The following is a 129622-nucleotide window of genomic DNA, read 5'->3' on the forward strand; positions in this document are numbered from 1 at the left end:
TGCCGAAACGTATCCGATGCTACTTGCCTGTACCGTCACGATGCCCACTGAGCTGGCTACACGAGTTGTCCATGTGCCCACTGAGCTGGCCGATCGACTGCAACAGATGCCCATACACGCAATGATGCAGCTGCGCCAGCTGCTATGTACTTATGAGATAGGTGCACTTACTCTAGAGCGGACGCACGGGCCAGACAAGTCCTCACTTGAAACGAGCTCCTTCGGGCCATACGGAGCTTCAACCGAGCCCCTCCCTTCTCTATCCCAATCTAGACAAGCGCAGCCGCAACGACAGCCTGCGCGACTGTCGACAATCTAAACCCAAACCGTCCCAAGAACGCAGCCACACAACAAAGCAGCCGGACAGGCTTTCAACCTCACAATCTAGAGGTCCGCAGCCCAGTACACGCAATGACGCCTGCGGCTACGTCACGTAAGCAGCCGCCGAGCATCGACGATATCCTTCGAGCCAAGCGTGAGAAGGAAGCCGCCGCCGCGAAACCCAGATTCATTCCAAAGGCCGAACGGGAAAGGATCGCGCTCGAAAAGCGCAAGAAGGAGGTGGAAGAGGCACAGAGGCGACAGGCCAACGCCAACGACCTAGTATGGAAGCCCTCACAGGATGCGTCTTCACACAACAGCGCACCGTCTGTACCTCCTGTAGGCCCACGAGCGATGCGAGACGCACCCACCGAGCCGTCGTCTATGCGAGATCGCAGACATGGAGGTGACATGGCGCCACCACCACCACCGCCGTCCGAGAACCGAAAGAGCAAGCGACCGGCCGAGGACACGGAAGCCGCCATGATTCGGCAGCGATACATGGGCGCGGAGCAGAACCAGTCGACGTTCTCGGCCAAGAAGAAGCGCAAGAGGACAACCGAGAAGAAGTTTAATTTCGAGTGGAACGAAGAGGAAGACACAAGCCATGATTACAACCCCATCTACCAACAAAAGACCGAGGCCAGCTTCTTTGGTCGAGGCAGACTAGGTGGTTTCTCCGAAGAGGTTACCGATAAGGCGACACAGAGGATGATCGAAGCCATTATCGAGCGAGATCCCGAGCACGGCCGGGAGAGGGCACAGCAAATAATAGATATGGAAAGGCGGCGGAAAGAAAAGGGCGGCCGTGCGCAACTTGACAAGCACTGGAGCGAGAAGAGGCTGGAGAACATGCGTGAACGCGATTGGCGCATCTTCAAAGAGGACTTCAACATTGCTACCAAGGGAGGCTCAATACCAAATCCCATGCGCAACTGGGACGAGGCGGGGCTGCCAGACAAGCTCATGCGCATTGTCGACCGGGTTGGGTACACGGAGCCTTCGCCTATCCAACGTGCGGCGATACCTATTGCTCTGCAATGTCGCGACCTCATTGGCGTGGCCAGGACAGGTTCAGGTAAAACTGCTGCCTTTGTCCTGCCGCTTCTGGCCTACATCATGGAGCTACCTCCTCTGACGGCAGCCAATCGCCACGACGGCCCTTATGCCCTCATCCTGGCTCCGACGCGTGAATTGGCGCAGCAAATTGAGGTGGAGACGCGCAAGTTTGCCGCGCCGCTAGGCTTCAACACTGCAGTCCTTGTTGGTGGTCATTCTATTGAGGAGCAATCGTTTCAGATGCGTGACGGCGCTGAAATCATCATTGCGACGCCCGGTCGTCTGGTAGACTGCATTGAGCGTCGCGTCTTGGTCCTCAGCCAATGCACCTATGTCATCATGGATGAGGCTGACAAGATGATTGACATGGGTTTTGAAGAGCCAGTCAACAAGATTCTCGAGGCGCTGCCCGTCAACAACGAAAAGCCCGACGACGACAGTGCCGAAGATGCTAGTGTCATGAGGAGGGATATGTACCGTCAGACGATGATGTACACGGCCACTATGCCGCCGGCGCTAGAACGGATTGCGAAGAAGTACCTGCGTCGTCCTGCCATTGTCACGGTAGGCAACCTGGGTGAGGCGACCGAAACGGTGGAGCAGCGGGCAGAGTTTATCCAGGGAGAAGAGAAGCGGAAGAAGCGGCTACAGGAGATTCTCACGTCTGGCGAGTTTGCACCCCCGATTATTGTCTTTGTCAACATCAAGCGCAACTGCGATGCCATTGCTCGCGACATCAAGCACATGGGATTCTCGGCGGCGACACTGCACGGGTCAAAGACGCAGGAACAGCGTGAAGCTGCACTTGCGTCGCTCAAGTCAGGACAGACGAGTGTGCTGGTTGCGACCGATTTGGCGGGTCGTGGTATTGACATTCAGGATGTATCTCTGGTGGTCAACTTCAACATGCCGAGCAGCATCGAAAGCTACACGCACCGCATTGGTCGTACGGGTCGTCTGGGAGCGGACAAGCCTGGTGTTGCGATTACCTTCTGGGGCAACGAGGACGCCGACGTGCTCTACGACCTGAAGCAGATTCTTATGAAGAGCCAGATCAGCAAAGTGCCGGAAGACTTGAGGAAGCACGAGGCAGCGCAGCAAAAGGGCAAGAAGAGGGGCGAGATCATGGGCAAAAACATTACTTAGGGCCTGTTCTATCAAAGCTTCGCTTTGTGGCTGACAAACGGACGTTTTTTTTTTCAGACACGGAGACGTTTCTGATTCCGTTTTCTAGCTGGAAATCGTATAATTACTACATTGTGTTTAGCACCTGGAAACCGGAGACTGAAGAGAACACGCCCTTCAATTTTTTTTTCTTCTCTCGTTTGACTGCTGCATCACTTTTGAGCCAAACATACTATGTCCAGCTACTCCAGAGAACCACTACATAGTAGTTGATATAACCAATTATCATCCAGAGTTGACAAAAATTAGCTTAAAAAGAGTACACTACACTCACGCTAGGCCAGACGCCAAGTCACGTGTCCACACTATCGATAAGATCCGCCCTCATCTTGAGCGACGAGGCCCACTGTGACATGGACGTGATGAATAGCAGAGCATGACAAAACAACTGTTCAAGCCCAATGCCACTCACTCATGGCTTTTCACTCTATACTCCAGCTTCGCAGTTCAGGGTCACGCTGCATTGTGACTTCATCTTCTGAAGACACCTTGTTGATTACAGAGCTGTCTCTGTTCCTCCACTACTAATACGAGGTGAAAGCAACCTGGATAGTTCAATGCCTATCCGTACAAGTAGTCTCACTTCGTCCAGTCACAGTGCTTAGCCCAACCACTGGTACTCCTCTGGCGTGCGTTCATAGCTCATAAGATCATTGTATGCCACCGTGTGCCACGCACCCTCTCAATCTTGCCTGCCCTTGAGTAACCGCTTCGTCACCTTGTCCTTTTCGATGATGTAAACATGTGCGCCCCAACCTGAAAGTGCGTCACGGTCGACGGCGTTGAGTAGCGCCTGTGAAATGGTCTCAAACAGGTCCTCTGGGCCCTGCACTGAGCATTAGCACATGATTCAGAGCAAGATTGGCGTTGAAGAACCCACCAGATCCGGCTCCCACAGTCCCTCACATGTTCCAAACAGCTGGTCGCTCGCTGTTCCGCTTACGATGAAGTCCTTTGCAAAGTCGATGCACCCAATGCTGTCGAAACCGCAGATGAATGGCTTCCCGCTCGTCTGGTTGATACCTGCAATCACCGGGCTGATGAAGTATGGGCCAAAGCGTCTCTCGTACAGACTTGAGCTGACGAGGTTGGCCATGGTCTGTGGGCTAATGTTGCGTTCTTCGCGAAGACGGTACATGTTGACCTTGTAACGAAACAAGTCGGACACGGTCGAAACATCGGTGGCAAGGCCCGTCAGGCCGAGGAAAACGTCGCCGTATTGGAAGATCTTGGGGAAGTTGTTGGACACGGTGAGGGCCTGCATGCCGAGGCGGAGGTCGCAGGCGATGGCCACGCAGTCCTTACCCACCATTGCCACGCAGGCGCCGCCGTCTATTGGGATTGTTAGATGGGCATGTGGTATTGCGGTTATAGAAGAAGCGTACTTATGGAGAATGGCGACGACTGTTACGATTAGCTGTGCTCATGTGCCAACAGATGCGGGGAGCTCACCATGGCTGCAGGAGTGATGTGATATCTGAAGAGACAGTAGAGACAGCTCCAGAAATAAGAGTAGGGGAGGTGTAATCGACTGGAGATCTAGAATCAAGCAAAAGTGGTGTTGGTAGTGGTTGTGATGCACCCAGGTAGCAGCTCAGTACGCGGCGGCGCGAGCAAGCTCCACCCTTGGACAAGGCAAGGCTACTTCGCAGCTTAAACCCGTCTTGGCACTGGGAACTTTTGATCTCCACGCCTGCATGCCCGCATCGTGATCACAAACACGCAATCCACACAAGATGAGCGCCCCAAAGACGGTCGAAATTGCAAAATCACTGCCGCCGCGCCTACTGCGCTTCTTCCAAAAGTACCCTCCGCCTGCGCTGTTCCCTGATCTCACATCCCCACTTTCAAATCCATCGCAACCGGCGGCCAACACAATATCAACCACCCCGCCCACCGACGCCGATGCCTCAATTAACGAGATTTCGGCACAAAATAACACACCAATTCCCTCAAGCGCACCCCAAAACTCAAACATACCGCCAGAAGCGCACCAACTTCCCTACCCAAACCCTTTCCTCCCCCACAAGAACTTCACAACCGGACGATGGCAGAGCCCCGCCTATGGACTGCGCAAGCAAGCCGCCCTGGTGAAGCTTGCTTCTGAGCATGGTGTTGTCGATCTGCTACCGTGGACTATCAAAAAGCCGGGTGAGAAGGAGCGACAGAGGGTGGAGAGGGGTCTGCAAGTCAAGGGCACGGGCGAGGGACAAAAGGTCAAGGGAAAGCTGTGGGAAAGAACACTCAAGGGCCGCCTAGAGATGAGGCGACAGGCTATGCTGAACATGCCTGCCTTGATTCAGGAATGGAAGCAAAAGGGACACGGCAGGGGATGGAAAAAGTGGCCGAGTGGCAAGGCAAAATAAGTCTATCCATGTTTGAGTGGTGGTGGGCAGCTTCAATTCTTTATTTTCAATACCCACATGTACAATGTATGAATCAAATCCATTCCATTGACGCAACAAAACATGGGACGACGTTGGCTGGAAGTCTGATCAAGATAAAAAAAAACAATTGCTAATTGGGTATCCTTCTGACGAAATCTATCTCTTTCATAACCCGCCTAGTACACACCATGTATGCGTGTATGTGTGCATGCCCGACAAACTGACAAAAGTGTCGCGTGTACGAGTGTGCATCCCCTGTGTAACAGAATGCCCTACCAATCTACCCAGACTGCCCATGCGTCTTGTGACTGTAATCAGGATTGTTATATCTCACATGACCATTTCTTCATCTCCATAGCCACCGCGTAAACCATATTCACGTGCAAATGCATACGCTCCGTAATTGTTCTCCATATCAATGACGCTTCCCACATGCTTCTGCCAGAGGCCATTGCCAGTATTGTATACCGGATCAGTGGCTTGGTTGTATCTGTTGGCCTCCTTAAGAGCCTGTTGAGCTCGTGCCGACTCTTCATACTCGCGCATTGCCATCATCTCATAACCTGAAGACATGTATGGTTCGGCGCTTGCTGCGGCCATGGCCTGCTCTGATTCTTGCTGCTGCTGCTGCTGCTGCATTGCATTCCGTTGAGCAGCATCCTCGGCTTGCTGCCTTTCATATCTCAGCTTGGCCATTGCTTCTTCTTGCGCCAGGCTGGTAGGGGGCCAGTCATAGAGCTGCCTCGACATGTTGTAGTCGGTGCCTGCTGGGTGTCCCTGGCGTCCTGAGGGGGGTGAGATACGCCATAGCTCAAGGAGACGCAGGCGTTGGTCATCGTCTGCGTTCTTGAAGAGATCAATTTGAGAAGGAAAGAGCAGAGAGGGGTCGATGCTGTTTCTCAGAAGCACAGCTTCCAGATCCGACTCGTTGATTTGCGTCTTCAGACTCGGCTCTGAAGCACTGCGAAGAGGGACATGATGCGAGTGTGTGTAATGCTGCGAAGCGTAGACGATGTTCTTTGGGGCGGGCTCTGGCTCTGGCTGCTGCACTGGCTGGAGGAGAGGGGGTTGCACGTGGGTTTGTGAAAGCGTCATGTTGGCCGAGAAGAGCCTAGTCAGCTCGTCTTGCTGCATGTTTGCGTCTTGTTCAGCCTTGGGCTGCACGTTGATGCCGGTGGAAATTACGCCACACTGTGACGTAGGGTTAGAGGATGTTGGTTGCCAGTGCCAGAGTGTTGGCGGCTTACGTGAGAGCAAGAAATGTTTTGGGAAAAAGCAAAAGGACTAAACGAGACAGGAGTGTCGTAGGAGCAGGAGCAGTGGTGGAGGAGCATTGGTTGCATCTCTGTACCGGGGTCTCGAGAGCAAGTCGGGATGTGAGGAGGGGTAATAGTGTAGAAAACGGCAGTTGAGCAGTGGAGATGAAGCGAAGGAGTGAGGAGTAGGCGGAGCAAACTAGTGGACAAGCGGGAAGGAAGCAAACAACGGACCCTGATGTCTGTTGCTGGGCTATGTGTTGTGTCGAGCCGCAGTTCTTGAGCGTGAGCGTTGGGCGCTGATGAGTACTGGCACGGTAGGCGCGTGAGTGGGAAACAAACAGAGGAACAAGATGTAGATCAACAGGCTCGAGTCGAATTCAGCAGTCAAGAGAGAAGGATGTAGCAAGGGGGGAACAGTTGGCAGCAACGTCGTGGTGGTGGCGGTGGTCCCTTAAGTACATACCGTCGAGTGTAGCGCGCTGTCGGGTCATGCGTGAAGGCGGGATGATTCTGGGAAATTTGTCGCCCACAGTCCAGTTAGTGTCGACGCGTTGAAACCCAACCTGTTCGGCTAGCCAGTGGACAGCCAATCGAGTGCATCTGAAGCCTGTGAATAGTCGTCGGTTTGGGGCGACAACTCATCACGTCTTTACAGGCGTATGCATCGCTCGACGTCGCCCACTCGCCCGCCATTGGAGGGGTTCCGGCGGAAGAAGCCGGGGATCAAAGCACGGCCTGCACGTGACTTTGCGCCGCCGCAAGTAGACGACGTACCTAGTCGCTACAGTCGTGGTGCAATGACACAAGCATGTGCACCAGCCAACTCATCCAGGGCGACCATGCATACCTCTATGCGCAAGAAAATATTGCGACATACACACCAATATGTTCGCCCTAGCTGTGCGGCTCTACTCTTATAGCAAGTCCTAGGTAGGTAGCGTGTCGGAGCCGGGGGTCTCCTTGGCACGCTAGTGGTGAGCTGCTGGAGCTTGCGCAGATACACCATTGCCTATTGCCTAGTCCAAGCATCACCAACAACACCGGGCAAGCACAGCTCCCGACATTGTCCAATCCAGCACTCGAATTGTATCCGCTGCACAAGTAGAGCGGCCTTTTGAGCACGATTTGAGCACGACACCAATTACACACGGCCGTCACAACCACCCACTCCATCCACCATGGTAAACAGCCCCCCCGCCTGCTCGATACGCACCCTGGGGGCAAACTGACATTGCTGCAGACGTCAATAGGCACAGGCTACGACCTTTCCAACTCGGTCTTCTCGCCCGACGGTCGCAACTTCCAGGTCGAGTATGCAGTCAAGGCGGTAGAGAACGGCGGCACAGCTCTGGGCATCAGGTGCAAGGATGGTGTTGTGCTCGCTCTCGAGAAGCTCGTCAGCAGCAAGCTGATCAAGCCTGGTGCCAACAAGCGCATAACGACCGTTGACCGCAACATGGGCGTCGTGTCTTCTGGTCTCCTCCCCGACGGTCGCCACTTCGTCTCCCGAGCCCGTGACGAGGCGGCGCAATGGCGGCAACTCTACAAGGCCCCCATTCCTTCCTCGTCTCTCGCCGACCGCATGGGAAGCTACGTTCAGGCATACACGCTCTACTCGAGTGTACGGCCATTCGGCATAACGGCCATTATTGCCGGCTGGGATTCCGAGGCCGAGTTGCCCGTCGACGGACAAGTTGGCTCCGGTCCTTCTGTTGGCTCGGGAGGCAAGAGAGAGGGCGCCAAGCATGGCGGTCCATCTCTCTATATGATTGAGCCGAGTGGCCTCTACTGGGTATGCAAAACGACTAGACACTACGTATACAACGACTAATCGGTCCAGGGATATTACGGTGCAGCTACAGGCAAAGGCCGTCAGGTCGCAAAGTCGGAGCTCGAGAAATTGAATCTACACGAGGGCCAGCTTTCATTAGAAGAAGGCGTCAAGGAGGCAGCGCGCATCATCTACGTCGCACACGATGACAACAAGGACAAGGAATTTGAGCTTGAGATGACGTGGATCAGCAATCTCGACGGAGCGACCAAGGGTAGACATGAGGAAGTGCCCAAGGACATTCGGGAAGAGGCTGAGAGGCTTGCAAAGAAGGCGCTTGAGGGGGATGATGATGATGATGACGAGGAGGAGAAGATGGAAGAGTAAATGCATGGCTGCTCGAGTCGAGCCACGGTGGATAAAAGTACAGACACTGACGATGCGTAACGAGCGGCTTTGCACAGGCCTCAACGATCAATGAACAAGATTCAAACTAGCAAGGCATTGCGGTCATGTTTGCATGCGGCCCGCCTGCTTCTCATGCTGTGCTTCGCTTCGTCTTGCCCTTCCGCTTGTGGAGTGACAGTTAGCAGCACCCGCGTCATCGAGATGCAGGTACATCGGCCCCACTAGCGCGTCATTGCAAACTCGTCTCAACAACAATCTGCCCTGGCCTTCCTTTTATAACGTTGCTGCGTCGCCCATATCCGCTTGCATCCAGGCCCCATACTTGCAATTTGTCTGCAATCTGCCCGCCATGGCCCCAAAACTTGTTCTCATCCGCCACGCCCAGGCCCAGCACAACGCTACCAACGACTGGTCGATACGTGATCCTCCACTAACCGAGCTCGGTGAGCAGCAATGCCGCGAGCTGCACGAACATCTGAAGCAGACCGACATTGGTAACCAAATTGAGCTCATTGTCGTAAGCGCACAAAGAAGAACGCTCCAAACCGCCACCATTGGACTCGACTGGCTCATCAAAAAGGGCACAAAGGGTAAGACGAGCATTGGGGAATGGTGAGCCAGAACGAGTAATGGCTAATGGAGCCTCATCACAGTCATTCCCGACGCAAACTGGCAAGAAAACGCAGACAAGCCCTGCGACACGGGGACCCCCCTCGACATCATATCCAAGGAGTTCCCGCAGTACGACTTTTCTGTCGTCGACCCCTCATTTCCAGATAAGACGACAAACGGCCCCAAGAACCCGTATGCTTTTACCGAAAAGGCCATTGTGGCGCGCGGCCAAAGATGTCTTGAGGATCTGTACTCGCGGCCGGAAAAGGTGATTGCCGTAGTCTCGCACTCTGGCTTCCTGCGCACCGCCATATGTAACCGCATGTTTTTCAATGCCGACTACCGTGTGTTTGACTTTGACGAAGAGGCCATGAAGAAGCAGCCGGGCACTTTTGTGCTCAAGGAGAGCGACGAGACAGACAAGAGTGGCGGTGGCATGGGCAGGAGCGAGGTTGGTGTCTTTGGTATCGTGCCTGGAGACTTTCCGCCAGAGGTGGATGAGCAAGACGTGGCAAAGGAGGCAGACAAGGTGGATGACGAAGCTGCAAGAGAGAAGCCAAGTGCATAATCTGACCGGCTACATCCAAGTATACACAATCATACGCATGGTCTGTCGGTGTTTGATCTTTACCAAATGTCCTTTCCCCACACAATATCCAGCAAACTAATCTACAGTATGACTATGCATCAGTAATCTGGGTTTCGCATTTGTATTGATACTGTTATGTGATATCCTGACCAGTCCAGCCCTCCACTCTGTAAACCTTTTCCTTGAGACAATCATGGGAATCCCCCGTGTGGTTGGCTAAGCTCCTGTCGAGGAGTTTCCCACTTTACCAGCCAGTCTGAGCAAATTGAAGATGATGCTTCCAATGCTTGTACTTTCCTTCCCACGCGGCATTGAACGCGGCCATGGCTTCTTCCTCTCTGGCCCCCTTGATTGCGAGACTGACGGCTTGGCCATACAGCACATGCAGCTCCGTGCTTGCCCGCGCCAGACGCTGATTATTCAAAAACACCGCCAGCGGGTCCTTGGACCAGCGAGTCTGGATGTCAACTTTGACCGTTTTGAGAAACACGATATTGTCAACGTGGCCATTCGTACGTGTCTTACCACATGTCAATCTGCGAAACTGGAATAGTGGCTCTACCCATTTCTCCCGCAAACTAAACTTTGGGGCACAGTCGTGAATCTGAGCGCGAATTTGTAGCTGTTGAAGATTGATAAGTTTTTTCGAAGCCGCCTCGCATGCTTTGTACCTAGAGAAATGACAGAAAAACATGGTTGGTAAGTTGTTTCGTACAGTCATTGTACCAAAACGCTCAGAAGAGAGGAAAAGAACAGAGAAAGGATGAATAAAAAACATGTCTCGAGGCAATCGCAGCATTGCATTTCACTCACCAACTCTGCGTGTGCTTGTCCTGCCAGATTTGATGATCGGTCCGCTGAGGATGTCCATATGTGTTGTAGTGAAGATGCAACTTTGTTATATTTTGCAGGCTAGTGCTTGGCACGACGCCGAAGAAGCTGTGCATTCGCTTTGGCGCATCGAATATGAAAACAGTCTTGCAGTAGAGAAACCTGATCGTCTCCACGTAGACCTGCTTACACACCAGACTCAGGGAGTACAGCGAGCCGAGCCAGTTGGTCTGTAGGCCATGTACCATAATGTACTTACCAAGTGATCTGGAGAAGCGCACGACGGATGGAGCAAGTGAATTGTAAGATTCAGAACCAGGTTGAAGAGTCCGATCTTGCTGTGAAGAAATTCCCGAGCATAACTTGATTGTCTGGGGTTCCCGCTGTTTGAACCGACTGCCTTTTGCGGCTACTTCGCAGTGATGCTCCTGGTCGAAGTAGTACTTGTAGATTTGATTTCTGATTTCGCCTGGTAGGGCCAAGAAACCCCGCAGCTGCTTTTGTGTATAGACTGCAGGTCTGTGGGCACGAGAGAAGAGACTAGGCGATGTTGTTGTGATTGGCGACATCGAGGACGTGTCTACGTGAGTGAGAGAAGAAGGGAGTCAGAGGTGTTGAGCTGTTTTGATTCGGGTTAGTTGTGTAAGGTAGGTTAGTCGAAATCAGTAAAGGCAATCAAGTCGGAGTGAGTGGTCAATCAAACACGCCGCCGGTAGGCGTGTTGACGGTGAGGTAAAGTGGAGTTGAGGGTTGCCAGCCTGGACGCCCCCCACCTTGAGAGCTGGATCACACACCGACGCTAGCCCCGCTCGGGATTAATGAAAACAGCAGCTGCACCTCAATCGCCCGTGCTATCATACCGCCCCCGTCAAACACCATGTCTTGGTCACTCTTCCGCCCACGTATCCTCTTCCGCCAACCTCAATTCCTTGCCAGCCGTGCTTTGAGCACCTCCCGACCGCACGCATCCCGCCTCCGCCAGCCAGGCGAACCCACAGGCCCCAACGAGCCTCCAGCCCACATTTCTGCCCCGTCATCCAAGTCGCCCCTCAAGGTCTGGCCTATTGTCGCCATCTTTGTAACAGGCACGTTTTTGTTCAAGAAGATAGTCGACGACCGCAAGGGCGAAGGTTATCAGCCAAAAGGACCCATTCAAGGCCATTCGCCAAGTGGTAAAGGACAAGTGCGACCTTCGCATCCTCATTAGTCAGTCAGACAAACACAACAAAGATGCCTGCCATTGAACAGACCGACATTGGCGCGCGTACCTCTCCTCTGTGGTCCAAGGACGATGTAACGGTGCTCTTTGTCCTCGGCGGTCCTGGTGCTGGGAAGGGCACGCAGTGCCAGAAGCTCGTTAACGACTACGGCTTCAAGCACCTCTCTGCTGGTGACCTGCTGCGCGAGGAGCAGGATCGAGAAGGCAGCCAGTTTGGCGAGATGATCAAGACGTACATAAAGGAAGGTACTATCGTACCTATGGAGGTGACGGTAAAGCTGCTCGAGAACGCCATGCGGAGTAGCATGGAGAGTGGCGAGAATGACAAGAAGCTATTTTTGATTGATGGTAGGTACAATCCCAGTCCCAAAGTTGCGCTTTTCTCTTTCTGCAATGTTGGACCCACGTTTCTCACCAAAACTTTTCTTTGATTATAGGATTCCCACGCAAGCTTGACCAGGCCCATGCATTTGAGCGTGCAGTATGCCCGTCCAAGTTTACCCTCTTTTTCGAGTGCTCCGAGGGTGTCATGGAGAAGCGACTTCTGCACCGGGGCGAGACTTCGGGCCGGGCAGACGACAACCCAGAGAGCATCAGGAAGCGGTTCCGGACTTTTGTCGAGACGAGCATGCCGGTGGTGAACGAGTTCGAATCTCAGGGCAGGGTCGTTAAGGTCAATGCTGAGCAAGAGCCCGACGCCGTGTACAGGGATGTGCAGGCAAAACTCAAGGAGCGTGGTGTGGAGCCCATCAGCCGCTAAATTACAAAAACACAAGCTTGGTAGTTGGACGAAGTAGACAAGATGGAGAGTCAATATATATGAATTGCAATATCTATCCTGCGCAGCTCCAAGGCTGCGATTCATAAAGGTGGAAAAGCCTGGCTTTGTAATGCATCTAATGCCGTCCCTAGCCCATGCCCCTGTTTTTGCCAAAGAAACCAACGCACGCCCGCCTAAGACACCATGTTTTGCTTAGTCCAAATCCTCATCAATAGCCCTCTGCTGCTTCCGCTGGCCGCCCCGGCCGCCAAACCTCGAGGCCATATCAGCCTTTTGGTCAGCCTTGTTGGCCTCATCCTCCTTCTCCTGGAGGAACCTCTGCTTCTCCTGCTGGATGACGTGCAAGACACCCTGCAGACTGTTGCGCCACAGATCTAATCTTGAAGCCACCTCTCGCCACTGGTTGTCGCCAAAGACTCGGTATGTGGAGCGGTGGATGAGGAACGTCTGGTTAAGCTGGCTGAGCTTGCCCTCGACGAGGCCGGCGCGGATCACGTCAATGACCCACATTTCCACATCTTCCAGGGGCACCTGTAGGCCTTTTGCAATCTTGTCGTAGGGAAGCGACCGTGTCTGGCCGGCCGAGGCGGCCATGGAGGCAAGAGTGAGCAGACGCATTTTGCGGTTGAGGGCGGTACCGTCAAGGCCAGACTCTTCGACCCAGCCGTCATGCTCGTCCTTGAAGTCGTTGAAGTCGTCGAGTAGGTCTGAGTTGAAGATCTCAAGCAGCTGGAAGTAGACGGGGTCCGAGTTGCGCAGGGCCTGGATTGAGTCGAGGTCGGTGAGGTCCTGGAAGTCAAAGTGGTGGGGGTGGGTAAGTGCCGACTTGAGCGCGCGGAGTGAGAGGTCACGGGCGTCGGGCGACGAGGCCTGGTCTGAGGAAAAGGTGCGCAGTGCACGTAGCAGATATGTGTATGCCTGCTCCGTCTCACCCGCGTCGGCGGCGACATCGCTGACGGCCAGATAGAGCTTACGGGCGTCGTCGTCGGGTGTCTTCCACTCGAGGAGCCAGGTGTCGAGGTGCTTGAGCTGGGGGCGCAGCGTCTCAAAGTTGGAGGTGGCGCGGATGACACGGAGGATGGCGAGCAGGACCTGGTAACGGGCCTCGCTGGTAGGCTGTGTTGTGTTGAAGATGGTGCTTAGGATGGACAGGGCGAGGCCACCACCATTGTAGGGCGAAGACGAGATGGGGGCGCTGAGGTTCTGGCACATCTTGGGCAAGAACATGGAGACATTGGGCGACTGGTTTACGAGGTGGATGAGCAGATTGTAGGCGGCAATGAACTCTGCGCACTCATGGTTAGACGGGCGCTTTGTACGAGGCAAGTCAGGAGCGGTGCGGGGCAGGGCGCGGCATACCCTTCTCTGGCGCCTGGTTGAGGGACTGGCTGGCGACGACGAGCTTCTTGAGCACTTCATCCTTCTTGTTGTCCTTGAGCAGCTCAGCTGTCTCGGCCTGGAGGGCGGCGCTGTCATCGCCCTGGGATTTTTTGAGGCTGTCGATGTATTGTGCGAACTCGTCGGTAAGCTCGTCGAAGGAGCCCTCGATGAGCAGGGTTGTCTTTGCGCCAGGCATGGTGGTTGTCGCTGCGAATTTGGCGTGCGGATTGTGTGAGGGGGGCGGGGCGGGTGCAAGGTCGACAATGGGATGCGCCCGTCGAGTGGTGGGTGGGATGCCAAGATTTGCGTTGCATTTTTGGAGTTTGCTGCTAGTAAGTACTATCGATAGCACGTATTGCGTACCATACCACCTAGTACGTACATGGTAGTAGTATACATATCTTCCCTCCACACCAGCCGTTGCTACTATCACCATCACCACTACCACTATTATATTTATTGCTTACAAATATGTAGGTGTATGTGTGTGTACACTCACCTCACCTCTCACCCTACGACACCACACTACACCATGCTATTATACGCTTCCCCTCACCTCTTGTCACATCATGCATGCATGTGAGAGAGTTAATCTTTTTCCGTCCTTTCTATTACCTGCTATAAAGCATGGCATTTACACACGGACAATAGAATAGCAAGCCAACAAGCCTGCTGCCATCCTGTCTCTGTTTGCTGTTGCAGATGGAGCACGGTCACGTGACCAAGTCAGCACCCCCCACTTGGCAGCATTCAACCATATCTCAACATGACTCGAGGAGAGTAGAATAGTGGATTACATCATCCAACCTCGCAGTCCAACCAAAATATTAGAGCGGTAAGGTCTACTGGTCTACAGTGCCGGTCCACTACTCCACCCAGCATGTGCAATTCCTGAGCTTGCATAGCATCCAGTCTCCTACAGCTGCTGTGTAGCGAGCATGCAACGTTTGCCACTCTTGTACATCATTATGAGATACCGACTCCACGCCCACATCCTTACATACCTAGCATTCGCTACAGAAAGAATTGTTAGCACTACTAGTATGCTCTCTAGCCTTTTTTCAAGACAAAGTTTCTCTCGGTTGTATACAGCGCATAAGAGAAGCACTTCAATGTTATTTTCTTTCTCTACGTAAGAGACAACATGTAATGATTTAGGGAAATAGATATGCCTCTACAAAGATATACTATCAATGTAGATTAGGCAGAAATTAAAGGCAGTAGGAGAGGGGGCGCCGAAGTCGCCTTCACCGATATCCTGAATGAAGCAGCCCAGGCCCATACCCCTGCCATGCATATAAGTATGCTCTATTGCCTGTTAAGCATTCCAGACCATTGTGCTTTGAAAGCTAGCTGGCGGATGCTCAACAGATAGTGCAATGCATGCTGCCCGCCAATGGACCGCCAATCAATCAACGCTGCCGTTTCGGGCGCGTCGCGAAATTCACGCGTCATTGTCTGACGTCAATGCCCGATAGTCGCGCCTCCCCTACTGCCACCATTACCACTACCACTCCCATCGCTCACTCCCACCTGCGCTGGCGCTCAAAGCGGGAGTCTTTCCTTTGTCTAGACTCATCTCTTCGACTGTGTCGGCATGTGCATTTCAACTTGCCCATACTTCTTCTTTTTCCTCTTCTTCTTCTTTCATCATCATGCTGTCGCGTCCGACTAAAGCTGTGCTTAGCCAGACAGAGTCGAAGAAGACCACCAAGAAGAAGAAAACTAGCGCAAAGCGCAAAGCGGTTGAGGATTCTACAGAGAACGGGAAGCAGATCAAGAAGCCAAGGCTACGAGTAAATAGCCATGAGGACTCAACTGATTCTGCAACAAAGCGACGAGATCAATCGAAATCATTCGTTAAACATGCATCATCTGCCGTATCTTCGCGACACTCCCTGATTGCAAGACTGAAAGCTTCACATAAGCCAACGGGTGCCTCTCCGACAACGTTCAAAAAACCAATGCTGCCTTCACACACCACTCAAACACCGTTGACCCCGACGAAGCCGAAGAAGAGACTTGTAGAGACACAGAAACGGTCGCACACCCCGAGGGATGCGACGAGACCTCTCCACAATGATGTCTTCTCCCAAATGCCATTGTCGCCACCGATACTCTACGAAGCCGACGAAATGGATGATTGGTCACAGGACACTCCAGCTGTGGCAGCGATACTGTCGAGCAACAGCAAACCTTTCCCCGCATCGCCAAACGCAGAATCAACAGCTATATCCGGTCATGCAGATTGCGATGATGTGGCGCATGAGAAACGGGTGGGAGATTCGCAGACTGCAAAAAGTGATCCCTTCAGCCGAAGGACCAAGAGTGGAAAAGCCACATCGTTCTTACGTCGTTTGACAGGAGATGAATCAACAGCCGGAGATTCAGATCCAGCGACTGAAACTTTGCAAAGTGTGTTGATTGAGGCCGCCCAGGATTCACCAGCAAGCCAAGTTGATGATCTGGATATTGGTATCAAGGGTAGTACTCCTGCCGGTGACTGCCGTAACGACCAGCGACGCACCTCAGAAGCTGAGATTTTGCCTGTTTATCTTGATTCTTCGCCACCAAGGTTGCACTCGCCTATTAGCAGCCACAGCTCGACCTCTGCCGCGTATTTACTCTCTTCCGAACCCCCGTTACCTTTGTCAGAAGCGGACGAAATTGCGTGGGAGAAGAGCCTTGGGCCTCATCAGCGCAGCCTACATGATGTCTTGATCAGTACGTTGAAACGAGTCGTGGGTCATATTGTCGACAAAAAGACGGGCCTCGACGACATTGTAGAGACATTTGCAACAGATGGTGAGTGTCTACTAGAGTCGATACTATCCCAACATGACGACGATTACAAGCACGTGTTCGCCGACATGGAGAGTAAGAGGAGTGCTCTCCGAAAAGAGCTTGAGTATGCCATTGAGCGAATGGCTGGCGAGCGGAAGAGGATTAGCTTTTGATGGCGCATTGCACTGCGTTCTCACATGATCAAATAGCACGTCACGACGAAGATGCTTCTTTAGGATGCAGAGTCGACTGTTCGAGCACGCCCTATCGACATGATGATTGCGAAGCCGCAAATGAACGCGCCTAGGATGCGTATGCATAGTACAAAATACATGAAGTAATACGACAGTGACAGGCCTGCCAATAGAACGCTAGCGGCAAGTGACTTGGCCTTATGCACGTTGGTGCCACAGTAGTGCGGGGCTGCAGAGGTGATATCCACTCCCTGTACCCCAGTTCCCACAGTTGTGATTTAGAGGCAGATCTTCGCTGCATCTGTCATCTAGTCGAGTAGGTCCTGGCCATCCATACATAAATCTCGTTCAGACCCTGACATTATCCTTCTACCTTATTAGCCCTTGCTGCAAGCCGTCGCTCGACATCCAGCCCCTTGACAACAAGACAAATTTCGATACACAAAAACGTCAACTCCAAGATGCCATCCGTGACTCCCTCATACACACGTATCCCAAGCTTTTATCGCATCTTCTTCACCTACCTCGACCCCCTCATCTGCGTCTGGGGCGCGTCCATGGATTTTTTCCTCCCCTCTCTCGTCCTTTCGTCACACATTCCCTCGCCCCCCGTGCCAGACCAAGGACATATCATGGTGCTGACGCAGCGCGGAGGCGGCATGCTAAACTTTGGCATCGTGTCTGCTGTGCTGCTGCGGTACACAGACGACGTCAACATCTGGTCTATTGTACAGGTTGCTTGTCTAACAGTGGATCTGGCATATTACTGGAGTGCATGGCGTGTCCTGGGAGGCCAAGGTCGGTTGAGTCCCGGAGCGTGGCGGGCAGAGGATTGGGGAAGCCTAGGCATCACAGTGTTCGCAGGCGCCGTTCGGGCCGCGTTTTTGATGGCCGTGGGGTTCGATGGGCGTCAAGGGGTCAAGGGTGCCAAGGGACAGTAAACTCATACTGGGCCATGGGGTGCTATGCTCATCCTTGAATTTACGGATTACATATCTGCAAGTGACCGTTATTGCCTTATCAGTGTACGTGTGTCTTTGGCCTGTGTGTAGTATCACTGTGAGATCTAAGGTGTTTGACCATGCTTTGTGCGCAATGCAGCTGCGGTTCTAAAAACCGTTACAGTGATACTAAGTTGCAATTAGACCAGTTCTTTCTGCGAAGCACGATGACTATAGTCGACCTGCACGTTGGTTACTTTGACTGTATTCCACAAGTTTGCTTTTGCACGTGGTTTACAAACCTCAAGCTCCAGGTCCTCGCTTGCCGCTCTCGCCATATTGCGCTCCGACTCGGGACAAGAGTCAGTATTGGATGTTTTTTTATCGCGTTTGGAGCTACCGTCGGCTGTATCGCTATGTCTCGGTCTCGTGGTCATATCTACAGATGCAAGCGAGCGGCGGTTACTAAACAGGCTTGTTCTCCAGGAGAACTTTTGCGCAGCGAGGCGGTACAAGGGGCGTAGTGTGGACAATGAGCCAGCGGTGATGGCCAGACTCATTTCTATCTCTGACCAGATTGCGACGGGCACTGTGCTGTAGAGGAATTCTGGGTCGAGAAGGGTCTGGACGTAAGCCAGGCGCACAAGGACTGCCGAGCTTGCACTGTGATACTAAATTAGCCCATTCGTATTTTCAGCTCCGTGTGCAAGATTAGGAAGACGGACATGCATCCCATACTCAAGATAGGAATCAGTGCGAGCTTTTGATTGCGACTCACTGTTAAGCCCCTGATTAGAAAGACGGGAAGAATAGCAAAGCTGAAATCAGAAGCGGCAAAAATGGCAGACATGACATATGTCAAGTATATGATGATGTGGATGTCGATACATGTTCCTGGTTCGCCAATGGCTCTGGTCCAAAAGACGCGGACGGGTTTGCACTGGAACATTGCGATGAGGCCATATGCAGCGCCTATGACGACACTGATCCAAATGGCAAAGTACGTAATGCGACGAGATCGTACGTGTGTATACGGGGTATAGCGGAGGAGTGAAAGACCAAGGGATACTTTGGCGCTGATCATGGTCAAACAGTACGTCCAATAGCAAACCCACCAAAACTACAGTGAAACAGGTGTTAGTACATAGATACCAAGCAGTCACTCACTGAATTTCGCATACCCGTAAGGCCGTCATCATGCTTTCTGGTGTGAGGTCTTTGGACAGTCTTCCAGTGCCGGTGAGTGCACCTCCGGTGGCGCATATCACATTTGCGGTATGTATGAGTTGCGCGAACAACATCCAGCGGTCATCCCAGCCGAATGCCTTGACTACACATGTCCTTACGTAGACCCGGAGCACTATGGCTATCCAGGAAACGACCAGAAATGCCACCTCGATCTGTTCATAATCGTCAGTTACGTCTAAAGCAGACTGCTTCGTACTTAGCATACCCGAACCATCTCGCTGGCGCGAGATCCGATGCCCATGATGATTTCATAAAATTGTGGACCGATTAGGCAAAAATATGGGTTTTTTTTTTATAATAGGTGGAGCATCGTGAGCGGAGGGCCGGCCGTGTCGCACTTATACCCCAGAGTCAAAGGACCCAAGTCTACATACGCCAATGTGCCACAAGTTTGGAACGGGGCCACACGCCTTTGCCACGCTGAACTACGCACGCAAATGTGCAGAGCAGCGGAATTCCTCGACACAAGTCAGCGTCGTCTTGTCTCTAGCTGGCGGCTTGGCAACAGGACATTCCTATAATGGTGCAACGTAGCGAGCCTATAGATCCTGGGCGTGTGTGAAATCATACGTAGATCAACATCGCGGAGTTTTCCGGGTGGATTACAGCTTGGCATTGCTTGCTTTTTATACCGCACAAGAATAGAGTTTATCGGAACGTGCCCAACGATCAGTGTCTGGAACGAGCCGGAGCGCCACAAGGAGACCCGTTCACGGTAGATAATCCAAATGGCTGCTACAGGGCTTGTGTCCATTGGGCCAGTTGAGCTTCATGATGAATTTGCTTCTTTCCTAAGGAGACGATTACGCTTTTCCAGGCCTTTTGGATTCGCAAATGTTCGTAATATGCTATCCAACCCCGTGTTGGAAATATTACAGGCCTAGCAGTTGCTTTCTGGACGGCACTTTGGCGATTGTGTGGGTCCTTAACGTCAGTATCGTATGTTCAAGTCGATCTGCTTGTTTGATACGAAAAACCTTGGTAAAACTCTTCACTTCTCCCATACGCAATACCGCGTAAATTGTCGTCTTTGAAGACGCAATCGCGCTGTAGAATATCAAAACTACAATATGCTTGCCAGTAATACGATGGTGCCTAGACCACGTGGAAATTCAGCTTTGAGCGCGGCTTCATCCGGTACTGAACAGGGGCCCAACAGAGCTATGGCGTAAATGGTTCGTCTCTGTAGTAGCAGGGGGCGCAGCTGCCGTCGCTACGCGTATATGCAGGTACAGCGGGGAATGTGTTGCCGGAATATCAGCATGGGACGGATGACACGTGCGAATCGAGTCATGAATGCCGCTAAAAAAGACGACGACTATGCGGCTATGTAGGGGATAGGTTGCCGAGATGTCACCAAGCCATGAGTGGTAAGTACTGCGACATGAGACAGATCAGGTGAAGTACAAGAATGTCTGGTTATCCGTGGTCGCACCTGTTTATATACCGGTGAGGTAAAAACAAACACAACATCTACAGACGATTGAAATTGAAGATGTATGTAAAAGTGCAAGTTGCCCTGTGCATACACCTATGTCTCAATCTATCATGTCTCTTATCCTCTTACCTTGGGAAATCTCTCACTCTCAGCAATCGTTGAAGCTTCCAAACTTACTACAAGCGCATGAACATGCCAAAGATGTATAACAAGCGACGATTCATACTACTCATTTCTTACTAAAATTCAACTTGACGATGATTTGCAGACACGGTTGGCAATTACACTGTCCACACTTGTCGTATCCTAGTCTAATGATCGACGCAAGGTAGTAAAAGATCCCCCAGCCGCTGCTTGGCACACGATTGACAAGGTGATAGATAACAGAGAGGTGCTAGTGTGATTGCTAGGGTTGGCTGATACTCCAAGAGGCATGGTGGCAAGAAAGAGACATCACATGTGTAAGTATACAAGGTAAGCAGGGGACATGCTGTACTTGCAATGCCTAGATATGGTGGTAATGATGCCATGTCAATATGATTGCCAAGTGCATCAAGGCGAGTCAACTCAGGAACCACTTACTAGCAAGGGATACGATGAGTTTCTATAATCACTAAAAGTATACATGAAAATGGCATTTCCTGGAAACAGCTAAAGCGAAAGGATGTAGATACTGGCATACAAAAGCTCATAACACACGTTTAGTACAAGTTGTCCATATCCGTCCTAATATCGTCTCACATAGCCTCCTTGGAGTGAACTTGCTCAAGATGAGCGGAAGCTCCTTTCTTCTCTGTATAATCACTGTCGGCATCGCTGACATTGAAGCTGTCAACAATGGTGGTGGCAAACTTGCGTGCAGGCACGCGCCTCTCGAAGAGAATGTCGAGTTCTCCATAAGTTCTTCCCTTGGGCTCGGGAAGGCGGAAGAAGGCCCATACGAAGCATCCGAAAGCAGTCCCAGCATAGAAGAAGCCGCTCTTGGCACCCCAGTTCCAGGCACCAGGGTTAAGCATGCGTGGGGTCAGGATATTGCCGATAATGGATCCGATGTTGTAAAAGTTCCTGGCAAGGACAACAGTCTTCTGGCGGAGACGAGTGGATGGGATTTCGGCGACAATCGAGTAACACACTGGACCGACAGTGCAATTGTATGCAGCGGCGAAGAGCAAAAGCATGGAACCAATTGCCCATTGTGCTCCAACGTTGCCCTTGTGAATAGTGCCAAGACCGCCAATGATGCACATGACCATGACCATGACAAAATCACCAACAACGTACAGAGTTCGACGTCCTACCCGTTGAATGAGAGCCCAGGCGGCAAAAACACCCACAGCACCGATTGCATATTGACCAAGACTCATGGAAAAGGCGTTAGCATCGCTGAGGCCGGCTTGCTGGAAGAAATAGGTGCTGTATCCAATGAGACCGGCTCCACAGAAAGCCTGGGTAAACCAGGCCATGGCAGCAATCTCGGTTCGTCGGAAGTCGGTTCCCTTGAAGCAGTCGAGGTACGAAGTGCCTTCAGATACAGCCATCTCCATAGCGTTGGTATGGCGCATCATGGCAATAGTCTCGTCGGGATTGAACTCGGGGAGCCTCTCGGGAGACGTCAGGCGCATCAACATCTTCTTTGCCTCATCAAAACGATCCTTGCGCACAAGCCACCAGGGCGACTCTGGTGCAAACGAGATGCCAATCATCAGAGGAACAGGCCAGATCCACTGCAGGGCGTAGGGGATGCGGTAGGCCCACTGATCAGGTATCTCGGCCACGCCTTTAAGCACGCCCGAGGCGAGGAATTGGCCAATGACCCAGCAGAGGTTGACGTACGTGGTGAGAATGGGACGGAGGGGGACAGGCACGACTTCGGCAGCATATGTGCAAGTCAGAGTCTGGAAGACACCCCATGGAATACCGCAAAGGATAAGGCCGCCCAGGAGCATTTCCACGTTGTGTGCGAAGAAGACGATGAAGATGAACAAGTTTGTGGCGAACAAGGCTCCAATCATGGTCTTTTTATATCCGAATCGATCTGCGAGCAAGCCGTTGAGCATCAAACCCATGCATTCGCCAACGTAGGCGCCGTTGGTTAGTCCGGCTTGCCATGCTGCGGTGACCTCGTACTTGCCGTCGGGGAGTGGCTGGCCAAACTTGCGCTTAAAGGCTGGCACTGCCATGAGGTTGGCAATGAGGACCTTGTCGAAGCCCTCCATGATGATGGCTGCGGAGAGTAGAACGGACCAGGCAATGGCCTTGGGGTACAGCTTGATGCCCTGTGCCAGGCTCATCTGCTGCTCGGCCTGGGTTCCTTTGCTGGCATCGTGGAGAACCTGCTTGATGTCCGGGGTAGCAATCGAGAAGCGGCGTGCCTGTTCCGGGTCAGGGCCGAGGATACTGCTGTTGCGGCGAGGCATGGCTGTATGGTCAAAAGGGGGTTGTGCTTTCTATTGATGATGACGCCGGCAGGTAGTCTGGGTCGAAGCCCGGCCTGTTGGGAAGGGTGGAGCAGCTGGTGGAGCGGTAATCTCAACGGTGAAACTGCACGGTGTACTTATACATTTGGACTGCGACCCCGGACAACCGGTACCCATGTGCATCCAAAGCCTAAAATCCGCTCGTGCCAACTTAGCAACTGGAGAGGATGAGTGAGACAGAAGGATGCGGGGAGCGACGCCACGAGCGAGCATGTAGAGGCCATGGTCTTTGCGCGACTTGGACTGAGGTCATGGCTTTGGGGCTAGGCCGGAGGGGGCCATGGGCGCCGACGCGGGTGCGCCATGCGAAAAGTCGGAGGCTCGATGTTTAGCCAATGGTTTGCGCACTGTCGGACCGAAGCAGAGGCCAAAGGCACAAACAGAGGGCATCACGTGTGGCGACAAGGCCCTCGCCAGGCCCTCGCCAGGGGAGTGTGTCGAGTATGGTGTCGTCGTCGAGAAACAAAGGGGGAGGCGAGCGGGCGATGATTGGCGCCATGTCGGGTGCCAGAAATCGATAGCGTGCGTGCACCAGGGCCGAAGCCGCAATCTCCCCGCACTCGCATAAGGCCTCGCTTATTCCCTTGGACAGGCGGCCCAGGAGAGACGACGGTTGGCGTGGTAGGGGAAGCACATGTCGGCGGGGAAATAGTCTGGGGCATTAGCATGGGGAGCACGAGGGGATGCGAGACTATCTGCGGGGTGAAGGCTGGCAGACTGTGGGGTCGAGGCTGCGTCGTTGCGGGGGACGGTGGTGCTGGATGGCGTCCCTGGGCCCCGGGCCGACACGCGCCCAATCACAATCCCCCCGAGAAACATCCCGGGGTTCCGAAAATCATTCCGAGCAGTTCCGACAATCTTCCCGAAGTATACAGTCCATCCCACCTCCATGCCATGTGCGGGGTGACGGCCACGACCACCACAACGACTGCTCTTGCGCACAGTAACGCACCCAGAAAAACCTATAAGAAAGCCGCCGGTACCACGCAAAGCCATGACGACGGCATTGTCTTCTGGCCAAGTTGCTCCCACCCCCCACACCGCCGCCGCAATGACAATCACTCCTCGACCATGGTGGAAGGATGCTGTCGTCTACCAGATATACCCCGCCTCGTTCAAGGACAGCAACGGCGACGGCATTGGCGACCTCAATGGCATCATCTCGGAACTCGACTACATCCGCTCCATTGGCGTCGATGTCATCTGGGTCTGCCCCATGTACGACTCGCCTCAGGTCGACATGGGCTACGACATCCGCAACTACGAGGATGTCTACAGACCATATGGAACCGTCCAGGACATGCAGCGGCTGATTGACGAGACCCACTCACGGGGCATGAAGATCATCCTGGATCTCGTCGTCAACCACACTTCAGATCAGGTATGCTCGCTCTAGTCACGTGATTTGCTGTGGCATTGGCCATCACATGCTCACTGCCTACAGCACCAATGGTTCCAAGAATCACGCTCGTCAAAGGACAATCCAAAGCGTGACTGGTACATTTGGCGTCCCGCCCGCTACGTCGATGGCGTACGCAAACCCCCCAACAACTGGGTCTCCAACTTCACCGGCAGTGTCTGGGAATGGGACGAGCATACCCAAGAATACTACCTCCACCTCTTCTGTCCTGAGCAGCCCGACCTCAACTGGGAAAATCCAGAGACACGTAAAGCTATATACGAGTCGGCCATGGAGTTCTGGCTCAAGCGTGGTGTCGACGGCTTCCGCGTTGATACCGTCAACATGTACAGTAAGGGCGATATGCGTGACGCACCCATCACCGATCCGGGATCAGAGTGGCAGTTTGCCGGCTACCAGTACTGCAACGGCCCGCGAATGGATGAGTTCCTGGGCGAGATGAATCAGATTCTGGAAAAGTATGATGCCATGACAGTCGGCGAGTGTCCACACACACTTGATATCAACAGAGTACACCAATACGTAAGCGCCAAGGAGAAGCGACTCTCCATGGTGTTTCAATTCGTAAGTGGACCTGGCCCTATTGCAATAACCTAGTGCTCACCCAACCCAGGACGTAGTCGATGTTGGGCAAGGCCCCTACAAATTCCAAACCACGCCCAAGAACTGGACACTGCCACAACTCAAGCGGGCAATAGCCCGCACTCAAGATCTGATTCGGCCTCCATCTGACAGCTGGACCACTGCTTTTCTGGAGAACCACGACCAAGCTCGGTCAATTACGCGCTTCACTTCTGACGCCCCACAGCACCGTGTCGCTGGCGGCAAGATGCTTGCCCTCATGCTGAGCGCTCTTAGCGGCACGCTGTTCATCTACCAAGGCCAGGAAATCGGCATGACAAACTTCCCCGAATCGTGGGACATGAGCGAATACAAGGACGTCGAGTCATCCAATTACTACAAGATGGTTGCCAAGCGCACCAACAACGATGTCGATGCGCTTGCTGCTGCACACAAGTCGTTGCAGCACCTTGCGCGCGACCACTCGCGCGTGCCCATGAGCTGGAGTACCGCACCGTACAATGGCTTCAGTCCGCCCGATGCAAAAGACAAGCCATGGATGCGGCCGCTAGAAGACGCAGACATTTGCAATGCAAAGGCGCAACAAAATGACAAGACATCTGTGCTGGGTTTCTGGAAACACATGCTGCAGCTGCGCAAGGAGCACAAGGATTTGCTCGTCTTCGGTCAGTACGACGATCTTGACGTTGACAATGAGCAATTTTACATTTTCAGCAAGACGTGGCAGGGAAAGCGGGCGCTGTGTATTTGCAACTTTACAGATGAGAGCAAGCAGCTGGTTTTGCCAGAGAGCGTGGCAGCGCAGAAAATGCAGCTGCTGGTAAGTAGTCGGCAAGACGAGGGCGTCGAGGAAAAGACGCTAGCGCCGTACGAGGGAAGGGTCTATCTTTATGTGCAATGAATGTTATGACGAGAAATTTTGTAGAGATTGACGGATGAGTTGATATCACCATGATGGTCATCATCGTTGTCCTCATCCTTTTGGCCATGGTTGTTATTAGAATACAGAATTCTAACAATATACGACGTGTACATGTGGAAAAATGTCCATGTTTGTTCATTATGCATCACCAAATGTCGCCACTTGCATGGTCAGGCGCCTGGAGATGTTGTTCCAGGTGGCCAGCAGGCCGCTCCTTGCATCGGCTCTGGGTAGTGCTCCTTGTACTGCTGGCGCCTGAAGCACTCCATGCCCGTCTGCCATGAGCTCAAGCCCCGCGGCCGTCTTGGACTGTGTGACCTGGTACCAAGGGTCACTTGGCACAATGGGACCAGCGCTGTTATTGTTGTTACCGCCACTAGGGGGACTATGCACATCGAGAGGCAGATTCGGAGAGCTAGCATTACTCAGGACCTCTGGGAACATTGTCTGCAGCCGCTCCAGCTTCTCGAGCAAAATACCACGGCGGGTTTGGTCGAGATGGGGGATGAGTAGGACAAAGTCGAGGATGAAGAGAAAGTCGTCGATGCGCAGTGCTGTCTCGTCAAGCGTGGCGGCGGGCACGTGGATCAGCACGTCGGCAATGGTGTCTGTGATTTCAAACAGCTTCTGCGTGATGCTTGTGCCGTGGACCTCAATGTCCTGCCGCGACATGCTCGAGACTAGTTGACGCAGCGTCTGCGAGAGTCGCACGGGGAACAGAAGCGATAGGCATTCTTTGGGCGAGCGCGAGGAAAGCAGCGTTTGGCTCATGGCGAGGCGCCACACCAAGGTGCGCAGCCATTCGCGTGTGATGCACAGATCGGCACGCTGCATCATGGACAACATGGATAGCTCGCGCGCGTCCGCCTCAGGGTCGCCCTCGAGCTCGCGCGACTTGGCCTCAACCCAGGTGCTGGTGACGTTGGCGCCCTGCGAATCCAGCCAGCTGTTGAGGAATTCCGTGTCCAGCAGCTTGAATAGCTTGATGATGTGACTGAAGCCCTCGTGCACCTGGATGGGCAGCGTGGGGTCGTCTTCGGGCATGGTGTAGAGCGGGGGCAGGATTGCGCGGCGATAGTCGAGGATGGCCAGGAAGCGCTCGTGGATGAAGGCCTGCCAGTACAGCCGCTGTCTCCGAGAGCGCTCTGGGGCAGACAGTTGTGCGGCATTCTCCGGGTTGTCTATCCTCAGCAGCTGGATGATGGTGATTGCGTCGCGCATGTAGAAGAAGGCGGCGTCACTGCCCTGCAGGCTCATCAAGCAATTGTGGATAAACATGGACTGCACTGCTCGCATGACGGAAAAGTGGCAATGCTTGTGCGAGCGGCGCATGGTGTCGATGGAGTGGTCCATGAGCTTCTCAATCGTCTGCACCACTTCGTCTGTCCTGCGGTCGCCATAGCGGGTGAGGTTGAGGGTGCAGCCACCAAACGCATACACAAAGGAGCACACATCTGCATCAGTGTCCATGGCCTCGATGTACTGGCGGAGTTCGTGTGCGGTGATGACAGGATGCACGGGATACACGCCCTCGACATAGTCGGGAATGAGGTCGAGAAAAAACGACTTGGTGTACTGCGACGTCAGAGAAGAAACAGGAGATGCTGCTCCGGGTCAGCAGCAGCATTCCGCATTGTTTCTGCAAGAGAGACATCAAACAAGCAAGAAAGAAAACAAAGAGACCTACTGGCTTCGGCTTCGTTGCTCGTGACGGTGGGCGAAATGGGAGTGTATACGGCCTGGTAGGCGGCTTGCCCTGGGTGAGCGGGCAGGATGGGCGTCGCCGTGGCAGGCGACGTGGACGTCTGGGTTCTGAACTCTGAAATGATATGGCCTCTCTTGCCCTGTGATCTCTGCTTGCTAGATGGCGAGTAGATGCATCGCAGTCCGAGGTGGGCGCACTGCTGGCAACGCGTCTGGCCGTTGCAGCGCACCTTTCGCCGCTTGCACGCGTCGCATGCTTTGGAAACTCTTTTCTGCGATGACTGGTCCATGGCAGTGGGTCATGTTGCGTGGTTATAGCTCTGCTCTTCTTCTGCTCCGTCCTTTTTCCTTCTTTTTCCTTCTCTTTTTTTTCTCTCCAGGACGAGCCTCGGAGTCGGAAAGGTCAGAAGATCCGGGGGCGGGATGGACATAGTGCGGAGAGGCGCTAACCTCGGAGCTCCATCCCAAACTAGCCTGCGTGCATCGTAGGCTCATGCGAGGCACCGAGTCAAGCAGGTCTGAGGGGTTTTGCTGGTGGTGCGGAGACATTGGGTACCCGTACCTGGATCGTGGGCATGGCCTTGTGCATGTCCAGCCGGCATCGTGCAGGTCAAGGCGCCCCGCGTGCGGGCCAGCCCAGGGATCATTCGACTGCGCAGTCTTCCATGCAGAGCCTAGAACGCTTTGCAGTCGACACGCGTGTGACGGATAGACGCCCCGCTTGTCAGTGCCCATGTAATACATCTACCATGTACTACATGTGTACTTGTGTACATACTTAGATACCATGCCCTACCTATATGAGTACATACCACACACGCACTATAGATCCTGTTTCCCTTTCTTGTTGCACGCCCTTCGGAGATTACCCTCATCTACTGGCCGCTAGGACAAATGGCACATTCATGCCCGTACTGCTTCCAACGTCTCCCTTCGTGTTAAGGCGCTGTTTAGCCGTTTCAGCTGGCGAGCATTTGTCAATCTGGTTCCATCATTTAATGGGCTTGCTTACGTCTACGTACGTATCCAAGTACACACATCAGACAAATCCATGCAATTCCCTGCGACTGGCGTTGACTTGCACAACAAATGAGTTCAATGCCTTGGCGTTGTAATGAGATTGCACATGTATGTATGTCACCCAAAGCCCCAGTGCCAGCATCCATCTGTGGGGAACAGGATATACTTGTTACGTGATACACCAACTAGCTATTAACTGACCATATGCACCATCTCCTCCCGCGGAAAGAGTCTCGCGCGGTGGCTTAGACTAACTTGCTATACGAGGACCTAGAAGCATGCATACATGTGGCGCTTGGGATCAACTCACCCACATGCATCAATGTCCTTCTCCTCACAATCAGAGAGCATCTCCCAGAGCACCACCATCGCCCTGCATCTGCCTCGCCTCGGCTTGTTCCTTAGCCTGGATGTATTGGTACTTGAGACGGGCAGCCTTGAGCTCAGCTTCCGCGACATCTAGCTCCGCCTGCAACTTCTGCACCGCCAGAGACTCGTTCGAGACATCAACCTCGCACGTGGAACCAGCCCGTGGGCCGGGGGAGAGGGAAAAGGCGGGCGCCGGGTGGGTAAGGAGAGAGCGGGCACGGGAAGATCGCACCGAGCTAACATCTTCGTCGTCGTCTTCGTCGGTGAGAACTGGTCGATTGCCGTGGTTGGCTATGTGACGGCCATTGTTGGGCGTGTTACTCGCACGTTGGCGCTTCTTCGCAGCTGGATCGTGGCGCTCGAAACCACCAGTATCTGCTCGGCGGAGACGGGCGGGCTTATCTGTCAAATCTTAGCATTCATGGCTTTCAGATACAGTCTTCGGCACTTACGCTTGTGTCGCTTCTTCATGACGCGAGCCTCGTAGACCTCATGAGCACCACCGCGGCGGCGCTTCGCACCCTTCACTTCATCAGGCTCTACCAACTCTTCAAAATAAGAATCAGTCGAGGAGCTAGACGATGGCTCCACCACCTCGACTTGGTTCTTGCGTTCTGGGTGCTCGTACTCGTCCTTGAGCTCTCGGATATCGTTCAACCGGCACCAAGGATGCTTGGGCTCATGCAGAGCGCACTTTGCGTACAGATCCGCTTGAAATGTGGCTAGGTCGCCCTTCTTGAGACGCGAAATCGCCATGAGGTCCTTGATAAACTGGACACCCCAATTGCGGGGGTCGTCCTCCGTTTCTTCCTTGATGTGGTCACGGCGCTCACAATCCCACGCGCGCATACGAATATCCCGCGGGATGATGTCTACTGGGTCCGAGACACCAAAAGAAGTAGCAAGCGCAGGCAGGAGGCATAGCACCAGATCCTTAGTCTCTGGGTTCAAAGTTTCGAACCTGCGCATGATGGGAGTCGGCGTATTCCAAGTCACTGTTTTGTGGTCCCGCGCATTCAGCACGTAAGGTCTTCAGCTTTGTAGTTGCAGAGTGAGCTACCTACAATCCCAAAGTGAGCAAAGCAAAACTATCTCAGACGCCAGAGGTAGGAGGATCGCTTCGAGTCTACGCGGTTTCGGCTTGGGCGGTGAGGAGCATATGATGACTAACTCTTCAAGTAAATTTACCTTGAAAAATTGCTGTCAAATATATTCCGTGGTCAAGAGGTGAGCCGATTGGAGCCAGTAGTGATGACAAGATTGTCAAATTGCATTCACCCTTGGGTGCACCAAGAATGGTAATTCTCTTCTTTGAGTGGATCAGGTGCTGCAAATTGAATGAAAAGCCTGAGTGTTACATGAGGATGTATGGCCCGAAGAGTTTAGCGTGACGTATTCGTAGGATTTGGGAAGTGAGAGAGAGTGGAGGCTAGCAGCCACTCTGGGACTAGGAGCAAGCGTGAATGCTTTCACCACTGTTGTTTGTTGTGAAAAATGGACATGAACGGTGAAGAAGACAAGGAAGTGGGTTCGGGAAGCGTTAGAAAAGCACCATACGAATGTGACTGACTGGAAAAAATCGCTTGGGAGAGATCCCTTTGATCTACTGTTAACAATAACGCGTATCAAAGAGTACTAGTCGCATAAGGGAATTCGATTGGTAGAGTTGTCTTGTTTCATGCCGTTGTATAGACCGCACGGATAGTATGTGTCTCTTCGCATGGCAAGCCCAATTAAGCTTTGAACGTGGTAGACTATGTTTGTAGATTCAAGCCTATAACGATTTCGAGGCATTTCCTGCGCCAGGAAAAAGGCTAGGAACACAAGCTCATGATACCCGAAATGGTGTGAATCGGTTGGTTGTGGTGGTGCAAAGTCAAACGCCAAATACTAGTTACAATGCACCATGTATGCTAGTGATAAACAAGTCTGACTGGTGGGAAGGAGAAGCAGATTCTAAATATCGTGAAAGATTGCAACAGATGCTCAACACTGAATGAACTGATGACCGCAACGAAGTTTTGCTGTCATGGCTTTGGCAGAAATACCTGGACATGATAAGATGACGTCTGATCAAGAGGTAGAAGCTAGACACGGTCCTTGGGCAGCGGTATTAGTAACTACTACTACTACTACTACGTACTAGCGTTTCCTTATATCCGCTAATCCTTGTCGTACCTACAACCTCAACCCGCCATGTCAACGCGCGGAACCTTGGCCGGCAAAGTCATGAGGAATCAATAGCACGATAGAAACAATGGCTGGGAAAAGACAACACTCGCCTTCCCCAGCCCCACCAGAAATCTACTTTTCAACTCCAATCCATGAGCAGACGTCATCCTTCACAGCCGCCTTCTCTCCCTCTCTCAGCGCAAAAGCCCTCCAAGCGCTGCCCGAGTTCCACAGCGCAACGCACAGGATCGCGGCATGGCGCAAGCCCTCGCGGCAAATGTCACTAATGCCCGCGTCGCATACCCTGTACGACACGGGGCACGACGATGACGGTGAGAAATGGGCTGGAACACGACTCAGCAACGTACTGCGCGACACATCGACTTGCGGGACCGTGGTAGTTGGGCGCTGGTACGGCGGTCAAAACATAGGCCCCATTCGCTTCACGCATATTGAATCGAGTGCCAAGGAGGCGATTCGCAAGGCCAAAGCTGCAGGCGCTTCGTCATCCGACAGTGCGCAGCAAGCTTCGAGTTCTGCCAGCCACAAGAAGCAAAAGGTACAAGTAAAAGTACAAGAGGAAGGAGAGCAAGAAGAGGCTAGGCGCAAAGAGCTCATTAGCAACTTGCAAGAAAGAGATTACAACATCTTTGCGTTGCGCAAGCTGCTGAGCGAGAAAAAGGCAAGGTTGCAAGGCGAGGGGCGGGTGGAGCTGCCGACGCCTCAAAAGCTAATGGATTATGATCGCATGAGTATGGAGGCATTGGAAAGGGTGGACAAGGCACGGGATGCAACGATTGCGTTTATACTGAAGCAGATTGACAGGATAGAAGAGGAGGCGAAGCTTGCAGAAACATTGGATAGGGGTGGTGGGGAGGATGTGCTCAAAGATGCGGACAAGAACAAACAGGAAGAAGCACTAGCGACGCCTGAATGAAGTGCATCATCTTGGCCTGATTACTGTAAAAAGCGCCGTGGTATCTCGGTGGACATGAGTGTCACGTGGTATCATCAGACTAGGCAACGCATTCAAGACGTATGGGTGCACTTGCAATCCGCCATGACGAAATAGCTTAGAGGCTTGCCTCGACGACATGAGGGGAAGACATGTATACACAAACGGGGCCTTCCTGTGATGGCTGAGACGAAATCTAGACATTCTGGTGTAGCTATGCTTCCGCACTGCGCGAATAGATGGTCCAAGAGCCTATACAATAGTCTTTATATCGACGAACACAAGCTTTGCACTTGCACCCTAGAGTGCGATGGCACAGTCGGTGCAGGGAACTATGCCACATCTATATTACAAGCGTGATGAGTACATGTTGTTTCCGGGCCATGGCAGCAAGACGTCGGTGTCCCACTGGCCATGTACAGAGCTTCATAGAAGCAGTTCCAGCACACTGGTGCGTTGACCACCCTTCTCAACCTCGGCGCTCTCTCAATGGCTGATATTCCACCTCCCCTTCTTCAACCGCCTCATAATCATCTTGCGCCCCTTTTTTGTCCGCAGACGGCTCAAAAACCCATGCCTGCGCTTTCGCACCAAATGACTGGGATTGTACGTGTCGCGGGGTCCGCAGCGGATCTGCGTGCTGCCCAGGGCGGGATGCGCCGATATTCTGCCCACAAGATCTAGTGTTTCCGGGTTGGCGAAAGAGGACGAGCTGCCAGGCGGAGCCAAGGTTGACGGTGGCGAGTATGTTGCGGGCACGAGAGGACGGCGGGGTGAGAGGAGAGATATTTGGCGGGCTCGCGAGGGCGTGGATAGGCTGCAGAGAAGAGAAGAAGCAAAGGTCAGCCATGCTGGGTCACGTCGCGATACAAGAGGGCGTGCGCATACCGTTGTGCTGTTGCTGCTACTGCTACTGTGCCTGATGTGCGTGGTCTGAGGAGCGCACAAGAGCTGGTTGAAGCAACTCTCAGGCACCGGAAGGCGTTCATCCCGCCCCCTCTCTTCTCTTCTTCTGTATAATTGGAAAACCTTTGTTTTTGTTCTTTCTTTATATCCCTCTGCCTCTCTCAGCACTTCTCTTTTCCCTCGATTGACTTGCGTGTGCGTGGGTGTAAATGGTTCGTCGACTGCAGCGCCCCATTCTCCAGTCCGCAGACCAAAACTAATAGTAAAACATGGGTTGGGTGTCCGTGCGCAAAAAGTTGCACCTTTACATGCCCATGCACATGCTCATACCCAAGACTCTTTTCTGAATGTACCACTCAACCCAAGATTGATGTCTGCGCCATAACTAACTTTTCTCATTCTTTTATACAATTGCACAACCATGCTGCTTGAGGCACCCCCGCCCCGCCGCCAGGTATCCAGCGTGCCCGTGTCTCTCAACGACGCATCCGCCGTGCTGGAAAAGTACCTGCAAAACTCCGAGACACATGCGCACTTGCACCCCGACGCCCTTATCACTCCCGATGGCGTGACGTTCAACGCAAAGGGCGGCGCAGTGGGGAACCTGCTCATGCACCATCTGCGCCGTGTAGCTGCGGGCTTGCGCGGCGAGTATCTTGAGCCCGACACGACTCTCGAGGCCCAGGACGAGGCCCTGGACGCTGCTGCTGATGGCGAGGGCAGCAAAAATACAGGCGCAGATCAAGAGTGGCAAGACGCGGCCACCTACCAGGCCGAGCAAGGCGGCATCGAGATTGGCGACGTGGGCAACAGGACCAACGTCGTGCAAGAGGGTGAGCAGGAACCACCAGTGCAGATCAACGGCACCAAGAAGAGGAAGCAGGACCAGGCCCATGACCATAGCCAACAATCGCCCCCAGACGGACAGGTGGACAAGGATGCCAGGAAGAAGGCCAAGAAGGAGCGAGACCTGCAGAGGAAGAGGGATAATGCGGCAAAGGCAAAAAAGTCGGATTAGCCATCTTGCCATGCCACCACAGACCGACCGAGATGAGAGGCACTGCCACTTTTGCGCCGTCATATTGGAGCTACATGCTAGTACTACACCAATGGTCCGCACCCAATCTTGCTTCCACATGCCCGTGGCCTTTTTTGCCCTACATCGCACACTCACACGCACCACCACCACCCACCAGCGCCTACAGCTCCCGATCCGCTGCCTTTACAGCCTTGTCCTCGTCGGCCGCCTTGTCAACCACAATCTTCTTCTCACCAGTCCATTTCATAGCCTTGAGACGCTCCGTCAAAATGGGGTGCGAGTGGTGGAAGCTCGAGTAGAACCAGTCGGCATCCATGCTCGATAGGTTCTGAATCTGCAGCTTGATTAACGATGCGCCTAGCTCGCGCGCATATCCAAGTTTGACAGCAAAAGCATCTGTTTCATGTTAGTCTTGATCATACACACACACAAATACACAAACACGCAAGCATTTGAGCCACGTACCTGCTTCGTACTCCATGCTGCGGGTCCAGATGTTAAGGAGAAGCTTGACGATCGAGTCCGTGGGCGACAGAATCTCGTTGAAGAGCATGAAACCAACAATGGTCGGCTGCTCCCGGTGGAAGCCAAAGTCTGCGTACAGCGACCGGTTGTTGATGAAGACGGAGAAAAGGGCAAAAATGTAGAATAGATGCGCTTGGCTAATAAAGAGAAGTCGCGACGTGTGGTTCATCTTCCAGTGACCGAGCTCGTGTGCCAGTACAGCCTCGACCTCCTTCTCCGTGCTCTTTTCCAGCAGTGTGTCGTAGATGACAATCTTCTTCTTGCCAATCCAGGGTAGGCCCGTGAAGTAGGCATTGCTGTGAGCACTGCGCTTGCTGCCGTCAATGACCTGCAGCTCCGAAAGAGGAAAGTTGAGCTTGGAAGCAAGTGCCTCGACTGACTCCTTGAGTTTGCCGGGCTTGAGCGGCTCCAGCTTGTTGAACAGGGGCACAATGAGGATCGGGTAGACAGTCATGCCGGTAATCTGCACAACTAGCATGAACATCCACAGGTAGTAGAAAAAGCCCTGCCCCGTCTTATTGATAATGGCCAGGAAGGCGCTTCCAATCGGAATACCAAATGCAATGGCGAGCGCCTGGCCCTTGACCATATCCGTGAGCCAGAGCTTGACCGTCATCTTATTGAAGCCAAACTTTTCTTCCAGGACGAAGCTGTGGTAGTACGAGAAACCGAGACTGGCGACCAAGTCGATCCAGCCGAGCATGTACATGAACAAGAGCGACTGCGATATCTCGCCCGAAAAGCGGGCGGGCGCATAGCGGGCGAGGACAGTGCCGGCGGCGGTCCAGACAAACGGGTATAGGTTGAAGTAGAGAGAGGCTAGGTGCTTGAGCTGGTTGAAGACACCGGAGATGAAGCTGAACCTTGCTTTGGCGCGACCATATTGCTGCAGCCGTTGTCAGTTTCAATATCACGATTGGCGCCATGTCTGGCCTCAGTGGGGCGGCGAGGGGAGGCGCACCTGAGACTTGTCAAACGTTTCCTTTTCAATTTCCTTGTCAAGAGCCTTGGGGATAGAGGTGCGTTGGAGGACACGATACTGGCGGAAGAGAAGCCAGTTTTCGAGGGCAAATTCTGCGAGGGAGAAGCCGACAACCAGGCGCTTCCATGGGAATTGCGGCCGGTCGAGCCAGCGGGCCAGGCGCTGTAGTATGCGTTAGTGGTGAATGAAAAGGGAGGTAGTTTTAGGAGCAAAGGCAGCAATTGCAAGGCTAGACGTACCTGGAGAAGAGCCTGGATCATGGCGAAATGAGAGGTTGTTGGGTTTGGTTGTCAGACAACAGAGCACGCGAGATGAGGACAGAAAGCAGTGGTTGCGCGCGTCCGTCAGCAACTAGCGCCAGGGTCCTTGACGTAACCTAGGAAGACTCGTGTTGGCCTTGACACCACCACCACCATAGATATGTACATACACAAATACACATGCAATCAACATGCTCACTCCGACGACTTTGCAAGATATCACTCACTTCCGCTGGCATTACTAGCTGGTCTACATATCGCTCGTATTGTTGTTACACAGGACGCTTTTGCGCCTGCAACCACGATGTTCACCACTGCACCAAGTGCCTTGTTTGCATCTCATCTTGATATTTTACGTACTACATGCACAATTGGCGAGAAAACCTCCCCCTTCTACGTGACCCTTATGACTGATACTTCCAGTCAAACTGCTTCTTGAGCCTACCAAATCCAAGCCGAGGCTTGTACTCGGCCACCTTGTCCGCACCAAAGTCCCATATAGTGTAGTACCTCTGGAGTAAGGTAGTGCCAACAAGCGCAAATGAAGGTGCGTTGGAAGGGTCAAACGGTGGCATACATTGAGCTCCAGGCTTGAGTAATTCATCGCCGCGAATGCTAACTACGACATCGTTCTCGGGCGCACCTTCACCAAGGATTAGAGAAATGGCCCAGGATGCGTTCATGGCCTCGCATGTAAAGCGCTGCTTGCCGTTGAGCAGACTTTGGTAATCCCAGCCGAGATTGTAGTATATGGAATCAATCATATCTTCTGGCAGGGAAAGGCCGCCAGCTCCCGTGTCGAAAATGGCAGTGCCGTCGCCGAACGTTGACAAAGTCACATTGGGTGACTCTATGGCATTGCCAGAAAACTGCGTCGTGGGCAGTTTGCCAATGTGCGTCTCGACTGTGTGGTTTGGGTTGGACGGGTTCTTGGCGACCAGTAGGTTGACAGCCTTCAACGGTGTGCGCCATAGATCATACTCGTTGTTGACCTTCTGCAGAGGAGCATAAACCACCTGGCCATCAACAAACTTGTCCTCGTGACTGTCGCCAATGCTCAGTACACCGTCCTGAGGGCCCTCGTCTCCTAGGTTTGTGCCATAGTATAGGCCGAATCGGGGTTTGTCTAGCTTGCCATCCCATAGCAGCGTTTCGACCAGTGTCGACGTGTTAGGCTCTGCGATGGTAGAGAAGCCAAGGCCCAGAAAACCGTCTGCAGTGATCCAAAGCCATGAGCTCTTATTGACTGCAATGAATGACTGGTTCCATTCCACGGACCCATCTAGAGCGCTGAAGACATCCTGATAAATTTCGCCCTCAACGTTACCGCCCAAGTAAGGAATTGTGGCGGGAATGCCAACATCGACGGCCGTGGATGATGCCGATGCATTGTAGTACCGTCGTTTATACAGCTCCGTGCTTCCTTCTGGACACGAGTCTTGTGTGCAGTCAGTGCTAACGGTCCAGAGGGTTGACGAGCCGGTATCGAACAGTAGCTGGTGTTCTTTCGGGGGCGTGCCGATGTCGAACTTGACGCTGCTGTATGTGCTCTTGATGACAACGGGCAGGTCGAAGACGGCTGCCGAGGCAGTGCCGGCAATGGCCAGAAACTTGTTGACGCTTCCCACCATGATGGATACTGGTGTTTAAAAAAAAACTGGCTTTATTAGTACCAGGCGACGGAGATGCTAATATGAGACAGAATTCCAGGAGGTGACAAGTCTGCGTATGTACAGACGCAAACTATATAGGGTCTCTTAAGGCAATGATGAACATCGTATAACTTATAATGCCGGTAGTTCCGGCCAGGTCTAATTGATTAAGGAGGCTAGTGTGATGTTATTAATACCCTCAACCTAACTTAGCGCTTTCGTATAGATGGGGAACAATCTCTTTGCCCCCACTCTCGCACGTAATATAGAGGCATTAAACACACTTCAAAAAAAAAAGCCCTCGAAGAGGATATAAAAGTCATACCAACGTATCTATTTTTCCACAGTGCAAGGTATGCGAGGGTATATTGAGCTCAGCTCAAGCAATCATACAAGAGTGAATACCACGATTGACTCTATGTGTTCCAAAAGTCAACGAAACAGCAGATGGAATGGCGTGACGTGCTGCGCTAGAACAATGAAAATGATATCATTGCCAGATAATCATAAAGCGGCACAAAGACCGCAGAAGACGAAGGCCCCCTGAGGAGACATGGTAAGTTTCGACCATGATTTTAGCGCAAAGTTCCGAAGAGGCCCATGCCCTCTGATCTGTGGGTTACGATGTAGCCTCATGCCGGTGGTTACGACTGCATGCACTATTTGTAATGGTTGCGACTGAAGAATAGTGGTATACTGCATATGTATGTATGCATGTAGGTAGGTACATACATGCATGCGTAAGTATATAGCATGTAGTGTACACTACACTGTAAGGTGCTGGTGCATGACTCATGCACGGCAATGACGTGCATACTGCATTTGAACGTTGCCACGGCTGCTGCGCCACACTGGGCCCAGGTGGCGACAAGCCTCTCCTTTCCCCAACACTATCACATTACATACATATTGCAGCATCCCTTGACCTTGACCGCTCCTCCACCATCCCCATCCCACCCCTACGACCTACCGCTTGTTTTACTCTCTCAAATTGCACGCATCATGGACGAAGATCTCATCGCCTTTGGCATCGTGATGCTACTCTTTCTCTCTTTTCCCTTTCTTACCGTCCTCAGCATCACCGGTTGCATCGCATACTCGCGCACAAAGGTCTGGGACAAAGCCCGCAACCAGCGCGCCGTCAGTCTCGAGTCCTCGGAAACCAATCGCCTTGTCGACGATGGCGACAACACCGATGACTCGGACTTTTACGACACCGAGGACGAGGAGGAGCACAAGCAGCGCCAAGCTGAAGACGAGGCTGACAAGCACATCACTTTCGGCCAAAAGTTCCGCAAGGAGTTTAGGAAGGTTTGGACAGGCAAGGGAAAGAACGATCTCCTGAAGCAGAAGGAGAGGGAGGAGAGGAGGAAGTTGGCCAAGGCGGTGGCGAGGGAGTTGGATCGCCGCGAGAGGAGGATGGCCAGAAGCGCTGCCGCCAAGGTGCAGTCCTCTGAGGATCTGCCAGCCTACACCAAGGCCTAATCTGGCTACGTCTAGTCTAACCTTTGCTATGGAGTTGTATTACACAACATGCGCAAGGTAGACGGATTTCTCTTTGCTCTAAATTGATACCCGTTCTTCTTTTTGGGATATTCATCAGAACCGACGTGCTCCATTCATGCTCACCAGTATACCGTGATTTGAAGACTGCATGTGCCGTCAAATACTATAGCATTGAGAACTGAACGTCCAACTCAAATCCTATCGTAGCCACAACCCCTGCGCTTGCAAGTCTAATTGAATTTGATTTTTGAGGCAAACCTTCTTTGCCTCCAACTCTAACCCTTACCCTTACCCTGCTCCTGTTGTCTTTCAAAGTCTTTCAAACAACACGGCAAAACACTTGTACGACACGTGCAATTGCTGTGAGACAATGTACATTCTCCCACGCAGCATAAATCACCATTAGGTTCACAGGTTCTTTGGACGCAAACTTCGTCTCTAGCAGAGCGTTTGCCAAAAGGATTTCTGGCCGAATCGCGCGTGTCTAGCATTATTGTCATAAGAAACAATAGGGAGTAGTGAAAAGATTAGAGTCTCGCTGTTTGAAGGGTGAGATATTCCGAGCCCGCATAGTTTGGTTGTGCGATCTTTCATTTGCCTATTACTCTAAACCACACAGTTATTTTGCGCATCGCACCAGTATAACAACTAGCTGTCTCTCTCCGGTACATCCGCATACTGATATGCACACTGTTTGGACTCTACACTAGCAGGGACTAGAAACAGCAAAGGCTCTACTGAATCTTCAAGAAGAAGTTTTTAGTAGGTAGCCTCTAGCAACAAGGTCAACTGCGTCTTCAGCTGACGCGGGGTCGAACGTAACGTCTTTGGCGAATTCGTTCAATATGAGGAAAGCTACTAGAATACGGGTAGGCGAGGATGTCTCGCTCACCTAGGTCCAAAAATTGCACATGTCAATAGGGTAGTCTGTTACTCAAAACAAGGGACAGGGTAAAGTGAGGGCAGTCTTTGTAGATAGCGGCATTTAAATGTCTATATCCTCCAACGAAAAGCATTTCTTGGACTTCTTCAACTTTCTAAATGATGAGAATCCAACCGTCCTGTAACCCTTTACCTCGGCCTCGCGACTATCTAAATTCCACCTTCCGCAATTACATGGCTACTAGCACGATCATGCTATTTATATGTACTACTATGCTCGCTCTGACCCCAACCTCACTAATCTAGTGCATCCCAACAGTGATGCTTGTAAAGCTCTCCGAATCCCCGTCGATATAGATATTCCCTAGCTTATATTAAACGTATAACACAGACTTTGGCGAGGTCTATATTACTGACACAAAGGGTCCTTTCTATCATAAGAAATGAGAGCATTGATGTGAGACGTTTAAGTTGAATAAGGCACAGGTAGAGAGTAACAAGAGTTGTCGTGGGGTAAACAGTCTTGATTCACGTAGACGAACAGCTACCGAGCTCTGGTAGTGTTCCTCAGGCTTATATACGTTATAGCGAATAAGAGCTGACCAATAGTAGCTAGAACATGCTGGAATAACCCGAGGTAGCTGGGAAGCTGACGGGGAAGGTCATGCCCTGACAATTGAGTGGAATCTCACGCGTAAGACGATGCTTCCATTTTGACGGTAGTGAAAGACTTCTAATGACATCTGTGACTTACTCTTATCCCGTTTTAATTATCAGTCTCGTACTAGGCATTGTTCGTTGAGTAGCGGTTAGCCAAAAGCACCCAATTCTGTGGCAATACTCAGCTAGCTGCCGACATGAATCCGAGGGAGGCGAATTGTGATAGCTGTTCCATGTGTCTAACCCGATCCATATCCGTTCTCTTGAGAATGAAAATGTTCAGCTTGCCGATCTATTGTCCATGACATCAAGATCAAATAACGCTTTCCCTTGCTTCTACTCACAACCGCCGGGTTGGTAACCCGATCGACGTTGTCTGATGCTCTAGGCTGATTCTAGATAAGTACCTACAAGTCAAGCCGCCTATATTGAAGTTGACGCCTGCCTGTTGAAGGTCCCAAGACCGGAATCGCTCTAGCCTGAGGGGCTGAGAAAGGTCCTCAGGAACTTTATGCCAAGTCGCAGCTCGTTAGTGAGACGGGTGAGATTCTCCTGGACATGGGTTTCCTGAAATGCATTTCCTGTCAAGGTCAAGGGAAGTTGGAGGAAGAAGGCACACGTAAGTAGTAGTAGGTACAGAATGTACTAGAAACCGGGGTAAGCGGCCTGGTTAGCTTGCCGGCTTTCCCGTGAAACCCATTTGAACGACACACAGGGCCGGGTCGTGCGATCGGGACCAAGGTGAGCATCGCAACCAGTCGAGTCTCGAGATGGCTGCGATTGCGATCAATTCTCACAAAGCGACGTAGCATCTTGATCGCATCGAGCTGCCGATCACGATAGGGGGAGTAGTAGCTTACACGCGCGACTCGATTCGTAAGACTACTATGGAAGCAAAGGAACCGAGTATGCCGTACTACCTTGCCCTTGTGCCTTCATACCTTAGCTTCGGTATGCACCAAGATGAAATTGTGGCGAACTTTCAGAATCTTGCGGATGCGTCGCCAATTCCTCTTGTCCTATACAACTCTCCTGCTCTTGTCGTAGGTCTCGACATCAATTCGGAAATGCTAGACTTTCTCGGCTAGTATAAAAAACATTGTAGCAGTTAAACTCACGTGCGACGGCGTAGCCAAGGTTGGCAGGATAAGCGCAAATTTGTAAAATAAAAATAAAAAATACAAGTTTATTGCTGCAGCAGGTCAAAGTGACTGGCTGGTTCCTGGCACTGACCGCCGGTGGCGTCGGGACAATCGTTGGCGTGGTAACCAAAGTGAGTCGTCAGCAAAAGCATTAGGTACGTAGGGATCCGGAAATCTAGCACCCCGGCCTTACATACATACAAATAATCTTTACCAGTAGGGAAAACACGCTGAAGAGTCCGCCCTATAGATCAAGCTTTGTATCACCGAATGGGAGTTCGCCAAGGGCGAAATCAACGGTATCGAGTTTGTTGTTGCACACAAGAGGGTTTACCTCAAAAGCAGTGTCGACTGCAGGAACCCATATCCGCCGTGTACCGACGCAGGGAAGAAGAAGAACAAGAAGGAGGAGTGGGGTATAGATCAGGTATCGGGTTTGAATGGGCTAGAGACATCGCTGTAGTTGTCTGAGACAGCACCATACCTAGACTTATCATTATTCTCAAAGACATTCTTTGTCGAGTAACAAGTATCTACTTCAGACCACACAACTCCGTACTAACGTTCCGAAACCCATTGCGATGCGTTTTAATTGATTTACTGTGACTCTGATGTCGCTCCAGGTCACGCTGAGACCAAAGTCGTTGTCTGAGGCAGACCAGGACTGAGATAGTCGTACGAACATGTGATGTCGTGTTTCGCCTATAGTAAAGCGAGCTGTGAGTACCCAAATGTCAGGCTACGTAGCAGGCCACAGGTGCTTAACTAATGCAAAGAATCCAGAGCTGAGCATAGTGCCTTGTCGCTAGCCTAAACCCTGCTTGGTATATTATGCGCCCTGACCTACCTGGACTTGGACACGACTAAATCACCCGAATTCAGCTAACTTGATGCGGTACAACTTGAACTCAGGGCAGCAACGATGCTCCAGCAAAAAAGCGTACGTGGGGCCCCCACTTAGTTGATTGTTTCCGGTTCCGTAACTAGCCAACAGTACATCCTGGTCTGAACAAAGTGCTAGGCTCTACACACACTTTTGCATTTTGACTTGTCTTGGTTCTTGTTTTCTTCTAGAAGCCTTAGTAGCAACCTCGCCACTTTTCTCAACCGACTCAAACTCTCTCCAGCCTGCTCCAGGTGTCTCTGGTTGGATTCCCTCCAGTAGTGTTTTCGATATCACAAGAACGCTTCATACTCGTTGTCCTTGCTTCTTGGCCCGATGTTGGCATCGGTGAGGCAAGACCGGATGGATATGCAGACGATCGAGAATGCGTATGTCAGATCGAGAATTTATATGTCCCGTTAATCTTGCAAACTCCGATGGAGAAATAAAGGCCCCGCTTGTTTTACATGTGCTAGGCCTAAAAACAGTAGTACAACGGGTAAGACTAGCGAGTGTCTTAGCTAATTTGAGATAACTCTGTATATTAGACTAGGCAAACCCTGGAGGGTAACGCATGATACGGCGTTGACGGCAAGTAAAAACGGGTTATGCTGCAGTTGATACAGGATTAATCCAACATTGCAATGTGACGGGTTGTGGGGCTACAAGACACTAACGGTTCTGGACAAGGGCCCCAAGTCGCCGACGCCTATGCCTCGCCTGGAAGGTCGACCGATTTTCTGACAACCCACTGTCAGGTCCTCCCCTCTTCCGGGGTAATAGTACCTATCGTCGTCTGGTTCCGCTCATTCGCTACCGATCCTGCGTCATTCTACACAAGTGCCGGCAACCAGGCCTCCCTGTAACTCAGCCCCAGGACCCTGTTATACCAAACTCACCCTGGCAACATGTAGATACACATTGTCGCGATGCCATAGTTTCCCCGCATTGTCGCCGTTACCCACTATAGTGTTTGTCGATCGTTGAACCGCGAGGCAGCCTTTCTCCTTTGTGAATATAAGACTATACCTTACCAATACCACATTGATTGTACAATTAAATGTCTATTCGTATTTTCCTAGTCTCACAGTCTTTGTGAAGATAGAACAATCATGTTTCCTTCACAGCAAAGTCCTACCACTCCACGTCCTCGCCAACAGGCTGGCTTGGCCTGCGATGAATGTCGTAGGCGAAAGCTTCGCTGCGACCGAGAGCAGCCACAATGCGGGTTATGCCGAGACTCTGGCGTCGTGTGCAATCGAACAACAACCAAACAGCCTCGCGGTCCAAAGAAAGGTCATCTGCGAGCGTTACAGTTGCGCATAAGTAAGTGTGTTCACCTGCTTCTATTTCCGGATGCTGACAAGCCTACTACTAGTGGCCCTAGAACGTCGTCTGGGCGATCAGACTCTGGGCGAACAAACTGAAGACGACCTTCAAGCTCTTCAAGATGCAAACATGCCCTACCCGTCATCGATAGAGCCGCCAACTAATGAATGGATCGCTCTTGATGTCTTCAATGAAGTGCAAGAGAGCTCAGCCAACAGCTCATCCGACAGTTCCGCAATCGAGTACTTTCCACTACCTGCGCCATTAATTGAGAACCCCACTATGGGACAAATCTCGGATGTCATCAAACATGACCTGTTTGTGTCCCAACCATTACGTGATAGTATTACACGACTAACTTTCGGTTGAATGACTAGTGACCATCTTTACTTTGATCGAGCGCATAACTTTTGTCCCATTCTCAACAAGCGGCACTATTTCGACAGAGCAAGGCAAACCAGCATGGACAACAATGTGACGGCATTCTCCGGTCTACGGTACACAATGTGGACAGTAGCCGCATCGACCTCGAGCCAGTTTCAGCATGTTCAAGACGAACTGTATGCAAACGCAAGAAGGATCCTAGATAGCCTCGAGATGGATCCATCAATGGATGACTGCATTCGGGTGGAGCATCTCCAAGCGTGTACACTGCTTTTTATCTACGAGTTAATGCATGTCAACTATAGACAAGGCTGGATGAGTGCGGGCAAGCTTTTCCGGTCCGCTATACTGCAAAAGCTTCACACGGTCGATGGGCGTGACGAGCTTTCTGCCAATTCATCGCTAACAGCAACTGAAATCGAAGAGCGAAGAAGAACTTTTTGGATGCTCTTTGTCATCGATTGCTTTGTCAGTCTCATGGACCAGCTCCCGTTGACTTTCAACCAGCATATAGTGGGTGCTACCCTGTTCTTCACAAAACCCGAGAATGTAGTCATGGACCTAACAAAGTAGCTAGATACTAACACGACTACCCATGCCCGAAGCAAACTTCCAGAACAACGACCCAATCGTCATGCCGTTGCCATCACAAGCTCGGGCAGATGACGAACCCCAAGCACCATCCAGTTTTACCGAGTCCATTCGACAGGCCATCCTGTGTAACCAAAGCCTATCCCATTATCAGCGCAGCATGGTTGAGCAAGAAGCCCAGGGTGCATCCAGTCTCGACTTTTGGACACGCCACCAACGCCTCGAAACCAGCATCACTATGAACTTGGAGCGCTTGTCGCTGCAAGACCATTGCGCAAATCTGCACCTCGACTCCCTGCCGCTCCTCACCCACATGACGACCCAAGCAGCCATCATAACAATGTACAAGACGATGCAAACATCCCTGACCCAATCCGAAATAAACACACACCAAGATGCTATTGGGAAGCTAAGTCACATGGTCCTCCCCGCCGCCCAACGAATGACTGCTCTCTCCAAGGAGCTGTCGGAACTGAGCTTTTTCCAGGTAATACATATTCTTCCCACATTTAGTCTTTGTTCTTTTATAGGATCGCCATCTAGAATTAGCAGCTAACAAGTGTATCTCAGGTCCATCCATTCATTCCCATCCTTCTCTATCATTGCATCGACTTTCTATGCTCCCACTCTTATCTCGACCCCGTTTTTGAACTACAAACTGCACTTTATAGTGCGCTGCGGGGCCTAGAAAACATGAGCAAGATTGCAAATGACTGTCTGGTCCGCCTCGAAATGATGTTCCCTTCCGTTTTGAGCAAACTGGGAAACTTACACTTTTTAATCGTATGAACTTGTTTGGTTAGATGCACACATATGCCACAGTCAGACTGGTGATTGCATTTTTCTTGGGGGGAGTTGTTGTTTCTATCAAGGTTTGCTTTTGTCTGATATCCCAGCGTTGCATTGGAGAGGATTTTACTGTATATCACATGTATTGGACAGTCACTATGGGTATGAAATGAATGAACGATAAGTACAGGTATGCTATGCAAGAGTAGACAGCGCACTTCGGAATCCTCCTTGCACAATCATTAGTGTGATCCAAGACGATCTTCCTGCTCGCAGAGAAACACGAGAACCTCCATTTCACAACGTGTACAAGAAATCTGGCCTCTGATCTCCCATCTCCACTACCTCCCTCTCGCTCTTCCCCTCAATCCATTGATCTCTACGCCCCTGTCTCCTCTTCTTGTTTTCCCAAGCCAGCAAGAAACGCGTAATGATGCTCCCGAAGAAAAGCCACAGGGTAAGGTAAGCTATTACCACACCGTGGCCAAGAAAGTACCTTGGTTTATCTTTGCTGCGGTAGATGTTCGATGATACGACACCGTTGATGTTGCCCCAGCCAATCACGAAACCGAGAGTGACGCCCCGTTTGTAGACGCCTTCAACATTGTTAGCGCACCAGGAAATGGTGTTTGCGATTGTGGCTGGCGATTGTCAGCATGAGTCTGCTATATCCTAACTTGTACGCACGATAGATGCCAATGGCGCCCAAAAAGGTGCCTGCATACTGTACATGTGGGTTTCCAGTTGCAATCAGCATGGCGAACCCGATGATGCCAAAGATGGATACGAATATGTTGCAGTAGCCTCGCTGTTGGGTACGGTCTGCAATATACCCGACTAATACTGTCACCATGGCGGCAACTGCGTATGGGGGTACAGAGAGCAGGTTGGCTGTTGTCGACTTGTAGCCCAAGCCTGCAATGATAGATGGTAAGAAAAGACTGAATGCGTACAGTGAGCCATCAGCTCCCATGTAAATAATAGCAAAGGCAAGTGTTTTCCAGTCTTTGACCGACTGCCAGAAATACTTTGTCTGAAATTCTTCGTGACCCGACGACGCCTGCTGGTCGGCACGGAGACGTCGTAGGACGCGGGCCCGGTCGTCGGGACTGAGGAATGTGGCTTCGGCTGGGAAATCATGGACCATCCAGTATGAAGTCACCCCTACCAAGATTGTGGCAAGACCTTCAAGTATCTTTGTTCAGTTAGTGTATTCCGAAAATGAACATTATGTAAGTACTGTTTTGCCTTACGAATATCCAGGCCCAACCGGGTTTCCCCCCCACACCATGCATCTGAGCAATACCCGCAGCGAGAAGTCCCCCAAAGCTGCCAGCGAGCGCTGCTGCTGAGAAAAACACGGCAGCACGTATGCCGAATTCTGAACGCTTATACCAACAGCTGAGGTAGTAGTTAACGCCGGGGAAAAGTCCTGCTTCCGCCACACCCAACCACCATCGCTATTTGCCGTCAGCAGAGTACAAGGTATCGATCTATTAGCACTACCATGCCACCTACAGCTGTCATAAGCCCTGCATAGTTGTGAACCAGTCCCATACAAGTCATGCATATACCCCACCAAAGCATGATGATGGGCAAAAACACACTTGGCCTCATTTTCTTCAGTAGAACATTGGTGAGCGGCTCGAATACCGAATAGCTGACAAAGAAGATGGTGAGACTGTTATTGTATTGGTTGTCAGTCATACCGAGATCTTGCTGTAGGCCGTCGACTTTTGCATTGCCAATATTTGTGCGATCGAGAAAAGAGATCAGGTACAGAAAGGAAAGCCAAGGGATGAGATGCAGGTCGATTTTTCGAAGTAGCATTTTGTCCTGAGCAAAGATTAAATGTTTGCGGTAGAGAATGAGGGCATGCTGGGAAGGGACCGTACGTGGATGGCGCGCTCCTCTTCAGTAAGGCCAGCATCTGGATTTGGAAGATTCTCAATGGTATTAATATGTCCAGTGGACTCGATATGCGCCTCACTACTTCCTTTTTCCATCGGTTTTTCGCTTGTATGTTCAGCTGCAGAAGCCATTGTATCAACTGCTTGTGTTGTACTATACTGTGCGACTAGATGAACAATGCGCTCACGCCGAAATGAACTCGTTCCGAAATTCAAACGGAGTGTTCGCTTCCCGAGCCGTGGGATGAAGTATTATGTATCTGGGCTTTTGCTCGCGCCCAACTGCGAAGTCGGCCATTCTTAAGCACATCACTATGCGTGCCGACCCCATCCGGACATCGGGAATGAGCTGGGGTATCATTGTTCCATGAACATCCGGCCACGTCTAGCGTTTGGTCCCCTCACGTGCACATCTTCCATCCTATGACGCTCACAAGAATTAACCGCTGTGGGGTTTTGAAAGGAACAAGACCCCACCAGGGCCAGTCAGTGACGTGCCGATCTCTTACCACCACGCCGCCCCGATGCCATAGGTTATTCTGAACCTTCTCTGTGTCACACATTCGAGACAATGTCCGCACATGTATCAGGCGCTGATAGCAGGTCGTTCTCAACGGTGCAAAATGCTGGGAACAGAGCCACTGTAATAGTAGTGTAGAAGCCCAGAAAGGATGCTGCGTGATTGCAGACTAGAGATGCGGGGTGGTGGGACTCCGTGGCTAAACAAGCATGCACAAGCATTGCGCTTGACGTCGACTTCATTCTCTTACGTGTACACTAAAAAAAAGGTTGCGGGTATCTGCCGCGGCAATGCTTAATACACCATCTCATGCATGGCTGTGCGGGGTTAATGAGGTTATCTTTGATGTGTCCACGCCGAACTGCACGCGACTTGGTTTAACACTATCGAGTACTTCCAATTACTACGTTCGCTCTCGAATCCATGGAACCATTTTATAATTTCAGAAACGCGTTGGTGGCTTCAACACTGTCAACCCCCCAATCTTTCTTTTATCCATTTGGCAAAGTCGATAGCCATTTCTCTTCCAGCTAACGAGATGATTAACACCGGCAACGCATAAAGGAAATGCGAAGAGATGAGTTTCTGGAGTGACTCTGCCAGGTGTAGGGTCATGTAGAGTTTTTTTTGGTGGTTTGAATGTACGGGAACAGGGACTCCGCTGTGGGTAGATGGTAAGTTTTTGCGATTCGTTCTTGGAATTGTTTTTCAAGTCGAACTTCGAAGGAGGCGTACAAGTTTTGTCAAGTTTTGTGATTTTTGGTTCCATATTGGGTAAACGACTTCAGTTGTTAATGGTGAGAGAGATAGTGTAGGGTTTCAGTTGTAATGATTAACACTGAATATGAGCCCCGTACATACATAACATGATGATAATCCAAGCAACACAAGAAGCAAATCTTCGGATTTTGTAGCCCTAAAGTACTGGATTTAGATATCGTGACAAACGCCGCCCAAATGCAAGTGGTGGTAGAAAGGATGCTCGCGTAGAAAAGGACAGCCGGTGGAGCTCAAACAACAGTCTTGCGAGCCTTGATCTCGTTAGCCCTTTGCTTTCTCAGATTCCTTCGAATCCTCTCCTTCCTCTCTTGGCGGTTGTCCGCCCTCTGGTCATGCGCCTCGCCGGTCGCGCGTTCCTTCTTCTCGTCAACCTCGACCAACCAGTCATTCTCCCCGTCCTTGTTCTTGCCCTTGTAGCCCCACTTGGGAACCCACTCGCCCTTGGTCTCGTCATAGACCAGGTTGCTGTCACGCTTCTGCTTCTTGATGCCCTTCTTGGCGGCAAACTTTTCCCATTTGGTGGGTTCCTTGGCGGAGGGAATAGGCTTCTCGCGAGGGAGAGGTGTGGTTGGCGCGGGAAGGACCAAATGTACGCCTTCCGAGGTGGACTTGACCTGGCAGGTAGACAGAAGCTGGTTGATGAGTGCTTGGGCGGCATCGCGGGCAGTGGCTTTGAGTGCTTCTTCGTCGGCGCCGGCGGGGATGGGGTTGGGGTCGTTTGCGAGCAGGTTTCCCAGGTCAAATGTAAAGGGTGTGGGTTTGTCGACAGTAATGGGACTGGGTCGGGTGAGCATATAGTGGGCTTACAAGAGGGGAAAATGCACAGCTTACAGTCGGCTTGAGATGGTCGAGTCTGCGACCGAGTGGACGTCCATGGCGCCTCCATTGATTTCGTCGGCGAGCTGCGACTGCGTAGGTGATGTGACGCCCAATGCGACGCCGCCTCCCATTTCTGTGTCTGACATGGTTGTTGGATCTGTTTGTGTGTCGAGTCTTGTCTTGCCGTGGGATGCGCAAAAAGTTAATGTTGTGCCAGGCGGAGAGATCAGAATAATTTTTGGAAGTCGAGGGCCCGTGCACATGCAGCGGACCTCCGAGCGTGCGGGCATCACATCACAGAATTCAATCTTCAGCACCACAACAAGTCGCCCATTGCGGAGGGCCTGATCGTCATTGGCCTACCATGCCTCCTTCAACATGTCTGCGCAGCTTTTCGCAGCTGTCCCTTGATACCACACCCGCTGTGCCTCGCCTGCTGCGCCCACATGTAGCCTGCTTTTCCACATCGTCGTTGCGATATGCCGCCGTGGCCAAGAAGAAGGGCATGGCGGCTGCCCCCAAGAAGGGTGTCAAGTCCCTCAACACCAAAAAGGGCAAGAAGGCGCCTAGTGCGGGTGATACGGGAAAGAGACCGGCCCAGGGTGAAAGAAAGGCTCAGCGAAAGCGCATTGTGTTGAGCAACGACAATGCTCTTGAAGTGTCTTCGCTGCAAGACCTGACCAAGAACAATGTGCTCAGCGATAAGAACGAGGGCAAGGTCATGGGCCTGCCACAGGAAAATGTCGTGGATGCGCTGAGAGCCGTTGAGGCTTTCAAGACGTCCCAAGGATGGAGCCTCTTCCGCCGGCCCGCCGTGTTGATGCGAAAGGAAGCAATTCAGCTAGCGAAGCTGTTCAAGGACGTAGAAGACTCGGCAGCCGGCCAAAAGAAGACTGTGCGGAGGATATTATGCGGCGAGAGAATGAGTGGGAAGAGCACTCTGCTACTCCAGGGTCTGGCTATGGCCTTCTTGCGCGACTGGTTCGTGATCAATCTCCCAGAAGGTATGTGTCATTTTAAGTCTCGGGAAACATAGGTTTGCTGACATGATCCAGCGCAAGACCTTGTCAACGCTCACACGGAATATGCCCCTCTCCCCGACTCAGAACCGCTGCAATATACCCAGGATACATATACAGCCAACCTTCTCCAGCAGATGCTCAAAGCAAACGGTGCCTTCCTTCAAGCCACAATTCTCAGCACAAAGCCCGACCTTCCTCTCCCGCTCGCTGCAAAGGCAACTCTGAAAGAACTAGTCGCACTTGGCGTAGCCAATCCCGAGGTCTCATGGCCAGTCTTCGTAGCCCTATGGAACGAGCTTTCATTGCCAGGGCGCCCTCCAATCCTATTTGCCCTCGACGGACTATCCCACATCATGCGCCACTCCGAGTACATGTCTGCCCAAGTGAAGCCCATCCACGCGCATGATTTGACACTTGTGCGCCACTTCGTCGACCACCTCTCTGGGCAAAAGAAATTCGCCAATGGTGGAGTAGTTCTGGGCGCAACATCACAATCGAACTCTCCTACGTCTTCCGGTCTAGACTTTTGCATCCAAGTAGCTCAGGCTCGCAAAGTGTCGGCCGACAAGGTCCCACAATGGAATCCGTACAAGAGCGTGGACGCCCGTGTCATGGAGGCTCTCAAGGGTCTGCACGACAATTCACCAGAGTTCAATATCATCGAGGTTGGCGGGCTAAGCAAGGAGGAGGCGCGATCGATCATGGAGTACTATGCCGAGAGCGGCATGCTGAGGCATCGAGTCGACGAGGGCTTTGTGACAGAGAAATGGAGCTTGGCGGGCATGGGCAACATTGGAGAGCTGGAGAGGGCCAGTGTGCGGATGCGGCTGTAGTTGCTGTACTATAGATATTGTAAAATCATCTACTAGGCCCAATGGCAAGCGCGCGTTGACGCGTCACGTGAATCAATTACAGTTGTTGGGCAAGGGCCAGAGGTATGTTTAGACCCACGGGTTTGCCTAGTGCGCCAATCCAGGCCATGAGGTATGCTTCTGCCGTCGTGTCCTTGTGCAGGCTGGCTTGCATGACCTGGGCAGTCTGGCACGGATGGATGAAGAATACCGGTGTGTTAGTGATTGGGTGTTCCTAGCAAATGTGAGTTCTGGTTTTTGCTGTTGTTCATTGTCAACGTCTAGCCATACAGCCATGGATATGCCTCCGATGACGCCCGTGTTGGTGTCTTGTGTCTGGGGCCTGAAGTGCGGCACGACAAGATGGTCGTACAGAGTGGCCATTGTGGGGGGATAGCGATGCAGCGGGTCCTGTATGCCAAAGTACAGCACTGGGACTTGGTAGACGGGAGAGAGTACAGCATCGTAGACGACGATTGCCGGGGGCACTGCAGTCTCGTTCAGAGCCTCCTATGCCATGTCAATCAGTGGCCTGCTCCACCAGCTCTACCACGCCAACCCACCTCGTCGTCTTCTGCCACATCACCAAGCCCGTCTAGGACGCCGTCTGCGTCTTGCATGGAGCTGTTGCTAGAGGGTAGTCGCCGCGTGAGGGGCTTGGTGATTCGCAGCACAACGGTGCCATGTCGGCGCATCTTCTCCGCAGACAGCCACTCGGTCTGCATGCTGCGCACGCACTCGAAGCGTTGCAGCAGATGGACACAGGCCTGCTCAAACTCTGCTTCGCCAAGGCAGGGAAAGGCGGCTGGCATGGCGTGATGCAACTGGCTGTGGACGACGGCGATGTGTAGATGCGTATGGTATGTAGTATGTGTGCAAGTAGCATGGAGGCTGATGTCGCAGCGGGGAAGCTGGCCGGGCCAGTGAGGCGAGCCCCTGTCGCGTCCACAGAAGCTAGCCAGGGCTCGGCTGCCTGGAGCGAGAGGCCTGGCGAGGATATGCGAACAGTCGAGGCTAGTCGGCCTCAGTGTAGCCTAGTAGCCCCAACTCTCCGCCCTCCTACTCGCTTCCTCCATACAACCCATCTGCTCCACGATGCCATCCTAGACGCGATCGTCTGAGCCGCCTGCATTGACCGTCGCTGCCTCGACCCACCCGCTCACCTTACTCACCATCCCTCTTGGTCACCATGCCGGCGCAAACAGAGAAGAGCCAGCTCAAGCGAGGCCGTGTATGTCCCCAATGCTCCCAATGATGCACTGGCCACGGGCGGATTGCTAACACTGCAATCGCGACAGCTGTCTCAAGGCGAGCAAGTCGAGCCCAAGAGGACCCGCCACTCGCGCCTTTCGCCTCCTGCAAACGCTAGTCGCCTGAAGCAGGGCCCGCTGCCTTCGCCCGTCACCAACAAGGAATCCACCGGCGACCCGTCGCAGGATCGCAAGGAAGGAACACAGAGTCCCCCTTCTACCCGTGGTCCCAGCCAGGCTGCACGCGGCGGCCTGTCGTCGCCACCGCCCTCGGATACCCAGCCCTTTTCGCAGTTCGTCTACCCGCCCGAAACCCGGGCATATGCAGTCGAGGATGAGGAGGGCGAAGAGGTGTGGGGTTATCTGGTGCCCATGGACGGCAGTGCTGGCGATGTAATGGTTTTGCGCCGGAGACAGGCCTGTCCAGTTCCCAGCACAATCGTCGGGCAGACCAATGGCAAGGAGCACGTAAGCAAAGGCGAGTATAAGGACCAGGAAGAGCATTACGAGAAAGACAAGCAAGAGCGCGGTGTTCCTGCGGGTGGATACCTCATAGGCCGCCACCGAGAGTGCGGTAAGTCTGCCATGGTGCAATGTGTAGCAAGCTTCCTCTGACGTGCCCAAGACAAGGTGCTAAACTCTCCAACCGTTTCCAACCGCCATTGCCTATTATTCACAGAGAAAAAGGGGGGCGACGTCGTTGCGGTACTTGAGGACTTGTCGGGCAATGGAACCTTTGTCAACGATACGTTTGTCGGGCGGAACAAGCGACGCGAACTACGTGAGGGCGACGAAATCGCCATCCTCGACGAAGCCCGCTACATCTTCAGATACCCGCTCAAGCGCAACACACACCGGTTCCGACAGCAGTACACCATACAGGAGCAACTGGGCAAGGGCCATTTTGCATCCGTCTACCTTTGCGCGGAAAAGTCAACAGGCATACGGTATGCAGTCAAGAAGTTCGAGAAGCGCAGCGGTCCGGGAGAAAAGTCAAAGGTGGAGGGCTTGCAGCAGGAGATTGCTGTGCTCATGAGCGTTAGCCACCCAGCGCTTCTTTGTCTCAAAGACACATTTGATGAAGACGATGGGGTCTACCTTGTTCTTGAGCTGGCGACAGAGGGCGAATTATTCAATTGGATCGTGATGAAGCAAAGGTTGACTGAGGACGAGGCTCGCAAGGTCTTTGTGCAATTGTTTCAGGCGGTTAAGTACCTGGTAAGTCATGGCGCTCTCGTGCCCTATCCTTTTCTGACACACACACCAGCATGAACGCAACATTGTACATCGAGACATCAAGCCTGAGAACATCCTGCTCACCGACAAGGAGCTGTCTGTCAAGCTGGCCGACTTTGGTCTAGCCAAAATCATTGGCGAAGAGTCATTCACGACTACGCTGTAAGTTGACTCAAGTCGTATCCGAGTTCGTCACTAACGCAGGCAGGTGTGGTACTCCGTCATGTGTGTTGTTCTGATTTGCCTGCCATCAGGCCGATGCTAACAATGACAGATGTTGCGCCTGAAATTCTAGAAAACTCCAATCATCGCCGGTACACACGCGCTGTTGACGTGTGGTCGTTGGGAGTCGTCTTGTACATATGCCTATGCGGTTTCCCTCCCTTCTCGGACGAGCTATACAGCGCCGAGAACCCGTACACATTGTCTCAGCAGATCAAGATGGGTCGGTTTGACTATCCATCGCCATACTGGGACTCTGTTGGCGATCCAGCACTAGATCTTATCGACCGCATGCTCACCGTCGACGTGGAGCAACGCATCACCGTCGACGAGTGTCTGGAGCACCCATGGACTACGCAGGGCAAGATCAACGTCAACGACAGCACCGACGGCTTGACGGGGGCAATTTCAAAACTGGACTTTTCAAAGCGTAAGATACAGCGGGAGCGCACCATGCTGAGCAGCATCAACGATGTCAAGGTAACGCGCGTCATTCAGGGCACCGAAGGGCAGGATCCGGTCAAGGTGTACGAGAAGAACGGGGTAGGGAGCAAGGGCAAAAAAACCAAGGCGACGCAACATGCCGTTGCAGAGGAACAGCCGGCGGCGCAGCGGCATCCTGAAGAGTTTGTGGAAATGGGCGGCAAGGGCGACCAGACTCTGTACTCTGAAGAAGACGACGGGTCGCGCTATCCAACGGACCAGGGCCTCTTGTCTGGCGAGAGCAAGGAGGCCAAGGCGTAGCAATGGTGCTTTCTGATTTGCAGAGTGTTGGGCGTACCTGGGCGTTATGGGCGGACACAAGAGTCGAGGCCGGCATGTAGTGTACAACAGTGGGACTGGCATGGCCCAACAAGCATAGCGTAATACATAGACGGAAATTCTCAAGAGCCTTGCCAGGATGATACTTGGGTGGTCCGTAGACAGGAGACAGTCGTCGTAGGTGAGGTGATGTGCATGCAGGCCGGGCCAATGACACGAAGCTGGCCTGTCAATGGTGCCATGTGGTCGCTGGCTGCCGGCCCGCTACGCTCCAGAAGCCGGTCCCTGCCAAGAAAGCGAGGTCCACTACGTCCACTAACAGACCGCTCTGTACGACAGAGGCAGTCGGCCGTGCGATTGGACCGACGTGCCCCTGCGCCATTCCCCAGTGTCTAGGAAATTTATTGAGGGCGCCCCGTCAGCGTTTGCTCTTCATCCCCCCTTTGCTTCTCTCGTTGCTTCTTGCTGTGCACAATGGGTGTCTTTGCCCCCATTGCCGGCCCCCTCGGCGACTTCACCTCAAACTCGTCGACGCCCGTCCTTGTCGCTGCCGGCGTCGCCTCCTTTATCTTCCTGGCCATTGTCCTCAATGTCCTCAAGCAGTTCCTGTTCAAGAACCCCAATGAGCCGCCTCTCGTCTTCCACTGGGTGCCCATTATCGGCAACACTGTCTGGTATGGCATGGATCCGTATGCCTTCTTCTTCGCAAACTACAAGAAGTATGGCCCAGTCTTCACCTTTGTCCTCCTCGGTCGCAAGATGACCGTCTGCCTCGACACTACCGGCAACAACTTTATCCTCAACGGAAAGATCAAGGACGTCAATGCCGAGGAGATCTACTCTCCCCTCACGACCCCCGTGTTCGGCAAGGATGTCGTCTATGACTGTCCCAACTCGAAGCTCATGGAGCAAAAGAAGGTGCGCCACCACGTCTTGCCCACATCCTCTACGACCTACTTACACCAGACAGTTTGTCAAGTTTGGCCTAACGCAAGAGGCTCTCCGTTCCTACGTCGGCCTTATCACACAAGAATGCGAGGATTTCTTCAAGCGCCACAAGGCTTTCAAGGGACAAAAGGGCACTTTCAACGTCCCTAAGGTCATGGCTGAACTCACCATCTACACTGCCTCTCGATCGCTCCAGGGCGAGGAAATCCGCCGCTCATTCGACTCCAAGTTTGCCGAACTGTACCACGACCTCGACATGGGATTCTCTCCTATCAACTTTATGCTTTCCTGGGCCCCGCTCCCTCATAACCGTGCCCGTGATAATGCGCGCGAGACTATGATTCAGCTTTACTCTGAGCTGGTTCGCAAGCGGAGATTAGGCAACGTTAAGAAGGACTCTCACGACATGATCTGGCATCTGATGGACTGCAAGTACAAGGACGGCACACAGGTTCCTGAACACGAAATTGCTGGAATCATGATTGCTCTGCTTATGGCTGGCCAACACTCATCCTCTTCGACCATTTCCTGGATCCTGCTCCGTTTGGCACAGAATCCCGAAATTATAGATGAGCTTCTTGCAGAGCAAAAGGCGGTCATGGGTGAAGATCTGCCTACTCTGACGTATGAGGATCTCGACAAGCTGTCTCTCCACGCCCAAGTGGTCAAGGAAACCCTTCGTCTTCACGCTCCGATCCACTCGATTATGCGCAAAGTCAAGCAGCCTCTTGTCGTTGATGGAACAAACTACGTTATCCCTACTTCTCATCATCTCATGTCTTCACCTGGCTTCTCTGCTCAACTCGACACTTACTTTGTCAACCCCTCTGTCTGGGACCCACACCGATGGGACGCCGAGCAGGACAAACAAAACGCGGATGAGGAAGACGATGACGACAAGATTGATTATGGCTGGGGTGTTGTGTCCAAGGGCACCAAATCGCCATATCTCCCCTTCGGCGCCGGAAGGCACCGATGTATCGGAGAGCAGTTTGCCTACCTCCAACTTCAGACTATTATTGTTGCGTTTGTCCGTGAGTTCAAGGTTAGGAATATTGGAGGTAGCAAGGATATCATCGGGACGGATTACGCGAGTTTGTTCTCGCGCCCTCTTGCTCCTGCCGTTGTTGAGTGGGAGAGGAGGCATGGTCAGTTGTAATTAACTCTTCTTCAACCTCGAGTCTAGGGAACAAATGGGTGAGCCGTGCAGGAATGGGGCGGTGTAATGACATGGATGTCTTGTTCTTCTTCATTTGGCTGTCCGACGAGGTTCAGTAATCGCCGATATGCGCACATTTAGACTTTTCAAGACGTACTGTCTAGATTCTAGTACATCATAATAGCAGTTTAATGAAGAATGAAGAAATCAAAACGAGAACAATTTGTAAACGTGGTGGAGAATGAGTAGCCAGTGTTGCTTTTCACTGAAGATGACGTGTCAGCGAGTCGGATGGTGTAAAAATGACGTCTGGGCCAGCCGCAACAGATGCAATTCCGCAGGTATCTCCGTAGATACGATGGATTGATGGTGTACATCTACATAACAAAAAAAATTGTCAGCCGTCTTGTAATGTTGACAGGCAATGCGGCACTTCCCCACAACTGCCAAGACCATGCCTTTGCAACACCATCGGAAAGTTCGCGGTGCACGCTTGACCCACCTCTCAACATCCACACTCGCAACCACCATGCTCACACGGAGTGCACTGTGCCCAGCTAGGGCCTTTGCCAATCGTTTCCCTCCCGCGATACTCGCCCCCTCGTCACTAGGCGCAACCGCTTCCCTTTCGACATGCACACGACCAAGCCCGCTTCCGCAACAGCGCAATCGCCCCACGACGACAGCGACGGCGACAGCAACAACGGCGTCGTGCACCCAATTTCCCCGCAGTAAATGGCCGGTGCGCTATGCGTCGACGACACCAGCGCAATCCATGGCCAACAATTCCCCAGGCAGTACACAACCCCAACTCACATGGGACGCCTTCTTCGCGCTGCGCCGGACGCGCCGCAGAATTGGCCAGGCCTGCTCTGGCATTGGCGCTGTGGGTGTCACGTACTTTGGACTCACGACAATGATCAACAATGGCTATGATGCAACGCTCTCGGCGCAGCTCGGCGGCTTCGACCCCTTCATGCTCATGGGCCTGAGCACCTTGGGCATGATGGGCGTGGGGTGGCTCATTGGTCCTATCTTTGGCAACCAAGTCTTCAATTTGGCGTACAGGGGAGTTATTACCGAGTTCACACGGGTATGTCTGCGACAATGCCTTAAACATAAAAACATCAGGAATATTACTAATACTCGCTTCACAGAAAGACTCGGCCTTTTTCAACCGCATCAAGCGCCACCGTGTTGATCCTACCGCATCATCGCTGGCCAATCCTCCCCCGGATTACTATGGCGAGAAGATTGGTAGTGTGGCGGGGTATAGGCGGTGGCTGAAGGACCAGCGCGCCTTCAATCTCAAAACGGGCAGGTACAAGGGCGCCAAGACACTGTAGTGGCATATACGTTTTTTATTGCACGAACGCCAGTATGTCTTATGGCAGGGTAGTCGGTATGACGTAGGAATCATGATGATAAAAGATGGGGAATGTACATTGGGATCAAAGAGAGCATCTGGACTCGGCGCAACTCCAAAAATCATGCATCAATGGATTGGCATGACTCTTCGCTCTCTTTTTTTTCTAGTATACACACTGCAGTGTTTTTACTGCTGGTCTCTCAGCTCACATGTATTAAATTCTAGTGACAGACATGTAACTCTTTGTACGTTTATGCCCTGTTGACGTTCAAAACATATACCATCATTCCACTAAATCAGGTTTCAACTCTCTGCTTTTCTAGCTCTCGAACTTGTTCCTTTTTTTTGAACAGACAAACATTGGCGTACATGCACCTTAAGACCTTGCCTCACCCCATCTTGTATTGTAGAGCCATTCTACCGTCATGCATTCCTGCAGCCACTACATATGCTATTAATGTAAAACAAAAGTAAGACTAGCGAGGCCCGCTTTCGTCACCTTTGTCTGTTGTGACTCGCAACCTATTTTGTTATCAAAATGCTCAGAAGCAGGATACCTTGTTCCTATGTGAGAGAATTCGTCACTCTTTGCCTTGACGAGGGGACATTTTCGCTGTCTAGTAAACAATGTACTGCCATATAACAAGCTATACATGTCTAAGTTGATTGTATGCTAGCTTTGGAGATAATCTTTTTTTTGCTGCATGTAAATACAATGCACTAAATAACAGGACCAATTACGCTTGTAATCTTTTCGAATTAAGGGCGTAACTCCTAATGCGTATTTTCCAACTCTAGCTTACAATTGAAGTATTTACATATCTAGCTCAATTATACTGTACATTGATTCGAAATTCAAACATAAAAATCCCATAAACCCAGAGCTGCATTTATTCAGCACGTTATGCACTGCGAGGACGCTGAAGATGTAACCCATACAAAGAGTAACCACTATACAGACGTTTCCTCAAAGTTCTATCCACCAACGAGCTACTCATGGACACCTTCCAAGATATAGAAGTCCACAACAGAATCGAGTCACGTGGTGTTGACTCGACTTGCAAAAGAAAAGGGCAATTAGAAAAAATACGACAATGATTATTCGCCAGGGATCAAATATATAACTACTGTGTTGAACCGAAGGTCTGATCATTCACTATCTGTCTATGGAGGCTAATATATACATGAATAAGGTCAATAGGGCAATGGGCCTGTCTTACCCTAGATGGGATGAGACAGGTGGCATACATACCGCAAAGTACGGTGTAGCTGACACGTCTAGTATTGGCGGGCAAACTACAGCTGCGCTGAGGTGTGACAGAGGCAGTTATCCAACATACTAATCCGCCAGTAAACGGCTTAAGCATAGAAGAACGGACATACTTCCCTTATCCAGGATTCTGTGGTCGTATGCTAATGAAAAGACGAATCAATAGAATATGTCTCAATCTACGGGGAAGCGAGAGTCAGGATGTATCGAAAATCAGGAGAAGCGGAGGCTCATGTCGTCTGTTGTACACAAATGCAATGAGCGCAGCTGTCACTACGAAGCTTGGCCTTGTGTATCAGTGAAAGAGGACTCCAGTTCACTTTGTGCTTGTCTATCACGCTTTGCGGTTCTGTGACGTTCTAAGAAGGTCTTACTAGCACATTACTTCTGTCCTTGTCACTACTACGTAGTCAAAGTTTAATTGAACGCAAAAAGAATTCATCCCTTTGACGACCTAAATCTTTCCCCTGGAATGAAGTCAAAAGAAAGTAATGAAGAACCGAGGTTGGGATACCAGCCCGAACCCAAATAATCACACCCAACTTTTCTCCCATCTGTGAGAAGAAGAAGAAAAAAAGCAACATGTCAGATGATGTCACAAACAACATTCCATTTACATTACTTTGCTTTTCTTTCGTGTTCAATTCTACATGCATACTACTAGCTTTGCTTATCCTGCACGCGCAAGCGATTAATCTTGGGTCCTATGCAACTCAGCGGCCCAACACCAGCTGCCAGACCAAACGCCGGACGCCGTCGGAATCCATGTCTTGGTAGTTGCTTTAGAGTTAGAGTAGCGCAAGTTACTAGATAAAACACAGACGCGCCGACAACCCGGAAAGAGGGGAGTGCAGGTGGGCTTGCTGCTTTGGGTAAGGTTTGTACGGGGGAGGGGCGCGGAGGGGAGACAAGGAAGAGGAAGGTGAGAGCGGGTCGGAGCGGGGAAGCGGAGAGTTTAAATGCTCCATTACGCGATGGAATCTGGAATCTGGACACGACAACACGAAAGTGCGGTATTTTGTGGATATGGGCAAATGATTTTGGGATCAAGTTGCTCGTAACAACTAAACAAGTCATTCGGGGGGACCAAAAGTCATGGTAGCCAACAGAGTGGAGAAAACAGGGGTATAGGCATTTTAGACGTTACCATTCTTTCAAGAAAGGCAATCATTACAGGTTCGGATATCTACGATATACGACATCATAGGAATATTACATGAAAGAAAGCAGGCTCGGGGTATCGAGCTGTCTGAAGGGTATCAAAGAACTCGGACCAAGCACTCTGCGTTGTACGCGCAACTGCTTAGAAGATGCGGTGGAAGAAACGCTTCCACGCGGGCCAAGTGGCAATCTCGGCACGCTCCCTGTTGATCAGGTCCCAGTCAAGCTCACGACGGCCAGTGTCGACATCCATCTGAGAAGTGCGGAGCCAACCCTCACGCTTCCAGAAGTAACCGGCAACCCAGAAGGCGGCAACGACAAAGATGGCAAGGTAGGCCTCGAAAAAGTCGCTCGCGGTACCAGTCTTCTTGCCGGCTGGGAGGCCGAGAGGAGAGACAGCAGTGTAGAACTAGTGCCAATATTAGTATTTGCTTATTTAGAGGGTTTCAAGGATCATCTTACCTGAGCCGCCAAAACCATAATGATGATGCCGATACCGATCCAAGAGCCGATGACACCACCAGCAGCCCTGAAGGGGATCTCGTCGAGGGTGTGTCCGTGATATGCCCAAGCCTTGCGGAAACGAATGTGGGCCAAGCAGATGGAGCCCCAGGTGAAGAGAGCAGCAAGACCGGAAAGGGCGACGAACCAGTTGAAAACGGTCTCACCGGTAGAAGCCAAGTTCATGTAGGCAAGAGGACCCCACATCATGATGAACCCAACGGAATAGAGAGGACGTCCAGCGCGGTCAATGTAGGTGAAGAACTTGGGAGCGTAACCCTGGTCGGCGAGAGCGGTGAGAGTACGAGATCCACCGTAGACACCAGACACACCGATAGAAATGACTGAGACGAGGATGATGACGTTCATGAAACTGTCGAAACCAACGAGTCCGGCGTTCTTGCCAGCAATGACAAAGGGCGAGGCATTGACATCGGAGGAGCCACCCATCAGGCGCTCATCTTCGTGCTGTACGAGAAGACCGACAAAGGTGAGGCCGAGAATGTAGAAGAGAGTAATACGCCAGAAGACTTGGCGAATGGCACCAGGCAGCGACTTGAGAGGGTTCTTGGTCTCGGCAGCAGCCAGACCGACCAACTCAGTACCGGAGAAGGAGAATGCAGCGGTGACGAAAACACTGCAGAATCCCTTGAAGCCGTACTTGCTGAACGCGCCGGGGTCGTACCAGGTACGAGCACCCCAGTATTCGCTGTACATGCCGCTGCTAGGGCCGCCACCCAAAACGAGGACGAGGGCAATAATCATGAAGACAACTGTGGCGCCGAGCTTGAGGCATGACGACCAGAACTCTTCTTCGGCATATCCCAGAGTACCAAAGACGTTGATGAGGATGATGAAGACCCAGAAGATGGTGATGAAGACGGCAACGTTGACGTCTTTGGCGCCCTCCCAGTATTTGACAGTAAGACCAGCGACAAGCAATTCGAGCGGCAGAACAATGGCCCATTGGAAGACATAGTTCCAGCCCATGGCGAAACCCCAGGAAGGATCAATGAAGCGAGTCGAGTAGGTGTAGAAACCACCAGAAACCGGGTACATGACAGCGAGTTCACCAAGAGCATAGACTAGAAAGGCCATGTTAGGTTTGTTCGGTTAGGCGCAAGCAGAGCGTACTTACCGACGTTGAAAATCATGACTCCCATAATGGAGAAGTCAATGAGGAGCGAGGCAGGACCCTAGAGGGAGATTAGGTGAGGGGCGATCAGAGAGAGATTTGGTGGTGAGCAACTTACACCTCTGTTGAGAGCACCACCCGAACCGACGAAGAAACCAGCACCAATGGAACCACCAATGGCAATCATGTGGAGATGGCGAGTCTTCATGGACTTGTCGAGCTCGACCATGGGGCCAGCTTGGGGACGGCGCTGGAAGGACTTGAGGTTGAGACCGTTACGGGTCATGAAGTCCTCCTGGTCACGCCATTCGACCTGGCCATCTTCACGCGCCGACTCAACGGTAGGCTGAGGGACGCTCGCCTTCTCATCCGAGGGCAGGGCCTTTTCGTGATCCATGATGGGCGAAGGTGGGACAACTCTAATGGAGAAGTCAAGTTGGTTGAAGGAAAGACGAGATGAAGGGCTCGAGCAGACCCTGGGAGCGACGCTCTTTTAATATGCGAGTGCTGGATCAGCAGGAAGGGGGGGAAGGGAGCAGTAGACATTTATCCCGTCCTTGTTAGTACTCTCGGAACAAACGACCAGGGCTGTCGTCTGGTGGACACAGGCTCACCGTGCACGAGCCGACAGCTTGGCAGCCCTCTATGACAATGGCAGGCTTGGCAGCCTACTGATAGGCTGGGACGGCACATGGTTGGCTGGGCTCACACGAGCAGAAGAAGCGTTCGGCGTAGCGGGCAGGGCTAGCAGGGACAGTGTGTTGGCACCCCGCGGCGGCTCTTGGGATTAGCTTGGGACCTCCCCACAAGAGCAAAGCGGCCGGTGGCGTCTAGGCTTCGGGGGGGGGCCATTTGGTCAGACGCGGTTGCTGGGCGGAGATTGGGCCCAAAGCGGACTGATAACGAGGCATAGTGAATGCATGCAGCAGTCTTCTAGCACGCTTTCTAGAATGCTGATTGCATTGCTGGGACGGCGGGCCCGGCCCAGGCTCGCCGCGCTTTGCATCGGACCCGGCGCCGCATTCCTTGACAGCTGCCTGTCCCGGGCGAGGGGCGAGAGAGGCGCAGGGCGGTTGTGTTATCTGCAGGCTGCGCTTAGGCGTACACAGGTGTAACGACAATGGCCAGCGCTCGTATAGGCCGTCGAGGTTGTCTGGAGAAGCGTCTCACGTGGCTCCACCTCCATGTGCACCTGCCCCTTGTGGATTAGCGCCTTGGCGCCCCGCCGTCTCCGCCCTCGGTTAGCCCGAGATGCTCACCTCTCCGGCTGTCAACGCCTGTATCGGTGGCGTGGCGAAGCGCCCTCTCTCGACACCTGCCAATCCATTCACCCATCCATCACGCTGCTGCTGCTGCTGCTTGCCTGGTTGTTGCGGCGCGGGGTGGCACGGCATCCCTCTCTTCTCGACCGTCTGCACACCTTGCGTTACACCCACGACCCGCCCCTTTCGCTCGTTTCACCTGCCCCAATATCAGTCGCCCCTCCTCTCCCGCACGCCCACGGCCACCAGCACCACCAACCGGGTTGCTGACACCGTTATCGCTACGTGGGGAACGACGCACTCCCAATCTCTGCTTAAAAAGGCGCGCCGCCGCACTCTTGTCGTGGACCTCTGGATGCTAAATGAATCGTCCCACTCTATCCTGATTCACTGTGCTGATGACACCCAACCTCTGCTGCACCGCCAATCACGTCTTTTTCCCTCACGCACTTCCCCAATCGTTCTAGCGCACCATCTCCGTCAGAATGCTGCATGTCTTGGTCTTCTTGGTGTCTTGGTGTCTTGGGATCCTTCCAGTCCCGCCAAACCACAACGAGCATTGCCCTCCTACCAGGAATCCGGCCGCCTGGCCACCGTATAGACGCGCAGCTGCACTCCAGGGTCCACTAACTTCCGTTATCACACCGTGTCAAATTGGAATTGCAAACGCTCGCTTGTCGACCTCTAGCGCTGCTCCACTGATAACCAGCTGTCTGAGCGTCGCGTCTTGGGATGCCTCGATCCGCGCCTAGGGCCCACACCGTCCACTTTTCTCCAGCGTCTGTCAACCTCATCTCTCGTCATGTCCTCCCGCTAGTGAAGCTGCTCACACAGCACTCGCCAGTCAATATTGGGAGCGCGGACTATCGGATCAGCTTAAGCTTTCAGCACGCTTAGCATGCCCAATCCATTACCACTGCAACACGACAATTCCTACGCTTGGCGCATCCACCTATATTCCGCCCGCATAAACCTGCCGTTGCATAAACCACCGTAGAGCCGCCGATTACACCGAGGACATGGCTCCTTACCCTCTTTGTGCCGAGAATACCGCCTTGACATTATCCGCCACAACACGAACTCACAAACAATGATCAACAGGTTTGCGCGACTCCAATTTAAACACCACGGTTGCGCAATCTACCAGCTGACATTAGAGAGATGATTGGTTCTGCAGGCTATCCTTCGACGTCACTAACTTCGACAGGCTCCCTCTCGCCAATCACAGTAAGATTACGCTTATTATCTTTTTTTCAACGCCGGACACAACCACTTTTGCCACAATGCGCCGCCACCTTGTCCATGGTCATGTCAGCGGCTTTCTCTGGTATTACGCCACCATGTAAGGCTGTGGTTGGCACCGCACTAATTGGCACCCCCGCACGTCAGTGCATATGACCGAATAAATACAACCACAAAAATGTACAAGCTATGTATATGGGTATTCCAAGCACCCACTTGATGTGCATACATACATGAGCAGGATTCTAGAAAAATTCCCGCTACAGTCCGCCAGGGAAGTACCTGGCGGCGGCATTTGTTGTTCCTCTTGAGTAAGCTCATGCATACCGTGGCCGAACCCGGAATCGACATCGGGCCATTCCATGACTAGCCATGCAGCTGCGGCGGCATCAACAGTTTACGAAGCTTGAGTAGCTTGAGCAGCCTTTTGCCAGGAAATCTTTTCTCTTAATTTTCGTGTTTTTGTTATCTTCTTCGTCCTATCACCAAATAAGCTTGTGCTTAGCAGCCCCTTGATCTTCAAGCTAGCAATACTCCTGTCACATCGCTTACGCGATTCTTTCTCTCGCCCCAGCCGCTCCAGCATTTCTATTTCCTGCTTTTTTTTCTAAGAACAAGACCTGGTAGAATTCCAGTCTCATCACTTCCAGCATTCGAGTTACACTGACCACATTGCCTTTTCTTTCTGCTACGTCTGCGACAACGTCGTACAACGAGGCAACAGGAAGGTTTGCCGCGTAGTAGATGATGTTGGTGACAGTGCTTGATCAAAAATTGAAAGCGGAGATGCGGGGATCAAGGTGATGCTTTACGGATGATACCATAGGCTTCGAGGTTGAGCACAAGAAATGGGTTTACTGGCGACGGTGGCCTTGCGACACCCATATCTGTGAGCGGAGGCGGCGTTTCTGGGTCACAGTAAGAGAGGGTAGGGGTTCGCGCGTTGACATGACCGGCTACTGGTTGGTGCGTCGCACTTTGTAGTGTGCGAAGACAAATGGCGCGCTACGTACCCTTCAATTTGGAAGTAGGTATGTTTATTAAAGCCGGTCGCGGCCGAACTGAAGCCAATTTGCTGTTTTCGAAGTCTCAAAGGGATTTCCATCTCTCGCAAGGTAATGGACCTGTTGATATATGGTCATTGTACCAAAGATGCTCGCCATCAACCAAAGACAACGCTACACAGAACGTTCAAGATATGATGGATCCGAGCGTGCACGTACAGCATACCCTAGGACTCAGGCCTCAAGGAGTCTCCAATTTCATTGCACGGGTACCTACTAATACCTCACACCTAAGACACGGGTTAAGATATTCGCATTCGCACAGTCAACGGATTCAACCCCCTTCCTCCTGAAAATACGCAAACCATGTGTTTTTCGTTTGTGAGTGGTAGTGAGAGATTAAGTTCTTGTTTGCACATAAGAATACTATGTATTCCTCTGTCCCACTGTTGCTCATGTGGTCGGTCCTACATTGGCACCACATTGATTCATACCCAACCTCTCGGTTCTTATGCATTTTATCCTTCATCCATGCACCCAAGGAGAGCTCTTGTAGTGTATTTGTCATCGTTATCTTGGTCATCAGATACCACGCCGCATTGCTGGGGTGCGCTAAAGAGCCCATCACATTCCGGCCAAATTCTGCCGTGTTGATCACGCCTTACGCTTACAGATTATCTAGGCAAACATTGTCTGCTCACACATCCAGTCATGCATGCGAAGACACTTAGTCTTACAACTTGAGATACGTGTTTCCATTATGATTTCTTATACAAAACAACAAATCATTATTTCAGCTTGCTTGTCCACAACTTGCAGTCCTGTACACAAGGAGTTGCGTGAATCCAAGGCTACTACCATTGATTTGCATGTATTTTTAGCCACCTGCCTAACCACAATGAAGCTCCCGTGCAAGTGAAGCCGCCCCCAAACCTGCCAATAAATATATACTCAAGGCATCCTGCAGACAGAAGTTTGTTTCGGTTACTCAATCCGCGTAATGGGCCTAGTGTGCCTCAAAGTAGAGGCCTCGATTTCTTGTACGCGAAATCTTACCACTGTGCACTAAACTCCTTCACCCTCACCGTCTTGGCTAGGCGTACCACAGAAGACCAAATCCCAAGAACTCAGCTTGATTGATAGGCCGGTTGCCTAAACCGCCAAGTACAGCACCCTGCTTCATGCTACTCTACTGGAGTATCAAGTATGGTTCCAACCAACATGGCTAACATGTTCTCGGAATTTTAGATGAATCGTCTTGGAAGTCCATGTTGATGAAAATTCCTCCGGATCATGTATATAAAGCAGCTGTGTATCCCGCAAACGAATATCCAAAATCATCATCTTTTGACATCTCGAACACTTTGGTAGCATATCTCACAACCAAGGCATCTTTTTTTTGTGGTAAAACTTCATCATGAAGATCGCAACCGTCTCCCTCTTTGCCGCAGGAATTGCATCCACGGGCGTGATCGCAGCCCCTGCACCTATGGAAGTACCTGGTACCTCTCCGAATCTTGCCAAACGAGGTCTCTGGCTTAGAGATGAGTGCTTCCCGGAGAGTGGTGGCAACACAATTGGTGGGAGTACGCTTTGGATGCTGCGCAACACTTGGAACAATCGCTTTGGTGGAGACTTCAGCGGCAGCCTTGGGGTATGTTTGTCGCTACATGTACTCATAGAAAGATTGATCTAACACGGCCTGTCAGGTCTACCAATACAAAGGCGTGTGTTGTTGGGGACAGTGTCTATTCGTGTCATCCGAGGGGCAAGGTAGGAGGTGGTCTGGTGATGCGTGGGGCAACGCTCTATCAAGGCTTCAAGGTGTGGTTGGAAACAGTAAACGAGGTCTCTGTGGGGCCCGGATTGACAATGACGCCTACTTGGTCCTGATGACTGTGCAGCACGATGCGGTAACTCTAGGAGGCCCAACTGTTGGCCAGGTGTTTGGAGATACTTGTGGAGGTAATCCTCCTTGGTAGATATCGGGTCTAGTAGTTGATACGTGAACACAATGGACCAAGGCAAGGTAATGGTACTAGTGGCGAGGTACACATTGATTGATAGACAAGAACTATATCTAGGAGCTATGTTTGATTTTTCTTTTCTACAATCCCTTTTGCTGTGCCTGGGTCTCATCTGTCATACTGTAAGCGACCATACGTGCCACAATTTCTCGGAAGCACTGGGTCAAAACAAACTACAGTCAGTTACATGAGCCCCTTTGGGAGCGTGTTGGTTCCGTCCTGACTAAGTCAAGTTGTTTTAGAAAAAAACAGCTCTTGATAAGCCCTTCTACGCGGCCCAATGATATAGCCGAATTGTAAATCAAAAATAGAGCTTAGGTATCGGACAGCACCAAGTCCCTACACACTTTTCATCAGAGTAACTTCACACTCACGTGTAATAAAACTTAACAACACAGCTTCCTTTTACCGACGGTCTGGAACTAGCGAGAAATGAGTAATGCCTTTCCATTACCCCTCTTCTAGGCATGCACTCGCTCCGTGTTAGTTAGCCAATGGGCAAGTTTCCAGGAAAAAGAAATGATTTTTAATTTTATGTATTTTTAAGAGCCTTTTTCCAACGTTCCGCTGGAGCTCAACCAGAGCACCCATAATACGTTATGGGTAAGCAACATAATGAAGATAGTCCGAAAATGTCTTGGGCCAAGACCTCTGTGCTCACCCTGGTGAGCGGTAGAAAGAACATAGGCAGTGAGCGAGAAATGAAGCAAGAAAAATTCACCTCGAAAGCAATAGCTCTGTTGTCTCATATGTAGCTTCTCAGAGGTTAAATGAAGAATATTATTGCATGTCTCGTCTCTCATACAAAGTGGCTTTATGTAGAATGCGCAATTCAGGCATAGAGGTTTTAGGAATGGCAAAGTATGCTAGTCTCATGAGCAGTAATCACTAGCAATATTATTACGAAATTCATATCGACCTACTTTGTATTTAATTTAAACACGCCAGTTAGAAGTCATGTGATGTCTTCATAGTTGCGTCTCGCTTATTGGTCGTAGTAACATCCAGGTGGCAGCCAAGACTGGAAGCGGAATCCAACAGGGAGCGCCCCTGAACTAGATTTTCCTCGTCTTTCATGGACCTCTTGCTTTTTCTCAGCCTCTCTGATCGCAATATGCTGTGATTGGGCAAAAGGAAAAGATAGTGCGCGCTACGCTACTCAAAGGACTGACTAAATACGGGAACCAATCTGAACCAGATTCTCAAAACTTCGCGTACAATAGACGAATATGTAGTAGTGGGGCCCCTTTCTAGGACCGGCCTTGGCCCTTCTCTCCTCAGCAAATTCTGTAAACAGTAGTGGTTATAGTTTATGTATACATAACTTAGCGTCGTTCAAACCATGGCAGGATAGAATACCACGTCTCTTATGATGGATCGAGCATATCGGAGAAGCTTTGTTCTGTGCGTCTCAGACGCAAAACAGGAAGAGAAAAAAGGTTTGGATATATTGCTTGAGTTTCTTGTGAAAGAATAAAATCACTAGTGACTGGAATAAAGCAAGCACGGCAATAGCATTCGAAACATAATCGAGAAAAGCTCGAGGGCAAGGGTGAGGGTAAGCTCTTAGGCGATAAGTCGCCCGATTACACCAACCCTTGCACAAAATGGTATCATGATGTGTTTCTCAGATGAATGCGGCCACCCGCCATGTTGATCAGTCTGAATAATCATCATCATCATGAGACGCAGGATTTGCCTTTTGGGCACATGCAATTGTAAGAATCATCTTGGTCTTGTAGTGATCGCACTCATCGCGCAGTTCTTTGTGTGCCCAGAACCATTCATCTCCTTGGTCGAGGTGCATGAACCTGCCGTATAGGGTCTGGTAAAAATGCCGACCCAAGAATGCCATCATCTTGGTATTGTCAAGCACATCTTGTGGTGTTGGCGCGCCGGCATTGGCGAGTGGTGGGGCTGGCATGGATCTGGGCATTCCTTTGGGCGGCTGCGCGGGGAGTGCTATGCGTGCACGGCGAATATTTTCTAGGCCTACTATCTCCATGGTGTCGAGAACTGTGTCGGAAGCCTGTTTGCTGATTTGAAGAGACTCAAGTCGGGCGGACAGATTCTCGTCGACCCACGAGGCCATTTTGGGTCCTTCACAACTCATGTGCGCATCGACTGAAAGTATTTCAATCTGGCCTCCTGGCTTAAGCACGCGCATGCAATCAAAGAACATGCGAGTCCATTCGTCATTTCGCAGAACTGTGGTAACCGAGCGCGAGATTACGGCGTCGAAGTAGTTGTCCGGGAATGGCGATTGTGATGCAAGAGACGGAACATAAAGTGAGTGGTGATTCATAGGAGCCGGATAAGCGGCGGGAGGAGAGGCCTGCGTAGAAGAGAGAGTATAAACAGTTGTAGCAGGATAGCGATTTGCAAGCATCCAGCCATCAGCTACATACAGGTCAGTGCCAACTTGGCAGATGTCGTGGTTTGATCAGGAACGTACCTATGGAGCCGTGGATTTGGAGTACTCTTCTCTGCTCCGCAGGGCGAGCGTTGATGAGCAGTTCATGTACGGGTGACTGCAAGGACTTATTTTGCGTTAGACGCCGGTACGCTGTCAAGGCCCAAAGCCGTTTTTCAAACATGATTTCTTGAAAGCTTTCGTCGTCATCAAGGCCTTCCCATTCTTCGCTCAGACGTGCAGACATTATACGTGCGCTGGCACTTTCGATTTTTGCCAAAGCGCGAGCAAAGGGTGACGAGCCAGCCTTGCTACCATGGTCACGTTCATTGCTTTTGACACTTCCAGTCCGTGAGCCACGTTCAACAGCTTCAAAAACAGGACCTTGATGGAGGTGATTTGATCCGGCGTACGAAGCAGTCTCGGATATGATTTCAGAGGCAACTGTTTCATAGCCAGAGGCGCTGGAGGAGAAGATACTGGTTTTCGATGTTGCGACGCTGGCTGGCATGTATGAAGTGCGTCGGCTGGAAGAGATTTGGGATCTTGCGTCTGCACATTGTGTCAGTATGTTCAGCCAACATGGGTCTAATAAACTCGGGCATAGAGGCAGCCATCACGCACCTGCTGGGCTGCCAATGCCATGCAACCCTGAACCCGGCGTCGGGGGAAGTTCACTAGTAGGTGGGGGATAAGGCATAGGAACCAACGAATTCTTTCGTGGCGGTAGAAATTGAGCATGCTTATCAGCAGGCAATGAGGGCGGGCTTGGAAACAGATATCTATCTGAATCTGAGGGCATATCCAAGGGCGCAGTTCGGGGAGCTGGGGCTAGTGTAGGGTCTGTCTCGAGCGCAGGGTCGACTGCGTCAGTCACTGGAGGAGGAATGTCGACAGTTTGCGCGGCAGCCGGTGGCAAGGGCGAAATTTCCTGGATGCCTTTTTTGTTGTTTCTGGAAAACCAGCCGCCGAAGCCAGTCTTTTCTTTTGACTTGTGAGTGGATGCATCTTGACTTCTGCCGCTTGTCGTGGGGATGCTGTGCACGCTTGCAGACGACTGTGAATTGGCCGAGCTGGAGCGGCGAGCAGCCTCTTCTTCTTCTTTTGCTTTCCGAGCTTTGCGAGCTCCCACGGTCTCTGCATGGCTAGGAGGTACATCAAAGCCCGGGAACATGTCTGTTGTTGATTCGAACATTGCTGGGTAGGCTGGGGGGGGATCATCGATCGATGTACTACGCATTTGAGGTACTTGGCAGCCGACTTGGAAACCACCACCATGCCCCTAAACCAGTGTCGAGCCTGACAACGACGTGCATCCTGACCAGCCAGCTGTGCTAGCGTGCAAGGAAGCTGAATAAGAGCTGTGCGTCGGAGCGACCGTAAGTGGTGGCTTCGCCTCGAACGGCAAATTATGTAGACAGTAGCGCCGACGAAATGCCGACAGGCGTCGCTGGGCAGCTAGTAGTGTGTAGGAAATACGGTACAGGTATCCTGTTCTGCGTGTCGCCTCAAAAGGGCATTGGTAGCTGGGTACTGTCTTGAACAGTTGCAGCTTTACTGGTACGGGACCGGAGCAGCGTACACGCTTACATGGACCAAGGAGAGGCGCTGGGCACTGTGTGTATGTGTGCCAATTCCGCGGCCGTCACATGTAGCATAATAGCTATGTACTCGGGTACATAGAGTGCAGACGGCAGTGTGAGGCATCTGCGTGCAGGCCCGCACTACTTACAAGGGCAGTAAGTATGTAGCCGATGGATCTCAATGGAGCGTTGGGTACGGGGCGACGGGAGGCTAGGCGGCATGCATGTATTGTTGCCCTTGGCCAGGTAGTCAGATAGATGGGTAGGTATGGCCGTGCTTAGTATGGCGTAAGTATAAGTCAACGGGTGCAGGCATCATGAGACAAAGGTTCAGGCGGGCAAGCGTGTGACACCTTGACTTTTGCCAAGCCAGACGATCGCCGGCCGGGACGTGGGCCGAGCCTTGGCAGAGCCCCAAGTCGGGCCAGTTAAGCATTGCTGCCAATCAGCGAAGCTTCTATGATCTCTCCCCCTTCCTCTCGCCTAACCTACGCCCGCTTGCGTTGGGCACCGCCTCCGGTCCTTGCGCCCATTGCTTCCTGTCACTGCCCGCTCGGTTACGAAAAATTGGCTATCTCAGGTAGAAAGCTTCGCTGACAACCCACCTATGGCCTTCACCGTCGCCTCGCTCTCATTTCCAGATACGATCTAGAGATTATGCCAGCCAAGGTCACGACAGACACTTGACTACCGGCAGTCCATCGAGTCACGCCATGTTGTCGTTGCACAAGTCTCAACCAGGCCTATATTTCCTCGTCAGTTGCTCGTCCTCGCCTGCTGCTGCTGCTGCTGCTGCTGCAAACAAGAGCACGTCTTGTGCATGCTCGTGGCCTGACGCCTGGTCCATTGCCACCGGCCCGCCAATGACGCTTCGCGGTTGCACTTCCCCGACGACAGCGGGAAGCGAACAAAGGCTCGACGGCTGCGACAGAGTAGAGCCATCACCCTCTACTAGGCAGCCTGTCAACTCTAGAGCAGCCAGCCCCCGATTCGCTTACCGCGTTTGCGTTCTGTGCAGTTCTAGCCCATGCCCATTATAGGCCGGAATCAATTCACCATGCGAGCGCCATCGCCACATGCATGACACGAATACGGCTCTGGCCTTTTGGTCCCTGCGCCGGCCATGGGCCCCCTCCCCTCCAGGTTTCACCTGGTATTACATGTCTATGGCACGCACGCTGGCCGCTATATCTCACCAAGAATCGCAGTCGTCTTTTGACCCCTAGCAGTCCCGACTCCCGCATCACTCTGCTGTACGAACCCTTGCTGCTTCGCCGCGAAGATGGGTTTTATGGCACGAAAGACTGCTGCCCTCAACGACTGGGTTGCCCGCTCAATCGTGGGCAGATTCTTTCACCTTGACGGTTCCGGCCATGTATGTCAATTTACCCATGCCCGGCTGTGCGCCATTCATTGTACCTAACACTCCCAGCCCAATGCGAGAAAAAATGCTCGATTCACCACCGAGATGTTGGCTGGGCTGATAACCTTCCTTACCATGGCCTACATCATCGATGTCAATGTGAGTACATACATATATTGAGCAATAGCCATGAGGCGTTGCCCGCTGACACGGTCGCCTCGCCAGGCCTCGATTCTCGCAGACTCCGGAGTAACATGTGTGTGCAACGATCCGGTCGATCCAAAATGCAATGTCAACGATGAATATGCCATTTGTATGCTCGAGGCCGAACGAGACCTCATCACCTCCACCTCTGCCATCTCAGCGCTTGCGTCTTTCCTCATGGGCATCGTGGCTAACCTTCCGGTTGGAATGGCGCCAGCCATGGGTCTCAATGCGTATCTTGCATACCAAGTCGTCGGCTTCCACGGAAGTGGTCCTATTACTTATCGTGTAGCCATGACATCCGTCTTTGTTGAAGGCATCATCTTCACTGGTCTCTCCTTGCTCGGAATCCGCCAATGGCTCAACCGCATCATTCCCGCCTCCATCAAGATGGCATGTGGTGGTGGTATCGGCCTTTTCCTTGCTCTGCTCGGTCTTTCATATACTCAAGGAGTGGGCGCTGTCACGGGAGGAGACTTCTTGCCCCTTGAGCTTGCCGGCTGTCCCGACAATCGTTTGGATCCAGTCACAGGCTTATGTACTTCAGGTAGGGCTAGCAGTCCCACCATGTGGGTTGGCTTTATTGCTGGCGGCGTGTTCACTGCCATCTTGATAACACACAGAGTTCGAGGCGCCATGATGATCGGCATCTTGTTGGTATCCATCGTCTCCTGGCCCCGCGATACATCGCTCACCTACTTCCCCCGAACAGCTGAAGGAAATAGCCGCTTTAATTACTTCAAGAATGTAGTCGAGGTTCCTTCCATTAGGAAAATCTTGGTTATCCAGGACTGGGACTTGTCGAATGAGGGCTGGCATTTTGCCCTGGCCGTCTTCACTATGCTTTACGTCGATATTCTCAATGCGACTGGTAGTTTGTACTCTATGGCTCGCTTCTCCGGCATCGTGGACCCCGATACGGGTGACTTTCCACGCAGCGCCCTTGCGTACACTACTGATTCCGTCTGCATTGTGCTCGGCTCTCTGGTTGGAGTATCTCCCGTCACTGTGTTTGTCGAGTCTGGCGTAAGTAACAAGTTTCCTCATTACCAATTGGTGCCATGATGCTAACGTGAATAGACTGGTATTGCAGAAGGTGGCCGCACAGGCCTGGCTGCGTGTATGACGGCATTTTGCTTCATCGTCTCTCTGTTCTTTGGCCCAATTTTTGCTTCAATTCCCCCATGGGCTACTGGTGGCACTTTGATCATCGTGGGATGCATGATGATGCGCGGTGTGGCGAACATCAACTGGAAATACGTAAGTCGCATCCCATGTTGCTACCGAGTACTTGATGACTAATATTACCAGCCTGGTGACTGTATTCCTGCCTTTGTAACACTCATTTTCATGCCTTTCTCGTTCTCGCTTGCCTACGGTCTCATCGCTGGTATCATTACCTATGCTGGCATCAACTCGGCCACCTGGTTCCTTGGAGCGATTTCCGGCGGACGTTTCCTTCCTCCCGACTACGACGATAAGGAGTATTGGAGCTGTAAGTGTCACCCACTGCTAGGATACAGTTGTTCTATGCTTATGTGATTTGCAACAGTGGCTACGGATTATCACTCTCAACCTTGGGTGTAAGTGTTTGCATTCTAGATGAGGCCTGATGAATCGGTTGCTAACATGGCATTCTTAGTGTGCGCGCAATCAAGGGAGACCGACATTTCTGGAAAGACGAAGAACATGACTCGTTTGAACTGTCATCTACCGAAGTGCGCTTCGAGACGACTGTGACAGGTGGCAGTAAAGTTAAATTTTGATTGTTGCTTCGTGCTTTCTTCGTAATAATGAAAATCTATCATTAGCAACCTTAGTTTAGTGCCCGTTGCTTACTGTCAGACAAGATGTCATCAGCCTAAGCGGAACCTTATCTGAAAAAAAATAATCCATAGAAGCGGTTTGCTCTAATTGGATGTTATAGTCACCATTCCAGGTACCCATGCATACAATTCCACACGTTCATCGTAAATGGATGGTTTACCATCCCCTACTCGACTGACTGGCCAGTCATGTACTAAGAAGAGGCACCGATAGCGTGGGCGACACATGACACGTGACTAGACTAGTAGTACCGTGCATATAAATCTAGCTGCATACACAAACCGGTTGTGTGGATACAGTGTTGTCATGCAAGGGGCGGATGGTTTGGACATGGTTACATAGTTTGATGCAGGTACAGTGGATACAAGTATTATTGTACACCAATGTCACGTGTTGGCTATCCCCCCCCTTTTCCCCCTCTCTTCTCAAAATATGGAATGTGGAACTTGATCTTTGATTCTGTAAATGAGGCAGAAGTCATTGGTTTATGGTAGTTGGTTTTTTTTTCCCCTTTTATTAAAAATAAATCTTCGCTTTATTACTTGAAATTCGTATTTTGCTTCGACATGTGTGCTCGATACCATGGACTACTTATTCGTAAAACACCAAGCATCTAACCTCGATGCTCTGTCGTCCCGGTGCATCTGCAGGTGTATTGGGGTCTACAAAAGCTGTATGTGGCGTTCGTACTGAGAGGCCCTTTTTTCCCAAGGGCATACCCTCGCCGAAGCTGTCAAAGCACTTGAGCAGCATCACCTCGTCAGGCGTCATGTCCTTTTGGTAGTAAAACTTGTGCTTGTCGTTTGGGGCTACAGCTAGTGTTTCGCCCCTGGCCTCGTAGCCTTCTGTAGAAGTGTAGTTGTTGGGATCCGGCAATTTTTCCTTGCCGCGGTCGTCCAAGTCCAATGAGTCTGCGCGCTTGGGGTACAGGAGATCGCTGGCGACGAAATCAGAGGGCGATGTTGTGCGCCAGTCAATCACGGCGAGTGGATGATCGGAAGCAGTGTGGCCAATGGGTCGCCAAACGTTGATGATTTGGTAGCGGCCTTTGAGGAGCTCCTCGGCTTCTGTGGCTGGCAAGTGCCGGCGGACACGTACTTCTGCCGCAGCAGGTGTCTGGTCAACATGAACCTGCTGGACTGGTTGGCGAGGAGAGTTTTTGTCTCGTCTTCGGATGGTGTGGTCGAATATGACGACCTTCTTGATTCCAGGAAGCTTTTCTCGCAGCAAAGATTCGACTTCGCTGTAATATCCACCTCGGACAGCAGCGTCGTCGGTGAAGAGTTTCTCTTTAGCGGGGTATTGGTAGACTGCGAACCCAGCGTTGTCGGTGTTAAACTCGTGTTCACGGCCACGAAGGTTGTGTACGGAGCGCTCGTGCCATTGTTGGGTGAAGTTTGAGCCTGGCCCGTCTACCTTGGCCCAGGGCTTGCCCGTATAAGAGTTTTTGTCAATGTGAAAAAAGCCAGCCGTTGTCATGTTGGGTGTATGGAGGTTTAGTGACGTGTGAGAAGAGGAACGTGTGAAGGTAGACTTTATGTGCGTCCGACCACTTCCGCTGCTTAGAAATGAAACATGACGCCATCTACAAGTTTGGCCGATGTGCTTGAGAAGTGACCAATCAGGTCCCCGCAAAACGTGGGCCACAGGTTGCATGTTCGCCCACGAGAGATGCTTCGTGGCGAGATGACAAAGCTGTTTGGCAAAGGTGAAGGCGTGTGTTTCACACGGAGAGACTGTAGACTGATATGCCCATTTCCTAGCTTGGAACCCATCTGGTCGATTGTGCAATTGTGCAGTAAGACGAGTTGCAAAATATCAAGGGTTTCACGGGCAAGAAATGGGCAGGTGGGGGGGGGGGGGGGGCATGATGATCACGGCTTGAGTTGAAGTATCTGCTCGTTTTGATTAGTTTTGCCAACGATACTTAGCACTTATAGTAGTCTAACAAATTCGTTTTTTTCGCATTGATTCTTTATATATTTGTAGCTGTACACCACCTAAAAGATAGAGCGGTGGAGCCTTTTATGCCAGCAACGGCTGTGTCATGAGAGAAAGCATCTGGCATCAGGCAGTCGGAAGCCGGTTATCTCCGATTGGTTGGCGCATGCGCCCCCGCAACTCAGCGGCACACTATGCCGTCACTGCTAGACAACTACACCTCATCCTGAAAGATGGCACGAAATTATGACAGCGACGATGACGGGCCGCTTGAGGACAATACGGCAGTGCTTGCACTCAAGAACAAGAAGACGGAGCGCCTGAAGCGTAAGAATGCAGCGCGACAGCAGAAGCGTGAAGCGATTGTCAATCTCTCAAAGTTGCCGACGGAACTACTGCTAGAATGCCTCAAACACGTTTGTCCGCGCGATGTGTTCAACGTCAGCTTTGTTAATCGGCGACTGCACGAGCTGGTCGAGGTGAATGCGCATGTCATTGGCGATGCCATCATAGCGCGCCGCTACAGCATCCTTGTGGAATGCTTTCCCACACCCAAGCTCCTCAGCGACGTCGATCCAGCTGTGCAGGCTCTTCTCACCGACCCCGGGCGGCAGACGCAACTCAGCATACACAACCGACCGTACCAGCACATCCAGTCTCCGGATGCGCACCAGGTGTGTACGTGTCTGACATGCATTCTGACCTGGAACAATCTCGGGCTGGTACTCGACTTTGCACATTGGCAAGGCCATCTTGACACTGGCATTCCAATACCCACGATACCGCGCGGACAATGGCCAGAATGGAACCGGGAGCTTGTTGCGCGCCACGGCCGCATTGCGCGCAAAGCGGTTGAAAACTCGCTGTGGCACGCTGCCATCCTGGCACTGCACCTTGACAGCACGGTGCGGGCTATACGGCGACACTCGAGGAACACAGGTAACCGGCGAATGCACGTGGAAATGACGGCAGCAGAGGCAGCATCGGGAACGGATGCGTTTCTAGCCAAGCCTGGACCACCGAGCCTGGAGTTTCCGTATCAAAGGGATGAGTATTACATGCTGTACGTGTACAGGGCCACTTGGTTGGACAGATTGTTTGGGCGCTGACTTGACATGTTAGTGAAGCATACCTGCCGAACCGGTGGTGGAAGAAGGCAGGCAACTACTGGTTCTACACTATAGCCGGTCAGCACGAGCGTGATCTCGAGCTCGTCAAGCGGTTTACCAAAAGGTAAATTTGTCCGTACTCTTTTCATTTTGCTATCTTGTCTATATGTACAAAGGTCTTTTTTGTTTTGTTTTGTTTGGAAGAGAACAAGTTGAAATCAGGCAAACAAGCAAACAAGCAAGAAAGAAGAAGAACAAAGAAAGAGAATCTTTGATCGTCATAATGATTCATTCGTCACAGTGATCAACTGGCTCTGCTCAACCACGCCATGGCGAGCATCGATGCGGACAATTGGATGACGGATGTACTGGACTACAAAACATATATGGTGCCTGCTGGCAGGGCGTCGTCTTCGTCGTCGGCTGGTATCCAGACACGGACGCTCAAGCACTATGCAGCGATTGTGTGACAGGCGGGATTGTTTCGCAAGCGTGGTTTGAATTTTTGACGAAATTGTTTTTTCTCTTTTTCTTATATAAAAAGGACGTAGTGAAATAGGAGTGTGACCGTGTTGTTAGAAGCTGTTGCTCAGTCAGATTGGTACATGCAGTGCAGTGCAGTCGAATAGAGTTGGGGATGCACAAGACGGCACATGGACCTGACATGGCAAGAGGAGAAGTTTGCCGGGTTGAGAAAAGAGGGCCGGCAAGCAGGGCCATCTGATGGCATATGGACAAGGGGGGCCATGAGAAAGACCAACGAGGAGCGTGGGACGGGAGACGATGGCACATGAACGATGGCTCTGTGCTGGAAGCTGGGCGTGTGGGCCTATGGCCACGGGCTGTTGATGGGGAAAGCCGGGCTGACCCTGTGCAAGCAAGGGCAGATATGGCCTTGGTCTCAGTGGTGGGGGTGGTAGTCATGATACTAGAAGCGATGTAGCTGGGGGATATGGCGCCATTTCTCACGTGCGTGGTCGGCAGAGGGCAGGCATGGGAGGGGGTGAGAGTGAGCGTGGGCATGTTTGTTGGTTTGTGTGCAAGTGTGGGGAAGAGCAGGTCCGTCAGGAGGTGGTGCTGGCTTGCGCAGGCTGTGAGGATTGAGGTCGACAACAGGACGACATGGACACATGGGGCCGTCGGGATGCGACATCAGTCATCATGTCGGATGATTCGTCAGACGTGGGGTCAAGGGCCAACCCGTGTCTACAAGTAGCATGGCTGCAGACGAGCCAGCAGCTGGACGAGGGGCCAGCAGTGACGTAACCGTGTGTCGACATGCAAGCTGGGGCGAATGCGAAGAACAGAGCCAGGCTGAAGATTGCACCCACACTCGCTCGCAGGCGAGGCGAGGCGACGGGGTGCGGATGGGAAGGGGCGGATGACGTTGCGGAGGCAGGTACACATGGGCTGCCGACGTACAGCCGGCTCCCGAGACATTGGGATGCCTTTGGGGTGAGGATGCGCGTGGCCAAGCTGGGCGTGGACGAGTGAAGCTGAGGACACTGGCTGTTGTTGTCGTGCCGCCTTTGCATAGCGTGTCCCCGTGTGTGCATGCTTGGATACTACAGTACCCACATGATGCAGATACAGGCTGCTCGACCCCGAGGCAGCGTGCTTGGTACCAGAGGGAACCCGTCGTGGGCCTTTGGTGAGTGTGTGCGTGTGTTGCCGCCGTCGGCAAGCTCGTCGTGGCCGGGCCAGCCGCCCAGGTCGAGTGCGTGTCTCGTCTCATCGGCCCGCCCCAGCCAATTCGATACGGGCCGGTTACTGGGGCGGCGTGATTGGCTACCGGCAGCGTGGTTCGCTGGCTCCACAAAGAGAACGAGCGGCGCCTGGGTCTTGTCGATGCACACCACACACTCTCTCTCACACACGCACACGCACACGCACACATGCTCCTGTCCATCGACTAGCCATGCACCATGTACCATGTACACCTCGCACACTGGCAACCACACACACACACACCCCTCGCTCGCTCGCCGGCCGCCCGTTGACTGGATGCGACGGTTGGCCGCTGCAGCCCCATTGCCCATTGCCCATTGCCCATTGCCCATTGCCCGCCAGCCGGCCAGGGCGAGTCGCTGCACGCAGGCGGCCCTCGCAGCGCATCGCCCACCAGCGAGTGCGGCGGCGGTGATTGGCCGGGGATGCAGTAGCGCAGGCCGGCGGGCTGGAAGACTGGAAGAGGAAGCATCTATCCCAGCTTCTTGGCGCATGCGAGCCGCGTCAAAATCTCGTGCTGCCTCGCTCCACGTCCCCCAGCCCTTTGTCCCCTGATCCTGATGCACGTCCAGGCCGCCATTGCTGCTGCTGCTGCTGTTGTTTGGCGACTTGCCCGTCACCACTAACGGCCGATTTACAAGACCCTTTTTTTCACGAATTGCACGGCCGCCCTCCCTGCCCATACCCCTACTGCTACTGTTCCTGTCTGTTACTCTGCTGCCCCGTCCGCCCGACTACACACCACCATCGCCTCCACCTCCACCTCTGCCACCACCTCTACCACCACCACAACCACCACCACCACCTGCTCACCAGTGCCAGCCGGTCTTGCACCCCCCGAGCCACCGCTCCATCCCCACCCCTCACATCTCCACGCCCTCGCTCCTGTCCCTCCGTGACTACGCCCTCGACCGCCCTCGGGCTTCCCCCCCTCATGGCCCTCCTCAAGAGCGACCGACCCGCGCGCGACGCCAAATCCCCCGCACCCCACTCCTCGCCCCTTGCCCGGGTCATGTGTGAGTTCGAGGAGCTCGTCGACAGTTTCGAGGCTGGCTTGCTACGCTCGCTCGCCGACGGCCAAGACGGCACCGTTGCCGACACATTACATCTCAAGGACGCCTCGAGCGACCGCGTCCGCCGTGAGGCCTGCCGGCTGGCCATTTCCCATCTGAGCAACAAGTACACCCCCACCTACATCCGCCGCTCCCTCGACGCCGCCGAACTCGAGGGGAAACGAGTCGAGGACCAACTGCAGTCCCTCTCTCTCAATGGCACCCTAGACGCCGACACCGATGCCGATGCCGATGCCGACGACGGCAGCCGCCTGGGCTCCCTATACAATGGCTACTTCCGCCTCTACTCGACAGAGCTCTTTGACCTTCTGGGCCAGCCCGCCTATCTGCGCTTCGGTACTCTGCGCTTTCACAACAACTCGCCCGCCCAACACACCCACACAGCCTCGCAAGACCAGTCGCAGCCGTCCAGGGTCTCGGTTGAGCTTGCCCTCAACGATTCCTTCTTCGTCGCCGACTCGGAGGAGACGCTGCCCTACCACACATTCCGTCTCCCCACCGGGCCCTCTCTCCAAAATCGCGGCATACTCAGCAGAAAGCCCGAGGACAACGGTGCCTTGCCCCAGTACGACTCTTGGTTGCTTTTTACCTTTCTCGGCAACGGCTGCATCAAGCTCGAGGTGCCCATTGAAATGTGCGCAGATATATACCGCGGCCGTCTGCAAGGATGCGAAAACGAAGAGGTCCTCTTTTGGGGCTTCTTCGTTGATGATGACGACGATGAGTAGCATTGGCGTTGGCTGGAGTTGGGGTCAACAAGGCTTTGGTATTGGAGTTGGGCGCAACAGGACTGACCACATCGGCCGCTACACCGGGTGCTTGGATATGCATTCACGATTGACGAATTTCCTTTGATTACATTCTTAACCTTCTCCCACGCTCCTCCTGCGGGCTATCCTTATTTTTTTTAAACCCCCCACACGTCATTCATTGGTATCCTTGTTTCTATTTTCATTTTGGACTCTAGGGCGGCATCTGTGCATAGCATTTTTACATTATATCAAAAGGCGGAAAACGGGCTAGATGATAGAGCGCGTGAACGCGACACAAGCATTTGGTACCTCGATAATACAGACTGATGATCGAATCACATGCGCCGGAAAAACCTAGTGCCGATCCGCTACTTCTTACCTTGGCTCCACCTTCTGCTTCTGCTTCTGCTACCTTCTATACATACTTACTCTACTTGTCTTTGATTTGTTGAGCACACTGGCTGCCTTTTCCGGCGACAGACACACGCACAAGCACAGCAACAGGAGTCATGGCTGCGAACACAGGATTCCGAATGGGCGAAGACCAATTTTCAGAGGCGAGCGACAGCGACCAATCACAACATAGCCAACGGAGCCCTTCACCCAGGCAGGCCAACGGCCAGGTACCTGCACAGAAATCCAAGAAGAAAAAACAAAAGGACCGACGCAAAATGGGCGCATTGGCCGACGAGCTAGTCGAGGTCTTGGGCGATGCCTTTTCGGCACCGACGGCCCATGCATACACTGGTAAGTCACGTGTTGTGGCTCACTGCCAGTTCATGCAGTTGCTCTGCACCTTTGGTTGCTTTTGACGTGGGGAGAGCCGATGAGCTGAAACAAAGTCTAACAAGCTTGTTTAGGTACCGATCAGCAAACAAGCGGTGACCAGAGCATCATGGTTGACGCCGAATCTGCAGGCAAAAAGATGAGTAAGTTGTCTTCTTCGCGACAGTCATACCTCTGAACCAGCATTCCGACTGTTTGTACTAAACCTTAGCCCAGACAAGCGCACACGTCAGAATCTCGCGAGGATGCAGGCCCGCAAGGAGAGGAATAGCGTCAAGATGAAGGACGTTACTCAAGACAAGACATTGCAGGCCGAGATGGCCGCTGCAGAGCGAAGAGGCATGTCGTTGGAAGAGTATCGAAAGCTTGGCTCTGGAAAAGGCATGTCCAAGGCTTCGGCCAGGAGGGTGAAGAAGGAAGCCATGCGAAAGCAGCGTGCGGCTGCAATGGTGGACGAAATGGAGATTGGATAGAATGTGGAATCAGGCACGCTGAGTTCTATGATCCCGAGTTGCATCTCCAACTGCTCGTCTTCATTCGAGATTGAAACTTCCACCTTTCCCTCCTCCCTCATCTGACCTTTGCTCGAAAACAGACTGGTCCAAATTTAGCCTCTGCAAGACTGGCTACACACTAGTTTGCAACCCTCACATGATCAACACCGTCTGCGAACACCCTACCTGAACAAACCGACCGGGCTCCTGCAAGAAATCAGTCTCATTCCCAATCACTTCTTGCCTCCCTTGTCCTCGCTTGTATTTGATCCATTGCCACCGCCACCGCCGCTCTTTCTCCAAAGAATAGAGCCACGTTGAAATCATGCTAAACTCATGCTAGACCAGAAATGAGCAGGGTGCAGCAAGCAAAAGGAATGACGGGGAGGGGAGCCAAAAAGGCCGACGCCCGTCTTTCTTCGGGAACGCCCTACAAAAGCAATTCCCCGGAGAACACACAAAAACAAGTTAGAAAAAAAGCAAACCCATGTCCGCAAAGGCCAGAATGCCATGGTAAACATTCGCAAAGCATGTGAGAATCGCGTGTAGGCATTCTCATTCTTTTTCCTTTTTTCCCATGCTTCTTCTTGTTTCGCCCACTTTTCTTTATTTTGCTCTACTCTTTCCCGTCCAGCCCTCCCCCGGCGTTTTGCTTTTCCCACTCTCGTCTGACGTGCATACTTGCCACTAATACATATGTACCTGCTACGGGCCCGTCTGTTTGACATTTCTACTTTTTTTTTTCTTCTTCTTCTTTTCTTATTCCGGCGAGAAACCACGCGCGGGCGTTGTGAACGGTGAACGAGTCAAGGGGCTACCCTTCCAAGTGGGGGTTGCGGGCATTTGGTGAGTACTTACTGCCCTTTGAGGCCAAGGCTGACTTTTATGACCTCTGGACACATGTACAGTGGCTGTTTTTTTCCTCTTCTATTTGTTCTTGTGTTGCGTCCATGGTACGATGTGTGTGTGTGCACCTTTGTATTACAGGTGGAACATGGACTTGTTGAGGAGTGTTTGGTGCTGGCAGGCTGGATGTGTATGTCGCTTGGTACTTTGTGGGGTTGCCAAGGGAGGGGTAGTAGCACTCGATACAATTTTCCACGTACCAAAGACGTGCCCAATTCTTGTTTGCTTGATTGAAAGCTAAAGTGTATACCGCCTTGTTCAACATGCCCAAAGAATAAAAGATATGTAGAGTAACTATTACTATAGCATTATCAAAAACGACTTGCGTTTTGTAGAGGGGGGTTTTTTTTTCCTAAAAAAAGGTACCTAACATAGCTACATCCCCAACTCATAACGCGTGTTACCACATCATTTCATACTCAGTCTACTCCTGGATGTTGTGCACCTGACCGCTCGAATCAATCTCTACCTTTGTCTTGCGGAGACTGGCATTGCGGGGGTTGGGCGCCTCGAAAATCTCCTTGAGCTCCTCGAGCGTCTTACCAGCAGTCTCGACAAAGAAGAAGAAAATGACGGCAATCTCGACGCAAATCCATCCAATGTACACAAGATAGAGCCTCCATCCAATCGCCTCCATGCCGACAGAAATGCCATACGTGTTGACCACCATGGCAATGTTGAGGAAAAGAAAGTTGAGGCCAGAACCCTTGGCGCGAGTTCGGTTCTCCAGACACTCGACAGAGTAGAGCGTCTGCAGAGGCGTCCAGCCCCATGCGAAGAAGATGCCAAACAGATAGATGGAGACAATGGTGCCATATGCGAGGTTATTGTCCGGCTTGGCGGTTGCAGTAAATGCGGTGAGGAGAATGTAGGAAAAGAGACCGCCCCAGAGACCGCCCATGAGCATCTTTCGGCGACCAAGCGTGTCGAGCAGGGTCGCACCGTAAATGGCCGCAAGCATGGAGAAGATGGGGTTGATTGCGTTGATGAGAAGCTGTTTGTCGGGGTCCGTAATACCAGCATTTTTAATCTAAACCCACGCATTAGTCTGGTGCATCAAGGGGTGTGGTTGTTACATCAAGACTTACCATGACAGGCATAAAGTAGCTGACGACGTTGTTTCCGCTCCATTGGCCAAAGAAAGCCATGGCAATCACCATTGCCAATCGGTACCTCGCCGCACGCGTGTTTACAAGCTCACGGAAATCCCACCAAGGATTGTCGTTGGATGTTTGAGCAAAATCCTCTGTAATTTCACGGAGTTGGAGCTGCACAATGGGAGAGTCCGCGTTGCCATTGCCGTGGTACTTGGCCATGATTGCAATCGCCTCTTCCCGCCTATCGTGTGCCAAGAGCCATCGTGGCGTCTCGGGAAAGACTAGCGTCAAGTAAGCTTTTGAACTCGAGGAAAATCATGGAATAGCGTAGACTTACACATGACCAGAGACATGACAATCGAGGGCAGAATACATTGGACAATGGTCGGGATCCTCCAGCACCACGAAGAGTCGCCCATGTGTAGGTTGGTTCCGTACGTGGTCCAGCCGGCCAGAATGTTGCCAACCCACCAAAAATTGTTGTACATGCCGGCCATGGTTCCACGGTAAGCAGGATGGGCAAGTTCTACCGTGTACGCGGGACCCGCTGCAGAGGCAATTGAGGCACCAAACCCGAGAACGAAGCGACCAGCAATAAAGTGGCCCTTCTCGTTTGCCGTTGCTTGAACGGCAGTTCCGACCAGTACGAGCACACACCCAACAAAAATGCAGATACGGCGACCCCAGCCGTCGGCCAAAAGTCCACAAAAGGGAAATGCTGCAATCTGGCCCAAGTTGTAGATGATGAAGATGATACCGGTGCTGGAACCCTCGCCAGTCAGGCCAAAGGTTTTTTGATAGCCTTCCATGGCGTTGATTGAGCCCATCAAGGAACTGTCAAAACCGTTGAGTGTGGAAACCAGGTATCCGACGCCCATGATCATGTAGAGCTTGATCATTCCTGGAGACCATAGCTTTGGCTTCTCGGCCTCAATGGCAGCGGCTTTGTGGAATTAGCATTGCTGCTCGAGAGCAGGATTCGGCAAACTTACCCAGAGCGACCGAAGCCACGTTCGTCTCCTTGACGGTCTTGTGTTGCATATCATCGTCGACTGCACTGAGCTGGTGCGTCACGGCGCCCATGTCCTCGCTCTTTTCTGCCATGTTGTACGACGACGACTCCGACTCGGATTGTGGAGAAGAAATATGGAATTGCGCTCCACTGAAAAGCTGGAGAGAACCCGGAAGACTGGGTCATCTTATAGTGTGAATGTTTCTCCGCAAACTACTTACACTACCTGCAACCCTAAGATACGGTACCGAGGCACCTGTCATGCTTGACATGGCTCCCGTGCCTTGTCTATGCTCTAGAATGCCGATGGTTAAGCACGGTCAAGACACCGTTAGCCAAGTGCGCCAGTGATGTGCGGTAACAATGCTATTTTGGGACCGGAGGAGACACGGAGCGCCCAAAAACATGCATCTCACCAGAGCGCTAGGATTCAATCATGTCACGATCCATGGAAAAGCCTTCCCGAGGGACGGGAAAAGGCCCAGATGCAGGACAAACGCGGCGGTAACTGCCAGAACGCACCGGCTGCACGACGCCACGCGTAAAGGTGTTGCCACGGCTGCGAATCAAAAGAGTGGGCAGCTCGGCCAAATTATGAATCGAGATGCGCCGGGCGAGAGAGCATTTGGCGTAGTTGGCCTGGGCAGTGGGGCGTGGAGAAAATTTCGCGGAGAGTCTGGAGAAGCGGGCTAGCCACGTGCAGCATGCCTTCCGACTACCACATGGAAACCTCAACGCGCCCGGACATCGTCCCATTCCTATTCCGCTGCAAGCGCTCTTCCTCGCGTCACGCTTGCTGCTGCCCTCATTCGACCAGGCACATGGCTCGGCTAACAGTTTACCAGCGGGCGGCTTCCCCAATGTGGCCGTCGACTACCGCAGGCGGGGTTACGATATCACAAGTGAAAGAGTAGAGAGCACAAATGTCGAGCAATGTACTACCATCCTCTCTGAACTCGTCAACAATGGCTTCAGGTCAGCACCCCCAGAGCGTCCCGGACTGGAACAATCTCCAGGTTCTTCACAAGAATACTCTGCCTGCACGTGCCTACTTCCACAACTACACGTCCGAGGCCGATGCTCTCAATGCCGACGTGACCAAATCCTCGACACACAGCCTATCGGGTACATGGAAGTTCCGGCACTCTTACTCTCCGTTCGAAGCCCCTGAGGGTTTCGAGTCGACCACCTTCGACACTTCATCATGGAGTGACATTGCCGTGCCTGGTATGTGGCAGCTGCAAGGCTTTGGTAAAGGTCCACAGTATACCAATGTCATCTATCACATCCCCGTAGATCCGCCCAATGTCCCATTCACAGAAAACGAGACGGGCTCGTACGTCCGCAAGTTTGAAGTTCCCCAAGCACTAAAGAACAGCCAGATCCGCCTTCGGTTCGAAGGTGTTGACGCGGCCTTTCATGTTTGGGTCAACGGAAAGGAAGTGGGGTATTCCCAGGGTAGCAGGAACCCCGATGAATTCGACGTTACATCCTTTGTCGATCTCAATGGGGCCAACACGTTAGCCGTCAGGGTCTACCAGCACTGTGACGGGACTTATATTGAAGACCAGGACCAGTGGTGGTTGAGTGGCATGTAAGTTTCGGCGCTTCTCTTGGCGTGTTCGGTGCTTATGACTACAGATTCCGAGATGTCTCATTAGTCGGGTTCCCCAAGGCTTCTAGAATCGACAACGTTTTTGCACAAACGCTCCTCGATTTTTCCTACACTGATGCTGAGCTCAAGCTCAAGATCACTGCCACTGGGTCTGGAAAGGTCACCGCAAAGCTTCTGGACGCAAAGAAGCAAGAAGTCGCTTCAACAGACGCTCAGATTGACGGCAGTGGCGAAACCAAACTCAGCGTCCAAGTCAAGAACCCCTTAAAATGGACTGCCGAATCACCAAATCTCTACCATCTTGTAGTCTCTACTAATGATCAAGTCGTTGCTCAACGCGTTGGATTCAGGCAGGTTGAGATGAAAGGTGGCCTACTCTTGGTCAATGGTAAAAGAGTTGTCTTCCGTGGAGTCAATCGCCATGAACACCACCCCACCTGTGGCCGTGCTGTTCCGTATGAATTCATGAAAGAAGACCTGTTGACCATGAAGCGTCACAACATCAATGCTATCCGCACATCGCACCAGCTGAATGATCCACGGCTGTACGATCTCGCGGATGAGATGGGCTTCTGGGTTATAGATGAAGCGGATCTGGAATGCCACGGATTTGAAAGCATCTCGGACGCAGCGCTCAGCACGGAACAGCGCGCTATGCCTTTCCGTGAGCGTCAGCTCCTCACTCGCAAAGAGGCGGCAGAGTGGACAACCAACAACAAGGATTGGACACATGCCTACGTTGATCGCGCTGAGGCGCTTGTAAAGAGAGATCAGTTGCATCCTTCCGTCATCATCTGGAGCTTAGGCAACGAAGCGTTCATGGGATGCAACTTCGTAGCCATGTACGAGCACATCAAGGCATATGACGACAGCCGGCCGATTCACTACGAAGCCGACATCTACGCCGACACAATGGACATGTACTCTAGGATGTATCCTCCAATCGACGAGATTGTTCGGTTTGGCGAGGACAAGGAGAAGAAGAAGCCGCTTATACTTTGCGAATTCGTGAGTAGCGTACGCTAGACATATCCGACTCAGCTAACTGTATCAGGTACATGCAATGGGCAACGGCCCTGGCAACATCAAGGAGTATGTCGATGCTTTCTACAAGTATCCCACCTTGCAAGGTGGTTTTGCCTGGGAATGGGCCAATCATGGCCTTCTCACCAAAGACAAGAAGACTGGAGAAGAGTTTTATGCATATGGTGGCGATTTTGGAGAAGAAGTCCACGATGCAACATTCGTCATGGACGGACTTGTCAACTCTGATCACAAGCCAAATGCGGGTTTGATCGAGTACAAGAAAGCTATCGAGCCAGTACAGCTACTGGAGTCGAGTGCCTCAAAAGCCACATTTATCAATAGATACGACTTTATCACACTGGACCATTTGAGCTGCAGCTATACTACGACATCCGAGTCCGGAAACGGAAGCGGATCTGCAAACTTGGATATTCCATCTGGCATCTTACCAGGCCAGACATTTGATCTGCAACTTCCAAAGGTTGAAGAATCCAAGGGCGAAGTTCTACTCAACATCTCATTCCAATTGAAGGAAGCCACGCCGTACCTCAAGGCAGGCTTCGAAGTTGCAAATGCGCAAGTTCCAATCACTCCGGTCGCGCCGCTGCAGCAAGCCGAGGCCAAGGGCAAAGAGATCAAGGTTGAAGCTGAGTCTAAGACAGTGATCAAGATTACGGCCGATGGCGCTACCTGGAAATTTAACACGATTCATGGCTCGCTCACGTCATGGGTACAGGGGTCTACCGAACTTATTTCCGGAGCACCAGTGTTTGACATCTTCCGCGCTCCTACCGACAACGACATACCGCAAGATGGCTGGGATTGGAAAGACAAGCATCTCCAACACGCCAAGGCAGCAACTCGTAAGGTCGAGTGGTCGCAGTCTGGCTCAGACACTCTGAAGATCACTGTGCACCAGCGTGTAGCCCCTCCTGTCCTCTCATGGTCTATTGATACCATCCTGACATACACATTCCATGCCACCGGAACACTCTCTGTGCACGTTGCCGGTACACCCAAGGGTCAAAATCTGCCGCGTACACTCCCGCGCATCGGTCTTGTTCTAGAACTCCCAAAGCAATTCCAAAAGGTCGAATGGTTCGGCCGCGGTTTCAGCGAGTCGTATCGCGACAGCAAGTTCTCCCAGCCCATTGGCAAATACACCGCCTCGAGCATCGATGAGCTGTGGGTCGATTACGAGGTCCCTCAAGAATCAGCAAACCGGACAGACACTCGCTACGTTAGCATCACCAATGGCAGTGGTGCGGGGCTGCTTGCTCAATTCGCAGGCAAAGCGGATGCAGAAAGGAAGCTCTTCGACTTCCAGGCCAGCCACTACAGGATGAAGGATGTGGCTGCTGCGGGCCACCCGCATGAGCTGAGGAAGCACAAGCGGGAGGAGGTTGTGCTGAGGTTGGATGCTCAGCATCATGGATTGGGCAGTGGTAGCTGTGGACCGAGGACGTTGGATGAGTACAGCTTGCTTTGTGAGCCGTTTGAGTTTGAAGTCCTACTGCAGGCACCTTGACCCGCTTTCTTTTTGTGATTTAGAATAGAAATGAAATGACATTGAATGTTGAAATGATTTGTCACGGCTCTAAAGGCTTGCTTGATCTGTCTTTGAGTGATTTGTCACAAAAAAAAAGTAAGTTGGCTAGCTTTGAAAGGCTAATGCTTGTTTGTCCACTGACAGGATAGTGGAATGAATGTTCCACTAGGTTAGTAGAATTACGAGGTGACAGGTTTAGCTGCGCTAAGATATTAGGAGATTCCCATAAGTATGCGGATAGCATCTCGTCACGTAACAAACACCAGAATCTCCGCCAGCCCAAACCAGCCGAAATGTGAGTTCAAAAACCAGTTGGGAAAAAAAATCGTATGTAGAATGTTATTACGAACACATATCTGCTTAAACTTGACGCTTGTTCAGGTCCCTTCACCGTCAACAACCTCACTCGAGCTTACCGAGCTTGGCCACTGGGTGAGCTTGACCGCAACAGGTTTGTAGCAAATCACTTAGAGGAACGTTCGTTTCACTCGGTTAGCACAATCACATGATACGTCATGGCCCTCGCGCCTGCCTGCCATACGCTCACTTTCACCCAGACTTGATGACAAACAAACAAGTGGGCCACTCACTTAAACTGTTCGACAGCCTTTAATAGTCAACAACTCTATCTTGTCAGCGGACAAATAGCCATCAGCTTCTTAGAGCCAGCCAGCTCTTACTTCTATGCCATGGGTGATACACCGAAGAAACGACGCGTAAGCAGTCTCACTCTTGTCAATGCATAAGTAACAGCGCCAGTATACTAATGCTCCCAGAAGGAACGATCGCCAGACAGCGGCGCAGCGACGCCAAAGCGGACGCGCATGCACTCAACTAGCTCATCCACCTGTAGTAGATCCGACACGCAGCCGATGCAAGATCGAACAATGTCCCGGTCGAAAGACGACGACTGGAATTTTCGCATCAAAGTTTTATCAGCTGCCAACTGCCTCAACAATGATCTCTTCAGAGACGCGGTAAAGGGCCTTGTCCGTATCTGCTTTCCTGATGGTATTTTGAAGCAGTTAGGACAACATGTCATAGAGCAGCACATGCGCGAAGAACGAGCCAAACCAGCGAACATACAGCGGACGATGGAGGCCTTTCAACCGGAGATGATACGCCGTTTGATAGGCATGCTCGCTGAATACTTCGATACGCCCGATCAGGCAGTCTCGGCTGTACAGGCCGCGCTTGGACAACGACGCAAGACTCCAAACGACGAAGAAACCACAGACTCTAGCAATACTCTCGTTGAGCAATCTCTTTCACCGAAGAAAAAGAGGCGCAATCGTAGTAGGAAGCTTCAAGAGGCTACGCCGTCACGCCCAAAAACCCCAACAGAAAATACCGTTTCCAATTCCAACACGGTTTCTCAAAGGCAGAAGGATAGGAAGATTTCATCCTCATGGGACTGGAATATCGATCCCGATACAGTCACTGAAGAAGCTATACAACATGCATTCCCACGTACTGCTGATCTGTTTGCATATCATACTCTGCCTACCACCCAACAAATGCTGGGATCCAGAGCATCGAGAAAGGAGATGCTGATTGACATGCAATCACTGCTAGACGGCTTGTCCCAAAAGGAATTCCAGAAGTGGGTTGAAAGCTTGGATAAGCTTTGCAAAGGCAATCGCGGAATGTTGGTCCGGCCAGAGCTCACTCAGATGAACAATGGCCAATTGTCTCGTGTGACACCCGCCCCAGGCCAGTCAACGCTATGTATCAGGAATAAAGGCATACCCTTACGCAGGAACACCATCATCAAATTCGAGGATGCTGAGGGTTCTGGCGGAATATCAAAAACTCAGGAAGCACGAGTTACCAACGCGGCCATGCAGGCTACCGTAACTAGTAGGCCGAACTTGTCAACAGAGGATCGCGACCTCGGATCAACAGTCCCTAGTGTAGCGACTGCTGATGAGATGGACACCAGCCGCTCTCAGAACAATGATAATATTGACAGTGTAAGAAACGAAGCCAAGTCTTACATTACTGATATTAACTTCTCTAGTCTTTCGGTATGCCCGTGTTGCAGTTGTTGTGGGGAACAGACTCCTTAACTCCAGACATGTGTGTCAACGATTACTTGCAGATCACCGAGACGATAATGAACAATCTACAACGCCGACTTCCAGCTGAGGCAAGTCCGAGTCTCCTAGTTCTCATGATTGTGCGTGACTAACAAGAACCAGCGCATAGTTGCAAGCGGCCTTGGCGGCCAAAGTAAGACACGCACAAAGGATGAGCTTCGGAGTAGCATTGTTCAAGCTTTCCCCAAACCTGGACAATTTATCAACTTGATGAGAATAAAGAAGAACATTGAAGGTTCATTGGTGGACTGGGTAATCGCGGAGCCGCAGGCTTTTCCCGAGCTGAAGGCTATGCCTTTTGTATTCGCTCGTGTACTACCGGTACGAAAACTGTTATTTTTTTTTTGCTATCAAAGACTAAAGCAATGTACAGCATATACGAGTGGCGATCGAATCGCTCTTTGGCTCCTGGTCTGCAGTATCCATACTAAGTGGAGTTCAAGTGTGGCGAAGTATCCTTGAAGCTCTGGAGCAGCGAGGCCTATCAGAAGTATATACTCCTGGCTTCTCATTGACCTTTTGATACAATTTCTGATATAAGCAGGCGTCGGTTGGTGCGGTAAACATCGACTGTTTACAGATCGATAGTCTTTGCAATAACTGCAAGTTTCCAGAGGTCACACGGCGCGCACTTCTCGAGCGTATCTTTCGTCGTTTAGTCTTTTTACACAAAGACAAATTTCCCGAGTTGAAAGAAACACCGGTTGTCAAGGTGTGGGAAAGAAAGACAGGCCTGGAATGGTGAAGCTGTGGACAGGGTTGCAATCGTAGCTAATGAGGTTTTGAGCAAGCAACACTGTATTTTGTTCCGAGCGTCAGGGCCGAGGGGGCATCAGGTGGCAAGTGATTGTACTGCACCCGGTCACATACGATGGAACATGTAGGGGTTCTTGTGAAACTAACAAATGCTGGATTACTTAGTTTTCTATACTAAAATTGTCCTTCCTACATTATACTGTCCGATAGCTGCTTTTTCCCCTCTCCTGCTAGGAATTTTCTTGCCAGTCGTTGTGGTTTTCTATTACTACAGAGTTATATGCTATTACATATTCTTGAAAACTGTTTGGTAAAAATAAATTTAAGCAAAAATAAGAAAGAAACAGCTTGTCTTGTAGCAGTAAAATACAAACGAATGCAAGCTAAATTTGTGTCTGCTATTTTGGTCAGAGGATCTCAAAGGCTTGCTCGGTTGCGTACATAGTTCCGAAGCCGATCAAGATACGTATTTTTCCGGTAGTTTCTCTGCCTTTGTGTGAGTAACGAAGACTCTGTCTTGACAGCATCGCAATCTTCAATAGATTCTACTCACAGTACAAGGTGAGCGCAGTATTTATTGCTACTGGGAGGGTGGTGGGCGATTATTTGTATGCATATGTACATAACCTGTACCGTCCTTCCCACCTGGACCCGAAGTGCACACATTACAAGCCACCCACTACGTACACCAAACTACGTAGCCCCTCGTTGTTTTCCAAGACCAGTTGCTTCCCCAACACGCCGTACTAGACGTATAGTATGTACATGAATGAATTCGGAGCCAACCCCACCGAGCGGCGACAGGAAGAATAAGACCCGCCCCGAGAGTGTGGAGAAAGGGTGAGAGAGAATGTGGGGTACCACTACTCTTTCTCCGCCAATGTGGGGAAAGGGTACTACTGTCAGAACCCTGTCGATTGCGCAGAGTCCCCCAGCATAAGCGACCATATTAAAGGAAGAATTATTCTGTTTTCCCGATAACTAGACTCGATCGAAAAAAAAAGAGAAAGGACAAGAATAAATTGTTTTCAGGCGATATCATTCTTTCTACTATCGCATACTTTTCTTTTAACCAATTACGTACTACCTTGCCACTGCCACATTTCCTTGATAACTACTAGACCAAGAGGGAAAAAAGAAAAGAAAACAATGCCCTCCCCATCTCCGGCATACACGGATCCCACATATCAATCAACCCACTACAACCTCTTCCGCGACTCCATCACTAAGCCTATAACGCGCGTGCTGCCGCCTGGCATTTCGCGTCCGACATTTGATGCAGCGCTCGCGCGATACAGGAGCGTGGTAGGGGACGAGCAAGTCTACGACAGCGAAGAGCAACTAGTCGAGTATATTGATCCGTACGAGCTGCATGAAGCGGAAGGCACGAGGAAGATTCCTAGTGCGGCGGTGAGACCCAAGAGTATAGAGGAGCTCAAGGGATTACTAAAGGTGTCGAATGAGTTTGGGATTCCCGTGTGGACGTTTTCGAGGGGAAAAAATCTAGGGTTTGCTTTCCTTTTCTTTTGTTTCTCTATGTCTCTCTCTTTCTCTCTCTCTCTCTGATTTTTTTTTCCAATATGAAATGTTGATCGCTCGTGCGATGAAGACGGCTTCTAACGTTTGGAATTAGATATGGTGGCCCAGCACCGCGAGTCACGGGTTCCGTGGCACTAGATTTGCATCGCATGAATAAGATTATCGAAGTCAATGCCGAGTACGCGTACGCCGTTGTAGAACCAGGCGTTACATTTACAGACTTGTACGACTACTGTGTCAAGAATAAGCTAAATGTGTGGCCGTCTGTTCCATCGCTGGGTTGGGGCTCCGTCGTTGGCAACACACTCGATCGTGGCACAGGCTTCACGCCGACATCGACGCACCACCAGCACATTGCTGGCCTGGAAGCTATGCTTGCAAACGGCGATCTGGTGCGGACAGGCCAATTTGCAGTGTCCGAATCTCCGTCTGCGCATCTCTCCAAGTTCACCTTTGGTCCTAGCATCGAAGGCCTGTTCTTACAGTCCAACCTAGGCATCGTGACCAAACTGGGCATTTGGCTCACGCCCGCGCCGCAGGCTTACATGTCGTGTACTTTTAACATGCCAGAGCTCGAAGACGTCGAGACGATTGTCGACATCTTTGGCCCGCTGCGTCGCGACGGCCTACTGCCCAGCACCGTGTATGTGTCCAACGTGACAGAGTGGCTCGGTATGGTGGGCCAGCGCGAAAACTTTTGGCCGCACAAGACGCCGATTCCTGACTGGCGGATCAAAGAGCTGCAGAAGGAGCTTGGGCTTGGGTACTGGAATGCAAAGTTCGGTCTGTACGGGGCAAAAGACGTGGTTCAAGCGCATTTCAACCAACTGCAAAAGATTATTGTGCAAAAGGCGCCAAAGGGCCAGCTGGCGGGTAAGATGTTTGCTGCACCAGAGGGCCAGACGCTTGATGCAGCGTCAGTGCCTGAAGCTGAGGGTGGCTTCTTTGTCGGAGTACCTTCGCTCTGGTCGCTGCCCATGGTCAAGTTCAACTTGCCCAAGTCTGGAGGCGGCATTGGCGCACATTACGACTACAGTCCGATTATCCCGTCTAATGGCAAGGAGATCTTGTCGTGGGTCAAGACGGCCAAGGGCGTTTGTGAAAAGCACGGATTTGACTTGTTCTGCGACTTCTTCATGCACGAACGTCATGTGATCTTCGTAAACATGATGACATTTGACAAGTTGAATGCAGGGCAGGTAGAGACGGTACAGAGAATCTTTGACGACGTGTTCGAGGAGGGAAAAAAGAGGGGGTACAGCAATTACCGCAGTCATGTGGATTACATGGGTACATATCTTTGGTCTTTTGCTGTGGAGTTTGTAGGAGGCTGACAAGGGGCTAGATCGCGTTGCCTCGCTATACGATTTCAACGACCATGCATACCGGAGATTTGTCGAGACGATCAAGGACGCAGTGGACCCAAACGGCATTCTTTCACCGGGCAAGCAGGGCATTTGGCCGAAACGGTTCCGTGAAGAGAAAAAGACAAAGGCTCACTTGTAGCATGTGTCCTATATGTTTTTTTACGAAAATGGTATGATGTGGGGGGGGATTGGTGGCATTCTGGCCTTGGACGGTGCTTTTGAATGGATGTTTATCAGTCAGGTGGTTGATTGTGTTTTTTGTGTTGTGTTGCCGTATCAACATGAGCCCCTGGTTAGTTGGGGAGATGATTTGGAGGAAATGTCATTGATATCAGTGTCTTTGCAGGAGACGGGGCAGTATTTCTGTACCATGGATATGCCCATCGTCGTGGAGGCAATCCGATCATGATGACTAGGATGACATGAATTGTATACTATACCAGAGTGTCATGTGTCGGGGGTAGACATGACGTGCAGTGTCGCAAGCTTGCTTTTCGAATAGCAGTAGTAGTGTAGGGTATACTCTGTACTACAATCTGCGAGACACGGACAAGACAAGTCCGAGTCACGTGGCGGGAGCGGTGTCCCCTGATTCTGCCATCTGCCTGTGCAGTCATGATCGTCCCGCCACCGAGATCGAGACTGAACAGACCGTGTGGTGCAATTACCTGTCGACGATCTGTTGCAGCCATCGTCGAGTCGTGGAGATTAGAGCAGCGACCACCAATCGGTGAGATTGTCGTAAGAAGATTAGCCAATCCGGAAGCGCCGATGAGTGTGGCGTACCAGTGTGGCGTGTGTGGCGGTTGTAGCTGATAAATTCAGTGGCACAATGGGGGTGGCTAGAAAGGGAGAAAGGGTTGAGGGTTAGGGGAAAGGACCAAGTTGGGTCTGCACTGACTGCACTATGGCCACCAGGAGGGAGGCAAGCGCGAGGCGTGGAGATGCGGTGCCTGACGATCGATAAGTGGATTGCTGACGGTTGTGGGTGGAGGCGTAGTAGGATAGTAGTCGTGGTGGTGGTCGACGTAGTGTGGTAGTCGTCTAGGAAGGGGCAGCAGGATGGGAGGCGCAGTGGACATGGCATCCCGGGGCCTGAGGTGAAAATGACGCGGTGCGGGCGTGGCGGAGTAGCGTGGCGGGATGCGACACAGTTGCTCCGAAATCCTGCCTGTCTGTGTCTGTGTCTGAGGTTGGCAGTGGCAGGAGCGGGCAGGCTGAGGCGGAGGGCGGTCGGCTAGGGAAGCATCCATCCGGCTTTCTCCATGTGAATCTGATAGCAGCAGGCCAATGGCCAATGGCGAGCCGGCGGAGCGTGGCGCGTCCATTTGCTGGCCGGCGATTGGCCGGCCGGGGGCTGGGCTTGGGCTGCAGCTGCAGGGCCAGGTCAGCAGTCACCAGCCAGCCAGCCCGGCAGCCAGCCCGGCCATCCATCCATCCATCCCATCCCATCCCATCAGCCAAACCGTTGGCGACCGTGGCTATGCATGACGACAGGGCGTGGGCGAGGTTGAAGCCACCTCACACGGTGCACGCTCACGTCCACGTGTGCATCCGTGCACATGAGGCATGCAATCAATCTGTTGTATGTGTGTGTGTGTGTCGAGTCTCTATGTACTACTTACATGGAAGCTGCATGCTCGTGTGGCGGCGGCCATGGCAAAAGACGGCAGCTCGAGACGACACGACATGACGCGGGCCATGTCAGCGAGCGGCTCCAGGAGGGCGCAATGTTTCGGAGAGGTGTGGCGCCCATGTTGTTGCGTCTTCAGCAGTGCAGAGTGGGCCGGCCTCGTCTGGCGCGCCTGCACAGCCCCAATGGGCTTGCGTTTGCCTTGGTAGTCTCCCCGTTCATCGCTTTGCCTGCCCATCGCCTGCCTCCGCCCGCCGCCGCCCTCATCGCCAAAAGGGCCGTTGCAGAAAAAAGGCCCGTGACTGTCGTGATCCATCCTGACTCGGTCCCGGTCTGCGTGCGTGTGGGTGTGTGGGTGTGTGTGTAAGTAGTGTGTAGTGTGTGCTTACATAGGCGTCGTCCATGTCGTATGTACACGCCGACTAAGCCAGGCTGCACCACCCCGTTCTTCAGCCACAACCCCATCCACCTCGCTCGCCCTCGGCACCCTCTGACCACGCACCACCCGCGCCCTGCCACCCGGCCGCCCTGCCACCCTGCGCCTCATCCTCACCTTCACCTTCACCTTCACCTTCACCACCAGGCAAGCCCTGCACCACCTCCCCATCCGCCCTTGCCCTTGCCCGCTGTTCGCTGCATGCTGCACTGTGTGCTGTGGCTCAACCCCTCCACTGACGTCCTGCGCTCGCCAGGCGCCAATTGCCGCTTGCTCCACCCGGCCCGCTCTGTTTCTGATTGAACGGCACACGGCGACCGTGTAATACCATTGTTCAATTGCGAAGCTGGCTCTCCCTCCCGCCCACGTCCATCTCGAGTGTCGGTAGCAGACTCTCGCACGCGCGCCGGTGCACGCCTGCATCTCATCGCATCGCAACAAAGGTCAGCACCGCCGCCATCCCCCCCATGCCGCTTCGCTGATCAAGAGAAGCCCTGCGCATTCTTGCCCGTTGCGACCTCGCCAGTGCTGACGCGAGTTTGAAGACGCGTATATTCCAACTCCTCGCTCCTGTCGCCCCAGCCCACCATGGCCGCCTCGACGCGAGCACTCACTCCAACGCCGACAAATCCATTTAATGCTGTCAACGGTCCCAGCACCCCAGGTTCTGCAGCGCGCAACTCGCACGGCGGCGCAACCTTTGGAACCCATCTCACAAAGTCTCCCCGCGGCCTGTCGCCCCAGCTCTCCCCACAGGCCCTCGCCGGACCCGGTGCCCTCGCCGACGAACGCCGCTTTCGCGAGCCTTCATCGCGCCAGACGAGCCCCAATCCTGCTGCTTCGGTCCTGCAGAGCCTGAATGGCACCGTCCAGTTGATGGGCCATTCTTCAGGCGCCCCGCAAGAATCCGCGCCACCCACAAAGGCCGACAAGATCGCGAAGCCGCTCATGATCCCAGACAACAATGGAGTCACCGGCGAAAACATGCAAACTAGCCCAGTCAGTCTTTCCAGCTTTGGAGATGGAGATGCGCCAAACGCGCCGGGTGCCTCTGCCACAGAAGGCGGCGCTCTTGGCAACACGGCTCGGGAAGGAGCGCCTCACCAGCCGCAACAACAACAGCAGTCGCAGCACCATCAGCAGCACCACCAGCTCATAGCCCCAAACCCTGCCGACAATCCGGGAAACCGCGCTTTCACCTTCCCCGGCCCCCTTCCTCCGGAGCCCGACCCTCGCGCCCCAACCCGCCAGATGAGTCTTCCTGGATACGGCCAAAACACGCCTAAGTCGCCATCGACAAAACGTCACAAGTGCCCATACTGCTCTACAGACTTCACGCGACACCACAACCTCAAAAGTCACCTGCTAACCCACAGCCAAGAAAAGCCCTATGAATGTCCCACCTGCCAAGCACGTTTCCGCCGTCTACATGATTTGAAACGGCATACGAAACTACACACCGGCGAGCGCCCGCATACCTGCTACAAGTGTGGCCGCAGGTTTGCTCGCGGAGACGCCCTTGCGCGACACAACAAGGGCCAAGGTGGCTGTGCGGGCCGCCGCTCTAGTTTCGGCATCGATGACGATCTTGGCGATTCCAAGGGCGACGAAGGCATGGACGGCGTCATCTACACTGGCGAGCCTGACGGAGAGGGCGATGAAGACGACGACGGCCGGCGTGTTAGCGAGCCCGCGCGCAAGCGACAAAACACTGGAAACTCGACGCAAGATTCGTACCACCAGCACTCTAGCACGTATCCGCCAATTGCCGCGAACCGGGGCTCGGGCAGCCAAAACAGTCTCCGACCATACTACCCAGGCTCTTCTGCGCAAGCTGCTAATGTGTCGCCCAAAGCAGCTCCGTCCAACCTTGCTTCTGTTCACAACGCAAACACACAGTCGAATGTCTTTGGCCAGAGTAGCATGACGGAGAGTCCACGACCGCTCTCGCCAGGCCAACATGAACAACATCGCCTTGCACCAGAAAGCAACATGCCAGGCTCGCGCTCACCAAGCCTATCGCATCACATGCACCAGCAAAACTACGCCCGTGGCCATGGTACACCTCCTGTCAGTCTTGCTCCGCCCAACACCAGTAACGGGCCCCACTTGCCCTCTTTGCCTGGACTTAACCCCATGCCTCCCAAGCAGGGCACTCAGGGAGGAAAGAGCAACGGCCCAAGCATGCTTCAGCACTCGGCCATGGCAGCTCCCGGAGCTAGTTCACAACCGGGCAGTCACTCTAGCCACGGTGGTAGCGGCAGCAGTACACGTGAGGTCATGGGCAACCATGTCGATGTGTGGCAGTATGTTCGCGAGATTGAAGCTCGAATGGCTCGCATGGAAAAGGAGCACAACGACAAAATCTCGACGTTGCAAAACGAAATCACCACACTGCGTGCCCAGCTGGCACAGCAGCATGTTAATAACACCCAAGGCCAACAGCAAAGTCACTAGTGGGAGCCCTTTTTTCTTCGACGGCAAGGGGCCTTCCTTTGTGGTTTGGCTGCTGTGTCATGTTTTTTATCCTTCCATGTGTGTGTGTGTGTGTGTGTGGCTTGTTGTTGTCCTTAGACCGGCGCTCTGCATGGGCGGTGCGGTGAAAAGCGCTCGACGAGCGAATAACGGAGGCGTTCTACGGAGTACAAACCCAAGATTGAGCAACAGACGTCAGGGATCACGAAGAGCATGTAACAATGATACCCCATGCTAAGATTGCATGCACTCGATATTTGATCATGTTTCGCACTTGGCTTGTCTCTTCTTCCATCTTCCTTGTCTGTACAGTAGGCTTCATAGTATTTATTTGAGTGCTTGATTGGATTACTGTGTAAATGCGGAGAACTTGGTGTGATGACGATTATGTGTGAAGATGGAGTTTTTTTTAAACCCATCCTACACACAGGCTTGCGATGGCTGTGGTGGGTGACGTACGTACGTGTGTGATGCCAGCAAAGCATGCAAAGCCACACACGGGTCTCTTCCAGCATCTTCCTTGGCTGCTGTAGATGTGAAGGGGGTGAAGGAAGCAACTTGTGCTTCTTTTTTGAAACCATTGCCCGGTACATGTAACTCGCTGGACGAGCCTTGTCGAAACAAGCAAACAGACGCAAGTACGAGGCTTGTTTGCAGCAGCGAGCACATGGCAGTTGTTGACAGCGGGGACGGGGATGGGGGCTGTAATAGAGGGCAGAAACGGACATTTTGGGTCAAGTGCCGCGAGGGCGTCGACAGTCCCGAGCGCTCACCCGCTCCACTTGGCTGCTACACGTCAGAGCACTACCACCCAAATCTCTCACAACAGCGCACCTAGAACAGTGAACCCCTCACCGCACCCTGATCTGATTCCGGCTGATGCATGGCGAGCTGCTCTCCTGATAGGCGCTCCCGCGCAACGTTCCCACCTACTACGCCCAATCCAACAAGCCCATAGCCGCGCTGCCCATTTCGCCCGCACAAGCCTGCCCTGCTTTGGCGGCCCACACTCATATCAGCCTGGAGCTCCACGCCATCTCGCCGCCATGTTGAATTCCTCGGACTCGCACCGCCGCCGCAAAAAGGACCCGGATCGCGAGCGCAGAAGCTCCCGCACAAAGGATAGGGACAGGGACAAGGACAAGGACAAGGACCGCCCACGCCATAAGAGGAGCCGCTCCCGCAAGACCCGCTCGTCGGCCTCCAAGGACGACGACGATACTGAAAAGCCGCCCCTGCCCAGCCGCCCCTCTTCTGAGCGGGTGCGCACTTCGACCTCGACCTCGACTCTCGCCTCCTCGCAGGCCTCCAAGTCGCACAAGATGGCAGTCGTGCCCGAAATGGGACGCCGCGGCTCGTTGGGCTCGGACAACACCTCGAGGATCAGCTTACCGTACCCGTCGCATTCCAAGACGTATGCAAAAGAGAGCATCTACGCGCGCGACACCATCGACAGAAGAAAGTCGACCATGACGCCAGAAGCCACGGATGTCGACACAATGGTTGCAGACAAGGACAACGAGGAGCCCACTGTGGCACAGCCGCCCAACCACGTACCACCCCCGCCCTCACGAGCGCCTCCGAGCCCCCCGCTCACTGCGACTACCGCCGCAGACTTGAGAAGGGCAGCCAGCTCAAACAGCATGTGGCGCAGAGACGCAGACGTACTTGCCCGGGAGATGGAGGACGGTCGCCAGAGCGTGGACAGCGGTACGCGCATGACATCGCAGGCTGGCCCCCGGATAGCATCACGCTCTAGTGTCAGGGAGGGCGACGAATTCGACGGCACTGACCTCACCTCCACCACTGGATCGCAGCCCAGCACCATTCGTGCAAAGTCACCTCAATTGGCGCCGAGGACGACGACAGCAAGTCCCTCAAATGCCCGGCCGCCGGGCAGGACCTCGACGCCAGTAAGAACATCAACACCAGCCAGAACATCGACGCCAATCAAAGTCAAAGTCAAGAGCAGAGCACCGTCTGAATACACGATTGATTCAGAAGCTACCTCTGTTATTCAGGATCACAGTGCCCACCACCGGGGCTCTTCTCCCCCGCAGTCAGATGCATCGCCCTCTTCTGTTGTAGATTCATCACCGCGCACTCCCACCCAGCACTCAGTTCTGCCTTCTGTTGTCTCGTCTGCCAAGGATGGGCCGTCTGTGATTGAGGTCATGACAGATCCCATGTCCCGCACTCAATCGGTAGACCCCAGCTATGCACAGGCACCCATGACGCCGCCACCTCCACCGCCGCCGCCGCCAATGATGATGATGGATGCTCCTCGGGTCGACTACTTGCTGCAGAATGGTGGTCTTGCGAAGCCAATTCCGCGAAGCTTGCTGGCAGCCATTGATGGAGTTCCCGCTGCTTCGTATTCTCACTACACGACGCCGCGACTATCTGGTGCACAGGCCCACGATGTGCGATCATTTTTCAAGCCATTGCAGAATGTTCTCAACAGTTACAATACCGTCATGGACACGAGTGGTTCGCTAGCCGTTGCCACGGGTTACCGTTCGGTTGCACGGCGCCTGCTCGATCGTCTCGAAAACGTTTTTGCTCGCAACATCTCATCTGAGCATTGCCAGTGCATGATGTGCTTTGATCGACCAGTGGTTGAGGATTCTGCAGGGGTGAATTGGGGAGAGGTCCTGGAACTGGTTTCCGGTCGTTGTGAGCTACCACCGTGGCCACCATACGAAGAAGGTCCTGGGCCCGGACTGGGTATATCATCTGAACTAGAAGCACCATGCCAACGAATTGATGTCGACGTTCCCGAGCAGTACCGCGAGCACTATGAGAAGCAATCCAAGAAGACCAAAGTTGCAGTACAGTCTTGGCTGTCTGATCAGCAGGACAATGTTCCTGAAGACGCTGATGACGAGACACTTACATTTATCATGCTCACACGTCTAGAGCAACCACAACGACCGCTCTTCTATGCGCTGCTATGGGGATTAGAGAAACTTCCAAATCCCAGGACGCAGAAGCCCGACACGGGTACTCCGCCATACTTGACCAAGGCCGGCATCGCACTGCAGCGCCTATATCGACTCACCAGCCCGCCGCGTGACCAGCTAACTGTCATGTATCTTATTCAACATGCCGACATGCACAACATGCTGGCAACACTGGCAGCGGTTACCAAGCATGAATGGGAGATCCTTGTGTCTGGGCGTTTTGACGGGTTCCTGTGGTCTGGCGCTGAAGACGTGCCGGACCTGAGCGGGACTCCACCTCGAACAGGCTCGAGGGCGGGTCAGATACGACCGGCGGACGGACCGCAGCGATTTGCTTCGCCGTTCACGCCCTACTCACGCCCTGGATCCACTCGGCCGGGATCAGTGCGGCCACCCGGAGGTGCGCCGGTGCAGATTGATGAAGAAACCGAGATTGCGGTGCTGGCAGAAATCGAGCGAGAAATCTACCTGGGCATGGAGGCCATGGAGGACGCCTTTGAACAGCTTCACAACCAGGCGGAGATGGTACGGCGACGGCTGCGTGAGCGGGCGGCAGCTCTGTCCATGGTGGCACAGCGACGCAGGGGCATGGGGGGCATTGAAGTCCGGACGGATACGCCGGCCAACCTGCGCGACGCTGACGAAGGCATCGACGATCTCAAGAGCGAGATTGGACCTGACGATTCGGCCAGCAATGTCAGCAACAACCGAAGACGAAAAGCCCATCGGGCGCGTGAGAGGAGAACGCCAGCTCCGGTGGAGGAGGAGAGCGAGGAAGACGTGGCGCTTGCGGAGCGGATACGCAGACGTTTCTGATGCGAATGAATAAAGACTTTGGAAGGACCTGGGCATCTGGTGGAGTTTGTTTTATCGTTATTTTTGCTTTTGTCTTGTCAGCAGGAGTTTTTTGTTTGTGTGTTTCGTTTTTGTCAATGGTTCGGGGCACCATGGCGGATACGATTTCATGGTTTGAGATGACGGCCGCAACAAATGGATACCCAATTTTAGTGAGAGAGTGTGGAAGAGAGCATGGACTGTGCGCTGTGCTGCATCCCACATAGCTTGGCGTAGATGGCGTATGTATACGAAATGTATATTGTTTACTTTGCGGGTCAGACGGATGACGTCAGGAGTGATCGCTGCCAGCATGCCTGATTTGCATGAGGGTGAAGGGGTAGTAGTAGTAGTAGTAGTAGTAGTAGTAGTAGTAGTAGTAGTAGTAGTAGTAGTATAATAACAAGTGTGCTCCAATCATGCTGGGCAATGGGCCGCCGCTTCAGACGGCTGGTTCCACGGATACATGGCGCAGTGGAGACGACTGGCTGGCAGCATATCGTGGACAAGACGCGATGCGACGACCGAGACGACCGACTGTTGCATGCCCGCAGCCACTCATTCGTTGTTTTCGCGGGGACGGGGAGAAGGAAAAGACAGGCGTATCATGACTACATACATACTACGCGACGCAGCATCCTTGTACAGGCCGGGCATGCATCCCCCCTCCATGACAACGGCAGATAACAAACAGGCTGGGCAACGCGGCGGAGACATGGGCTTGGATACATGGACGCATGCATCCACACACAGACGAGCGAAGCCCAGCCTGGCATCCACTCGGGCATTGATACCACGCCTCTCCTCGCGCGTCCAGAGGCCGCCCGGTGCGCTTGTGCTGTGCTGTGCTGTGCTTGCTGTGCTGTCTTGTCTCTCCTTCGCATCGCCAGTCAGTCACATCGACGCCCACCACCGACGGCCATCGCCCCCACCATTCGCCGCCGCCGCCGTTGCCCTCGCAATCCGTGTTTACCCAACACTGCCCTTTGGCCTCTCTCTCTCTCTCTCTCTCTCTCTCTCTCTTTTGCCTTGCCAGTCCATCTTCACTGGCCCGCCCAGCACTCGCTTCTGGCCCCGCCAAAGCCGATTCCGCGAGGCGCGACGTCGCCTTGGATTTGGCCTTTGACGCTCAGTCCTGTCGCTTCGCTGTGACCGCTCTTTCGCTGCACCACCACCAGTCGCTCGCTTTTGTCCCCCAGCTAGAACCCTCGCGCGCGCACGTCGCCCGCTCTGTCTCGCCCCGACCCCGCCTGCGCCGACCCCCCCGTGTCCAGCAACACCATGGCGGCCGAAGTAGGCGCCAACGAATCGGTCGACCCCAACACGCTCTACACCAAGCAGGAATGCATAGGCGGCGGCAGCTTTGGCAAGGTCTACAAAGGCCTCGACCGCCGGACCGGCCATACCGTCGCCATCAAGGTCATTGACGTCGAGAATGCAGAGGACGAGGTCGACGACATCATGGGCGAGATCATGATTCTCTCCGGCATGAACTCGCCCTACGTCACAAAGTACTACGGCTCCTACCTGGCTGGCACCGACCTATGGATCGTCATGGAATTCTGCTCTGGCGGGAGCTGCGCAGACCTCATGAAACCAGGCATCATAGCAGAGGCCGAGATTGCTGTCATCCTGAAGGAACTACTCATGGGCCTCAGCTATCTTCACGACGATAACAAGCTGCACAGAGACATCAAGGGTAGGTTGAACAAAGACTTTTTTTCTCCGTTTGTTTCTGTTTGCTTTCAGTAATCTCGCCTAGACTGCTAACAGTTTGCAGCGGCAAACATACTGGTTGGGGCAAATGGGCAAGTGAAGCTCGCTGACTTTGGTGTCTCGGGACAGCTTTCGGCCACCATGACGAAGAAGAATACCTTTGTCGGCACCCCCTTTTGGATGGCACCCGAGGTGATCAAGCAGTCTGGTTACGACGGCAAAGCTGACATCTGGTCTCTTGGTATCACTGCACTCGAACTGGCCAACGGCGAGCCCCCTTACGCCGACATTCACCCCATGAAGGTTCTCTTTCTCATCCCCAAAAACCCACCGCCCACACTGCAAGGCAACTTTTCGCCTGCCTTCAAGGAATTTGTCGACCTTTGTCTCCGAAAAGACCCTAGGGAACGACCGAGTGCAAAACAACTTCTTCAGACAAACTTCATTCGCAAAGCTGGAAAACCTGCACGTCTACAAGAGCTCATCTCCAGGTACCAAGACTGGAAGGTTAGGTATCCAAAGGAAGCAGCCGAATCGGATGACGAAGCTACGCCTGTCAAGAGAAAAGAGCCAGTCAATGAAGACTTGTGGGACTTTGGCACCGTACGGCCGGTGGGTGGCGGTCGGGGGCCTGCCCTCGCCCAAATGAACGAATCTGGCACGAATGCCCAACGCAAACCTGTTTCCCAAGCCAAGAATGGTTACGGTGACGAAAACGACGACACAATTCGGGAGAGTCAGCTTCCTTCCCCTAGCAAACGATTGGCACCATTGCAGACGAATGGCTCATCATCTGCAGCATCGGTGAGAACCGCAGCGAGAGTACCACTACCACCATCCCCAGAGAAGAAGCAAATCCCACTCTTCCCACAGCCAGCCTCGGAGCTTCCGCGGAAGTCGCCTGTGCCTGGCCTCTTTTCACCAACATCAAACAGAGGGCTAGTCACGCCCACCAAATCACAGGCTCCTCAACAGCCAAGGCGGCAAACGCCACTACAGCACACATTTGATGATTTCATCCAACGTGAGATAGCCGCAGATTTAAAAAACATGGACATCACTCCACAGCAACGAATACCGACACCGAGTCGAGCTTCAGTTCTGCCACAAATGGATATACCAGAGATTCCACCGTTCCGCGGACAGTCGACAAGCCCTTCTGGGAGCAGCTCACATGTCAGTCAGCTGCCAAAGCTGCTGCAAAGCCCCATTCGAGCACACAACCTACCTGCCCTGTCCGGACAGAAGCCGCTTCCGCCATCCCAACAGTCGTTCGCACCACTGAGTCCAGGCTCCTACGTGCGGACTGACTCAGCGACGTCAAAGGATCCATTTGGCAGTCCGATTACGTCCAACAGAAAACCACCAGCGGAACAAGCACAAGGCATGGAATCAACACCTCCAATGCCTCCACCACATTCTAGCAAACCGCCGCCCATGTCCCGTGGGTCCTTTGGCCGTGCTAAGCCTACAAGCAACCACTCCAACCCGGTTCAAGCACCGGGCTCACCCGCAGCACCCGCCGAAATCACGGCGCTAAGTGGAGTTGTTATGCCGGCGCTTGACGCTGCGCTCTCGCGGCGGACGTATCATCTCAATCTCAAGAACAAGCAGGAGTCTGCGCAATCCTTAGACGACCCACAGGGTTTCATTGAGCGTAGACGGCAAAGGCAGGAATGTCATGAGAAGGTGGTCAGGCTTGTGAACGAGATAAAGGGCAAGTTCAGCGAGCTGGATGGATGGGATGAAAAGGGGGAAGTGGGTATGGGGGGAGAAGTGGCTGGGTTCTTGGAGGGATTCCTGGAAGAGGTGCTTGTAAGGGTTGAGCCTGCAGACGATTGAGAGCAGCAAACCTGATTGTCCCGGCGCTGAATGCATTTGAAGGTGTTTTCTAGGTTCGATTGCTCCTTTGGCATGGCGTTTTGGCATTGCGGTTGTGGAGAGAGTCACCCGAGGGTTGCAGCGTTTTTGCAGCCATGTTTCTGTTTCCTGACCTATTTGTTCTAACAATGAAACAATGATCATTTTCTACTACAAGAAACGTATTGCTGTATTGCGAGTCATTGGAGCTCAAGATGAACGTTGGATGGAGCGGCTGCCGTGGGGAAGGGGCCAGCCTCCAATCAGGGCGCAGGCAGCTCCGGACCCTGACATTTGTTTCGTCACTTGTCCAGGGACATGTCATTGCCATCTCTACGCTCTTCGCTCAGCACCGAGCAAGGCTTTGCTACCATGGCGTGAGCATCAAGCCATCTTTCGAGGAATACCAGCAGCTAATTTGAAATCATCAGGCGTACAATTCGCAGCCATGCGCTCGAGAAGCTTGCCCGTCTGTCGGCGCAGGCAACCTCGCCAGAGACGACCAAAGACGACTACAGTAAGATGTTTAAGCGATTCTCCAACGCATCCACCTCCATGAAGCTGCAGGAACTGGAGGCGATCCTGGCACTTTGCAAGTCCGCACCCTACATTGAGTCATTTGACGTTGCCGAGAAGCTACTTTCCCGCCTCTCACCCTATCTCACCACGTCCTATACTCAGACTTTCGCGCCGTCGCCTAGCCTCCGCATCATCGAGCCCGCTCCCTATGAAGTCCTCACCTACAACCTTACGTCTGCCGTCCTTTCGCTTGGCCTCCGACATGAACAGCTACAAACACAGGCCGCCGTCGCGCTTCAAGGTTATGTCACGGGCTGGGCCACAGCAGCTGTCCAGCTGTCGGAACAGCAATTTGTCGACGATGGAAAGGACGACTTTGGTGCAGATGGCGAGCTGGCGCGGGTCATGACACATAGTCTCTCGCTCTTAGGTTTCTTGAATGCTTCGGCAGAGCATGTTCATTTCTGGAATGCCTACGATAGTCTGCAGCTCGTCCAGAATGTACGCACAAACTTGACAGAGAAGTTTCTGATTGCATTTGAGACTGTCCTGTCTATTGTGCGTAACGCACATTCACACCAACACGAGTTGCGAGAATGGAAGCGCTACACCAAGCATTATGCCGCCACTGGACGACCACTTGGAGCCATGGTTCTGCACGACTCATTCTTAAAGCTCGTGCTTGCTTCAGCTTCGCAGCTTGTTGGCACCAGCCGACGTCTGGTTTCGCAGGATTCTGTTCTGAACCACCTACAGACTTGGCTAGACAACAAAGACCGCCTGCATCTCAAGGCCACAGCCGAGAATTCTTTAGCTGAGGGACTGGCTAAAATTGCAGTGGAGGAGATGGAACGCCTGGAGAATGATCTTGAATACCTCCAGCGGGTCGGATCTGCTTGGCAACAGCAACAGGCATCATCGGTCAAGGCAAAGGTGCTTGTTACATACCTCTGCTGTACCGTATATGACAACGATACAGACATTACTGATGCCGAAATACTGACTTCTTGGCTGGACAATGTGCTCAACGACCCTGCCCAGAGTTCGGACCATGAGCTTGCGTCTACAGTCTTGAGGATCATGGCTATTCTGGCCAAGGTCTCACCGCAACTCGCATCTACCTTGGGGCAATCGCTGCCTCGAGTCATTGTTCAAGCCAACTTTGACCACCGAACGACTTCAGTGGCTGCAGAATCACTCGCTGCAGTCCTCAGTCTTCTCCCTCAAGATGCCATTATCACGACACTTTATAGCCTTGGTAACGTCATCAGTGTCGCGCCTGCCTCTGAGCGAAACCCATCTGCATCTCCGACGTTGAACGGTACGAAGACTGCGCGTGCGGGTACCGTCTACAACCATCAACACGGCAGTGCAATCTCTCTGGCCCCAAGCGATGTTGACGAGCCGCATCATGTGCATACGACAGTTGTTGAGACCATTGTATCGGTTGCCAGAAACTGCAAGGACTCAAAGATTACTGCACTTGCACTTTCAATGCTCGTGCAAAAGATTGGACGTTCTGGCAAGGTAGTAGATGCAAAAATTATCACTGACACAGCCTTTCTGGGCATCCACAGTCCGCCTGGAGAATTCAAAACGTTGCTCAAGCTTTACACTAAGCTTTCTCACGATGCTCTGGTATCTGACGATGTTGCAAAGCTCGAAGCTGTGAGTGGTTCTCCCTTACTATAGCTACTTCATGGCAACAACTAATATCCGTTCCAGGTCATGGCTGCGCGCCTCAACCTCTCAAAGGAGATTACTGCCGGTGAAGATGCTTTCGAAATTTACCTTATGCACCTATTAGATACCATTGTCAGCAAGGGAGATGCCCAAGAAACGTCTCATCGTCATCTTCGAGACACGGAGCTTGCGGCACAGGAAATTGCACAGCTTCTCAAGCCACTTGCCGTCCTTCTTGAACGAAATGCCGAACGACCTGAGTACGCCGAACTTGACGACTCCATCATCGGTCTCCAGCGTGATGCCTGGTTCAATATTGTCGTTCATGGATTCGACTTGCTCTCCGACTTGGGCAAGCAGTATCGTGAAGAGTTGCGCACGCTTGCGCGGTTTAGCAAGCCTCTGATTACCGAAGAGCGTCCTTTCCTTTCTGAGAGTGATATTGAATTGAACACGGTATTGCGTCGCGGTAAATCGCCAGAACACACAGTCGAGCAGAAGAAACGCCTTGGCAAATTACTTCCATCCTGCGAAGCTGACACCAAATCACTCAACTATCAAGAAGCTGTTTTCTTGAGCACAGCTTACCTCGTGGAAGATTTGCGAGCAAGTACGGGAGATTGTACCAAGGCGCTTGTGTATTTCCTCGACCCTAAATTGCGAACAGGCGCAGTCGGCAACTGCATGTCTGCTATCAGCACAACGGCAGTCCGAACTTACTTGACAAAGACACTGTCAGGTCAATCTCACACCTTCTCGACGCCGTACTTGGCGAAGCAGCTAGCCACTATGTTTGCTGCCTGCTGCCATCGCATCGCTCGCGTTCAGCAAGCGGCAGCCACTTGTGCCGATGTTGTTATCCGCGAAGTCCCGTCGACCTTGTGCCAGAAGAGTGCGTTGTTCGCTCTTTTGGAACTTCTTTCAATCATGTGGTATAGTTGCCTCGAAGGAGAGACGGACGAATATACTTGGAAATCGACTTTTACCTCCAAACGATCCAACATCGCCGTCGAGTTGTCAGATGATTATGCATTTCGACGGGCGACCCTTGATGCATTGCACAAGCGCGCAACCATCTGGGTCAAGGGAGCGCTCGACATTGCCCCTCTCGACGTCAAAGGACTTCTTCAGTCATATCTCTCAGAGTTCGACGATGAGTTGACTTTTGGACACATCTCGTTGGGACGATCTTTTGCCCTCGAGATGGGCTCTGTTATTCCGTCTACAGACCAGCGTCTTGGTGCTGTGGAACGCCAGGGTATCAACATCAACACCGCGTCAGACTTCATTACCCAATATACCACCAGACAAGAGTACAAGTTCCTCGATGGTGTCGCTGATCAAGAGGAAGAATGGCTTAAAGGTGCACCCGCTTCCGAGTCCAGGTCAACGTATCTATCCCGCAGCCTGCACGAAGCGACTAGCCTTTTGGTAGATCTGGAGACCCGTACCCTGGGACATAAGCATGTCGCCATTGCAGAGCTTCGCGACATACTTCGAAGAGCTGCCGCACTACTTTGCCGGGTCAAGACAGATCAGTCGCCCATTGTTCAGCACCTGGTGGGTATACCATTCGCAGTATTCTCGAAGCAATCCATCAAACTCGGTATCTCATTATGGACAAGCGTTGCTAAGGAGAACCCTCGCATGGAGTCTCGGATTCTTGTTGCTATTGCCGAAAACTGGGAGAACACGGTGCGCAAGCGTCGGGGCATCTTCAGTCCTGCATTGAAGCATGCCGACCCGTTCTATGGAAAGCAAGAATTTGCTGCCACCGATAAAGAGTCTCTGTCAAAACGTCAGCAGCATGTCTACAATCTCATTGCTCCCCACTTTCGCCTGTTGCAATTCCTGTCCAGCCACTTCAATGCATCGCGGTTGAGCAAGGCGGATGTCGAACGCGTCTATGTTCGGCTCATGCATATCACACTGGATGCGATGAGTATGGGTTGCGAGCAGCCTCTTGCTCGCGAATCTTACTTCCATATCATCTTACTCGGGTTGCGCATTGCACACCATTGCACCACAATTTCGTCCAAGACTAGATGGCGATTGACAGATCGAGTATTGACTGCTGCTTTGGCATGGTTTGCCAAGGCTCCTCAATGGTCTTTTGGAGGCAACAGACTACAAATCAAAGCTGAGACACATGTTTTGGCTGATGTACAGGCGCAGATTGATGCCATTGGGAAGGTGACCACAGCTGTTGACATTGGCGCGAAGCTAAAGGCGAAGCAAGATTTGTTGTCCCTGCTTGTCTCAAATGAGTTGTCCCGTCTTACGGTGTGGCTTTTCCCTCTTGACGGCAAGAAGAACCATCTGATCTCTGGCCGACAAGGCAACACGCTCCCTGATGTAAGTCTCTTGTTCCAGAAAACGCAGTGTAAACTAATCTCTCTAGGCTGCTGTGACTGCGCATCTGAAGACTGCGTGGGCCGAACATACTGGAATTGCAGTGCATCTTGTCAAACGCTTCCAGTCCCAGCGTCTTAACAACGAAGTCAGATGGCAGATTCTCAATTTTCCACAAAAAGCCCTGGATGAGCCGGATGCGCTGGAGATACTGTTGGGTAACTCCCTGCCTAATGATGTCTCCTTCCAGCTCAGGGTATGTACGAATTCACTGACAATTTCCTTTGCTGACTCTATGTAGTACATGCTTTACTGGGCGCCTGTCAACCCCATCACCGCCGTTACATACTTCATGCCAGCATATGGTAACCATCCCTTCATCATCCAGTATGCGATGAGGGCTCTGGAGAGCCACTCAGTGGATGTCATGTTCTTCTACGTCTACCAGATCGTGCAGACCCTTCGATACGATGTACTAGGCTACGTTGAACGGTATATTATCGAGACAGCCAAGTTCTCACAGCTGTTTGCCCATCAAATCATCTGGAACATGAAGGCGAATGCGTACAAGGATGAGGCCGCCGAGATTCCGGATCCTGTGAAGCCCACGCTGGACAAGGTAATGGCTAGTCTAGAGTCGAGTTTCTCACCGGAAGACCACGCCTTTTACGAGCGCGAGTTTGCCTTCTTTAACGAGGTTACCGGTATCTCGGGTACTTTACGCTCTGTTTTGCATGAGCCTAAAGAGGTTAAGAAGCAGAAGATTGAAGAGGAACTGCGCAAGATCAAGGTGGAGGTTGGCGTCTACCTCCCTTCCAATCCTGACGGCCAGGTTATTGGTATTGACCGCAAATCTGGAAAGCCACTACAGAGTCACGCCAAGACGCCGTTTATGGCTACCTTCCGCATCAGGAAGACGAGGCCTGAAGACCAAGGCCTGGAAGAGACGGAAGATGATGGCCGGGAAGTTGCACCAAAGAAGGATAACAGCTACGAGACATGGCTTTCTGCCATTTTCAAAGTCGGAGATGACTGTCGACAGGATGTGCTTGCTCTACAAATGATTGCAGCTTTCCGGGGTATCTTCAACACAGTCGGTCTTGACGTTTGGGTGTTCCCCTACCGCGTGACAGCAACTGCGCCCGGCTGCGGTGTCATTGATGTGTTGCCCAACTCAATCTCGCGTGACATGCTGGGTCGCGAGGCCGTCAATCGTCTCGATGACTACTTTGTCTCTCGGTATGGTAATGAAGACTCCATCAGGTACCAGGAAGCACGCTCCAACTTTGTAAAGTCCATGGCTGCGTATTCTGTCATCAGCTTCCTGCTGCAGTTCAAGGACCGACACAATGGAAACATCATGATTGACGACGCAGGCCACATTATTCACATCGATTTTGGCTTCTGCTTTGACATTGCACCCGGTGGCATCAAATTCGAACGCGCACCATTCAAGCTCACGGCTGAAATGATTGCCGTCATGTCTGGAAAGAATGCGGCGAATCCATACACTTCGCAAGCGTACCGCTGGTTCGAAGAACTCACCGTCAAGGCCTTCTTGGCCAGCAGACAGCATTGCGACCATCTCTGCCACGTGGTTCAGGTCATGCTAGATAGTGGATTGCCGTGCTTCAAGCCAGAGTCCATGCGCAACTTCAGGGATCGCTTTGTGCTGGACAAAAGTGAACGCGAGGCAGCCGAGTATATGCGGGGATTGATTGAGAAGAGTAGGTCGAGTTACTCGACAGGAACGTATGATCGGTTCCAGCTTATCACGAATGGCATTCCTTATTAGGATTGTTATCGTTGGTGTAGGTAGAGGTAATAATTATTGTATATAGACGCTATAGACGTAAAGAAACCTTTGAATCGGAGAAGAATTTTGGGTCTGGCAATATCTCTAAATCTCAGAATACTTTGTGGGTCTAAGAAAAACTTTTAGGTCCAATGATGCTTTTTGCAAAGGTCATGAACTCATATCGTGATCTCAGTCGGCTTCTTTTCCTTCTTCAAACCCGTCACAGTCTCTACATGGTCTGTACTTAGCACCGCCGACTTAATGAACAAACTTGCCACAAAGCCCAGGAATGCAAGAACTGTGTATGTGATCCACATATTACGCATGGCGTACGCAAAAGCTTGCTTGGCAGCATATTCCCATTTGGGGTTACTGCCCAAGGTGCTCGGCACCATGACATTGGCAAGCGCATTCTCACCATCCAACAGTTCCCGTATATGCTGTGGGACGCCTGCGTCGCGTAGCAAGGAGGCTTGGGCATCCATGGAATTCTGGATGATTGTACCGCCCACAATAGTGGATACAGCGACGGCAATGTTGCGAATAAACGTTAATGTAGCAGTTGCACTGGCGACATCAGACTGCTGGACCTGACTTTGAATCGCAATCAGGGGCGCCTCAAACAGAACTCCCGAGCCCAGGCCACCAATTGCCACGAAACCAGCTGCCATTGCCGTCGAAGTCGTTGCGCTGAAGGCGATGAAGAGACCGAAGCCAATGGTGAGGAGTAGCGTGCCAATCCAAATGATGGGCCGGAAGCGTCCCGTCTTATGCATTATCACACCACATGCTACGCCGGCGAGGGCGCCTGTAACGATGAAAGGGAGGAGCAGTAGACCGGAGCGTAGGGGTGAGGCTTCGAGGACAGACTGGAAAAAGAGCGGCATGTAGTATTCTCCTGCTATGAAAACAAAGCCGTGCAGGAACACGACAGATAGCACGGCGATGTTCGTAGCACGCTTGAACAGGGACATGGGTATCAGCGGGTACTTTGCGACTTTGGCCTCGCTGTAGATAAAGACGAAGAGCATGGCCGTGCCGATGGTGAGGAGGACGATGATCTTAGGCGAAGACCAGGGAAACAAGACGCCGCCAAAGTCAAGACCGAGGAGCAAGAGCAGCGTACAGGCCAGAAACGTGACGATGCCGAGCCAATCTATGGCGCGAATGCCACGCAGAAACGACGTGTGCTCGTGCCGGATATCGAGGAAGAGCAGCACGAGAATAGACGCAACACCGCTGATGGGAAGGTTAATATAAAAGCACCACCTCCAACTCACCAAGCTCGCAAAAAGCCCACCCAGCACCGGCCCCACACCCCCAGCCAACGCCCAAATCCCCTCGGCAAACCCCATGAGCAAGCTCCTCTCCCTCAAGCTAAACAAATCACTAATGCACACATGCACCAGCAATATCAACCCGCCACCCGCAGCGCCCTGGAAAGCCCGCCCAATGATAAGTTCCTGCATCGTCTTTGCGGAAGCGCACACTGCGGAGCTAACAAAGAAGAGGGCCAAGGCCACCAGCATGATGAGCTTGCGGCCCCAGATGTCAGAAAGCGACGCCCAGATGGGACCAGAGGCTGCGTTGGCGAGGAGGTAGGCGCCCCCGATCCAGGTGTAGCCTGCAGCCGAGGAGAGATCGCGGGATATGGTAGGTGCAGCTGTGGCGACAATGGTTGCATCGAGGGCGGAGACGAAGAGTGAGAGCTTTTTTTGGGTGGGTGGATGGTTAGTGGTCGTATAGATATAAAATCTTAGGGGTGCTCCCTTCTTTTCTTTGATTTTTTTTTTATCCTGCATCTTATTGATGGAAATGTTGTGTAGTTCAATGAAGACGGTCGTTGAAGAGAATAAAAAAAGGAAAAGGGAAAGTAAAACATACAAACAATGCGGTGATAATAGCGACCAAGCGCACTTTACTCCTCTTTCTCCTCTCTTCTACAATCGCACCATCATGTTCTATTCCTTCCCTTTGCGTTGCGTTGGAAATCCCACAGTCTTTTCCGGGTGTGGTGGCCGGCAGGATTTGCAGCTCTTGTTGCTCCATCTCTTTTTTTTTAAATGTCAATTGGGGAGGGTTTTTGTTATTCGCACCAGCACTCTTGTTAGTGGAGGGAAAAGCTCAATTATATATATATGAACAGGTAAACTATGCAAATCGAGGTTTTGCAAAGAAAGATGGGAGGACTATGGATGACTGGGTGATGCTTACAGCATGGAATGTCGTGGTGCCCTTTTTTCCCTTAGCGCCCGTCACCGCTAGGTGGGCTGGGAGCCAATCAGGTGGGGTAGCGGGGCGGGGCGCGATCCGAACGCTTTCTAGAGGCGGGTTAGCTGGCGCCCTTTTCTGTTACTCTACAATAGGGATGAGATGGCGTCGAGTTATGGGATTTCTTCTTGGAGGACTTAGTTATAATAAGGTGGAGTGGTGATTAGGTAGTAAAATCGGGGGTATAAGGAATGCAGCCATTTGTAAAATAGGTTAATGTCTAGGACGGGTACGGTAGTAAATGGGTAGGTGTAGGGTAGGGTAGGGTTGCTAAGACCTGGGTAGGTGTAGGGTTAGGTTGCGAAAATATGGGTTGGTGTCGGTATAACGTGCGGGATCAGTAAGCTGGCCGGAACAGTAAGCTAGCCGCCCTACCAGACTCGACGCGACACTCTCCACAACTACTACTATGCCGCGATAATAACGCTCTATATAGACTTCCCGTAAAGGTAGAATAAGTCTTACTATCGCGTCCTATTATAATAATCTAAAATAACCTATCTACTCTCTTATAAAAGTGTATAACGTACTAAAATTATTACTTTAAATACGCCTCTATAGTATCTAGCTAGAATTAAAGGCTCTATCTATTAAGCGTAAGCTATTACCTATTAAAGAGTAGTCTCTTATTTAGTAGATTTTAGAGCTAGATTAATAAGGCTTTCTACTCTATATTATTAATATATCGCTTAATATTTTTCACTCTATTTGCTATATAGCGTATTAGATTAATTATCTTAGAAAAGAATAGTAGGCTACACTTTAACCTACTAAAATTAGGTATTAAAAAAATTAACTTTATAGTTAAAGTTAGACTAGTAAATAGGTTGGGGTTAAGTTGTAGTTAGGTTGCTAAGAGTTTAGGTTAAGGTTAGGTTAGGGTCTTATATAATTATAACCTAAACCTAACCTTAACTTAAACTCTTAGTAACCTAACTACAACCTAATCTAAACTTTTAGTAACCTAACTATAACCTAACCTAAACTCTTAGTAATCTAACTATAACCTAACCTAACTCTTAGTAAAATTATTAGGTAGAGGTTATAATTAGGTTGCTAAGAGTTTAAGTTAAGTTATAGTTAGGTTACTAAAAGTTTAAGTTAAGTTATAGTTAAGTTACTAAGAGTTTAAGTTAGGTTATAGTTAGGTTATTAAGAGTAGTAGGGTTATTTATTATAAATACTTATTATAAAGTAAAGTCTATATATTATTATTAGAGCTATTTAAGTTACTAACTACTCTATAGCTAGTACATTACTATTTAGGTTACTAACTACTTATTATAAGTAATAAGAAGGATTCTCTCCTTAACGTAGGATAATAAGGTTAAAGGCTAACCACATCTACGTTAAAAGGTAATAGACATCGCAGGGCTAGAGGTTACGTAATATAGGTACTCCTACTAAGAGCTATACTTCTACTAAGAAAGGGAGTATAAGAGGCCTTAGAAGAATTATACTCTTACTACTCCTATAGTAATATACTTCTAAGAGAGAATAGAGAGCACTAGGATAGAAGTAATAAGAATATAAAGATAGATAGATTTTATTATTTACTCTTATTATAGTTAACTTAAATTATACTTTCTTACTAGTATCTTTACTTAATAAGATTATTACCTATTAGTCTATAGTAATATAGATTAAGTTATCTAATCTTTTATTATCTTTTTATCTAAGTACTCTACTCTACTATCTTACTAGATAAACTTTATAGAATACTAATATAAGGCTTATTAGCTATAGTAGTGGACTTAACTAGAGTAGTATAGACTTAAACTCTATATAACACTTTAACTACTTATAAATTTAGTAGACTTAGAAAGATTAATATTAGAATACCTAATTAAAATTTAAAGATATCTTATAATTACTCTTAGTTATAAGCTAGCGCTAGTAGACTAGTTTAGAGTCCTAGATAAGGGCCTAATCTAGTAATTAATAATAAAATACTAATCTTAAGTAATAATAAGGTAGATAATAATGTATATAACTTATAAGAGTTATAGAATTTTAGGCACTAAGCTATAATCTATATATAGTAGATAGCTAAGATATAAGTAATAATTAATTAGCTTATAAGTTAGCTAATAGCTATACTAAATAAAAAGCCTATTAAGAAACCTAAGATAGTAACCCTAAATAAATATAATAGTAACTAAGAAGAGTTATAGACGTTCCTTACTAATATTAAGTTATACTATAGCTATAATAATGTACTAAATAATAAAGAAAAGATACTTATAGCTAATACTTATATAAAAAGAAAAGTAGTAAGCTAGATATAACCTTATATAGAGGACTTTTTAATAGATATTAATAATAAAGAAATAAAGAATAAAATACGTATCTAATTTAGTAGTTAGGCTAACTTTAAGGAGGAATTAAGATATATCTTTAAGAAGGTAGATATAAAAAGCTAGGTAGAGAAGGCTATATCTTGCCTAAAGTAAACTAAAGAAGTTTTAGCTTATATAGTAGAGTTTAAGTAGCTATAATTATAAATTAATTAGAATAATTTAGTACTTTAAATAGTATATAAAATAGATTTAAAGAAAAATATTAAGAATAAACTTATATATTATAATAAGCTAAAGAATCTATACTTATTAATTAAATTAGTAATAAGAATTAACACGTAATTATAAGAATAAAAAGAGGCCTAGAAGAGATATAAACTAAGACTACTCTTTACTAATACTTAAAGATATTAAAGTAATAAGAATTATAATAAAGATATATATATAACTAGTAAAGTATAAAATAAGTCTAAGAATAAGAATAAGACTTAAAGAAAGTTTAATAATAGTCTTTCTAAAAAAGAACGCTAGAGGCGTTATAATAGTAAGGTATACCTCTACTATAATAAAGTAGAACACTTCTATAAAGACTACCTAAAGAATAAAGTTAAGTAAGAAATAGTTAAAATTAAGATACTATAAATAGTAATACTATACCTAACTAAGGAGCTAAATAAGACTCTTAGTAACCTAGACCTATATAATAAAGTAAGATAAGTTACTAATAAGGCCTTTAAGCTAGTATAAAAGGTAATAAAACTCTAAGACTTTAAGTAAGATAAATTACTACTAATAAATTAGTAGATTAAAGAGGTAGAAGTACTACGCTTTCTAAGATACTAATAGTACTAAATTTATAGAAATACTAAGTACTAAGCTAATAATTATAATATTAAAGAATAAATTATAATTATAGAACTCTATATAGAAGAGATTACTTATAAGGCTACTTAAAAATAACCTAAATTTAAGAAATCTAATAATAAAGAGACGCCTTAGACATTTAAAGAACGAATAAAGTAATATAAGCGCCTACGTTAGGTTAACTACTTAAAATAGTATAATTATTACTTAAAGAAGTAAGAAAAAACTAAAGATAATAAGAATAATTACTACTATATTAACTTATAGTATAATAAGTATTAAGTATAGTACTACTAAGTATACTAACTAGAAGAAAAAGAAGCTTATAAGAAGCTATACTAGATTAACTATATAACTAACTACTAGTTCTATAAAGAATAATAATAAAATACTTAAAAAGTAGATAACTACTACTATAGTATAATATCTACTAAGAAATATAATATAAAGAACTATAAAATATATAAAGCTATAAAACTAAAAGTTATAATAACTAAGATACCTAAGTAAAGTTAAAAAAAGTCTAAAAAAGAAAAGAGCTATAAATAACTCTTATAGACGTATTATAAAAAGAGATATACCTTTTACTAATAATAGTTTAAAAATACTTATAGAGTAAATAATTACTTTTATAGTACTTTATTAGTAAATATTTATAAGATAGATAGATACTTAATTTATAAAATAAAGAAGTTAGGCCTAATAAAAGAGTTTATAAAAGAAGATATATTATATAAAAATACTTATTAAAGCTTCTACTATAATAATTAATATAAGATATACTATTCTACTAAGAATAGCAAAGGCTACTTTTCTAAGAAGAGAAAAGGTAAGTAAATAAAAAACTAAGATACTACTAAGAATAAAGTTACACTAATAAAAGTAGTTCTAAAATAACTCTTAAGAAAGTATATAAACTAAGAGTATAGAATTTATAATTATAGACTATAGTACTTATAAATAAATATAAGATAATAACGCTTATAGATAGTAGAGCTATATAAACTATTATCTTACTCTAAGTAGTAGAGAAGAATAATATACCTTATTAGACTAAGAAAGTACTAATATAAGTAGTATTAGCTAATAATAGTTCTATAATATATAGGAACAGCTAGATTTAACTTAAGACTAAGGTAGTATTGTTACGCCTAGCTAGTTAAGAAAGCTAAATAAAGATTAGTATTATAGATCTTAGTAAGACTAAAATAATAATTAGCTATAACTAGTTATTAGAATATAACTCTACTATTAATTAGTAAAAAAAATTAATATATAGCTAAAAACCTATATATAAGATTACTAGTATATAAAGAGAAATACGCTTAATAAATTAATATATAAACTTAGATAAGAGATTTAGTATAATTTTACTATATAAAATTATAAAAATTTATATAAAAGACTCTTAAAGAGTAGAAGTTATATAGATATAGTAAGTTATAACTATAAAGAAAGAACTAGTACTATAGGTTATATCTATAAATAATAAACTACTATTAGTAATTCTAGTAAAATACTCAATACTAGAGTTTAAAGAACTATTTAAGAAAAATAAAGTAATAGACTTAGTAGAACACTAAGATTAGAATTATAAGATTATTCTAAAGAAAGGAGTAAAGTTAAGCTTAAAAGAAATATACTCTATAGCGCCTAAGTATAATACTAAGCTATAGGATTACCTCTAGAAGAACTTAAAAAAAAGATTTATCTAACTAAGATTAGGCTTAATAGCCTTACTTATATTATTTATAAAGAAGCCTAATAAGAAGTAATAACTATATATTAACTTTAAAAAGTTAAATAGTATTACTTAAAAGAATTAATATTCTTTACTACTAATTATAAAGCTTATAAATTAACTCTAGAGAGCTAAGTAATTTATAAAGTTTAATATTTAAAAAGAATTTTACTAAATTAAGATTAAAAAAAGTTATAAGTAGATAATAGCGTTTAAGATAAAGTATAGACTATTTAAGTATATAGTTATACTATTTAAGTTAATAAATATACTAGTAACCTTTTAATTAGTTATTAATAATACGCTCTATAAATACCTTAGAATCTTTATTATTATATATCTAAATAATATACTAGTATACTCTAGTAGTATACGTAAAGAATATATTAAGTATATTAAAAAAGTCTTATAGAAGCTTAAGAAATATAAGCTATACCTTTAACTAAGAAAGTATAAGTTTTATATATAAAAAATAGAGTTTCTTAAATTTATTATCTTAACTAAAGAAGTAAAAACATTATACACTAACTTCGAGTTTTCTAGAATAGGTGTAATTTTAGCTTAATATATATAAATCTATCCTAAGAAATTAATTGTAACTAGTGCTAAGTTGTGCAGCTCACGCGCTATAGAGCTAGAAGCTAGTAAAGTAGCTAATTTAAACACGTCTTACTCACGAAAACAAGAATATATAGACTACCCTATAGCTTACTAAGAGAAAAAGCTTAGTAATAAAATGCCGCCTAATAGTGATACTATTATAGTAAATACGCAGGAAAATAGGTAAGAGAGCTAAGGACTAGAGGCTTAAATTAATAGAGAAATGGACGTAGAGTCCCTACCAGCCACCCCTACCTAAAACTAACAAACACTAAGCGTGTTTAAAATACTAATACTACTACTAAATAAGCGATACGCCAACTTCTTGCTAGAGACTACCTATAGAGGTAGAAACCTATACTAAAATACCTCTAGCCTAAAACTAATTGCTAAGAACGCTAAATAGGTAATCTATTAGGCTAGAGACCTAATTCTCTAGGCCTCTATAATAGAAGAATCTTATATAGCCTAAAATAAGCTACTAGAGCTACTAGACGTCTTTAGGGACTATACTAAAATAGGTAGAGTAGCTAACTAAATTATAGAAAAGCTATCTACTAAACTAGCTTACTACTTAGCTACGCTTACAAACGCCTTACAGTAAGTAATAAAGACGCTTAAATAAGTGACGATTGTAGCCTTAAATAAGATATAACTAATAGCTGCGCAACCTACCTAAAAACCAGCCTAAAGCTTATACGCAGCTATTGTAGCAAATAACTTAAACTAGGCCTAGACGATAGTATAGCTAAGGAAGAAGCAAGCATAACAGGCTAAAAAACTAGTATCTTACTACTAGACGCTAGTTACACTAGAAGACGGCTAAATAATTAGCTCTCTACTAGTTAGAAATAAGATTAACTAAGCCTTCTAAAAGGCAGGTATCGCTAGCCTAGTTATCTAGTAAGTTTTAATAAGTAGAAGAAATAACCTTATCTTAACAACTATAAAAGGATACTTAGGAGAATTTCTTCTAAAGAAAGTTAATATATGGTAAAGCTAGCTCCTAATTAAGAAAGCCTAGCCGCTAGAGTCCTAGACTAAGCTTATTATATATAGAGTACTAACAACCTTTAATAGAGCTAAAAACCTTTAGCTACTCTATATAGAAATCCTAATATATAATAAGAACTAAATAATTGTTAGTAACCTATACTAGCTATCTAGAAGCTAGAAGAATAAGTAAATAAGCTCTATTATAATTACTTTTAAATCTAAAGAAGAGGCGAAGAAGATTAGTAGTAGAATAATAATTCTTAGCTAATCCCTTTAGGTAGAGAAATACCGCTAAATCCCACTAACTGCGCAATGCAGCAAGTGCTAAGGATTTAGACATAACTATAGTAGGTGTAAAAACCTAGCTAGCTGCTAGTTTTGCGCTGAAAACTACCTAACTACTTAGTATAACTACAGTATTTGCAAAACTAAAGGGAAGGCCTGCAACTATACCCTACTAAAATGCAAAAACTATAAATAACCTTACTTTACTAATAACAAAGACTATGAGGTATTCCTATCTATTAAATAATAGTAGAAAACCTTAAAGTACTATAAGTAAACCTAAATAAAAGTATATACGCTATAGAGTTAACGCTATAACTAGTAATTGAATTTAAAGTGGATATTATCGCAATCTAAGAGCTGTAGATTGCACCTTCTAGTAGTAATAACTATAAAGCCCTAAGGTTAATAGCCTACTAGAGCTTCTACTAAATCTTTCTAAAAGTAGACCTAAACCTCTGCCTAAGAGCTCTATTTTATATATCTAAATCTCTAATAGCAGAGGTTAGCTAGCGAGAGAAGATAGGTAAATACGACGCTATTACTATTATAATTTAAGAAGGACGCTTAAAGTTTAATATCTATTGTTGGAGATATAAGCTCACCAGCTGATCTCCGATAGAACCAAGTACTCAACCTTCAACCAAGACACGTCAATTAATCTATTACTAGAAGCTATTATGCTATTATCTAGTAATATCTATCTATTACGCCATAGATTACGCAAGCTACTACTAAGAAGACTCTTCTAGAATCCAAGACAACGAATATATAAGTAGTAGAAGAGTTAGTAGATAGAAAGCAGAGAAGAGTAGAGCGAATCCTACAGTACTACCTTAGGAAGGCAATTTAACTATTCTCTCTCCCCTAGCAATATCTTTTTATCTCTTATTTATCTCTCTTTACTAGAACCTTCGATAAGCTGCCTCTAAGTCTATTACTAGACAAGTAGAAGGCAAAGACCTCTACCTCTGAGCTACTAGTAGAACAAGCAGCAACTTCCGCTACCTAAGTAGCAATATTCTAACAGGTTATGAGCCCGGATTACGCGATCTATCGAAGCTTCTAGTACTATACGTTTATTGTGATCTATTACGATCAGCGCTGTCTATATAAGAACTATACCTATCTAGGTTAGTTTCTTAGTAAGAGCTAGGGTAACAAGGGTTAAGAGGATAACCACGGCAACAAGCTGAAAAACTCTATTAACAAGGGTTAAGAGGATAACCACGGCAACAAGCTGAAAAACTCTATTAACAAGGGTTAAGAGGATAACCACGGCAACAAGCTGAAAAACTCTATTAACAAGGGTTAAGAGGATAACCACGGCGAAGAGCTGAGAAACTCTATCATCCGAAGTCAGATCAGCTGACTAGAACTATCTATCGATCAATTGAACAATCCAGCGATCGATCAATCCATCGATCGATCAACCTACCAGCCCACTAAGCCCACCAATCTATCAATCTATCAATCTATCAATCTATCAATCTATCAATCTACCGATATTTCAATCTATCGATATTTCAACCTATCGATCTATCAATCAATCAATTGATCAATCAGTTTTTCAATCTATCAAGCTGACGATCTGCAGCCAGAGTTCTTCATAGTAAGAACAGTAACTGCGATAGTATCAGCATAAGCTCGATCTAACCAATCAATCTATCAGTCTATCAAAATGGCTGACAGTATTTTCAAAGTACCAAAGCTTAAAGGAAGCTCAAATTACGACATGTGGGCTATAAGGATTCAATCAATTCTAATTCAACAAGATTGCGGCGATATAGCTGTAATAGCCGACCTTACACCAGAAGAACGTCCAGAATCGTTCAAAAACAATGAGACAAAGGTACTATCTACTATAAGACTTAGTCTTGAAGATGGACCTCTCCTACAAACAAAAGAAATCAATACTCCAGTAGAGCTATGGAACAACCTTAAAGCTCTATATGCGCAAGAAGGTTTTAGCTCAGACTTTCTTATCTGCAAAGAACTTATTAATACTACTGTTTCAAGCTGCCAAAACAACGTGGAAAACTATCTTCAAAAGCTATCAAGGCTTACTTTCAGCTTAAAAGCTCGCAAAATTGAACTACCAAATCGATTTATTGCTGCGCTGATACTCAATAACTTAAGTTCAGAATTTAACTATCTAGTTACCGCAATTACTCAAGACTTTAGATCAAACAAAGAAATCAATCTTAAAATAATGAGTAGTCAGATTATTGACGAAGCTCGACGGCTCAAATCAATCAAAAACAGCTCCAACAGTTCGATCCAAAGGAGCGATACCAAGCCTTACCAAAGGCATCAAAACGATCAAATCCATCAATCAGATCATCGATCCGATCATCGATCAGATCATCAATTCCACCATCAATCTATCAATCGATCAGACCATCGATCGAATCCACCATATCCATACTTTCAATCCAATCAGTCCCCAACCGATCAATCATATCAAAACCAGCAACCAAAGGATATTGAAATGACCTTACCAACGGGACAATATAAAAGCTCAAAAAACTGCAGTTATTGCAGAAGAAATGGGCATTTAGTCGATCAATGTTGGCAGAAAGATCCAAGCAAACGCCCCAACCAAGGCTCTAATAGATCTGAAACAGCTCTATCAACGATAGTATCAACAGATCGAAATATCGCTGATATCACCCAATCAGTCAATTCAAGCTCATATATCAAAACGAGTAAAAATATCAAAACGAGCAAATCCATTAAATGGATACTCGACAGTGGAGCTAGCTCGCATATTTGCTGCGACCGAAAGCTATTCAGAAATATCAGAAAAATCACGAATATTAATGTCCAATGGGGCAATTCAGGAACGTTTTTACCAGCTATAGGCAAAGGAGAAGTACCAATTACGTTTAATAGCACTGGCCAATCAGTTGTGCTAAAAGACGTACTCTTTGTGCCAAAGTTTGGTTTCAATTTACTTAGTCTCTACCAAGCAGCTCAAAAAGGAGCTAAATTTAAGTTCTCCAAGGATTATAGTCTAATTACCCAATCCGGCCAAGTACTAGCCAAGGGCTACTACAATCGAAAAGTCGCGATCTTTTACACGACCAGCGATATCCACCAAAACGATCAGATCCATGTCAAAAACTCGATACTGCCAACGAAACAGCCCATGCCATCCGATCTATCATCAGACGATGCGCAACCATCAGATCAGCTGAAGCCGACAGAACAGCCCAATCCATCAAACCATCGCATCAAACTATCGCATCAAACCAATCCATCAAACCAATCCATCAAACCAATCCATCAAACCAATCCATCAAACCAATCCATCAAACCAATCCATCAAACCAATCCATCAAACCAATCCATCAAACCAATCCATCAAACCAATCCATCAAACCAATCCATCAAACCAATCCATCAAACCAATCCATCAAACCAATCCATCAAACCAATCCATCAAACCAATCCATCAAACCAATCCATCAAACCAATCCATCGAACCAATCTATCGAACCAATCTATCAAAACAATCCAACCCATCAGATCGATCGAATCTATCAGCCTAAGCTCATCGAAACAAACAAGCTAATCAAAACCAGCAGATCAATCAGATCTCAGCTGCCTAGCTTAAGGGGGTGTGTTGGAGATATAAGCTCACCAGCTGATCTCCGATAGAACCAAGTACTCAACCTTCAACCAAGACACGTCAATTAATCTATTACTAGAAGCTATTATGCTATTATCTAGTAATATCTATCTATTACGCCATAGATTACGCAAGCTACTACTAAGAAGACTCTTCTAGAATCCAAGACAACGAATATATAAGTAGTAGAAGAGTTAGTAGATAGAAAGCAGAGAAGAGTAGAGCGAATCCTACAGACTACCTTAGGAAGGCAATTTAACTATTCTCTCTCCCCTAGCAATATCTTTTTATCTCTTATTTATCTCTCTTTACTAGAACCTTCGATAAGCTGCCTCTAAGTCTATTACTAGACAAGTAGAAGGCAGAGACCTCTACCTCTGAGCTACTAGTAGAACAAGCAGCAACTTCCGCTACCTAAGTAGCAATATTCTAACATCTATAACGTATATAACTAAAAAAACGTAGAAAATATAAAAACCTTTCAAAGATTACTCGCTAATACTTAGCTACTAATATCTACCTTACTACTAATAGATACTAATAAGCACCACCCTTAGTAGGACCTAGGCTGTAAAACTAGCTAAGACGGCTAGCTATTAGCAGATTAGATAGAAGACTAGGACCTTAGCCTCCTTAACACGCTAGGAATAGCTACTTTCTTTAGACTGCACCTGTCTAGAGAAACAACGCTAGATTTAACTATTGCTATACTAGACCTAGCCGCGAAAGTAAGAGACTAGTAAATAATAATAGAAATAGAATCTAACTACTATAGGATACTCTTCTTAATCTAGATAATAAAGGACCTAGTTAATAGCCTTATAAACTAAACAAGATATAATATAAAAAGGGTAGACTAGGACCTATTTAGAGAAGAGCTAGGTAAAGCTATCTAGAGCAACGTAGCTCTATAATTGCTAGACTAGATCTACTAACTAAGAAAAGTAGATTTAAGAAACTTACTTCTAGGCTAAGATAATAAGCTAAAGCTGTAACTAGACGTAATTAGAGAAGCTATTACGCTAGTAATCTAATAAGCTATAGATAAAGCTATTCTATAACTAAAAGAAGGGCTAAAAGTAAAGCCCTAGTAGAACTAGGAGTTAACTAAGCTATGAAGAAACGTATCTTACTACTAAAGAATATTCGCATAATAACTTTAAGCTACCTCTATAGAAGAAGCTTATTTATTTAAGAGAGACTTCCTTCTAGCGCGAATAACGTACTAAATAGTAATTAAGAGAGCTAAAAGAGAATACTAGAGTAACTTCCTAGAAAAAGAAGACCTATAATCTATCTTTAAAGCTATAGACTATATAAAGGAAAAGAGAGTAGAAAGAATCTCTCTTATCTAGGGAGAGACGCTAGAAACCTCTTTTAAAGGAAAGTGCAAAGCCTTTTAAAAAGCATTATTCTTACCGCTACTAAGTATAGCACTACTAAGCTTTAATAACTACTAAGAGAAAGAGTAGGAGTAGCCAGCGCTATTAATAACTAAGCTAGAACGCGCTTACTCTAATAAGGTTAAAAGTAGCTTACTAGGCCTAGACGCTTTATTATAGGATATTATTATAGCAGCCTACTAAGCTTAGCTAAATACGTTCTTTAAAGCTTACTCTCTACTATTTAACTATAGATACTACCTAACCTACTAGAGAAGAGCTATAGGAGCTATTCTAAAGAAGCCGTCTAAGCCTAACTATTCTACCTTAAAGGCCTATAGGGTAATTACTCTACTAAGCTGCCTAGAGAAAGTAATAGAATAGATAATAGCTAAAAGACTTAGCTACCTAGCTAAGACTACTAACCTCCTACACGACTTATAGATAGGAGGGAGACTAAAGAAATTAGCTATAGACGCAGCTCTACTTCTTATAGATTAGATCTAGTACTAAAAATAATAAGGCTATACTATATTAATAGTCTTTCTAGACGTTAAAGGAGCGTTTAACTATATTTCGCATAATTAGTTCCTAGATATACTAAAAAGACTAGGCCTACCTATTAGCCTAATTACTTAGGCTAAAACCTTCCTTTCTAATAGATCTCTAAGGCTTGCCTTTAATAGCTAAATAGAAGAGTTTAGTGAGATTAACGCAGGCATCCTATAAGGTAGCCTAGTCTTGCTAATCTTCTTTCTTATCTATATTAGAGATTTATTCCCTTAAATAGATAGATTCTAGCTATCTTATATTAATAATATCTTAATTATAACCTCGTTAACGTCTATTAAGAAAAACGTAAAGATACTACAACGCGAGGTTAATAAACTAGTTACAAAAAGAAAATAACTAGTAATTAAATTTAATATAGTAAAGATAGAGCTAATCTACTTTATAAAAAATAAAAGAAGAATAGAAATACCTCTAAAACTCCCTAGTAAGGAGAAAATATACTATAAAGATATGGTTAAGT

At 50.2% G+C, this 129622-nt stretch overlaps 46 protein-coding genes across 46 annotated transcripts; 26 read left to right on the forward strand and 20 right to left on the reverse strand.

Annotated features, from left to right (window-relative positions):
• Positions 1 to 411: 411 nt before the first annotated feature.
• On the forward strand, positions 412 to 2695 carry PSV08DRAFT_404100 (P-loop containing nucleoside triphosphate hydrolase protein; the record flags this gene model as incomplete). Its single annotated transcript, XM_014217679.1, has 1 exon — positions 412 to 2695. One exon carries the CDS (start codon positions 412 to 414, stop codon positions 2524 to 2526), a length of 2115 nt encoding a protein of 704 aa, XP_014073154.1. The 3' UTR covers positions 2527 to 2695.
• A 328-nt stretch (positions 2696 to 3023) lies between these two features.
• Positions 3024 to 4134, reverse strand: PSV08DRAFT_321675 (nucleophile aminohydrolase). Its single transcript, XM_014217638.2, has 4 exons — positions 4018 to 4134; positions 3951 to 3969; positions 3446 to 3897; positions 3024 to 3391 (listed from the first exon to the last, which is right to left on the reverse strand). Exons 1-4 carry the CDS (start codon positions 4018 to 4020, stop codon positions 3248 to 3250), a joined length of 618 nt encoding a protein of 205 aa, XP_014073113.1. The 5' UTR covers positions 4021 to 4134; the 3' UTR covers positions 3024 to 3247.
• Positions 4135 to 4281: 147 nt separating this feature from the next.
• Positions 4282 to 5008, forward strand: PSV08DRAFT_321680 (mitochondrial 54S ribosomal protein mL59). Its single transcript, XM_014217680.2, has one exon. The coding sequence runs from the start codon at positions 4302 to 4304 to the stop codon at positions 4929 to 4931; it is 630 nt and encodes a 209-aa protein (XP_014073155.1). The 5' UTR covers positions 4282 to 4301; the 3' UTR covers positions 4932 to 5008.
• A 79-nt stretch (positions 5009 to 5087) lies between these two features.
• On the reverse strand, positions 5088 to 6640 carry PSV08DRAFT_10446 (uncharacterized protein). Its single transcript, XM_014217681.2, has 2 exons — positions 6200 to 6640; positions 5088 to 6143 (listed from the first exon to the last, which is right to left on the reverse strand). Exons 1-2 carry the CDS (start codon positions 6293 to 6295, stop codon positions 5283 to 5285), a joined length of 957 nt encoding a protein of 318 aa, XP_014073156.2. The 5' UTR covers positions 6296 to 6640; the 3' UTR covers positions 5088 to 5282.
• A 601-nt stretch (positions 6641 to 7241) lies between these two features.
• Positions 7242 to 10047, forward strand: PSV08DRAFT_411557 (proteasome subunit alpha type-3). The gene is made up of 5 exons (XM_014217639.2): positions 7242 to 7392; positions 7452 to 8003; positions 8052 to 8365; positions 8598 to 8980; positions 9044 to 10047. The coding sequence occupies exons 1-5, from the start codon at positions 7390 to 7392 to the stop codon at positions 9568 to 9570; spliced, it is 1779 nt and encodes a 592-aa protein (XP_014073114.2). The 5' UTR covers positions 7242 to 7389; the 3' UTR covers positions 9571 to 10047.
• On the reverse strand, positions 9836 to 10991 carry PSV08DRAFT_373232 (uncharacterized protein; the record flags this gene model as incomplete). Its single annotated transcript, XM_066093230.1, has 6 exons — positions 9836 to 9937; positions 9974 to 10048; positions 10082 to 10111; positions 10154 to 10371; positions 10401 to 10484; positions 10682 to 10991. The coding sequence occupies 6 exons, from the start codon at positions 10989 to 10991 to the stop codon at positions 9836 to 9838; spliced, it is 819 nt and encodes a 272-aa protein (XP_065948563.1).
• Positions 10992 to 11281: 290 nt separating this feature from the next.
• PSV08DRAFT_379182 (adenylate kinase-domain-containing protein) lies at positions 11282 to 12401 on the forward strand (the record flags this gene model as incomplete). The annotated part of the gene is made up of 3 exons (XM_066093362.1): positions 11282 to 11605; positions 11638 to 11989; positions 12079 to 12401. The coding sequence occupies exons 1-3, from the start codon at positions 11300 to 11302 to the stop codon at positions 12399 to 12401; spliced, it is 981 nt and encodes a 326-aa protein (XP_065948564.1). The 5' UTR covers positions 11282 to 11299.
• Positions 12402 to 12507: 106 nt separating this feature from the next.
• Positions 12508 to 14084, reverse strand: PSV08DRAFT_10467 (uncharacterized protein). The gene is made up of 2 exons (XM_014217683.2): positions 13782 to 14084; positions 12508 to 13708 (listed from the first exon to the last, which is right to left on the reverse strand). Exons 1-2 carry the CDS (start codon positions 13996 to 13998, stop codon positions 12615 to 12617), a joined length of 1311 nt encoding a protein of 436 aa, XP_014073158.1. The 5' UTR covers positions 13999 to 14084; the 3' UTR covers positions 12508 to 12614.
• Positions 14085 to 15342: 1258 nt separating this feature from the next.
• PSV08DRAFT_321755 (uncharacterized protein) lies at positions 15343 to 16062 on the forward strand (the record flags this gene model as incomplete). The annotated part of the gene is made up of 1 exon (XM_014217641.2): positions 15343 to 16062. A coding segment is annotated over exon 1 (602 nt), but the record flags the coding sequence as incomplete, so codon positions are not given.
• Positions 16063 to 16233: 171 nt separating this feature from the next.
• PSV08DRAFT_321757 (uncharacterized protein) lies at positions 16234 to 16935 on the forward strand. The gene is made up of 2 exons (XM_066092682.1): positions 16234 to 16351; positions 16396 to 16935. The coding sequence occupies exons 1-2, from the start codon at positions 16263 to 16265 to the stop codon at positions 16757 to 16759; spliced, it is 453 nt and encodes a 150-aa protein (XP_065948565.1). The 5' UTR covers positions 16234 to 16262; the 3' UTR covers positions 16760 to 16935.
• A 325-nt stretch (positions 16936 to 17260) lies between these two features.
• Positions 17261 to 17795, forward strand: PSV08DRAFT_321763 (uncharacterized protein). Its single transcript, XM_014217642.1, has one exon. It carries the CDS (start codon positions 17338 to 17340, stop codon positions 17719 to 17721), a length of 384 nt encoding a protein of 127 aa, XP_014073117.2. The 5' UTR covers positions 17261 to 17337; the 3' UTR covers positions 17722 to 17795.
• A 126-nt stretch (positions 17796 to 17921) lies between these two features.
• On the reverse strand, positions 17922 to 19210 carry PSV08DRAFT_354466 (uncharacterized protein; the record flags this gene model as incomplete). Its single annotated transcript, XM_066092874.1, has 4 exons — positions 17922 to 18384; positions 18447 to 18841; positions 18903 to 19121; positions 19175 to 19210. 4 exons carry the CDS (start codon positions 19208 to 19210, stop codon positions 17922 to 17924), a joined length of 1113 nt encoding a protein of 370 aa, XP_065948566.1.
• A 1657-nt stretch (positions 19211 to 20867) lies between these two features.
• PSV08DRAFT_228450 (general substrate transporter) lies at positions 20868 to 23053 on the reverse strand. The gene has a single exon (XM_014217669.1). It carries the CDS (start codon positions 22822 to 22824, stop codon positions 21145 to 21147), a length of 1680 nt encoding a protein of 559 aa, XP_014073144.1. The 5' UTR covers positions 22825 to 23053; the 3' UTR covers positions 20868 to 21144.
• An 882-nt stretch (positions 23054 to 23935) lies between these two features.
• Positions 23936 to 26183, forward strand: PSV08DRAFT_364645 (glycoside hydrolase; the record flags this gene model as incomplete). Its single annotated transcript, XM_014217685.1, has 3 exons — positions 23936 to 24265; positions 24329 to 24868; positions 24918 to 26183. The coding sequence occupies 3 exons, from the start codon at positions 23936 to 23938 to the stop codon at positions 25785 to 25787; spliced, it is 1740 nt and encodes a 579-aa protein (XP_014073160.1). The 3' UTR covers positions 25788 to 26183.
• On the reverse strand, positions 25678 to 27820 carry PSV08DRAFT_364646 (uncharacterized protein). The gene is made up of 2 exons (XM_066093067.1): positions 27496 to 27820; positions 25678 to 27412 (listed from the first exon to the last, which is right to left on the reverse strand). The coding sequence occupies exons 1-2, from the start codon at positions 27800 to 27802 to the stop codon at positions 25947 to 25949; spliced, it is 1773 nt and encodes a 590-aa protein (XP_065948567.1). The 5' UTR covers positions 27803 to 27820; the 3' UTR covers positions 25678 to 25946.
• A 1052-nt stretch (positions 27821 to 28872) lies between these two features.
• PSV08DRAFT_250099 (uncharacterized protein) lies at positions 28873 to 29870 on the reverse strand (the record flags this gene model as incomplete). The annotated part of the gene is made up of 2 exons (XM_014217665.1): positions 28873 to 29303; positions 29354 to 29870. The coding sequence occupies 2 exons, from the start codon at positions 29868 to 29870 to the stop codon at positions 28873 to 28875; spliced, it is 948 nt and encodes a 315-aa protein (XP_014073140.1).
• Positions 29871 to 31077: 1207 nt separating this feature from the next.
• Positions 31078 to 32240, forward strand: PSV08DRAFT_321811 (uncharacterized protein). Its single transcript, XM_014217643.1, has one exon. The coding sequence runs from the start codon at positions 31159 to 31161 to the stop codon at positions 32008 to 32010; it is 852 nt and encodes a 283-aa protein (XP_014073118.1). The 5' UTR covers positions 31078 to 31158; the 3' UTR covers positions 32011 to 32240.
• A 1115-nt stretch (positions 32241 to 33355) lies between these two features.
• Positions 33356 to 33952, forward strand: PSV08DRAFT_354472 (uncharacterized protein; the record flags this gene model as incomplete). Its single annotated transcript, XM_014217687.1, has 1 exon — positions 33356 to 33952. One exon carries the CDS (start codon positions 33356 to 33358, stop codon positions 33950 to 33952), a length of 597 nt encoding a protein of 198 aa, XP_014073162.1.
• A 181-nt stretch (positions 33953 to 34133) lies between these two features.
• PSV08DRAFT_354473 (peptidase family M48-domain-containing protein) lies at positions 34134 to 35740 on the reverse strand (the record flags this gene model as incomplete). Its single annotated transcript, XM_014217633.1, has 4 exons — positions 34134 to 34369; positions 34439 to 35384; positions 35460 to 35642; positions 35720 to 35740. 4 exons carry the CDS (start codon positions 35738 to 35740, stop codon positions 34134 to 34136), a joined length of 1386 nt encoding a protein of 461 aa, XP_014073108.1.
• Positions 35741 to 36077: 337 nt separating this feature from the next.
• Positions 36078 to 37455, reverse strand: PSV08DRAFT_321844 (aspartic peptidase domain-containing protein). Its single transcript, XM_014217645.2, has one exon. The coding sequence runs from the start codon at positions 37369 to 37371 to the stop codon at positions 36145 to 36147; it is 1227 nt and encodes a 408-aa protein (XP_014073120.1). The 5' UTR covers positions 37372 to 37455; the 3' UTR covers positions 36078 to 36144.
• An 866-nt stretch (positions 37456 to 38321) lies between these two features.
• On the forward strand, positions 38322 to 38980 carry PSV08DRAFT_321857 (uncharacterized protein). Its single transcript, XM_014217646.2, has one exon. The coding sequence runs from the start codon at positions 38395 to 38397 to the stop codon at positions 38875 to 38877; it is 483 nt and encodes a 160-aa protein (XP_014073121.1). The 5' UTR covers positions 38322 to 38394; the 3' UTR covers positions 38878 to 38980.
• Positions 38981 to 40998: 2018 nt separating this feature from the next.
• PSV08DRAFT_250105 (uncharacterized protein) lies at positions 40999 to 42250 on the forward strand (the record flags this gene model as incomplete). Its single annotated transcript, XM_066092397.1, has 6 exons — positions 40999 to 41059; positions 41103 to 41181; positions 41387 to 41483; positions 41642 to 41713; positions 41833 to 42009; positions 42206 to 42250. The coding sequence occupies 6 exons, from the start codon at positions 40999 to 41001 to the stop codon at positions 42248 to 42250; spliced, it is 531 nt and encodes a 176-aa protein (XP_065948568.1).
• Positions 42251 to 43577: 1327 nt separating this feature from the next.
• On the forward strand, positions 43578 to 45558 carry PSV08DRAFT_185873 (fungal-specific transcription factor domain-containing protein; the record flags this gene model as incomplete). The annotated part of the gene is made up of 5 exons (XM_014217688.1): positions 43578 to 43791; positions 43844 to 44111; positions 44172 to 44691; positions 44756 to 45256; positions 45340 to 45558. The coding sequence occupies 5 exons, from the start codon at positions 43578 to 43580 to the stop codon at positions 45556 to 45558; spliced, it is 1722 nt and encodes a 573-aa protein (XP_014073163.1).
• A 297-nt stretch (positions 45559 to 45855) lies between these two features.
• Positions 45856 to 47564, reverse strand: PSV08DRAFT_373244 (major facilitator superfamily domain-containing protein; the record flags this gene model as incomplete). The annotated part of the gene is made up of 5 exons (XM_014217666.1): positions 45856 to 46199; positions 46246 to 46753; positions 46812 to 47018; positions 47077 to 47394; positions 47454 to 47564. The coding sequence occupies 5 exons, from the start codon at positions 47562 to 47564 to the stop codon at positions 45856 to 45858; spliced, it is 1488 nt and encodes a 495-aa protein (XP_014073141.1).
• A 1309-nt stretch (positions 47565 to 48873) lies between these two features.
• Positions 48874 to 49794, reverse strand: PSV08DRAFT_364652 (ribosome biogenesis regulatory protein-domain-containing protein). The gene is made up of 2 exons (XM_014217655.2): positions 49600 to 49794; positions 48874 to 49545 (listed from the first exon to the last, which is right to left on the reverse strand). The coding sequence occupies exons 1-2, from the start codon at positions 49731 to 49733 to the stop codon at positions 48999 to 49001; spliced, it is 681 nt and encodes a 226-aa protein (XP_014073130.1). The 5' UTR covers positions 49734 to 49794; the 3' UTR covers positions 48874 to 48998.
• An 89-nt stretch (positions 49795 to 49883) lies between these two features.
• PSV08DRAFT_321878 (mitochondrial ribosomal death-associated protein 3-domain-containing protein) lies at positions 49884 to 51722 on the forward strand. Its single transcript, XM_066092683.1, has 2 exons — positions 49884 to 50519; positions 50664 to 51722. The coding sequence occupies exons 1-2, from the start codon at positions 49952 to 49954 to the stop codon at positions 51440 to 51442; spliced, it is 1347 nt and encodes a 448-aa protein (XP_065948569.1). The 5' UTR covers positions 49884 to 49951; the 3' UTR covers positions 51443 to 51722.
• PSV08DRAFT_379193 (uncharacterized protein) lies at positions 51481 to 52329 on the reverse strand. Its single transcript, XM_014217656.2, has 3 exons — positions 52024 to 52329; positions 51752 to 51970; positions 51481 to 51695 (listed from the first exon to the last, which is right to left on the reverse strand). Exons 1-3 carry the CDS (start codon positions 52270 to 52272, stop codon positions 51519 to 51521), a joined length of 645 nt encoding a protein of 214 aa, XP_014073131.1. The 5' UTR covers positions 52273 to 52329; the 3' UTR covers positions 51481 to 51518.
• Positions 52330 to 52505: 176 nt separating this feature from the next.
• On the forward strand, positions 52506 to 57254 carry PSV08DRAFT_207743 (cytochrome P450). Its single transcript, XM_014217670.2, has 9 exons — positions 52506 to 52691; positions 52759 to 53284; positions 53336 to 53928; positions 53978 to 54108; positions 54155 to 54171; positions 54221 to 54851; positions 55353 to 55848; positions 55901 to 57026; positions 57065 to 57254. The coding sequence occupies exons 1-9, from the start codon at positions 52650 to 52652 to the stop codon at positions 57154 to 57156; spliced, it is 3654 nt and encodes a 1217-aa protein (XP_014073145.1). The 5' UTR covers positions 52506 to 52649; the 3' UTR covers positions 57157 to 57254.
• A 272-nt stretch (positions 57255 to 57526) lies between these two features.
• On the forward strand, positions 57527 to 58719 carry PSV08DRAFT_228475 (mitochondrial import protein Pam17-domain-containing protein). Its single transcript, XM_014217648.2, has 2 exons — positions 57527 to 58130; positions 58195 to 58719. The coding sequence occupies exons 1-2, from the start codon at positions 57567 to 57569 to the stop codon at positions 58381 to 58383; spliced, it is 753 nt and encodes a 250-aa protein (XP_014073123.2). The 5' UTR covers positions 57527 to 57566; the 3' UTR covers positions 58384 to 58719.
• A 1951-nt stretch (positions 58720 to 60670) lies between these two features.
• PSV08DRAFT_364658 (amino acid permease/ SLC12A domain-containing protein) lies at positions 60671 to 63026 on the reverse strand. Its single transcript, XM_014217657.2, has 4 exons — positions 62592 to 63026; positions 62477 to 62534; positions 61300 to 62423; positions 60671 to 61246 (listed from the first exon to the last, which is right to left on the reverse strand). The coding sequence occupies exons 1-4, from the start codon at positions 62868 to 62870 to the stop codon at positions 60980 to 60982; spliced, it is 1728 nt and encodes a 575-aa protein (XP_014073132.1). The 5' UTR covers positions 62871 to 63026; the 3' UTR covers positions 60671 to 60979.
• A 4372-nt stretch (positions 63027 to 67398) lies between these two features.
• On the forward strand, positions 67399 to 67963 carry PSV08DRAFT_250113 (uncharacterized protein; the record flags this gene model as incomplete). Its single annotated transcript, XM_014217689.1, has 2 exons — positions 67399 to 67635; positions 67691 to 67963. The coding sequence occupies 2 exons, from the start codon at positions 67399 to 67401 to the stop codon at positions 67961 to 67963; spliced, it is 510 nt and encodes a 169-aa protein (XP_014073164.1).
• Positions 67964 to 69440: 1477 nt separating this feature from the next.
• Positions 69441 to 71638, reverse strand: PSV08DRAFT_364659 (uncharacterized protein). The gene is made up of 3 exons (XM_014217671.2): positions 71046 to 71638; positions 70464 to 70973; positions 69441 to 70408 (listed from the first exon to the last, which is right to left on the reverse strand). Exons 1-3 carry the CDS (start codon positions 71614 to 71616, stop codon positions 69666 to 69668), a joined length of 1824 nt encoding a protein of 607 aa, XP_014073146.1. The 5' UTR covers positions 71617 to 71638; the 3' UTR covers positions 69441 to 69665.
• A 1565-nt stretch (positions 71639 to 73203) lies between these two features.
• PSV08DRAFT_228484 (permease family-domain-containing protein) lies at positions 73204 to 75501 on the forward strand. The gene is made up of 7 exons (XM_066092220.1): positions 73204 to 73379; positions 73437 to 73526; positions 73593 to 74597; positions 74652 to 74831; positions 74883 to 75066; positions 75124 to 75154; positions 75214 to 75501. The coding sequence occupies exons 1-7, from the start codon at positions 73287 to 73289 to the stop codon at positions 75335 to 75337; spliced, it is 1707 nt and encodes a 568-aa protein (XP_065948570.1). The 5' UTR covers positions 73204 to 73286; the 3' UTR covers positions 75338 to 75501.
• Positions 75502 to 75801: 300 nt separating this feature from the next.
• PSV08DRAFT_10548 (uncharacterized protein) lies at positions 75802 to 76903 on the reverse strand. The gene has a single exon (XM_014217658.2). The coding sequence runs from the start codon at positions 76875 to 76877 to the stop codon at positions 75990 to 75992; it is 888 nt and encodes a 295-aa protein (XP_014073133.1). The 5' UTR covers positions 76878 to 76903; the 3' UTR covers positions 75802 to 75989.
• A 659-nt stretch (positions 76904 to 77562) lies between these two features.
• Positions 77563 to 78728, forward strand: PSV08DRAFT_322001 (uncharacterized protein). Its single transcript, XM_066092684.1, has one exon. It carries the CDS (start codon positions 77573 to 77575, stop codon positions 78446 to 78448), a length of 876 nt encoding a protein of 291 aa, XP_065948571.1. The 5' UTR covers positions 77563 to 77572; the 3' UTR covers positions 78449 to 78728.
• Positions 78729 to 79512: 784 nt separating this feature from the next.
• PSV08DRAFT_250118 (uncharacterized protein) lies at positions 79513 to 80670 on the reverse strand (the record flags this gene model as incomplete). Its single annotated transcript, XM_066092398.1, has 2 exons — positions 79513 to 80013; positions 80074 to 80670. The coding sequence occupies 2 exons, from the start codon at positions 80668 to 80670 to the stop codon at positions 79513 to 79515; spliced, it is 1098 nt and encodes a 365-aa protein (XP_065948572.1).
• A 61-nt stretch (positions 80671 to 80731) lies between these two features.
• On the forward strand, positions 80732 to 82349 carry PSV08DRAFT_322006 (uncharacterized protein). Its single transcript, XM_014217649.1, has one exon. The coding sequence runs from the start codon at positions 81111 to 81113 to the stop codon at positions 81975 to 81977; it is 867 nt and encodes a 288-aa protein (XP_014073124.1). The 5' UTR covers positions 80732 to 81110; the 3' UTR covers positions 81978 to 82349.
• Positions 82350 to 82453: 104 nt separating this feature from the next.
• On the forward strand, positions 82454 to 83306 carry PSV08DRAFT_364664 (uncharacterized protein). Its single transcript, XM_014217691.2, has 3 exons — positions 82454 to 82748; positions 82862 to 82930; positions 83004 to 83306. Exons 1-3 carry the CDS (start codon positions 82511 to 82513, stop codon positions 83258 to 83260), a joined length of 564 nt encoding a protein of 187 aa, XP_014073166.1. The 5' UTR covers positions 82454 to 82510; the 3' UTR covers positions 83261 to 83306.
• Positions 83307 to 84579: 1273 nt separating this feature from the next.
• Positions 84580 to 86388, reverse strand: PSV08DRAFT_379203 (general substrate transporter; the record flags this gene model as incomplete). Its single annotated transcript, XM_014217635.2, has 4 exons — positions 84580 to 85217; positions 85276 to 85565; positions 85622 to 86227; positions 86277 to 86388. 4 exons carry the CDS (start codon positions 86386 to 86388, stop codon positions 84612 to 84614), a joined length of 1614 nt encoding a protein of 537 aa, XP_014073110.1. The 3' UTR covers positions 84580 to 84611.
• Positions 86389 to 87261: 873 nt separating this feature from the next.
• On the forward strand, positions 87262 to 93330 carry PSV08DRAFT_411581 (vanillyl alcohol oxidase; the record flags this gene model as incomplete). The annotated part of the gene is made up of 9 exons (XM_066093891.1): positions 87262 to 87890; positions 87938 to 88919; positions 88966 to 90424; positions 91279 to 91497; positions 91531 to 92459; positions 92507 to 92635; positions 92688 to 92906; positions 92959 to 93075; positions 93130 to 93330. 9 exons carry the CDS (start codon positions 87262 to 87264, stop codon positions 93328 to 93330), a joined length of 4884 nt encoding a protein of 1627 aa, XP_065948573.1.
• A 1160-nt stretch (positions 93331 to 94490) lies between these two features.
• Positions 94491 to 96386, forward strand: PSV08DRAFT_185919 (uncharacterized protein; the record flags this gene model as incomplete). The annotated part of the gene is made up of 3 exons (XM_014217695.1): positions 94491 to 94849; positions 94975 to 96170; positions 96226 to 96386. The coding sequence occupies 3 exons, from the start codon at positions 94491 to 94493 to the stop codon at positions 96384 to 96386; spliced, it is 1716 nt and encodes a 571-aa protein (XP_014073170.1).
• Positions 96387 to 96660: 274 nt separating this feature from the next.
• PSV08DRAFT_404128 (uncharacterized protein) lies at positions 96661 to 98196 on the reverse strand (the record flags this gene model as incomplete). The annotated part of the gene is made up of 4 exons (XM_014217650.2): positions 96661 to 97059; positions 97228 to 97621; positions 97775 to 97827; positions 97873 to 98196. 4 exons carry the CDS (start codon positions 98194 to 98196, stop codon positions 96682 to 96684), a joined length of 1149 nt encoding a protein of 382 aa, XP_014073125.2. The 3' UTR covers positions 96661 to 96681.
• Positions 98197 to 98437: 241 nt separating this feature from the next.
• PSV08DRAFT_228504 (uncharacterized protein) lies at positions 98438 to 100773 on the forward strand (the record flags this gene model as incomplete). The annotated part of the gene is made up of 2 exons (XM_014217674.1): positions 98438 to 98759; positions 98809 to 100773. The coding sequence occupies exon 2, from the start codon at positions 98905 to 98907 to the stop codon at positions 100771 to 100773; it is 1869 nt and encodes a 622-aa protein (XP_014073149.1). The 5' UTR covers positions 98438 to 98759; positions 98809 to 98904.
• A 455-nt stretch (positions 100774 to 101228) lies between these two features.
• Positions 101229 to 105001, forward strand: PSV08DRAFT_404130 (uncharacterized protein; the record flags this gene model as incomplete). The annotated part of the gene is made up of 2 exons (XM_014217696.2): positions 101229 to 101246; positions 101424 to 105001. 2 exons carry the CDS (start codon positions 101229 to 101231, stop codon positions 104568 to 104570), a joined length of 3165 nt encoding a protein of 1054 aa, XP_014073171.2. The 3' UTR covers positions 104571 to 105001.
• An 868-nt stretch (positions 105002 to 105869) lies between these two features.
• On the forward strand, positions 105870 to 114618 carry PSV08DRAFT_411584 (mfs transporter; the record flags this gene model as incomplete). Its single annotated transcript, XM_066093892.1, has 8 exons — positions 105870 to 106287; positions 106369 to 108088; positions 108596 to 110351; positions 110409 to 110451; positions 110491 to 112721; positions 112768 to 112974; positions 113020 to 114264; positions 114322 to 114618. 8 exons carry the CDS (start codon positions 105870 to 105872, stop codon positions 114511 to 114513), a joined length of 7812 nt encoding a protein of 2603 aa, XP_065948574.1. The 3' UTR covers positions 114514 to 114618.
• Positions 114619 to 114692: 74 nt separating this feature from the next.
• On the reverse strand, positions 114693 to 116565 carry PSV08DRAFT_228516 (major facilitator superfamily domain-containing protein; the record flags this gene model as incomplete). The annotated part of the gene is made up of 2 exons (XM_014217659.1): positions 114693 to 116225; positions 116401 to 116565. The coding sequence occupies 2 exons, from the start codon at positions 116563 to 116565 to the stop codon at positions 114693 to 114695; spliced, it is 1698 nt and encodes a 565-aa protein (XP_014073134.1).
• Positions 116566 to 129622: the final 13057 nt, after the last annotated feature.

This window comes from Bipolaris maydis, assembly GCF_028858645.1.
Source record: "Bipolaris maydis strain C4 unplaced genomic scaffold PSV08scaffold_12, whole genome shotgun sequence".
Classification (NCBI taxonomy): Eukaryota; Fungi; Ascomycota; class Dothideomycetes; order Pleosporales; family Pleosporaceae; genus Bipolaris; species Bipolaris maydis.

Excerpts from the sequence above, each read along its gene's own strand:
- PSV08DRAFT_364652 (XM_014217655.2), bottom strand. The coding sequence starts at position 49,733 with ATGTCAGACACAGAAATGGGAGGCGGCGTCGCATTGGGCGTCACATCA. Across the intron at positions 49,546-49,599 it reads TCGACCATCTCAAGCCGACT|TCCCATTACTGTCGACAAAC; the intron begins GTAAGCTGTGCA and ends CACCCGACCCAG.
- PSV08DRAFT_228475 (XM_014217648.2), top strand. The coding sequence starts at position 57,567 with ATGCTCACACGGAGTGCACTGTGCCCAGCTAGGGCCTTTGCCAATCGT. Across the intron at positions 58,131-58,194 it reads TTATTACCGAGTTCACACGG|AAAGACTCGGCCTTTTTCAA; the intron begins GTATGTCTGCGA and ends CTCGCTTCACAG.
- PSV08DRAFT_411557 (XM_014217639.2), top strand. Across the intron at positions 8,004-8,051 it reads AGCCGAGTGGCCTCTACTGG|GGATATTACGGTGCAGCTAC; the intron begins GTATGCAAAACG and ends TAATCGGTCCAG. Across the intron at positions 8,366-8,597 it reads GAGGAGGAGAAGATGGAAGA|GTACATCGGCCCCACTAGCG; the intron begins GTAAATGCATGG and ends ATCGAGATGCAG.
- PSV08DRAFT_10548 (XM_014217658.2), bottom strand. The coding sequence starts at position 76,877 with ATGACAACGGCTGGCTTTTTTCACATTGACAAAAACTCTTATACGGGC.
- PSV08DRAFT_322006 (XM_014217649.1), top strand. The coding sequence starts at position 81,111 with ATGGCCCTCCTCAAGAGCGACCGACCCGCGCGCGACGCCAAATCCCCC.
- PSV08DRAFT_321857 (XM_014217646.2), top strand. The coding sequence starts at position 38,395 with ATGGACGAAGATCTCATCGCCTTTGGCATCGTGATGCTACTCTTTCTC.
- PSV08DRAFT_321757 (XM_066092682.1), top strand. The coding sequence starts at position 16,263 with ATGATCTGGATATTGGTATCAAGGGTAGTACTCCTGCCGGTGACTGCC. Across the intron at positions 16,352-16,395 it reads CAGAAGCTGAGATTTTGCCT|CAGCCACAGCTCGACCTCTG; the intron begins GTTTATCTTGAT and ends CTCGCCTATTAG.
- PSV08DRAFT_322001 (XM_066092684.1), top strand. The coding sequence starts at position 77,573 with ATGGCACGAAATTATGACAGCGACGATGACGGGCCGCTTGAGGACAAT.
- PSV08DRAFT_379193 (XM_014217656.2), bottom strand. The coding sequence starts at position 52,272 with ATGCCAGCCGCCTTTCCCTGCCTTGGCGAAGCAGAGTTTGAGCAGGCC. Across the intron at positions 51,971-52,023 it reads ATGTGGCAGAAGACGACGAG|GAGGCTCTGAACGAGACTGC; the intron begins GTGGGTTGGCGT and ends GACATGGCATAG. Across the intron at positions 51,696-51,751 it reads TCGGAGGCATATCCATGGCT|GAACACCCAATCACTAACAC; the intron begins GTATGGCTAGAC and ends CACATTTGCTAG.
- PSV08DRAFT_364658 (XM_014217657.2), bottom strand. The coding sequence starts at position 62,870 with ATGGATCACGAAAAGGCCCTGCCCTCGGATGAGAAGGCGAGCGTCCCT. Across the intron at positions 62,424-62,476 it reads AGTCATGATTTTCAACGTCG|TCTATGCTCTTGGTGAACTC; the intron begins GTAAGTACGCTC and ends TGGCCTTTCTAG. Across the intron at positions 61,247-61,299 it reads TTATGGTTTTGGCGGCTCAG|TTCTACACTGCTGTCTCTCC; the intron begins GTAAGATGATCC and ends TATTGGCACTAG.
- PSV08DRAFT_207743 (XM_014217670.2), top strand. The coding sequence starts at position 52,650 with ATGCCGGCGCAAACAGAGAAGAGCCAGCTCAAGCGAGGCCGT. Across the intron at positions 52,692-52,758 it reads GCCAGCTCAAGCGAGGCCGT|CTGTCTCAAGGCGAGCAAGT; the intron begins GTATGTCCCCAA and ends CAATCGCGACAG. Across the intron at positions 57,027-57,064 it reads TGAGTGGGAGAGGAGGCATG|GGAACAAATGGGTGAGCCGT; the intron begins GTCAGTTGTAAT and ends CCTCGAGTCTAG.
- PSV08DRAFT_228484 (XM_066092220.1), top strand. The coding sequence starts at position 73,287 with ATGGGTTTTATGGCACGAAAGACTGCTGCCCTCAACGACTGGGTTGCC. Across the intron at positions 73,527-73,592 it reads CCTACATCATCGATGTCAAT|GCCTCGATTCTCGCAGACTC; the intron begins GTGAGTACATAC and ends TCGCCTCGCCAG. Across the intron at positions 75,067-75,123 it reads CGATAAGGAGTATTGGAGCT|TGGCTACGGATTATCACTCT; the intron begins GTAAGTGTCACC and ends GATTTGCAACAG.
- PSV08DRAFT_10446 (XM_014217681.2), bottom strand. The coding sequence starts at position 6,295 with ATGCAACCAATGCTCCTCCACCACTGCTCCTGCTCCTACGACACTCCT. Across the intron at positions 6,144-6,199 it reads AAAACATTTCTTGCTCTCAC|TGTGGCGTAATTTCCACCGG; the intron begins GTAAGCCGCCAA and ends CCTACGTCACAG.
- PSV08DRAFT_364659 (XM_014217671.2), bottom strand. The coding sequence starts at position 71,616 with ATGTTCGAATCAACAACAGACATGTTCCCGGGCTTTGATGTACCTCCT. Across the intron at positions 70,974-71,045 it reads TGGCATTGGCAGCCCAGCAG|ACGCAAGATCCCAAATCTCT; the intron begins GTGCGTGATGGC and ends CACAATGTGCAG. Across the intron at positions 70,409-70,463 it reads CCAAATCCACGGCTCCATAG|CTGATGGCTGGATGCTTGCA; the intron begins GTACGTTCCTGA and ends ACCTGTATGTAG.
- PSV08DRAFT_228450 (XM_014217669.1), bottom strand. The coding sequence starts at position 22,824 with ATGCCTCGCCGCAACAGCAGTATCCTCGGCCCTGACCCGGAACAGGCA.
- PSV08DRAFT_321680 (XM_014217680.2), top strand. The coding sequence starts at position 4,302 with ATGAGCGCCCCAAAGACGGTCGAAATTGCAAAATCACTGCCGCCGCGC.
- PSV08DRAFT_321844 (XM_014217645.2), bottom strand. The coding sequence starts at position 37,371 with ATGGTGGGAAGCGTCAACAAGTTTCTGGCCATTGCCGGCACTGCCTCG.
- PSV08DRAFT_364664 (XM_014217691.2), top strand. The coding sequence starts at position 82,511 with ATGGCTGCGAACACAGGATTCCGAATGGGCGAAGACCAATTTTCAGAG. Across the intron at positions 82,749-82,861 it reads GACGGCCCATGCATACACTG|GTACCGATCAGCAAACAAGC; the intron begins GTAAGTCACGTG and ends AAGCTTGTTTAG. Across the intron at positions 82,931-83,003 it reads ATCTGCAGGCAAAAAGATGA|ACAAGCGCACACGTCAGAAT; the intron begins GTAAGTTGTCTT and ends ACCTTAGCCCAG.
- PSV08DRAFT_321763 (XM_014217642.1), top strand. The coding sequence starts at position 17,338 with ATGGATTTTTTCCTCCCCTCTCTCGTCCTTTCGTCACACATTCCCTCG.
- PSV08DRAFT_321878 (XM_066092683.1), top strand. The coding sequence starts at position 49,952 with ATGCCTCCTTCAACATGTCTGCGCAGCTTTTCGCAGCTGTCCCTTGAT. Across the intron at positions 50,520-50,663 it reads CGGCGAGAGAATGAGTGGGA|ACACGGAATATGCCCCTCTC; the intron begins AGAGCACTCTGC and ends TTGTCAACGCTC.
- PSV08DRAFT_321811 (XM_014217643.1), top strand. The coding sequence starts at position 31,159 with ATGGCTGGGAAAAGACAACACTCGCCTTCCCCAGCCCCACCAGAAATC.
- PSV08DRAFT_321675 (XM_014217638.2), bottom strand. Across the intron at positions 3,392-3,445 it reads GACTGTGGGAGCCGGATCTG|GGCCCAGAGGACCTGTTTGA; the intron begins GTGGGTTCTTCA and ends TGCTCAGTGCAG.
- PSV08DRAFT_364646 (XM_066093067.1), bottom strand. The coding sequence starts at position 27,802 with ATGGACCAGTCATCGCAGAAAAGAGTTTCCAAAGCATGCGACGCGTGC. Across the intron at positions 27,413-27,495 it reads GAGCAACGAAGCCGAAGCCA|CATCTCCTGTTTCTTCTCTG; the intron begins GTAGGTCTCTTT and ends GACCCGGAGCAG.
- PSV08DRAFT_10467 (XM_014217683.2), bottom strand. The coding sequence starts at position 13,998 with ATGCCTGGCGCAAAGACAACCCTGCTCATCGAGGGCTCCTTCGACGAG. Across the intron at positions 13,709-13,781 it reads CAACCAGGCGCCAGAGAAGG|AGTTCATTGCCGCCTACAAT; the intron begins GTATGCCGCGCC and ends ATGAGTGCGCAG.